The following is a 144,179-nucleotide window of genomic DNA, read 5'->3' as shown; positions in this document are numbered from 1 at the left end:
AAGGAAGTTTCTCCGCCGGAATCTGCTGACGTCGAGGCTGCTCATCAACCCTATTATGAGGATGAGGAGGAGTTTGTGGATGATCCTTTTGATATCGCACATACTAAAAATGCTCCACATGAATCTCTCCGGCGTTGGAGGGTATGAACTTTCACTTTCTAATTTGATAATTATGCTCATCACACCTTTCGATTTGGTCAAGTCTGAGAGTAGAATTATACCAAACTAAAATGATTTGATTTGGAAAATTCCAGATCGGACCGGACCAGACAGTATTACGAAGCTGTAGTGTTTTTTATTTTTATATTTTTCCAAATTAATATATGTGTTTATTTAAATATTTGACATCTACAATAATTAGTCAACATGATTCAACTATATATTACTAAATAAAAATAACTACAAATATGTACGTAGCAATCTTTTTTTGGGTTTTCTCGTACTACGGTTTGCAATCTGATTTGGTCTAAGTAATAAAAAATCGAGACCAGAACGTAAACCATATTTTTTTGAAAAAAACCCAGACTAGACTAATTATGCATGGTTTTCTCGTACTAAAATTACGATTTGGTCCGATTTAATTTGCGGTTTAAACCAAACTTTGTTCAACACTAATTATGCATGGTTTATCATTTTAATATTGCTATTGTTTAATGGAGCTTTCGTGGTGATGATAAATGAGACTGATTTATTGATTTTTTTAGCCGACCTAAAATTATAGAATAATTTGCAAACTGCTATGAATATTCTTCAATATTTTAATGTAACTCCATCATTGTAACTCCACAAATGTTATTTATGCTATGAATATCCTTCAATATTTTAATGTAATTCTTAATTCTCATAATGTATTCTTATTTAGTATATTATAGAATAATTTGCAAACTGCAACCTTAAAGTTTAGAACTTTTGCAAATTACAGCCTCAATGTTTATTTTTTGCGTATGCGAATTACAGTCACCAAAGTATCAAAATTTACATCATTCAAGCCAAATCACATAATTCCGACCATTTTGGTGGTTAGAATTTTATGTTAAGTGGTCGGAATTTTGAGATTTGGCCTGAAAGCTATAAACCTTAATACTTTTGTAGTTATAATTCGCAAAAAATAAACACTTAGGCTGTAATTCTTAAAAGTCCTAAACTTGTTGTAATACGCAAATTATTCAATATTATATTATACTTAAGTAACAGTACAATTTTTATACAACTGTAATTAAGGAAGCCAGGAAGGTTTAATTGGAATCGAACAATTACACAAAATTGCGCGATTTCATAAATGATTGCGATTGATTTGCACGTTATTTCAAATCTTTGGGGTTTATTTCTTATATGTGCAGTTCAACGAACATATGTATGACTTATTTACTTTTTTGATTTTTTGATTTTTTGATTTTGTGCTTGTGTGCTGTTTGTTGTTTATTTGGATGTAATGTAATGTCACTAGTTTAGTGTTGGATTATTGGAATTTAGAATCAATATGGCCTATTGATGGATTTCATTATAAGGTGCACTTTAACAAGATATGGTATTAAAATGGTTTTTATGAAATAAAAAAATTGTTAATTTTTTGGGGGTACATATTAAATAATCATAACAAGTATGACAAAGACAAGTTTGTACACATGTAATTATGTGCTTGGCTGGTTCTAAGGAGGTTTAGAAGTACTATTTTTACAAGTAACTTGTCAAGATTGTTTGAGAGGCTCAGAAAAGACTCTTGTGAAAGACATTTCCAGGAGAAAATTTTCATACAATGAAGATAAACCTAGTACGAATATTTTGCAAAATATGACCTGATAATAACTGGGGGCGTTGAGTTGAATCATGAATGTTATGAAATTAAAGTTGCACCATTTTGGATTCGCAAATACTATGTATACAGTGGGGTACCTAGATAAAGAGGTCTCAAAATGTTCTTCCCTACTCTTATTTTGATGGAAGAGGTCAAGTTTATGCTGGAAAATGGCTATAGAAGCTCTTCTGTAGGCTATTTCGAACTGGATTTCGAGACATCCAGTCAATGAATCATATGACTCGTGATGCATCCAGTCAATGAACCATATGACCGTAATCGTGACCGCGACCGCGTTTTAACACCATGCCAAGAACTATGGGTCTCTTGTTGGAAAAGATCACAATTATAATACTAGCAGCGGAACTATAGAAGCTCTTCTGTAGGCTAACAAACTTCTCTAGAAAAACTAGAGGAAAAAAACTTTATAATGCACTCAAAACATATTTTCACTTTTTTATATATTCTTACAAAAATAATGTGTAGTATTTATACTAATCCTGTTACTAAAACATAAGTGGTAAAAGACATCTTTTACCTCAACCATCAACAACAGAGATAAAGAGAAAAACTATACTCTAATTTCTCTAGCACATTCGAGTATGCGTTTCTTATCCTAAGTTTCCTCTTATTCATTTATAAGTTTTTCTCCTCAATATAGGGGATATAACCAACAAATCTCCCCCTTCCGACTTATATTGAGTATCGAGAAAGTCCAGCTATATTTCTGTACACATCAAACTTTCCAATCGTAACAACTTTGGTCATCATATCTGAACCATTTTGGTATGTATGAATTTTATCCAAATACAACAACTTAGAGTGTAGAACATCTCTAATCTAGTGATAACGTACATCCACATGTTTGATCTGTGCATGAAATGTGGGATTCTTTGCAAGATGAATAGCACTCTGATTATCATAATACAAAATATATTTTTCTTGATTGACACCTAGCTCTTGTAGAAACCTCTTCATCCATAAGAGCTCTTTCCAAGCTTCAGTTTCAGCAATATACTAAAGCTTTAGTTATGGATAGTGCGTTAACAGCTCCCCTGAAAAAGTCATCATATAACCTGATACTGACTTTCATGAATCAACATCATTTGCCATGTCTGCATCTGTGTACCCATGTAACACAGGCCTTCCCGTTCCGAAACATAAGGACATCTTGGTTGTACCTCAAAGATATTTGAGAATCCATCAAACTGCTTCCCGCTGAATGAGCAAGATTAGGCTTGGTGTAAACCATAGCATACATCAAATTGTGGTCTGTAGATGCATAAGGAATTTTACTCATCTGCTCTCTTTCATTCTCACTTGTGGGGCATTGTTGAGAACGCAATTTGAAGTGACCTGCGAGTGGAGAGCTCACTGGTTTATCCTTGTGCATGTTGAACCTCTCGAGCAGCTTCTCTAAGTATCTTTCTTGTGCCATAACTTCTTGTTTTTCCTGGGAAATTTTATACCCAATATTTGCGTTGCCTGTCCCAAGTTCTTCATGGCAAAGAACTTGTTCATTGCCTTTTTCAAATTTGCGATCTTATTTCTATCTCAACCAATTATCAGCATATCATCAACATAGAGGAGTAAAATTATAAAATCTCCCTCTACAAACCTTTTGAAGAACACACAATGATCAGATTTTGTCCTTTGGTATTTATGATCCTTCATAAAAGATTCAAATTTTCGATGCCACTGTCGTGGAGCTTGCTTTAAGTCATATAAGCTCTTCTTCAAACGACATACCGTGTGCTCTTTTCCTTTAACCCGAAATCCCGCAGGTTGCTCCATGTATAATTCTTTTGCTAAATCACCATGTAGGAAGGTTGTTTTCACATCTAGTTGTTCAATCTCTAAGTCCATGCTTGGTGCAGTACCAAGAAAAACTCGTATTGACGACATTTTTACCATTGGTGAAAAGACTTCTTCAAAGTCAATACCTTTCTTCTGACTGAACCCCTTTACAACCAACCTTGCTTTGTATCTTGGTTGTGGATTATTTTCTTAAGTCTTCAATCTGAACACCCACCTGTTCTCGAGTGCTCGGCGACCCTTAGGTAACTCTACCAACTCAAATGTATGATTATCATGCATGACCTCACCTCATTTTGCATGGCTTCAATCCATTCTTCTTGATGGATATCTTTTAGAGCCTCTTGGTAAGATTCTGGCTTTCCCCTTTCAGTAAGTGTAACATAGTCACCAGTCACCACTTGCTAACCATGCTGGAGGTCTATGTTCTCTAACGGTCTGCCTTGTACCTGGTGATCGTGGTGACCTCCCTGTGCCATTTTGTTCATCTTCTTCATCAACATTATTATGAGGTTCATCTTCTTGGTGCACATCTTCCCTAAGAATATCAATTGCGTCTGGAGAAGGAACAAGAACCATGATTATAGGCAACTCTTCTTGGGATGCTGTTGATTTTCCAAATTTTCTTTATCTTCAGTAGTTTGATCTTCAAAGAAGACAACATCTTTGCTTCTAAAAATCTTTCTTTTAGTAGGACACCATTTCTTCTTTGATTTTTAACTGCCCCTTGATTTATCATGACTTTGGGAGCCTCTGCATGATGGTCTCCCCCTAGTTTTAGCAACATGCGCTTCACCTGAACTTCCAGAGGAAAATTCTTTTCTACAAGCTTATTCATTGAACAAGCTATCTTTCACCATATCAGTAGTGAGTTGACCATTTAGAACCGAATTGCTCAATGAGATAACAAGCGTTTCCTAGCTATTAGGCAATGAGCTAAGGAGTAATAAGGCTTGAGCTTCATCTTCTATGTTCATGCTAACATTTGCTAGTTGATTAACAATGCCTTGAAATTCATTCATATGTTCAGCCATGTTCTTTCCTTCTTTATATTGAAGACGAACCAATCTCCTTACCGATGTAGCTTTATTTAAGGTTGTCTTCCTCTCATACATTGATTGCAGCTTCTTTCATAACATGTAGGCATTAGCGTCGTTTGCTACGTGTTAAAAAATACTTTGATCAATGTGCTGTTGGATTAACCCAACTGCCTTACGATTCTCCAGCTTCCAAACATCTTCTGTTTTTGCTCTTGGCTTATTTCTTCCTCAATGGGCTTATACAAATCCCTACAGTAAAGGATGTCTTCCATTCGAGGCTTCCACGTTGAATAATTGTAGGATCTAAGTTTTATCATTCCTGAAAGGGTAACCGTAGAATCTTCCATTTTGTTATACACAACTTATATGAACTTGGCTCTGAAACCAATTTGTTGGAAGGGGGAGATTTGTTGGTTTGTATCCTCCTATATTGAGGAGAAAAACTTATAAATGAATAAGAGTAAACTTAGTATGAGAAACGCAAAATAGAATGTACTAGAGAAATTATAGGATAGTTTTCTCTTTATCTCTGTTGTTGATGGTTGAGGTAAAAGATATGTCTTTTACCACTTATGTTTTAGTAATAGGATTAGTATAAATATGCTACGCATTATTTTTGCAAGAATATATAAAAAAAGTGAAAATACATTTGAGTGCATTATAAAGTTTTTATCCTCTAGTTTTTCTAGAGAAGTTTGTTAGCCTATTTTTGTTTACACACAAATGGAAACATTTATTTCTGCTGCTAGTATTATACTTGTGATCTTTCGCAACATCTCTTGGGCGCAGTTGAGGTTTCATATTAGTGCTACGGTGATTATGGTGGCTAGAAGAGTTCTTGTGGTGTGCTGGGGCATGAAAAATGAAATTGTAGAAATGACCATCTTGGACGATGTTTGCTGAAGTGAATATCAGATTTTTCAGGCCATTTAGCAGTGCCATTGCAAGTGTAGCACTTTGGGAAACAAGATCTTTGTATTACACATTGCTTTGTTAAAGTTAAATAAGATCTTTATTATTATCTTATGAATAAAAGGCTGTTGATTTTTATTCATTGTGAATTGGTGGTTTAGTGTGAATTTTACTATCATAAACGCATCTTGGAGATTAATTATTTGTTAGGAAGGGCAATTGAGATTCTTAGATATTCAGCATTGATGTCTTATTATCTGTTAGAGTATATAACATATCCTGGGGCTTCAACCATAAGCTTAAGCTTTTGGTTGAGTTGGTTCCTTGACATTGTATCAGAAGCCAATGTGACAAAAGGTCACGGGTTCGAATCTCAACCACCCCTCATTCAAAGTGGAATATTGAGCACCATGTATGAGGAGAACATGTGTTGCATCCACACTTCTAGCCCAAAGGGCTCTCGTGTGAGGGGGCGTGTTAGAGTATATAACATATCCTGGGGCTTCAACCATAAGCTTAAGCTTTTGGTTGAGTTGGTTCCTTGACATTATCGTTTTCTAATGTTCTTGAAACTTATTTATGTCTTGATAATACACGTCATTCTTACTTTACGATGTTAATTACAAAAATTTCTTCCATACATTATTCTGATATGTATACCGCTCACTGCAGCAAGCAGCACTTGTGCTCAATGCTTCCCGTCGATTTCGCTACACCTTAGACTTAAATATGGGTGAAGATAAAGAGCAGAGGAGGAGAATGATAAGAGCACATGCACAAGTCGTGAGAGTAAGTTATAGAGACTTTCTTCATGTTTACGTAACCACTATTTTTCTTGCTTCCGTTCTTAAACAGATATTGATTCCTCAATCTAAATTTTTGTTTCTTTCGGTGATTCATTATTAGGCAGCAATGCTTTTTAAATTGGCTGGGGAACGCGATATTGGTATCACTCGATCTTATGCTTTGAGCTTTATATACAAATGGAACATTTTTATGTTATGTTTCCTTTGACAATTTCTTATTATGTTGATTTCGTGTTATGCACTAGGGTTAGACCCTTCAACGTCATCGCCAATAGAAACTAGTGATTTTGGAATTGGACTTGAACAACTTACTGCAATGACTAGGGATAATAATCTTTCAGCTCTTGAGCAATATGGGGGTGTAAGTAAATCTTTTATCAATTTCTACCCTTTGCTATCTATAATGTTAACTGGCTCCACATCATTGCACCTTTCAGGTTAAAGGACTAGAAGCTAAGCTTAGCACTAACTTAGAAACAGGAGTCCCTGGGGATGTGGATGATATTGTAAAGCGAAAGAATACTTTTGGATCAAATACATATCCTACCAAAAAAGGAAAGGGTTTCTTGGTAATTATATTGTCCACTGTTAATAATAAACAGTTTCAAAACTTCTCTTCATTTTTCAGTCTATAGAATGTTTTCTGATTAAATTAACTTCTTATTTTGCAGTCCTTTCTGTGGGAGTCGTGGCAAGACACGACTCTTATCATCTTGATCATAGCTGCAGTTTTTTCATTAGCATTAGGGATACATACTGAGGTATGTTAGGCATTTTCTTTATTTTGTTCTATTTCTTTTTAAACATCAACAGTCACAAACAAATCTCTTCCAATTTTTCCTATATGGAGTTGTTTCTTGTGAAAATAAAGTATATATTCATGTCTCTTGGAAATTGGAATGTCACTAGTTCTCTTAAGCATCCACAACTTTGAATACTATAATTGAGGGTGCAGTGCACTCTAAACCATGGATTTGATAGTTTTCTCATAGTAATTTAGGGGTCGGTTGATATAAATAGGCTGGGAAATGGGATTAAATAGAAACACTTGAGAAATGAAAACAGTAATGATAAGGATAGTTGATATTATTTGTTGGAAACACTTAAAAAATGAAATTGGTATCACTTGATAATATAGATGAAGAGGAGGGAAACACAATAAAAAAACAAAGAGAAAAAATGATCAATTGTCACCGGTGGTGGAGGAGAGGTAAGTGGTAACAAATGAAAGGTATTGGTTTCCTCTTGTAACAGAATCGATTATTGATATCAGGAAACAAACAACTGATAATGGATTTACTATCTTGATTCCGTTTCCAATCTTAATTTTTGGCAAACCAATAATGCTCTTATCGTTTCAAACTTCCCCTGTAATCAATCTTTTCTCAAGACTGACTGTTGCAGTCACTGGTAGTCGTAAGCATTTTGCATGATCTACGGATGAGGGTGAGGAGGGGGGATTTGAACCATGGGTTGACGGGGCTTTTAGTTTCCTGGTAGTCATTGATTGTGTTGATGCTTTCCCACTTATAGTCACTTTTTTCTCCAGTCTGTATCTTGACTACAAATTCTGAATGCAGGGTCTTGAGGAAGGTTGGTATGATGGAGGAAGCATTGTTTTTGCAGTGCTGCTTGTCATATATGTTACTGGTATGCTTGTTATCTTAAAACCATTTGTATTGAGGCTTTGGAAGATGCTATAGCTATAGTGTAAAGATGCTGACATTTTCCTTTTTTTTATATCAACCCATTCTTATTGAAAACAGCAACTCAAAATTGTATGACAGGAAAAGATTGACATTATTTAAAACTTAGAGGTTACAGATTATAACATATGGATACTTCTAGGATACGAATGTTTTTCCTCGATCATATGCTGATATTCTTTAAACTTAGATATTGACATTGATACAATTAATCAGTTAGGAGGTTTAGATACTTCTATTGATGGGATTTAAATTTTAAGTATCTCTATAATTTTGTAAATCTTAAAATATGGATCTTGAATAGCTCACAATCAAGAAGCACCCTTTCTACCGTACATAAAGAAATGAGAGTAGGGATGAATATTCATGATTCATTAGACTTCTAGGAAAATATGTTTGCAGATCCTTGACTTTTCTTTTTTGTTCAGTTCATCAGTATGGTTCATTTTTTTTTTTTCATTGCCGGTGCATTTTGATCTTTTTTTACCATTACTTCTGCTTGTGCAATAGACATGAGGAATATTAACCTTAATTTTCTTAATCAATAGCCACCAGTGATTATCGACAATCTCTTCAGTTTCAAAATTTGAATGCAGAGAAAAGGAATATACAACTAGAAGTGAGTAATTATAAAAACCAGTTCTTTATAGTATTCCTTGAACAGGGTTTTGGGATTTTTATACGGGTTTGTGCTAAATGATCACACAATATTGTTAATGCAGGTAATCAGAGGTGGCAGAAGGGAGAAGATCTCTATTTACGACATTGTTGTTGGTGATGTCGTGCCTCTTAAAATTGGAGACCAGGTGCACAGTTATTCTTCCCTTCACTTGCTACTTCCAGATTCCGGAATGAACAGGGGATAATAACTTTTACTTATCGTGTAAACCCAGGTCCCTGCTGATGGAATTTTCACATCTGGTCACTCCTTGGCAATTGATGAATCCAGCATGACTGGAGAAAGCAAGATTGTATGCTGTTCAGACCACTTCAATTAATCAGGCTTGTCAAAATTCATTTTTTTCAAGTATGTTTTGTTTTTTGCAGGTTCACAAGGATAAAAAATCACCCTTTCTTTTAGCTGGTTGTAAAGTGGCAGATGGTTTTGGAAATATGGTGGTACGTAAGTGTTCTTATTGTTTGATTGGTAGTACTGGTTCGTGTAACATAATTAGCCAGCTAATTTTTTTTTGAATTTGCAATTCGTTCTAATTGGTCCAAAATAGTCTAAAAGCAATCGTAATTTCATTTTTTATTCACTATTCACGAGGATATTTTCGAATCGTGTGACACTAGTATTGGTTTAACTTAAAAACATTTGTGTAGGATATGCTGATTCTTTGATTATGAGTATTAACTACTTCTACTGTTTTTAGGTAACCGGCGTTGGAATTAATACTGAGTGGGGATTACTGATGGCAAGTATCTCTGAGGACACCGGTGAAGAAACCCCTTTACAGGTTCCCTCTCCCCCTCTTTCCTCAAGCTTGGCGTTTGATATATACATTATTAATAACATGTATCTAAATTAGGTGCGATTAAATGGAGTGGCAACCTTCATTGGCATGGTTGGGCTCTCCGTTGCTCTAGCTGTGCTGGTGGTTCTGGTGGTGCGGTAAGTACATATCTTTTGAATCACTGTACTTTTCTGCAGGAACATTCTTCAACAGGAGTTATAACTTTATGGATATTCTTATAGCTATTTGACGGGTCACACTAAGGATCCTAATGGTCAAGTGCAATTCATCAGCGGAAAAACTAGCTTCAGTGAAATAATGGATGGACTTATAAAGATTTTCACCATTGCGGTATGATAGTTTCTTCTGTTGATCTCTAATAATTGTCGGTCGTAGCTCATGCTCTTGACCAATTGCTGCACATTTTAGGTCACTATCGTGGTTGTTGCAGTACCTGAAGGACTCCCCTTAGCTGTTACATTAACGTAAGACTAGAGTGGAGAATTTTTGCCCCTCTTCTTTGTAGTTCTGGAATCTGGATTTGTTGGTGTCTCATTGTCTTGTTTTTGATGATTTTCCCGACAGCCTAGCTTACTCGATGCGCAAAATGATGGCAGATAAAGCACTGGTATGTATAAATTGCATTTCTTTTCAATGCATCTTAAATTTGGAAATGACTACATGAGATATATAAGTCAGTTGTAAAATGTTTAAAACTGTTGAATGTGCGAGGGTAGCAATCAAATAGACCGCAGAAATTTCGGTCGTAGAATTATCTTATTAGATTCTGAAATCATAACAGTAATTCTGTGATGTATGTCGGCTTTTATTTTTCCGCTTTATAGATTTTCGGTTCTTTCTTTAACCTTTCGAAATTTCATCTAGATTTTCGGTTCTTTCTTTAACCTTTCGAACTTTCATCTTCATCCAGGTGCGGAGGCTTTCAGCTTGTGAAACTATGGGTTCTGCAACCACTATCTGTAGTGACAAAACTGGAACATTGACATTGAATCAGGTTAATATCGGTGCATTTTGGTCATTTATATATGAAAAATTGGTTAACAAACTTTGTCTTTCGCAACGAATGTGATTAAAAAAACCGTGAACTTCTCCTTGATGAATCAATTTAGAGGGGAAATGTGGAGAACAATCTGCTGTAAGTATTTTAAAACATGATGTTATCCTTTTGTAGATGACTGTGGTTGAGGCTTATGCTGGAAAAAAGAAAATGAGTCCTCCAAGCGATGCTGACCAGATGCATAAAAAGCAATCCACACTTGTAATTGAAGGTGTTGCAGTTAACACTACTGGTAGTGTTTTTGCCCCCAAGGTATTTCTTTCTTTTCCCTTTTATGTTTGGTTCTTGTTTTGACAAGTTCATATTATACTTCTATACTAGTGCGTAGTGGAGGTATGAAGTTCACTCAGTGTAGTCACCCAGTGTGTGTAGTTTTTGCATGAATCAGTGCCTTTCTTTGAATTTCTAAATCGATGTTAATTTAGATGTTTTGAGTTTTTATAGGATGGCGGTGAGGCGGAAGTTTCTGGTTCTCCTACTGAAAAGGCTATCTTGTCCTGGGGAGTCGAGGTATTCTTTGTCAATCTTGAAGTATACAATGGCTTTTTTCCTCAATATCTTTCTGAAGGTATTCTGTATGATTTTATAATTTCACAGCTAGGCATGAAGTTCGAATCTGTAAGATCAGAAGCCATTATTCTCCATGTTTGCCCTTTCAATTCAGAAAAAAAGCGAGGTGGAGTTGCACTGCAGCTGGTAATTGCCTGCCTGGACTCATCTTTTCTTTCAGCAAATTGACACTTTATACTAACTATATATGATCTTCCACTCAAGAAAGAATAAAGTGTCTTGGCTGTTATTGAGGGAAACAATCGATTGTAGTTGTTGGATGGTTTGACTAGTTGGACGCATGGATCGTTAAATAAGTTGTTTAAGCCACTAGTTATAGAAATGTTTGGTAAAAACTATTGCGTATTTGTTGGTTGTTTGTTTGAGAAAAAATACATTAAAAAGTGAAAAACCGTAACTTTTTTTTATTTTCGTTTAAGTCATTTTCAGTTGGCTTAAAAGCAATTTACCAAATACTTTTTAAGTTTGACCAATTAAACAACAAAAATTAAAGTCAGGCAAAAAGCCAGTTACCAAACACACCCTAAAGTCAGTAAATTGTTAGTTGCAATATACTAATCATATATTTAACTTAAACATTGTTGCAGTCAAACTCAGATGTTCATATTCACTGGAAAGGGGCTGCTGAGATGATTCTTGCTTCATGCACACAGTTTCTTGATGTGGATGGTTCAGTGAAATCTATTACTAGTGAAAAGGTCATAATTATTCCTGTAAATCTTATAGTACTAGATTACTTAGCTGAAATAACAGTCTACAACAGTAATATTACTTTTAAATTATGTACCAAAGAGTCACCTGAATAACTATCAACATAAGCATGCACTTCTGAGGTAATTAAAGGTTTATGAATTTATTTGCAGTCGTATTTCAGAGAAGTCATTGATGATATGGCAGCAAAAAGCCTCCGATGTGTTGCTTTTGCCTATAGACCCTATGAAAGAAACGATGTTCCAACCACCAACGAGGAGGAGTTGGCAAAATGGAATCTACCCGAGGAGGATCTGATTTTGGTGGCCATTGTTGGCATAAAGGTAAAAAATGAATATAGTACTTTAGTGCAGACATAACGACTTAAGAGCTCATTTTGTTTATGTACTTCTCTTAGCCTTGTCTACATGCTTATGTAGGATCCTTGTCGACCCGGTGTCGATGAAGCTGTGAGACTCTGTACAGCTGCTGGTGTAAAGGTACGACATTCCATGCATTTTTTTGTTTGATTATCTATCCAGAAACATGTAAAAAGACGCAATAATGTAAGATCAATCAAATATCACAAGTTAAATTTGCAATGACAGGTTCGTATGGTAACTGGAGATAACATTCAAACAGCAAAAGCAATTGCTGTCGAGTGTGGGATTCTTCCTCCGAAGGCGGATGCCACTGAGCCAACAGTTATTGAAGGGAAAGTATTCCGTGCACTTTCTGAGCAAGAAAGAGAGGAAGTCGCCAAGAAAATAACTGTACGTCTAACTTACAGAAAACAGATCCCTTGTTATCTTCACTGACTAGTCTGTTCTTCGTGATGTATATAATCTATTTTTTTACTTTGTTTTGTAAAGGTGATGGGTAGGTCATCTCCTAATGACAAACTGCTGCTTGTGCAAGCTTTACGCAAGGGAGGTGACGTTGTAGCAGTCACAGGAGATGGAACTAATGATGCTCCTGCACTTCATGAGGTCTTGCCCTGCTCCTAAAGCACATCGTTCTGTCTTCCTTAATTTCACACACTATCTATGTTGTAGTAGTCACAGGTAAAGCTGTTCGTGGGCAGGCTAATCACCAGGGTCAACCCACCCGGCTCGAAAAACGGGTGGGTTTGAACAATTTTGAATTTTTTAAATATATGGACAGGTAGCACACGCCCGCTAAGTTAAACGGGTGGGTAGCGGCAAAAAATAAGTAGTATTTTTTTAAGATTGTATTTCAAATTATCGGCCATGGCCATTTGTCCTCGGGCCCCGCCCGCTAAGAAAGAGGGTGGGTAGCGGCAAAAAAAAGTTCCACTAAGAAACAGGGAAGTATTGTACATTGATTTGTCTGTGCCTGTGTCGTCTGGTAGCGTGATTTCTTTTCTAAATCAAAGATTGAAGATGGCTTTCTTATTTTTTGACATGAAGTGATTCATCTCTCTGAAATACTTATATATGATGATATATGTGATGTCTTTGCTATATCATTCCATTTCCGTCTTAAAACTTTCCTCTTGTTTAATTTTCTACTACCTTGTACTTTAGGCAGATATTGGTCTTTCCATGGGCATTTCCGGAACTGAGGTTGCTAAAGAGAGCTCTGACATCATTATCTTGGATGATAATTTTGCTTCTGTTGTAAAGGTAGTATAAGATGTATATATTGAGCCTTTGTTTTGTACTGTGTTTATCATCCTCACCATCATACCCAATATCCCGCTCGTAAGCATGGTCTAGGTGAGAGAAAGTGACAGACAATACATACCCGTATTCCCTTCACAGGGTCGATTAGAGGAATGTGGTCGATTTTACCCCAAACAGTAAAAGCCCTACTTACATTTACTATCTATATGAATACAGGTTGTGCGCTGGGGACGTTCTGTGTATGCAAATATTCAGAAATTTATACAGTTTCAGCTCACAGTGAATGTAGCAGCTCTTGTTATTAACGTTGTCGCTGCTGTCTCCTCCGGCAATATTCCTCTAAATGCAGTACAGGTTCGTATAATACTTTTTTGTTCCTTTAAATTTGCAACATTATGCAAATTGAAGTTAAAAAAAATTAGTAAAAAAATGTAGTAAATTCACAGGGACGGAGGGAGTATGTGTTGATGCCCTCTTTTGTTGTATGAAATACCTTACTGATTCTAAAATGTTGCTATTTCTGGTGATTCAGCTGTTGTGGGTGAATCTCATCATGGATACTTTGGGAGCACTAGCACTAGCCACTGAACCACCGACTAACCAGCTTATGCGTAGAGCTCCAGTAGGCAGAAGGTTCTATTATGGACTTTAGATTCATAGATTGATTCTTATCATGATTCTTATATATATGTAACATATCTAAATCGACTTAAGCATCTTTTTGTTTAATTGATTCCTTAATATGATATTAAAAGTCTACATAATAGAAAGTTGTGGATTTGAATCTCATCAACCCTCATTTCAAATGAATATTTAGCGCCAAGTCTAAGGAGCTTAAGCTGATGGCTCGGGTCCGAAATATATTATAAATAGTGTATCCTATTACGGCCCATTTGGTAATTGGTACTAAATAGTGAAAATAGTGATGAAAAAAATTAGTGTAGTATTGGTATAAATATCTCTTGAAAAATTTAATAGTCATGTTTATTTTCCTTTAACAATCTAATTTTCTCACAAAATTCATTTTATTATATTACCATTTGAACATGTGGTATTAGGTGGTAATGGAAAATTGTGAACAAAAAAACTTTTTTATTTAACTTTCATTTTTAGGATAAGAAATGATACATATTATAAAAATTTACACTAGAAATCATTCATATTGCTATCAATTAGTATTTGTTAACTAAATGGGGTGTTGGAGATATAAAGAACAAAATGTTTTTTGAACCTAAATATCTCACAAACTCCTGCATCATTGTTTGCTATAGTAATATTTGACGATAGTGGACTCTTATCTATCTTAATGTTTCAAAGCATGATCCATAAACTTGAAAATGATTGCTGATTTTGATGATGTGTTTTTTTATGTTTAGGGAGCCTCTTGTTACTAACATCATGTGGAGGAATCTACTTGTACAGGTAATCGTTTTTTCTTTACATCGATCGATAATTTTAAAGAAATGTTGCATTAATCTGAAGTCATTTACGACATTTTTTTGTTCTACAGGCGGTATATCAAATCGCTATACTCCTTGTTTTCAACTTCGGTAGCACAAACTTTTCTCAATTAAAAGAAGGCGATTTAACGCACCAGAATAAGTTGAAGAATACATTGATTTTCAACGCATTTGTTCTGTGTCAAGTAAGCTGTACACTTCCTTTTCGTAAACAATCGAGATTACCTATTTTTACTTGCAGATTTGAATCTAAAGCGTACGTTTTTCTGCAGTTATTCAACGAGTTCAATGCTCGAAAGCCAGAGGAAATGAATGTTTTTAAAGGCGTAACGAGCAACCATCTTTTCATGGGAATAATTGGTATTACACTCTTACTCCAGGTGAGTTGTTCTGCCTCTCTTTGTTGCTGATTTCGTTTCGTTTTTCTTTGAAATCGACCAGTCACTTGACCGGATCGTTATAAGCTGTCTTTCACCTTCAACAGATAATAATCATCGAGTTTCTTGGGAAGTTCACATCAACTGTTCGACTGAACTGGAAACTTTGGCTACTTTCAATCTCCGTTGGTCTATTCAGGTTGGCGGTTTTCGTTTTGTGTACTCTTTGCGTCCCTTTGAATTTGCTATATGACATAAAAAAAACTCTCGCTTTGATTTGTGTTATGTAGCAAATTCAGAGGAACATAGGAGTATTTTTTATCATGTGTCCGATCAATTTCTTTGAGCGAACTCATCAACTTAACGAAGTTAAGATGTTAACTAGCTTTTTTTCTATGGTCGGTTTTTTCGAGTTGGTTCAGATCATCTTTGATTCAGATCAATCTTACTATTTTTCGTATGGTTGTGCAAACGCAAAAAAAATCCCTATTTTCTAGCAAGAACGAGGTTTGACATAACTAATGCTATTTCCGGTTTTCCCCCTTTTTCTGCAGTTGGCCTCTGGCCATAATCGGAAAGTTCATTCCAGTTCCAAAGATCCCGTTGTCCAAAATGCTAAGGAAACCATTCCAACGACGCAAAAATACCCGTAATGCATAAAACTACTCCGACAATTTCTTTTAACTTGCCATAGATTTTGGCTATTCGGGTCTAAGCTTTCGCCATGCGGGTGTTCCCTCGCTACGTAAAGTTATGTGATCATGTCGCGGAGGAAGATCAACTTAACTCATGCTTCAAAACCTACCATGTTGTTTTAGCACAATTTGTGCTGAATATTATTGATTTTTAAATCTAAAGAAACAATGCTGATGAAAAAATCAACTGTACATGCAATTTCAGCAGTATATGAAGAGTATTATTTGATTGGTATAGCTTTTCTTGTTCAAATTTTAGAAATTATATCATTTTTTTTACCAAATATTCCCCATTTTACATTGCACACTGGGAACAAAAAAAAAACTAGCATGTTGCAAAACACCCCTAAGCCACAAACTGAAACCAAACTAGCATTTCGGGAATTACTGTTAACAATGAGAAATATAGCTAAAACACAACTTAATACATATAATACAAGCTGTATCTCTAAAGATCGGGCGTTCATCGTGTATCGTTTCTCTTTGTTTTAAGGTTACCTAGAACGGGAATTTAAGTATAAAAAATCACTCAACCATAAATTCGTAACACAAACTGTTTCGACTCACTTGTCTATCGGAATTCTGAACACTATTGTAGAATGGTATTTGGCCGCATATTTTCTCGTCTTTGTCTTCTGAGAAACTATTAGCAGAAACATGAATAGGCCAAGTGGTTTTTCTTGGTGAGTCTTTGTCTTCTGAGAAACTATTAGCAGAAACATGAATAGGCCAAGTGGTTTTTCTTGGTGATGTAATGAGAAATGAAGTTATCCGGGGAAGCAGGAACCCCGGGTATATTTGATGGAACGAGAATTTCTGTTTTGCCAGAAGAAATCCTCTTCCCGGCAACATTGGCGTAGAACAAGCCAGAGATTGCTGGTACAAAAACATCGCTCTCAGAACAGATGTAGAAGTCAATAACCTCTTCAAGGGTCGGGGCTTCAGAATCAAGGAATTGGTCCTTTTTATCCATCGGCATTATTCCCTCCTGCAGTCATTGGCAATGATATAAGAACGTTAATACTTGTGCATCTAGACCTGTTTCAAATAGGGTCGTTCTCGATTTCAGTGGTTCGATCAGCCCAACAAGTCTGACAGTCGAGGGTTATTAGAAAATATTTTCCTTTCCCTAAAAATATTGCAAAAAAAGTTATATTGCAAAAAAAAAACTATAATAATAAACGACTAATTATAAACTCAAAATTAAAAATTAACTAGAAATATAATGGGTACCGACCAAAAAATAATGACACAGAACTGAAAATTCATAAATTTGGTGAATAGAGTTGATAACGGTTTGGTTTTTCGAGTCAGGTCAATTTCGAGTTGCGGTTGTTTACGGTCGAATTTCAGGTCGATTTCAGGTTGGATAAAAAAATGATTGCTCAATCAAATAAATATGTTGAAACAAAGGAACAGAGAAACATGAATAGTACCTTTGTGTATGTTTTGGGGAAGAGCTCTTTTAGGGCATCAAGAGAACTATCCCATCTCGATTGGGTCAAATATATAGTAGTATCCTTACCGAACCCAAGTTTTCTTAAAAACGAAGCAATTTCTCCGGCATCATAACAACTCTTAGATCCCGAATTCTCTTTATCTTTGCAGCCTTTCTTTTCTAAAACATCAACCCTCAAATCGACAGCTACAAAGCGACCATCTGACTTTCGGCTCAATGTTCTTAACCGCTCAATCATCGAGTCCACAACCCCACGTACTTCTGGTTGCAAATCTAATGTTCCGAACATTGCCATACACGCAACAGAGTCGATATCACTTTTTGCTTTAGATTTCTTCATATTTACCGAAGGAAAATAAGTAGCTAGCCTGATGTTTCCCTTTTCCCTATACACTGGCTCGATCTTTTCAGCAATGTGGTCTTTCGTGACACGATTTGGAACCTTTACTACTGCAATTTTTTTCATCGATATTTTTGAAGGGGGTTGCTTAACTACCGTGACCACACCATCGAGGCTACTTATAAATTTCTGCGCATCATAGACATCGTCGAACTCCCTGCGAAGTTCAATGAGGTCAATAAGAGAACAAAATATCAAAAAAGATAAATTTCTGCGGCTTTCGTATAATGTCCATCAAGTAATCAAATCATACATGAGTCTAAAAATGTATCACCCATCTTGCCACCTTCAACTCCATTCAGTTCGTAAAAATTAGATCCGATTCAATGTTCTTCCCGTTTATTCCCTATGTCGGTCTGTCGCATGGATTAGCAAAACTTAACAACCCCACAAATTTCTTAATATTTGCGCCATTATATGTTGTTACAATTCATGGGGACAAAGGGTGTATTCGTTAAGCAAGAAAGTGTTGCATAGCCTATAAGACATGACCATTCATTATAAAGCACTTTAACCTTGTAAATGGAGTTGCATAAATCACGAAACTTTGAAAGAGAACATTCAAGTCACACTAACAACGTCTTAGAGCTTAGTCCAATTTCCATATATCTTGTTTCCCACGTGTAATTCTAAAACAAACGAGGAAAACAGAACTAGTTCCGTTCCTGGCATTTTATGGACCCTAGGCAAACTGAATGAAATAAGCCTTCTCTAGGAGAGTTGAAACTGGACTTTAACAAGTGTTTGCAATAAACTGGACTTTGTGGACCCTAGGCAAACTGAATGAAATAAGCCTAATATTGCTAATTTATTGCCTAGTGAAGCAACAACATTATACTCTCCGTCTTAGCAGTTAGCATATACACTCCGTTTTTTCTTTAATTAATTAATAATCATAGATAAATTATCTATAATTTTTACAAAATTATTAGTAGAAATTCATTTTAAACTAGTAAAATCAGTGAATAAAAATAAACAATAGGAATACAGTAAAAATTAAACGGGCCGGGTTGTGCCGGGTTTGATCAAACCCGACATGGCCCATATATGCTAGAGCCCAACACGACCTGCATCCAGCCCATTGCACAGCCCTACAAAGGACTAAGGAACGGCCCTGAACAAAACTCAACATGTAACAAATAAATAGAACAACAGAAGACACTTTGTGTTACAAGATTTGATCACCAACCTCTTGTCTCCTAACTTGCTTCCCCGGATATCAGGGAGTACAAGAGTCGCACCAAGGTTTCTTGCCACTACCACCGCATCAGCAATCTGTGTAAAAAGGAATTTTACTGTTTAAAACTCAATCAAATATTGAGATTTACATAGCAAGAAAACTTTAACATGGACAAAAATGTCGGCACGCTGTGCTTAACTATAATAACAGTTCACAACTCTCAAATGTTCGGGAAATAGCTAGTCTAGATTTCTCAAGTAAGCACAAACCAAAGCAAATCATAAGAATTTCCCTTGTTTTCAAGTTGAACCAACAACTAAAAAATCAGAAAACTGTATTTCTTTAGGTGCGGAGATACATGCCTGGTAGATTCGGGAATTTGCAGATTCTTAACACAAACAAATAGAAAGTTGAGACCATAGGTCCAACCGACTTGCCAAAAAATGTTACTCGTCGTTCTCAACTGAATTTTTTTCTCTTTTACACACCTATATTAGCTGGCTTATTCAGCTAGAAAGCCAACAGAAACGGTCAACTTTTTTGGCTTGTCAAACAAGCCAATTAAAAAAGCCAACGGCCAATTCCCAATCACTCCAAAGTAATACATACCGTAAATAAAAACAAACAAATCACTTAAAAACTAATAAACAGATTTAATTGCAGCTTTCAAAGACTTGACCCTAGTCTAAACAAATAAAGGCAAGATATGGAATTTGATTAGTCACCTGTGAGACATGGTATTCTGGACCATCAGTCAATGAGAATGTAACATATCCATCGGATCGGTCTACTTCTTCTGCAATGTAGAAAATATGACAAGTTTAGAATAACAAGACATCATAGATAGAGCACTGATCATGTTGATCACGTTGGCTTGTAATACTATATTAAGTAACATACTCAACCAAAAGCCTAAACTCTTGGTTGTAGCCACGGATTTGCTATACGCTCTATCTATAGCTTATCCATAGCTTTGATATGGTATCAAAGAAACCAACTCATCCAAAAAATTAAGGTATAGCTCCATAATATATGATATAGTCTACATAGCTATCAATTATGACCACGTATGCCGTTCTAGACATTTTTTGGGCCCTAGGCAAACTGAATGAAATTGGCCCTCGTTATAGAAAGTCAATTCTGAACTTTAACGGGTGTTGGGCAAAATAACAAGAGACAAACCGAATATATTATAATTATCAATATAAATGCAGTTTAGGCATGTCATATGTTTCTTAATCGATAAAAGAACTAATCCTAAATTGTAAATATTTTATGTATCTACTTCATTAACCAATTTTTCAGATATTGGCCCTTTCAAGTTCTAGCCTTAGGCAAATGCCTATTTTGCCTAGGGTCAGGAAAGGCCCTGAATATCACATGATTCACGTATCTCTTGGCGGTGAATCCAAAAAAAAAAAGCAAATTATTGTTGGTTTTTGGTTATTTTGAGTAAATTTAAGCAATCGTAAATTTGCAAAGGCGAATTAGCTAGCGAATTGATCATAAACCAAAGACACCAATTTCAGAGGTCCACATATTGAATTAAAGATCAGAAAAGTTACCTAAACTTGGTTTACTCCAACAAGGTTTTAGCTCAGGAGCATCATCCCTCCATAAACCACTGCTATCAACTGAAACAGCAGTACTTTCTGCAAATTTGGATCCTTCAAATGGAGTTGTTTGAGATGATGACATCCTCACCTTTACCAACAAAAAATGCAATAATAAGATGTCAACAATCCAATTATTCTAGAAGAAATCATATTGAACAAACAGCAATTTAATGGTAGATTTCTAAAACCAAGAATACAAATAGTCCTGAAGTTCAATGCTGAAAACTATCAAATTTAACAAATAATTTACAGGAAAATCAGTTAATTTTCGTCAATAAAATAAAATTAATAAAACCCATGAAGAAGAAATCGTAAAAGAGAAAACCCACCTGAGAATGAGAACTAAAATGGTCTCTTTTGATCATATGAGCAAGCATAACAAACATAGTGACAGTAAGAAACCCAGCAAGAATTTGTCTTGGATCCACCATTATACTAGAGATCCAATTTCCGAAAACAAAAACCCAATTGGAAGAATACTTCTTTTTATCATTAGGATCATCTCTCTCAGATCTCTGCATTTTCTAAAGATTTAAACTTTAAATGGAAACAAAAAACCCAGAAAAAATGAACAGAATGTGGGTTGGAAATCTGAATTCTCAGGAGAAAAAGATTGAAATTTAATGAAATAATGATTGGTTGGAAGATTGGTTTTGAGATAAATGTAGTAGTAGTGATGAAAATTGGTAAGGGAATGAGAGAGAATGGTGGAGAAGTTGAGTTGAGTAAGAGCAGGTGGGAGTAGATTAGCAGAAAGAAGAGGAAATGTAATGCTCAAATCAAGTGAGTAGGCCTTAGTTACCACCGACACCTCAACTACAACTTGCTTGGATAGTTGGATACTTTCTCCAATAATTTATAGGATTTCCTGCCTCCCGCAGTTGTTCATTCGGATCATCGGGTCAATTTCGGATTAAAATCACGTATTGTGTCTATTTTAAATTCATTTTGAAGTCGGTTTGTCGGATTCAGTTCTAAGGTCGGGTAAAAATCGAATCTTCGGGTCTATTTTAAATATCTCTGCTTTTTTCATCCTCAAATTTGTTTAAGAATCTTGACTTATCTCAATTTGAAAGCAAGTGTTATTTTTCAAAAAAACGTTTTGAGTTATATTATTATGTAGCCTTTTTCTTTTCTCGACTGACATTGTATCAAAAAAAATCTTCTTTAATTAACCTATCAAAATGCGATTAAATGGGTCTTCAATTCAGTCATTTTCAAATCAAAACATTACTAAGTCGGATTATTTTCAAATTAAATTGTATTGAATAAGAGTAGAGCTTAAGTTCGCTTAGTGATCGTTATAATTTTTACAATGTAATTATATATTAGAAGTAATTTTTTGTTATAGAAGATGGTTTCATTAATGTACCAATTTTAAAAGTTTCGACAAATAATATCGAGTTAAAAAATTAAAAAAAAAATTAGAAATGTGGATATGGGACTAAAATATAGATAAAATTGGAAAAATGGGTCAAAATGATTAGTTTTAAGTTACCGTCGAGTTTGACCTAAAATTTTCGATATCTTTTATGACACACTAATTTCTAATTAGATTTAAGGACGTTGAAAAAGTAACATGTTTAGTCCTTAAATTTTTGTTTTTTCATTTCTATTCAATGGAAATGTTTGGTTTTGATTTCCTTCCTTAACTTTAGGACTTTTACTTCCTAATTGACTTAAATCGACTTTTACTTTCTAATTGACTTAAATCAACTAGTTGAGGTATTTTCAGCTAATTGGTAGTATTAGCTGGTTCATTGAGTCAAACAAGCTAAAAATAGTGTTTGGTAAAAGAGCTTGTTGAGAGAACTGATTGTTACAAATCAGCTAAAACGTAACATGCTTAAAAGTTGAGCATGTTATATTAGATGATTGCAAAGCTTTTGTGAATTGACCAAATTATCCCTTCATTTTTCTTCTTTTTACCACCCTCTCATAACCTAATCTCATATTCCTGTTTTGTTCACTTATTTTTTCATTTAATTTTAGATGTATAACAATTCTTAAACAATTATGTACTTAAATTTATTTTTAATTTTACTTATTTGAATATGAACAATTATGTGCTTTAAATTAATTTTTAATTTTACTTGTTTAAATATAATTAGAGATATTTTTATGCAATTTATATTTAGATATATAACTATAACATAATTTTAACTAAGAAATAAAATTTATAATTTATAATTAATATTTATCAATTATTTATTAAAAGTACTTTTAAACAAATTACTTAATAATAAATTTATCATGCCCTTATATGTCTTTTTACATTAATCAGCTTTCAGTTATCAACTAAATTTTACCAAACACTCTTAAATAATCAGCTATTTAAACCAGCTAATCAAATCAGTAATTAAAATCAGCTACCCTAATTAACTACGAGATTCCAGCTGTTTGGCAAACAAGCTATTATTGGCACAATCACGCCTATTTAATTGAAGTATATACAACGCTAGTGCTGATTGAACAATCTCAAGTGATTTGGAGTATTAAATGAAGTCTTTCTATTTTTGACGTCATCTCATTTTGATTGATTAATGTTTTTATTATATCCAGAATCTAGGAGTAATTCACAATACATTTCATGATAATTTAAGAATGGATGAGTAAGAGCTTGTGGTCTTTTACCCTTTTCAACTAAAATGTGATCATTTAATTTGAATATTATTTTCACTATCCTTTTTATATTTTTCTTTAGTATATTTTTCTTTATTCTAATCTAGTGTGGATTTATTTCGGTTCGGTGTTACAGCAAATTAAATTAGATTTAATTTTTGATCGGGTCAAATTATGTTCATGCATGGCTATATTAGATTATGATTAAGTCCAATCAATATACTTTAGGTAAAATCGATACCGTTAGACTTTAGATCGAATCATCATTTTATTTCGAATTAACTTTAAATCGATACGGTTAGGCGACCACAAGCTTTCCTTTTGTGAAATTTTCCCCCACAAAGGTACTTGAGTTATAATACCGGAAATTCACGACGAGTTTCAATCAATCACATCAACCGATTAGTACGAACTGATTGAACTAAATGATTATGTATTTTGTAAAGATTAAAATCAAAAAAACAATAAAAGAGTTAATTACTCTCTTCTATGTTTCAAGAGATTGAGAGAAAGATGACAGAAATTGAAATTTCAAAAATATAAAATGTCTTCCATGTACTCACTCTTATTTATAGAGTTGAAGTGACATATGGATTCATCCAAACCCATACATCAATGATAACTGATGATTATCAGTTAATTATGATGTAAAACATTCGTTCAAACACAACACTTTACTCCATGAAACAAAGTTTTGTTTCACGAACAAACATTTTGTTTTTATGTGCTCGAACGAGCATAATAAGTGCTTGAACGAGCATGACCCAAAACAGGTTCCAGAAACTTTCTGACGTGAAATTTCTTAAGTGCTCGTTTCGAACGAGCAAATGCCAAAAACATCAAACAGAAGATTTCAAAGCAATCTGCCCGACAAACGAGCTAGTGCTTAAACGAGCAAAGGAGTCTTCAATTAAGTGGGTCTTCGATTCGGCCATCCGAGCACCCTTGTTTTGGTTACGTTGTTATATTCTTGCTTAGTCTATGCCTTAGTACATGTCTTAAGCCTTTGGATATATCCTATATGCTCTAAATACTCAACAAACATTAGATTGAATTTGAGTCGATTATAAATCGCTATATTTTGGTTCAATTTGTAGGTCAAATACAAGTCGATATTGATTAAGTATGCGAGTTATGACTTTTTTTAAGGCTTGAATAGTATTTATAGTGAAATATTTCTTTTATAAAATAAACTAAATTAAACAATATAAAAACAAAATACATATAGCTAAATATAAATCTCTAATTTTTTTCACAAATTATATAGACCATGAAAAGCATTATTATTTTATATCCTTGGATCTCTAAACTTTGTTTTAATCATTGACCAAGTCCATTTGAGAGGATATGGTATGGAGTGTGGACACTTGGGTAGTGGCTCTTAGTTACCCCACCAAACAGGTGACAACAACAGTACACATTTACCCTTTTTTTTTACATGTAATATTGCTTTTTTACGTATTTTAATGTATAAATTTAATTGTTAATATATTTAATTATATATATTAAAAAATTAAGAAATTTAGAAATTAATAAATATTGAATTAAAAAGATTTAAATAGATCTCATAATATATTTTAACTTATGGATCACTAACAATATGAAAATCAATTTGCTTTAATAAATTGTGTTGAAGTCAACTATAGTGTAAATGTGAAAGTAAAAAAAACCTAGAAAATACTTCCTCTGTTCTATTATACATGCTACATTTGACTTTCTACACAATCGAATGTGTTATTTTGTTTAAATATATAATAAAATATGCACATCTAAAAATTATATAAAAAATTAATGTTTATGAACATTATTACTATTGATAATGCGGAAATGAACCTACAAATACAAGATGATGTTTGCAGTGTCTCCTTTGTGTATGGTAATGAACTCCTTTCTTGAATGAATCACGAATTGAACAAAAAACACCGTAGAGAAGATTAGTTTGCGATGATCCAGAAATCTTGATATAGATTGAAAGTGACCATAAGCTTTCCTTTTGTGAAAATTTCCTCCACAAAGGTACTTGAGTTATAATACCGGAAATTCACGACGAGTTTCAATCAATCACATCAACCGATTAGTACGAACCGATTGAACTAAATGATTATGTATTTTGTAAAGATTAAAATCAAAAAAACAATAAAAGAGTTAATTACTCTCTTCTATGTTTCAAGAGATTGAGAGAAAGATGACAGAAATTGAAATTTCAAAAATATAAAATGCTTTCCATGTACTCACTCTTATTTATAGAGTTGAAGTGACATATGGATTCATCCAAACCCATACATCAATGATAACTGATGATTATCAGTTAATTATGATGTAAAACATTCGTTCAAACACAACACTTTACTCCATGAAACAAAGTTTTGTTTCACGAACAAACGTTTTGTTTTTATGTGCTCGAACGAGCATAATAAGTGCTTGAACGAGCATGACCCAAAACAGGTTCCAGAAATTTTCTGACGTGAAATTTCTTAAGTGCTCGTTTCGAACGAGCAAATGCCAAAAACATCAAACAGAAGATTTCAAAGCAATCTGCCCGACAAACGAGCTAGTGCTTAAACGAGCAAAGGAGTCTTCAATTAAGTGGGTCTTCGATTCGGCCATCCGAGCCCCTTGTTTTGGTTACGTTGTTATATTCTTGCTTAGTCTATGCCTTAGTACATGTCTTAAGCCTTTGGATATGTCCTATATGCTCTAAATACTTAACAAACGTTAGATTGAATTTGAGTCGATTATAAATCGCTATATTTTGGTTCAAGTCGATATTGATTAAGTATGCGAGTTATGACTTTTTTTAAGGCTTGAATAGTATTTATAGTGAAATATTGCTTTTATTAAATAAACTAAATTAAACAATATAAAAACAAAATACATATAGCTAAATATAAATCTGTAATTTTTTTCACAAATTATATAGACCATGAAAAGCATTATTATTTTATATCCTTGGATCTCTAAACTTTGTTTTAATCATTGACCAAGTCCATTTGAGAGGATATGGTGTGGAGTGTGGACACTTGAGTAGTGGCTCTTAGTTACCCCACCAAACAGGTGACAAAAACAGTACACATTTACCGTTTTTTTACTTGTAACCTCTGAAGCACGGACACGCCCTTGAACTTGTGTGTCGTGTTTTGGACACGTGTTAGACACGGACACGCGAAAATTCGTGTTCGACACGTCAAATGAAGTGTTTAATATTTTAATATTTTTTCGGACACGTGGACACGGCAAGGACACGTGTTTTCTTTTTAAAAAAAAAAAAATCGAAAACAGGGGCTTTCATAGTTTCACTCTAACCCCTCTCTTGCTCTCACTCCTCTCAGCTCTCTTTCACTCTAAAGTCTAACCCTAAAAACTCTACACAACTCCTCCTCCACCTCCACTGTTGCTGCTGCACTCCCGCACCACGCCACCGCCGGCTGCTCCTCCATCACAGACGAACACTCGAACTCGGTGCTGCACTGCTGCTGCCCTGTGGGTTGTTCGAATCGAACACAGTCGAACACTCGAACTCGAAGAATCCCTAAAAATCGAAAATTTTGACTTTGTTTAAGGTATTTTCACTCTTTATCCTAAATTCTAATATTAATCTTGTTCTAATCTTTATCTTAGTGTTAATCTTAAATTCTTAATCTTGTTGACTTGTTGTTTTAATATCTATTTTTAAATCTTGATTTTTGAATTTTGTTAGAATGTTGTTTCGTGATTTTTTTTGTTTATATTGTTTGAGTGATTGAAAATTTGTTAATGTTAAATGGTTAATGTGTTTGTAAATTGTAATTTTAATTTTGAAAAGTTGAAATGTTGTTCTTGATTTTTTTATATATCCTCTTTGAATATTTGTTATTTGTTATTTGTTAATGTTAAATTGTTAATGTGTTTGTAATTTAAATTTTGAAAAGTTGAAATGTTGTTCTTGATTTTTTTGTATATCCTCTTTGAATATTTGTTAATTGTTATTTGTTAATGTTATATTGTTAATGTGTTATTTGTTACTTGATTTTTAAATCTTTAATTGTGGTTGTTTGAATTTGAAGAGTTCAATCATGTCTAGTAGTGGGGCTAGTGGCTCTGATTCATGCAATGTTTAGTATGACTATTTTTAAATACTTATGTTGTTTATTTGGTACTTATTTGCATTTTATGTGAGTTTTATGTTTTTAAAGTGTTTATTTACATATATCAAATGAAAGATTGTAAAATTATCTTTAATTTGATATATTTATTATATTACCATTTTCGTGTCCCCTTGTCCGCCATTTTTAAGTTGGCGTTTTTCCGTACCCATGTCTTTTCCGTGTTAGTGCAACCTAGCTTGTAACATTGCCTTTTCACACATTTTAATGTACAAATTTAATTGTTAATATATTTAATAATATATATTAAAAGAATAAGAAATTTAGAAATTAATAAATGTTGAATTAAGAAGATTTAAACAAGATCTCATAATATATTTTAACTTATGGATCACAAACAATATGAAAATCAATTTGCTTAATGAATTGTGTTGAAGTCAACTATAGTGTAAATGTGAAAGTAAAAAAAATCTAGAAAATACTTCTTCCGTACTATTATACATACTACATTTGACTTTTTACGCAATCGAATGTATTATTTTGTTTAATTATATAATGAAATATGCATATCTAAAAATTATATAAAAAATTAATATTATGAAAATATGCATTAGATGATTTAAATAAATTTCTACTTAATCATACTTTTACTTACATAATAATCATAATATTTAAAATAAATTTAAATGATGAATAATAATAATATCCAAAACAAAAAAGTAGCAAATATTTTTTTGGAAAAGAGATGTTTTATCCCATTCCTAATTTCTATAATGAGAGACAAAGTTAAAGAGCCCGTTTTCAGCAAAAACAATAAAGTATTTCTTGAGGTTCACTCTACTTTTTTCTTTTAAAGTGGTAACTCCTAATCAACAACCATGGATAGCAATGTCTTAACCTTCCCTAAATTTCTTGGGATTGTTCATTTTCTAATCTACGAGGAAGTCTATACACCTACACATTCATAGGGAGAATCTTTTTATACAGAATTAGAAATACATAATCTAGACAACTTCTTACTCTCTCCCTACTTGTGAAGATGCACTTAATTTTTTTTTATAAATTCAACAAAAAACATATTTTGATTGATAAAGAGAAAAAAATAAGTGGATGATAGAAATAAATAGTTAAGATGAAGAAATATAATAAGTTTATAAATAAGATTAAAAGAGAGAAAGTGTGACTATTACTTAAAAAGGATAAGGTGCAATGACATGAGATAAATTAATATTAAAAGTGGTGCAAATTGAGAGTATCTAAGAGGGTCTCATTTTGATGATTAATGTTTTATATATCTAGACTAGAATTTATGAGTAATTCACAATAAATTTTATTATTATCTTATGTAGTGTTTAGGAATAAGTATTTCATTTTAAATTATGAATTTCAATTATAAAAGCATAAATAAGAAATTTGACAATGACAAGGTTTGGGTAGTCATTCTCAAATTCTCAATTTTAACTACTTTAAAAATAATGGTGGAATTTGAAAATTATGTTGTAGTGAATAAAAATTTTACTATAAAATTTGATATTAATAATCTTTCTATTGAAATAATCTTTCTATTGAGACGAATCAAACAAGATCCCACTTGACTATTTTTCAACTTATAGATTCAAATTAATCATAAATTAAAGGTGATGAATAAATAGTGCAATAAATTGAATGTTGCAAGTAATTTGAAATGGAGGAAGTAAGTGGCTAGGTCTCATTGTTTTAGAAATTACTCCCTCTCTTCCATTCATTTAGCATTATATCTTATTTTTGTTCATTATACTTTTTTTCAATTATTTTTATTTTTGAATAATGATTTACTGTTTTATTTCAATCTCATTCATATATTTTAATACTCTTTTAAATTCACTACAAAGAAGTGTTGAAATAGCGATGGCCAAAAAGCGACGTCTAAGAAGTCATCGCCAAGGGCAACGGACTGGCGTCGAATATAGCATCGCTTTTTGTTCATTACAAACGGGTGACGGGTTGGCGATGCTCAGGGCGATCGCGAAGAGTGAACACACAAGGGGCGACGGCAAGAAGTGCTCGCCCATACGTCGCAAGGCTTCAAACGGCTTTTTTTGGGGACCAGCAGCTGGCGACGACACCTGGTAGTAGCCAGCTCGTCGCCATGTATAATGCCTTAATTTTTATTTTTTTTTACTGTTAGCGACGGCCACGGTTGGTAGCCAGCTCGTCGCTAATTCTGATGCTTTTTTTTTTATATTGGCGACGACCAATTGGGGTAGCAAGCTCGTCGCCTTTTTCTACAGTTTTTTTTTGAATTTTGAATTTAAAATGGCGATGGTTTTTTCGTCATTGTGTTGTCGCCATATTTCATATTAATAAGCAAGACGTAACGCTATTATACATCTTGTTTATTTCTAATTGATTTGTTTGTTTTATTGAAGGATGAATATCGTGTTTTATTGGACGAGCATCCTACCAGCAACCCAAGTCAAATTTGGTTCGATGCTATTAAAAATGTAGATACCGGGTCAAGCACAAAAAAGAAAAAAAAGAAGAGAGGTATTTAGGGTTGGGTCCGCCTCCCAAATTATTTATCCATCAGAGCCAACCGATAATGCATCTTCTCAGCCTGCACAACCTGATTATGATGCCATCATTCAACAAAGATTTGCAGATTTGGAAGCACGACAAACGGAATTTAACAATCGATTATGGGAAGCGGTGCGATTGAAAAATACTCAGACTACGTTTGAGACTCACCAAAGGTTGACTCAACAAATCGAAAGAGAACGAGAACGTTTTTTGAGATTTCTTCAAAGGCATCTCAATTTGTATCAACCCCCTCCTCCACCTCCTTCTAATCAATGATTGAATTTATGTAACTTTTGTGACTTTATACATAAACCTTTGTTTTATATATAATATATTTCTTTTTTATTTTTATCTATTTGTTTTATGTATATATAATATACGAACAAAGGGGAAAAAATAGATTGTAAACTTGGCTACGGGATGGCGACGGGGAGGTGGTCACCCCTCCAAGTTGCTTGGCGAGGGGGTGGCAACGACAGGGTGGTCGCCTATTCAGTTTCTATGGCGAGGGTCTGGCAACGGCAGGATGGCCGCCCTTTCATTCTGCAGGTGGCGACGGCTTTGTGGTCACCGTTGCGTTGCCCGTTTATTCATGACAAATGGCGAGAGAATAGAGTCCACTTTTATTTTGGCGACCACCAAAAAGGCATCTGCCTTATACCCCATCGCCAGCCCGTCACCCGGTCCACTTTTGGACCATTTAGCTATTAAATGGCGATGAAATGAGTCTTCGCCATTTTATTATTTTTTTTATAGTGATTTATCCATATAATTTAATTTATTTCTTTATTTATTATCAAATATTCATTTTGTTTCTTAAAAAAACACATTTCTTGTTGCCACTAATTCAAAGAAACAAAGTTGTATTTAATTTGTATTTTAAAATTCCGATAACAAAATTTTGAAAGTAAAGAGTAATCTTTCAATAAGAAAAGGAGCAAAAATATTCTTTATTTCTTTTCTAAAACTTTATATGGAACTAATTATAATTACTAATAATTCCTCTTTACCTTAGAAACGGGTACAATTATATATTGCACAAAAATAAAAAAAATGATGATACTATTTAAATTATGTGTATAATATTAAAAAATATTAAAATGAGTTGAAAATAAAAATGCATGATGAGAACATTTGATAAATGAAAATTACAGCAAAATAAAGAGACATCAAAAATGAAAAATATGCAATCTCTTCTAACTTAGAAGCCATGGGAAGAGCAAGCTAGTATTATATAATAAAGTAATACATCCTCTAATAAATTTCCTAGAAATTAAAAACTTGTTAGAAAAATTAATCAACTTATTATATGTTATAAAAAGTATTACGAGCATTTAGTATGTATTTGTTATACTCCCTCTTTTCCAAAAAACAAAAAAAAAAAAAAGGTCCTAGTATTTTCTTTAGCTTGTTCATTTTAATTTGCTTTATATTTTTTTTGTCATGATTTATAGGCCACACTCGTTCTTTAATTCTCGTCCAAACATTTAACTTATTCTTCAACTCATCCATATAATTATTCTACTTCTATAAAAAATATTTTTTTTTTTATCATTTTTCTCGTTTTTCTTTATTTTTTTTATCCCAATGATACTTGAGACTACTTTTTGGACAAAGACGATAACAATTTGCTACATGTACATGTGTTAACACTATGAGTTAACTTTGAGACTTTATTGAGGAGGTACCATCATATACAAGGTTGTTACGTTTATTTTTGGGTCTAAGATCAAAAGATAAAAAAGACTTTTAAAAATTAAAGACGTAACGAATAATATAATACACATTTTGTTTTTTTATTGTTAATATTTAAACTACTTTATAAAAAACTGATAATTCATATTATTTATCAAAAACTATAAGTTATGTCTAAATTCAATTCAAATTAATATCACTTGTATACATAAAAATAAGTATTTTGAGCCCTAAAAAATTTGGGGCCTTAAGTGATAGCCCGCTTTGTCCTTGATAATCAACCGCCATGCATATACTCGTGTTAACAATTTGCTACAGTAGTTATTGTTCCTTTTCATTCTATGTATTTTTATTCGTTGTATTTTATTTATCTTTTAGCAACACATTACAATTCACATAAGTCTCGCTCATATCAAACATTTAATAATGAACGACCAAAAATTATATTGTTTGAATATCGAATATTGTAGGAAATAATAACAATATATTTGCATATCTCGTATCTTAGGCAACATGTATATTATTCGGCGTAGGATCAGCTGATTATCTATCACCAACATTGTATATATAATGTAACCTAGCCATTATATAAATTGAACCGAAATACTTTAAACCCTAATCTATTTTTACTTCGCTTTATGTTATTTATCATGGTATCAGAGCCATAAGGTGTTTTTCAGAACCGGCAACACTTTTTTGGCCATCATCATTTATCAAACAAAACCCACAAAATGACTTAACCAGAACAGAAACCCAACACAAACCAACAACTGATGAACATGGAACAAATGGAACAAATGTTCCAGTTATTTTAGAAAATGCAAAAAATCAATTCGAACATTGAACAATCAACCTCAGAACTCAAAGTTGCTGAGAAACTAAATTATCAAAACTACACAAAATGATGTAGATTAATGCAAATCGCAATAGAGAAGGGATAGGACGGGACGGCTCAACCATATTATCGCCGCCCCTCCTCGACCCACTGATCCGACATATTAGAAATGGAAGCAACAAGACTCAATGGTCTTTTCTTGGATTATTTCAAATATTGAATCAGATCTCATAAGCCAGTTTCTTAACTATACGACGACATGGGATTTATGGAATGGGATCTCAACACTTTTAAGCAGTGGCCGTGATGAACTACAGATCTTTGATCTGAGTTCCAAAGCAAGTTCACTTAATCAGAATAATGAGTCCATAAAGGCATATTTTGGGAATCTGACCACTACATGGAAGGAGATCGACCGTTGAATGCCCAACCCAATGAAGTGTGCAGATGATATAACCACATTTAACACCTTTATTCAAAAACAAAGGCTATTCCAGTTCTTGGTCGGAATCAATGATATGTTCGACAAGGAACGTCGTGACTTACTTAATCAAGAACCATTGCCAAGTCTACAAGTAGCCTATGCCACTATCCGGAGAGAAATCGCTAGGCGTGGGATCATGACCCACGTTTCATCACTAGGATCGAGTCCCTCAAAAATCGGAAGTGGGTTGGCGGTCAAACATCGGTCAGATAACTCCTCATTCCGGGGGGGTTTCAAAGACAAAACTCACCTGATATGTAGCTACTGCGGTGGAACACGGCACAGGAGGGCTGTTTTAAACTCATAGGGTTCCCGGAGTGGTGGGAAGAACACCGGCAGAGGAAGGCCGCCACCAAGGCTCAGTCAAGAACCGATGGCAAGGCCCATGTTGTCACCGGCATTTCCACCACCGAGGCACCATCAATCGACACAACCCACAACACAAGTGAAACAAAAATGGAGGGAAGAGAAACAGTAGAGGAAAAGACGGAAGAGAGAAAAACAAAGGGGATGGGGGAGTTGGGACACTTTCTTCTTATGGGTATTTATACCCACACTTCCTTCATTAACCCTAATAAACCCCAAATTAAACCCACAAATAAACCCACAAAAATCCCCACCATAAGTGGCCTTCCCAAAACCGTGGCCCAAATATAACCCCAAGCTCAAACACAATTCCAAATGGCCTTGGACTTCTATGTAAACCTATCTCATCTAAGTGGATATTTGATTGCAGGGCCACTAACACTATGACTTTTGACCCTCGTGATCGCTAAAATCGAACCCATATATAAACAGCCAATGGAAAGTGTATGGACGTTCATCAAGCTGGGCCCGTTAATATTTCATCACCAATACATTTAAAAAATTGTCTTTTGATACCTAACTTGTCTCACAAACTGTTGTCTATTAGTCAATTGACTAAGGAGCTTGACTGTACTGTTCTTATGACATCTACTGATTGTATTGTGCAGGATGCTTGTACTCGTATGTGCTGGGTATATTTTCTTAAACACAAAACTAAAGTTTTTGATGTCTTTGTTAAATTCTATAATATGCTTGGGACGCAATTTCAAACACAACTAAAAATTCTTCGATCAGATAATGGGAGGGAATACATGAACCAAAAAATGCATGATTTTATTTCGACCCATGGCCTTATCCACCAAACTTCCTGCCCATACACCCCACAACAAAATGGGGTTGCCGAACGAAAAAATCGTACCCTCCTTGAGATCACCCGAGCCCTGATGTTTGAAGCCAAAACCCCAGCTCATTTCTGGCCTGAGGTCATTTCCACTGCTTCCTACCTCACCATTATTTTTCCTACCAAAATTCTCCAATTTAAAACACCTCTCGAAACACTTCGCTGCTACGCAACCATTCCACCTTCTCATTCCCTAACACCTTGTGTCTTTGGCTGCATTGTGTATGTTCATCTCTCTCCTCATACCCGTCACAAACTTGAACCCTGTGTAGTTGAATGTGTTTTCCTTGGGTATGGGGTCACTCAAAAGGGCTATCGGTGCTTCGATCCTCTTCATAACAAATTGTATACTACTCTAGACTGTGATTTTTTTGAGAGTTCATACTACTATCCTAAATCAGATTCAGAACATTATGATTCATAATGTTATTATAGATTAATAGTAACATTTAAAATTAAAAATAAAATGGAAATTACGGGTTCCGGTCTACGGTTTACGGTTTTCACCAGACCGGAATTAATTACGGTTTTCCGGTCCGGTTTGGTGTGAAAATTTTAAAACCAGGACCGGACCGTAAACCGTTTTTTAAAAAAAAAAAAACCGGACCAGACCATTTAGACCATAGACCAGACCAAATATTTAAATTACGATTTGGTCCGGTTTGGTTTACGGTTTAGACCAAACCATGTTCAGCCCTAGATGAAGCTCTCCAGAATTCAAAAGGGCGGAAAGCTATGGAAGATGAAATTGCAGCTCTTAACAAGAATAACACTTGGGAGAAATGTGTATTACTTGAAGGCAAGAAAACAGTAGGTTGCAAGTGGGTGTTCTCAATCAAGTGCCATGTTGATAGAACAATCGAAAGGAACAAAGCTCGACTTGTTGTGAAAGGGTACACACAGACATACGAGATTATTCAGCAACTTTCTCTCCAGTTGCAAAAATTGATATTATCAGAGTTCTATTCTCAGTAGCTGCAAATAAGGAATGGCTTTTATACCAGTTTGATGTGAAGAATGCCTTTCTCCACGCTGAAATTGAAGAAGAGGTCTTTATGAGAGCACCACTGGGGTTTGCAGATGACTATGGACCATGAAAAGGGTGTAGACTCAGAAAGGCTTTGTATGGTTTGAAGCAATCCCTTAGAGCCTGGTTCGGAAGATTTACAACAACAATGAAGAAGTTTGGATGCAAGCAAAGCAACTCAGATTACACCTTGTTCCTTAAAAGGGAGAGGAAACCAGATTACTTGTCTCATTATATACGTTGATGACATGGTCATCACTGGAAACGACGAACTAGAGATTGGTGAACTCAAGAGAAAACTGTTTCTAAAATTTGAGATGAAGGACCTAGGAAACTTAAAGTACTTTCTAGCATTGAAGTCTTAAGGTCAAAGAAGGAGATCTTCATTAATCAGAAAAAATATATCCTTGATCTCTTAAATGAAATTGGCATGGTTGACTGTAAACCAGCTAAAAATCTAATTATAGTCCACCATGGATTACGAACTTAGCAAAATGGGGAGATGGCAGATAGAGAACAGTATCAGAAACTTGTGGGGAAACTCATATATTTGTCTCACACGAGACCTGACATCTCATATGCAGTTGGGGTTGTTAGCAGATTCATGCATCTTCCACAGGTTCAACATATGCAAGCAGTTATGAGAATTCTCAGCTACCTAAAAGGAACAAGTAATCGAGGTGTGTTCTTCAAGAATAATGGTCATCTTAACCTTATGGCCTACACTGATGCTAGCTGGGCTGGTGATCGAGATAGCAGGAAATCTACATCCGAGTACTTTACTCTGATTGGAGGAAACTTAGTTACGTAGAGAAGCAAGAAGTAGAATGTGGTTGCCTTATCAAATGCTGAAGCAGAATTTAAAGGGATTGCAAAAAGGGGTAAAAGAAGTCTTATAGCTCAGGAAACTTCTGTGTGAGTTGAGTTTTCCACCTAAAGGGGCTTGGAGACTTATATGTGATAACCAGGCATCTATTAGCATATCTAATAATCCAGTTCAGCTTGATTGAACAAAACATGTAGAGGTCGACAGATACTTTATCAAAGAGAAGCTCGAGAATCAGATCATTAGTCTTCCTTTTGTACGGTCCAAGGATCAACTAGCTGATATCCTTACGAAAGCGGTCACAGCTGAAGCCTTTGAGGATGCATTGTGCAAGTTAGGCATTGGAGACCCCATGACCTAATTTGAGGGGGAGTGTAGGAAATAATAACAGTATATTTGCATATCTCGTATCTTAGGCAACATGTATATTATTAGGCGTAGGATCAGCTGATTATTCTTGTTTCCTTTTTAATCTATCACCAACATTGTATATATAGTGTAACCCAGCCATTATATCAATTGAACTGAAATACTTTAAACCCTAATCTGTTTTTACTTCCGCTATATGTTATTTATCAAATATAATCATACATTATACTTCACTATTTTTATTTTTAATAGAGGTCTTACTTCTAAGGTTAGTACCACAATAACACACAAATGAGCTTTTTGATTAAAAACACAATGTACTAACCAAAACATTCATTATGTTACAATAATTATAAATTATAGTCTAATAAAATTAATTTAGGTTATATCGGCCTTAAACTTAAGAAAATAATTTTAGACCCTAAAAAATTTGAAGATACCTTTACCTTATCACCAGGTAACTTGTAGTATTAATTTTTAAAAATTAAAAGTACACTAATTTTTTTTATTAAGATTGTCTTATCGTGAAATGACTTTAATAAACTATTTAAAGAATATTTTCTATACAAATGTGAATTCAAATTTTATTTTTTTTTTATGTTTTTTTTTACTAATTAGTCTTTTGTATAGACTCGTCTCACGGTGAGAAGTTTGAGAGTTTTTAAAAGTAAATTCAAAAGAACGAAGCATTGGACCATGTCTTCTGCTAATTAAAACTATTGGGCCATCCCTGTCTCAATTTATACTCTTTATTTAGTTTAATTAAATAAATTAAAGATTAGGTATAAATTAGTTTTATCACCAATCACCACCATTCACTAACAACTTTTATTTTGGACAATACCATCTTTCATTTGTTTAATAAACACTAGTCCAATTGTTTAATTTTTAAGGCTTGCTTTATATGAGGATATGTATATTTATATAAAATAAAAGTAAAGTTAAAAATAAAGTATTTAAAAATGGCCATCGGAGAACTAGAAGAATGTTGTTGCAAAGGGTAAAATTTTTGAATTTTGAGGGAGAAGGAGAGGCCAAAAAGCATATTTTCCTAATCCCCGAATAAATCATCATCATATTCAATATCTCTCGCTTATAGAAGTTATGATTAAGATTCGATTTGGATTGGAAGATGACAGATTTTACCTTATTATTCGGTAAGGAGGTTGATGCCAGTGAGAGACTCGGCCTATAAATATTTCTCTATAAAATTTTCGTATTAACATCACAAAACGAATTTTGTGTGAAGGGGTTGGAAAGTACTAGAATTTTACAATTTTTTGATCATATTTATCATATTGACAATAAGATTAACGAGTATAATATTTGAGCATAGAGTCAACACAAATTCTTATTTGAGATCGTCTTTACAAAAGACGTTTCAAAGTTTGGGCCAACCCATATTTAAATTTTAAAAAAAAATAACTAAACTTTTTAAACAATGTTTTTTAACTTTCATTTTCAGTTTTTCTTTTTCTCTTTTCCGACAAAACTACTCATCTTGCTCTCTCAAACTCCATTTGTGATTTTCAACCTCCATCTTCCTCTCTCAAACTCCATTGTTGTTTATTCTCTTTTTATCTTCTTCAACATTTGTAAAACCATCAAAGTAATGTATTTATACTTCATCATCTTCGTTTTTAAGGCTTTCATTTCATTATTTTTTGGGTTGATTGTGTTATATATTAGTTGGATTTACAATATTCTGATTTTTTTTTAAATTAAGCTTCATCAATGGTATACATAGTGATGTTGAAGAAGACAACAGTGTCTATTGTTTGAGGGAAATTAATAAAAGCAATTGTGGTTATAACATAATATATTGGGAGTTATATCATAATATATTTGGGATTATAACCATAATATATTTGGAGTTATAATATAATATAGTTGGGGTTATAACAAAATATATATAATTGCAGTTATAACGTAATAAATTTGGGTTTATAACAGTGTATATTTGTGATATAGTACTACAAAATTGATATTATAATAATACAAGCAAATACATTATGTTATAAAACCTCAAATTTATAAAGTTTTAATTCCAAATACATTGAGTTATAACCCCAATTATATTATGTTATAACCACAAATATATTCTGTTATAACTACAAATATATTATTTTAACTCCAAATCATAAAATTAGCCATAATTGTCATCTTCAACATCACTGTTTTCCACCATTGATGAATCTTAATTTTTTTAAAAAATGAAAAAATCTGATTCATTACTAAATGATGTTTTATTTTGCTTGGAAATAGGTAGTTAATAAGAAAACTTTTCATCTTCCAAAAAAACAATATTTTACAATTTATTTTTTTAAAAGAACAGCAGTTTTTTTTAAAAAAAACAGTTATTTACTAAAAAAAGGATAGTAGGCGGAGTTCTTGAAAGTTGTCTTTAGAAAATACGGGAGAGAGCCTCTAGAGTCAATATAATATGTGGGTTAAATATCCTGTGTATACTCGAGTAATTAAATGCGAAAATAAAGGTTAGCGAAAATGCCAAACGTCACTAGTTAGAATCTTTTATAATCTTTTATAAGCAACTTTAGAGAACTTATATGAAATATGATAAAGAAAAAAAAGGTTTACTTACAATTTCAATATACAAGACATCTATGATAGAGAATGATTTTATATTTATCATGAAGAATATATTGTTTAATATTAATAAAAACAAAATATTTGCTAATCTGTTGAATATTTATTTTTTTACTTTAGGATTTTTGGCAGAAAAAAATAAACATGATTGTAACACATATTATTGATATTAACAACTATAGTATATAGTATAGTTAAAGTGCTAGTTTTAACTTACCTGAGATAACGAAAGCAAAATAATATGCATTCTCTCTACACCCGTGATTTTGCTACATATTCTACGTTAAAGTGTCCCACTTAATTTGCTATACAACCTTGAAAAGATCCCACTTACAATATTTCATTAAAAGTTATAATTTATTTCTTATTCCTTTACTAATTGTATTGATTTACAAAATGTTTTAAACTAACTAATAACATCCGATCCTACAAAACTATTATTTTTTTCTTTTTTAGTTTGTATGAAAATTTCATATTAGCAAACTCAGATGACAGATATGTGAATTATTATATTAATAATTGAGTAGCAACAAATAAAAAAGAGAGATCGAGATAATAGCTAGTCTCTTGAGAGACCGTCACTTTTAGGTCCAGCCCATTAAAGTTAATGTCTACTTATCGTATTTTTAATGTTTACTTATATAATCCTTAATGTTTACTTACTGTATCTTTGATGCCTACTTATAATATCATAAATGTCTACTTATATTTTTCTTAATGTCAACCTACAATATTTTTAAAAAAGTATATGATAGATCGAACCAATTAAAAATAGACTTTCAAAGAGACTATCTCTCACAAAAAGTTACGTCGAGATAATACACATTACTAGCTAGTAGTGAGAATTAGGTATTGAAGTAGAAGAATTAACGTCTTTTGCGCCAAAATTAAAGATCTTAAGTCAGCTTAAATGGCTTTAAACAAATCAAAGTAAAAAAGAGTATAGTTTTGGTGGGCCTAATACCATGTGAAATTTCTGCAACAAAGATCTCAAATACTACAAAAAATATCAATAATGTTTACATGGATTCAATGCTAAAGACATTGTACACATACATAGTGTTGCCTAGATTTGTATTATAAGGCGTAAATATTGTTAAATAAATATTCCGTTTATATATTTTATATTATTCTCATTATTATCTTATATTTATTTAGTTAGGATTTGTTTTATCCTAATTTAAAAGCTATTTAACGAACGTTTTTATGACAATTTAACCATTTAAAAAAGCAAACATCAAAAGCCAACAAAAAAATTAATCACCAAATGCCTTAAAACGAAACTCAATGAACTTTTTCTATTATAATATTTTTCTCACAAAATGTTAAGAGTACTGAAACGTGGAAATTTATAATAAGAAAAAAATTATAACACAACGATTGGAAAAGTTATAGGTGAAAATTTTGTTAGCTTGGATATAGAAAGTGAAATAAATAAACTCTATGATTCATAAAGATAAAATTGAAAAAATTTGATGTCAATAGACATTAATTGATCACTTTGTTGCATCCAATTGACACTTTGATTGATACAAATATGGCATCTCTTAGGAAAGGGATCTTTTCATGTAATGTTTTTTTAAAAAATCGTCTAGGCACCAAATATTGATTTTTGTATTATTTTTGGCAGTTTGTCACACAGATGCACACTATATGACTTTCGTGTTGTTTGTGTTGTCAAACTAGAGCTTGACATTTAAAATAATTCGTATTACCTTTAAATTTTACTTGGAGACACTAATAAGTTATATCTCTTCTTTTTTTTCTTTTTCTCTGAAAAAGCCTAGCCTCTAATGTTAGTTTTGAGGCTACTATCAACTTTATAGTTGATGTTAAGCCTATAATTTCTCTTTCGTGTTTTTCATTTTTAAATATGAATAAAATTCACTTTCTCTATATTATAGAGTTGTTCTATCCATTTATTGAATTCAATTATATATTGGGTTTTAAAGTCTCTCATGGTGAGAGTTTGAAGTCTTGTTACCAACTCGATGGAAAAAAGGTATATGATGTCACCACGAGCGTTTTCAGTTCTGCTCATACAGTCAATGGTATCAAACTTTTCTTTATTTCAAAGCCGCAACACATCCAAAGACCCCTTTAGAGGAGGTTGTATCAAGCAACGATGTGATAGGGGGAAAACTTCAGTGTTAAATCTCCTTTATATTGATCGTGACTTTTTCTATATAGAACTTTATTTGATTAAAATTATCAAGTTGTTCTCTTTATAGATATCGTATGATATTTTTATTAATAAATTATCAGATTCCTTAAAAAATAGTAATATCCGAAAGAATCTAGAAGCCTTCAATTGATTCAGATGATTGCCCAAGAATTTTTTTTTTGATTATTATTGGTTGCCTTAGAAGTGCTGTACGCCAACATTTCTATATTTTACATGTCTTTGAAAATTAGAATTTAATGAACATTTATTAGTTTACTTGGTTAATCAAATTTTGAAAAAATTCGAAATTTTTTTTGGATTAGCCATTAGGTTATAGATCGAACTATTCAAGGACTTTAGAAAGACAAATATTATTTTAGTAAAATCATAAATTGTTATTTAAGACATTCACAAGGATGGTTAAAATCAAGAATTAGGAGTGTAGAAAGAAATTAGGGGTTGCTCCTATTTCTGCAAAAATACATGAAAGTAAATTAAGATGCTTTCGACACGTGCAGAGAAAGATTTTTGACGCTCCCATCAAGAGGATCGATAACATCATAGTAGAGGGTAAAAGAAGTAGAGAAAGACCTAGGAGAACATGGAAAGAACAAATAAAAATGACTTGCATGACCCACGCCTCTCTTAGAACCTGACAAGGGATAGGAGTAGTTGGAGGCATCTTATTCATGTCTTAGATCACTGATACTCTTGCGCTTACCAGTTGGTGTTCTTGTTTTTGCCTTTGAATTTTTACATATCATTCTTTTATTCGTTTTTACGTAGTTATTTTTATTTATTTATATGTATTTTATTTATTTTTATGTTTTTGACTACTGCAAACTTTTCCAATGATTCATCTGTGGACTTTTTCGACCCAAGGGACTCTTTGGTCGCACTCGTCTTTACGAGTATGAGTTGTCGCCTTCCTTCCCTTTCTTGACCCTGTTTATAGTTCTTATGAGCGAGATACATTATGTAAGATGATGATGACATCGTGAATCGTGAGACAATTTTAAAGCTAAATTATTTATAACATGCACTCTTGTATTTACAATATTCAGTTTTTGATTGTTTAATGTTTACGCAAATCATTTTAAAGGTTAAAATTGACACTTTATATATAATGTATAAAAAGACCATGTTTTTGTATTCGGACTACTGTGATATTGGTCTCATATAAGAGTTGATCGATTGTTGAATCATGAAGTCGACAGAGCCTCTTAATAGTCCATGTCTTCTCTTCCTGGCCCAGGTTTTCATCTGGGCAGCGGCTCCTGTCGAGGTATTTGAAGAAAAGAGAGCTGGGCCGAAGCCTATGAAGTAATTACAGCCCGCCTAATAACTTGCCCCAACTCCTTGCTTCCTTCTAAAGTGTATCATCAAGCTTGTGGCTACTCCTATTTGGTAAATAGTCCGTCTTATATGAGACCGTTTTACCATAAGACGAGCCCATACAAGTAAGCCCATTTTTCTATGTGATCACTTTGAAATTGTAAGTGATTACTTTAAGGTTATAAGTGATAACTTTAAGACTATAAAAAGTCATCATTTTAAAATAATATACATTGGGCCAATATAATTAAAATGGTCTCACCGTGAGACCGTCTCATATGAGAACTTTTGTTTGTTAAATCATGTTGATTAAACAACTTGGTGTTGAACTTTTGAAATGAATAAGCGTTTTAAATAAAAATCAAAAAATTAATTTTAAGCAAATTAATTTCTAAAATAAGTATTTTTTGTCCAAACCTAAAATTATGGCTTATTTATTGTTAGTAACGATGAACTAACAATAAATAAGACAGAAGATAGTCTGAAAAAGTTAGTATAACTTTTTGTTTTTTACTACTAACAGAGAATAAAGGAGAGTTGATCAAATAAAGTCTGCTCTCCATTATTCGACGTTAGTAACAATGAGCAAGAAAAAAATGACTTTATTTGACCATCTTTGTATTTTGTCATTAGTAACAATGAAAAAGCTCGAGGTAGAAATTCAGACTAGCTCCCTCTTTCCATAAACTTCATCAAAAAAATTCGAACCTCTAAATTTTCTCCTTCGACATTTATTTTAGTATTATTAAAGTGTTTTGGGACATACTTGAGTTGATTTAAGGTAAACATTACTAACCTTTATGCTTTGTCAGTTTAGGGTGTATTTATAATGTTTTCATTCATTAATTGATTAGTACTTTGTTTTTGGAGTTTTGTTGGTTATGTGAACCTAATTCAGTAATTTTATGATTTAGGGTTTTATTTTGTTTTTAGGTTTATTATATTTTGATTTTTAATTTTATTTTTCATTAATTTAAATCTTAAAGTTGTAAACTGTGTAGTATGGAGAGTGAAATTAAATTTGAATTATGATATGTGAATTTGGACTTAGCAGAGTGTTTATTTTGGTTTGTTTTTATATAATGGATTTGTTTAGGGTTGAATTAAAACTTTATATATATGAGATGAACGGACAATTCTTGGCTGTATGGGAGTATTCAAAATCCACCCTTATTCCTTTTTTAGTGTCTTTTGTAGAAGAAATAGCTTTAAGATATTAAAATGTGAACAGTTTAAAAACACTATAATTTTATCTTTTCCTTCTCTTACCCTGTACTATTGTTTATCCAGGAAATCAAAATCCCTTTATTTCATCCTTACCTTGCACTCCTCTTGAACCTCCTCAAATCAAACTTGCAAATGACTTGGGAGTTAACTTAGGAGCAAATGACATAGGTTATTGAGAGTTTGACCATGATAGTATTCATGTTAGAGAAACTCCTTCCAAGGATGATATGTCAATGAATGTCTTTGAATAAGGATACCTTAGACAATGACATGACCAAGCCATATTACTCTAATTGTTGATTGGAGATGGATAATTTACTTGAAAATACTTCTCTTTGTATAAAAACGTAGAGCCATATTATTTATAGTTTATTTATTAGTCGTTAATACATTATGGAGATAGAGATGGATCCAACAAATTCAGGATCACTCGTTCATAGTGTGTTGACAATGCAGGTCGCCTACAAAAAACCTTTTTATGGGATGCTCAAGTATAAAATTAATACGATATAAGTTATTTTAAGGTGATGTTCGAAATACTAACTTTATTTTGTATTATAGGTCTTTGATACATATACATTATATATCAGACTTCGCGACTCCTCCTCGTGAGATGTAGAGTCGGCAAGGCTGAATAACATAAATCCACACATTATTCCCTATGTAGTTGAACTTCATCTCCTAGAGCACGTATTGCGTTAATATGTGCTATTGCGTTAATATGTGCTGGTACAGGGCATCCCTCTTGCATGTGACACAGATGTCGAGCTGAACTAGCTCTACATTTTGAAAATTTGTTCAAATTAGTTAAATGGGCAATTTGGTGCAATTCGGTCTTGTAACACCCTGCCATTTGATAACGTCATCATTTTAATATTATAATAATTGTGGAGATTTTATAATTATATTAAATTATTTACGAATTAGTTTTAGAAGACTTCTATCATATAGGAATCTAAATGTTAACACATATATATTAAAAAAAAATAGAGTCGTGATTAGTAAAATAAAGAGGTTCGAGTTAAATTATTATTTTATTTAAAACTTGTGGGCACAACAAAAGTGAGTTTCTTAGTTGGGCTTTACTAGAAAAAAAATTACCCAAATATAAGATGAGTTAGGGTTTCAAGTGAGATCTCTCATTTTTTTCCTCACTCCCCTTTTTAAGTTAATCTTTAACGTTTATTGAAATTTTTTTCCCTTTTCTTTTTATGTAACACCCGAATTTCCTCCCATCCCTCACGATTTTGGATTCCTTTAAGGGGTTGAAAATTCAGAGGTGTTACAGGCTTCTTGGTAAATTTGGTATATTTGGTAAGTTTGATCAATTTAGTTCAATTTGAATTGATAACTATAAGTTGGTTCAATCCAATTTGAATTATAAAAAATTATGATTTGAATTTGGATTGAAAAAATCAAAACTATATTTAAATTGGTTTGATTTGGATTTATATCTAATCCAGATCAATTTAAACCAATCACTAAATTTACACCCTTATTCTCTAAACCCAGATCAAAGAACCCTAATTAGAGAGAGGAAATCGAAAAATCTAGGGTTTTACTGTAGGTGAGTGGAGAAGGAAGATGAAGAACTTCATCCTTAAGGATGAACGTGAAGGTCACATAGGAGGGAGATGAAGATACAATCGAAAATTATGATTATAGTAGGTCAGTCATGGAATGAGGATGGGGGGTTAGATTTAAAAGGGAAGGAATGGTTAAGGGGGTAATAGGGTTAGTGAATTAAGATTAGATTAATTTGGTAAGTGAGGTTAATCTTATAATTACATATGGGAAATGAGGAAAATTTGGTAAAACAAATCAATGTCAAAAAAGAAAATAAAACAGCTAAGGTTAACTTACCAATAAGAAAATGAGACAAATAAAGAGAATATGAACAAGTATATAACAAGAGATAATCATCCTTTTCTTTTAAGTTTGTTTTTTACTTTGCTACAAATTTTCTTTTATTAAACTGTTTAAAAATGTTTCCACCTCTTTCTTTTATTACCAGTTAATCATTTCAACTTCTTTTTAATATGATTCAACAAATCAAATGACCCTATTATTTTCAATCTCTGTATTATCAACTCTTCTTATATGAGACCATTTCACTGAGAACCGAGCCCATACAAAAGGTTCATTATGATAGAAAATTTGAAAAGAATAAGCAAATTAATATAAAAAAATAAGAACTTCTAAACTTAATTCCCAAAATAAGCACTTTTTGCCCAAAACATAGGTTGAGGGTTGTTCGCTGTTACTGTCAGCGAACAAAGAACCTTGGTCAAATAAGTCAAGGTCTTTGTTTGTTGTTAGTAACATCGAACAAAGATTTTGACCATTTTTGACCAAGTTTCTTTGTTCGTTGTTATTAATAGCGAACAATTACAAGACTAATTACTTACGTTTTCTAATTTTAATTGCTATTTTCTTGGGCAATGTCTACAAGACTTATTTTTAGGCTTTTCAATATTAGAAATAATGTAGCTTATAAATAATAGAGAAGTTAATTTTGCCTCTTAATCCCATGATTATCAATTTTCCCAAATTTTTAGGAAATAGGATATGGAAATTAATTTTAGGTTTTTAATTAAAATAACAAGTTATTTTAATTAAAAATCTAAAATTAACTTTCCTATTCTATTTCCTAAAAATTTGGGAAAGTTGATAATTATGGGATTTTTTTTCAAATCATGGATTAAGAGCCTAAAATTAACATTCCTATTATTTAAAAGTACAGTTATTTTTAATCAGATGGTCTTGGACGAGACGGCCTCGTAATAAGACTGTCAATTTGGGCCGGGCCAATTCGTGCGTGTATCAACCTCATATGCTTTTTCTCGTTTTTTCCATTTTCTGGGCATTTTTCAATTTTAATCTTAAAGGTATCAAAATTTGACCTTAAAGGTATCAATTTTAACTTAAAGTAAAATTTAAACAAATCAATTAAAATAAAAAATTTCAATTTTGACCTATTTGTGATCAATTTTGACGTTAAACTGATCAATTTCTACCTAAATATGGTTATGTTTCACAATTTGAGAACGTAGTTAATAAAATGGTACTATTTTATCATTCTATGAATGAATTTTAAACAACAAATGAATGGTCAATAACACTATCAACAATAGTGTTAAAACATTGTACAATACAAATACATTTATTCAATGCAGCATGATGGTTCTAATGGAACATAAGAGTATTTGTACTCTTTAATAATCGATCAACAATAATGATATTACTTTTTCGTCAACACGTTTATATATATTTGTAAATAGTTCAAATTGAATAAATAGTTAAATTATTGACTTATAAATTGACAATTGATATTTTATGATCTAACTCAATTTGAAAGTATAAGCTTCAATTTTTTCAAAATAAGTATTTCAAAGTCTACAAAGATATTATACAGGTTTAAGTTCAACTTGAATATGTTAATAGTTAAATTATGAGATATAATTTGACAATGATGTTTTATAATCTAGCTCAATTTTGAAATTCTAATCTTCAATTATCGTTTTAAACTTCAGTATTCAAATTATATAGATATATTGTATATAGCATTTAGCTCAAATTTAATATATTAATAGTTTTAACATTATTATTGATAGTTTTATTGACTATTCATTTGTTGTTTGAAATTCATCTACATATGATAGCATAATACCATTTGAATAACTTCGTTTTAAAATTGTGAAACAGAACCATATTTAGATAGAAATTGATCAGTTTAACGTCAACATTGATCACTTAAAGGTTCAAATTGAAATTTTTTACTTTAATTGATATGTTTAAGTATTACTTTACGTTGAAATTGATACCTTTAAAGGTCAAAATTGATAAATACCCAGAAAATGGAAAAAACAAGGAAAAACGTGTGATGTTGTTACACGCGTGAATTGGGCCGACCCACTCTTGGTCTAAATTTCAGACGGTCTCGGACAAGTTTTGGTGATTTTAATAATTAAAAGCCTAAAAATTGGAACAAGCAAGTTATTAGCCTCGTAATTGATCACTGTTACTAACAGCAAAAAAAGAAGTTTGGTGAAAAATGGTCAAAATCTTTATTCGCTGATACTAACAGCGAACAAAGACCTTGATTTTTTTGACCAAACTACTTTATTCGTTGTTAATAACAACGAACAACACCTATCTTGTGCTCTATGCAAAAAGTGCTTATTTTGGAAATTAAGCTCTTAAATTTCTTGTTTTTTAAATTTTTTATATGCAATTGCTTACTCTTCTCAAATTTTCATTAAGCTAAAAGTTTTTATTAATAAACTATCTAACTTAACTATAAAGCACGTCTCACTGTAAGACCATCTCATACAAAAACTTGTGCTATATATATATATATATATATATATATATATATATATATATATATATGATCAAATAAGAAGGATTTTAAAATGAGAAGGATGAGAAGGATTTTTGTTTGATTTTGTTTGGTTACTATATATAAAAAAAGAATATTATGTTATAAATTAAGAACATTTATAAAAATTATTATATACTTACCTTTCTATGTAACATAGTTACTTTTACAATTATGAGTTTTTGGTTCAATCGTGATCATAGATTTTTTTTATTTTAGTGAAATCAAGGGTGTATAATCCTTCTTACCCTTCTCATTTTCAACCTCTTCTCAATGGATCATATATATATATATATATATATATATATATATATATATATATATATATATATATATATATATATATATATTGTTGCCTGCACTTTGACAAAGCTTGTGTTAAGGTAGGAGTAGTTCAAGCATCCAAGGCTGAAGTGAACAACGCAACAACGCAAGCCTTGTTGTATATGGTTTCCATGATTCAATTGGGGCATTCACCTGTTCTTCCACACCCTATTGACAATGATGCTTATGATAGAATTGTTTTCTGCATCAGACTTCTCTGCAATACTGGGGATGTGACTAGAAAAATATGGCTTCATTCTTTCAAAGAAAGCTTTGTTAACATGCTTGCAGACAAGCAGTACCGTGAAACTGAGGAGAGGAAGGCAAAGGCCCAGATTTCTCACTCTCAACCTGATGATCTTATTGACTTCTATCATTTGAAGAGCAGAAAGGTTAGTGTGAATTCATCTCTGTCAATAGCTGTTAGGTGGAGTTTAAACAAATTTACGACATAATTTTTTGATGGCTGATGAAGATTCCACAATATTACTTCATCATCATAGTTCACCTCAACTTCTATATTTGATTATACATATGAAATGGCTTTGCATCTAAAAATAGTTTGGAGGGAGTATATATAGAAATACAAATACAACTGTGTCAATTTTTTAGACGAGGCACCTCATGGCTCTTAAAATATCGGTACTCCTGGTAGTCAAGCAGGCTTACAATTCTACAAATTAGTAATTTTCTCTTGAACACTACCAGAAACACAACTCCCCTCTCCTCAGATCTGTGATTCCAAAATCATCAAAATCATTTTCATTTTTAGATCTCAGTTTCAATCAGCGTCATTCAATCCTTCGACATCAGGTGCATTTCCCGATTGCCTTCTCTGATCATTTCGATTACAATTATTCGATATTTATTTGATTCAATTTGGTTTGTGATTTGCTTGAACGCGTTAGATCGATAATTTCTAATAATTTCATTTATTTTATTTAATTGTGCTTTGTTATTTGCTTAGACGCGTTAGATCATGAAATTTTTGTCAATTCATCATTGCAATCTAGATTAGGGCTTTGTTTCTCTAGTTTTTGCTTTCTAGGGTTTGATTTATAAAAACGTCCATTTGATTAATTTTGAGTTTTAATTTATATGAACAGATCTGAGAAAGAGAAATTGAAATTATGGAGAAAAGCTGTACACTTTTGGTGCACTTTGATAAGGGAACACCAGCATTAGCAAATGAGATCAAGGAAGCATTGGAAGGAAATGATGTGCCTGCGAAAGTGGAGGCAATGATGAAGGCTGTGATGCTTTTACTTAACGGTGAAACGATACCGCAGTTGTTCATCACTATTGTTCGGTACGTTTTACAGTCAGAAGATCATACTATTCAGAAGCTTTTACTGCTTTATTTGGAAATCATTGATAAGACTGATAGTCAAGGGAGAGTTCTTCCTGAAATGATATTGATCTGTCAGAATCTTAGGAATAATCTGCAACATCCAAATGAGTATATTCGTGGCGTGACACTTAGGTTTTTGTGTCGGTTGAATGAGAGTGAGATTATTGAGCCTTTGATTCCATCAGTGTTGAGTAATTTAGAGCATAGACATCCGTACGTAAGGAGGAATGCTATACTTGCTGTTATGGCAATTTATAAGCTTCCGCAAGGAGAGCAGCTCATGGCAGATGCACCTGAAACGATTGAGAAAGTGCTCTCCACTGAGCAAGATCCTTCAGCAAAGAGGAATGCGTTCCTTATGCTGTTTACATGTGCTCAAGAGAAGGCAGTTAGTTATCTTTTTACCCACATTGATAGGATCTTGGATTGGGGTGAGCAGCTTCAGATGGTGGTTTTGGAGTTGATTCGTAAGGTTTGCCGGACTAATAAACATGAGAAGGGGAAGTATATTAAGATCATAATATCTTTGCTTACTGCTCCGTCGACTGCTGTTATATATGAATGCGCTGGAACTCTGGTATCTCTTTCGTCTGCTCCTACAGCCATCAAAGAAGCTGCTGATACCTACTGTAAGCTGCTGCAGTCTCAAAGTGACTACAATGTTAAGCTTATTGTGCTTGACCGGTTGCTTGAGCTGAAGACTTCTCATAAGGAGATCATGGTTGAAATGATTATGGATATTCTTCGTGCTCTTTCTAGTCCCAATCTAGACATAAGGCGGAAGACGTTGGATATCGCCCTTGAATTAATTACTCCAAGGAATGTTGATGAAGTAGTTCTAATGCTGAAGAAGGAAGTCGTGAAGACTCAGAGTGTGGATCTTGAGAAGAATGGAAAGTATAGGCAAATGCTTGTTCAGGCCATCCATACATGTGCAATGAAATTCCCTGAGGTTGCTAGCACAGTTGTCCATGTCCTAATGGATTTTCTTGGTGACACAAATGTTGCTTCAGCTATGGATGTTGTGGTCTTTGTGCGGGAGATTATTGAAACTAACCCCAAATTGCGAGTTTCTATTATCACAAGGCTTCTAGATACCTTTTATCAGATTCGTGCTGCAAGAGTATGTTCTTGTGCTCTGTGGATTATTGGGGAGTATTGCCTTTCACTCTCTGAAGTTGAGAGTGGGATTGCTACCATCAAACAATGTCTTGGAGAACTTCCATTTTACACTGCTGCTGAAGGAGAGGCACAAGATGCTCCCAAGAGCGATCAGTTAGCCAGCAGTATCACTGTCTCTTCTAGAAGGCCTGTGGTCCTTGCAGATGGCACATATGCCACTCAAAGTGCAGCCTTAGAAACTGCTATGTCTCCCCCCACCTTGGTTCAAGGGTCATTGGCTACTCAAGGAAATCTAAGATCCCTGCTGCTCTCTGGTGACTTTTTCCTTGGCGCTGTTGTTGCCTGCACTTTGACAAAGCTTGTGTTAAGGTTGGAGGATGTTCAACCATCCAAGGCTGAAGTGAACAAGGCAACAACACAAGCCTTGTTGTATATGGTTTCCATGATTCAACTGGGGCAATCACCAGTTCTTCCACACCCTATTGACAATGATGCTTATGATAGGATTGTTCTCTGCATCAGACTTCTCTGCAATACTGGGGATGTAACTAGAAAAATATGGCTTCATTCTTGCAAAGAAAGCTTTGTTAACATGCTTGCAGACAAGCAGTACCGTGAAACTGAGGAGAGGAAGGCAAAGGCCCAGATTTCTCACTCTCAACCTGATGATCTTATTGACTTCTATCATTTGAAGAGCAGAAAGGTTAGTGTGAATTCATCTCTGTCAATAGCTGTTTTGGATGGATTGTGGAGTGCATCTTGTTTATTCTATTTGAGTGGACTGAATGGAATTTTTTAACTGACTTCTAGTCTTTCATCAATCTGCATTTTCCATACAGAAAGATAATTTACAGTTTAAAATATGCAATTATTATTTTATTTAATTATTCTCTGCTGATTGTTATGTTTTGATGACTAATTCTCCCTCCTTTATCAACAAATGTCCCGTTCACATTAAATGTCTCATTTTGTTTTGCACGCTTGCCAATGTATTAATTCAATTCTGAATATATCTAATTGTGAATAATTAAACTATAAAAGTCGATATTAATAGAACTTACATTGAGGCAAGTCAAATAAGATCTCATATAACTATGATTTAACTTATAGATTAAGAATAAAATACAAAGTAAGAGTGATTGATGAATAAAATAAGATCTCATATAACTATGATTTAACAAATAGATTATTTATGTGAATAGGAGGGAGTAGAAGTGAGTTAAGCTCAAAGGGAAGCTACCTAGTGCCTTTTCTCATGTCTTAATGACAAGGTTTTTACCTTGTAGGCTTTTGCTCTATTTTTGTTATCAAAAATGACTAATTGCTGCAGTGAAGGTTGCAAGAGACCTTTCTGCACTGTAATAAATTGTCCTTTCTAGTTAGTTAGTTAGTGAAGAAATATTGTGCGCAACTGCAGTGTTTAAAAGCTCATTATTGTTGACTCGGTCCTCCCTCTTAAATTTGCTACGATTTCCTTTTTGTTTTGCTCCACCAACTTTGCTACATTTCCTATTTTGGTAGCTACCCCATACTCATCTCATACGTCTTTTATTACATTCATACATTTCAAATATTTTATCTTTTTCTCCCAAAAACAAAACCACAAATTAATGTGACAACATTTTGTAATTGTTGCGAACTTAAGGGAACAAAGGAATATATTTTTGGTAAACTTCTGTCTTTGCTAGGTGTTATTTCTGTTGTGGAGTTTATATTTTTGCATGTACCCAATGGCTAATAAACCTATCATTTACTGTTGGTTCAAACAAATGTACCACATAATTTCTTGATGGCTGATGTAGATTCAACAATATAACTTCATCATCATAGTTCACCTCAACTTCTATATTTGATTATTCATATGAAATGGCTTTGCATCTAAAAATTTATCTTTTTTTTTCAGGGAATGAGCCAGTTGGAATTGGAAGATGAGGTTCAAGATGATCTTAAACGTGCAACTGGAGAATTTATTAAGGATAATGATGATGCAAATAAACTCAACCGTATTCTACAGCTCACGGGATTTAGTGACCCTGTTTATGCTGAGGCCTATGTTACTGTTCATCATTATGACATTGTCCTTGATGTTACTGTTATCAATAGAACAAAGGAAACCTTGCAAAACTTATGTCTGGAATTGGCAACCATGGGTGATCTTAAACTTGTGGAGCGTCCACAGAATTATACTCTTGCACCAGAGTCGAGCAAACAAATTAAGGCTAACATTAAGGTCTCTTCAACTGAAACAGGAGTTATTTTTGGAAATATAGTCTATGAGACTTCAAATGTGCTTGAACGCAATGTTGTTGTCCTCAATGACATCCACATTGACATTATGGATTACATTTCCCCTGCAACCTGTGCTGATGTTGCATTCAGAACTATGTGGGCTGAATTTGAGTGGGAAAACAAGGTGTGTTTTCTGTTAACTGTGCTACAACTATTTTCATATTGCTTATAAAGTTTTTAAATTCAGAATTGTGTTGGATGTGTGATTTTCTGGGTAGTGACTAATTTTTTTGATCAGGATTGCTTGTTGGATTGTAAAATGTTGAATACTATAGTGGCAAAAAGCTATTTTTTTCTCTGTATTTTTCGTGATTCTGGAATATCCCAAGTAGTTCATTGTTCAATTAGTTACTTACATCAGTTTTATTAGTTTGTGGAGACCCTTTGTTCCAGTACATTTGTTTGGTGATTTAAATCTATTTTTTTATTTTTATTTTTTATTTAATTTTTTTCTCTCCTTACAATCTGCAATGCAAACTTATATGTTGATTGTTTTGTGATTGTTCTTTTTTGTCACTATTGAACTTGGCAAACGTGCTTATGTGATTATTTTCTTAATATCTATGTGGCTTGATATGGTGGTGTTTTCTTTTTATTGCTTTGTGGTGTTTTTCTGTTGTGTCAACCCTATGTTTTGCAGAACAATTTTTTTAAAAAAGTTTATTGCATATTTATACAAACGTCTCTATTCTCTACCGCTATTGTTACTTGCTCAGGATCAGGAATTTATATTTTTGATTTTCCATGTTCCGGTTAACCCGTGTTTCTTATACTTGGCTACTTGCACTGGTATATTGTATACAAATATGACTATACGAGTCCATGTACCAATTAGTCAACTTAAAGTAACTTTAATATGTAAATATTCCATTACCTAGTGTAGCCTTTTGACCTTACTTTCATAACAAAGCTTTCCACTGAAACCAATCATGATTACTGATCCTAGTTCTGAGCTTGATGTTTTATATTACAACTCTATTGTCCCTTTCAGGTTGCTGTGAACACCATCATTCAAGACGAGAAGGAATTCCTGGACCACATCATCAAATCTACAAACATGAAGTGCCTTACTCCACCGTAAGTCCTGTGGCGCTACTTTTTAACTTCTATCGATTTTCCATTTTCCGGCCAATTACTAGATGGGGGCATCTTTTCTCATATACCCAGGATAATTGATGTATGCCACTTTTTGCTGTTTGGTATCAGGTCGGCCTTGGAAGGAGAATGTGGTTTTCTCGCAGCAAACCTGTACGCTAAAAGTGTGTTTGGTGAAGATGCTTTGGTAAATGCGAGTATCGAGAAACAATCAGATGGAAAGCTCAGTGGTTACATTAGAATAAGGAGTAAAACACAAGGCATCGCCCTCAGTCTCGGGGATAAGATCACTCTCAAACAGAAGGGAGCTGCTTGATTCATTGTCATGTTGCTACGGCATGAGTAAATAAACTATATAACTAATTGAGAAGCAACAAATAAAATAGAGATCGAGATAATACATTTTTACTAGTAGTGAGAATTAGGTATTGAAGTAGAAGAAATAATAAAGGTAGTGTTTGGCAACCTAGAATTCATTTGAAAATAGGGAATTTAATTTTAGTATTCAAATTCAATAATTATAAATGACATTTATATATTTTGAATTTGTAAATTTTGATACTTGATTGATTTTGCATTTTTATTGGAATTCTATTTAGAATTGATCTAATTTTACTTTTTTAAATTCAAGATTTGTCAAACACAGTATTTGAGGCAATTCAATATTTAGATATGAATTTTAAGTTTCAAAACATACCATAACGTCTTTTGCGCCAAAATTAAAGATCTAAGTCGGCTTAAATGGGATAAAGTCTTAGTAAATAATTGTTATTAGGTTAATAAATCACCATTATGTGGTAGGATGTGATAAGGTGAGAGTTTTGTTGTTTTAATGTATTTTTTTTAATTTTATATATTTTAATATTATTTTTTTTGTCTTTTTATGATGATTTACAAGTAAAGATGTGTAGTATTGGTAGGCCCTTACCATGTGAAGTTTCTGCAAAAATATCTCAAATACTACAAAAAAATATCAATAATGTTTACATGGATTCAACGCTAAAACAATATATAGACACATACATAGTTTTGCTTAGAATTGTATTATAAGGAGTAAATATTGTAAAAATAAATTATGTTCCGTTTATAATTTTTATTATTCTCAATATTATCGTATATTTATTTAGTTAAGATTTGTGTTATCCAAATTTTAGTAAGTACATGATAATGAGAATAACAATACAGAAGTATGAACTGAATATTTACGTTGGGATTTTTTTGATTCGAACCGAGTCTAAGATCGGTTTAAGATGAATCAAGTGTGGGCTTAAAAGGCTAGATCCGCGGGGTGTGGAGATCTACGCGGGGCACGAATGCACGGGGTTCGGAGTATTACGCGAAGCGCAGAGAAGCTTCTGTTTTAGGTAGAGAGTAGTGCACATGCCGCAAAGCCGAGGGGCGCGAAGCAGTGTGGTTTGAGCGGGATTTAATTTTTCCAAGTTCTTTTGACGGTTATACTTGTTTTTGGACGGTTACTTTGATAAGTTAACCCTATTTTCTTCTTATTATGAGATGTAATATATAAATCTCCCATGTAATTAGAATTAGGTGATGCAATGCAACACAAAGTGAGGAAAACGAAGAGAGAAAAAACATGGAGAGCCATTATTGTGGTTTCTCGTTCATCTTATAATCTCCCAGTTTATAGTGAAAAGTTTATTCTCGGTACCGGTGGATGTAGCTATCACATTGATAGTGAACTACGTTAAATTTCTCGGTGTAATTTTCTTTATTGTTTGTTTGAATCTTTATTGTTTTCGTTATTGTTTTCGACCTTTGCTTCCGCTATCGTACAACAATTTACATAATAAATTCATTAGTTTCTTCTGTAAAACACACATAATCCCTCCATCTCATACGTTTAACTACTTTTAGGATTTGTGAATTGTGACAGGAGATGTTAAGATGTTAGATAAATATTAATTGTTAATTGTTGGCTGTTTGTTAAAAAAATATAGGCTAAAAAACAAAAGTCAATGATTTTGGCTTAAAAGCTAACTTTTTAGCTGACTTAAAAGCTATTTAACAAATGTTTTTATGACAATTTAACCATTCAAAAAATCAAACACCAAAAGCCAACAAAAAGTTAATCACCAAACACCCTAAAACGAAACTTGAAAAATTAAAAACGATAGGCAAAATTGAATTGGTAGAAATGTGTCTAATTATGTTAGTTTTTTTTGTTTCACGTAATTACGTAGGATTGTGCTAGGAGTTTTAAACAGGGAATACCGTATAACTAATAAAGCACACAGACGAGATAGTAAGAGGTTCAATATTTATTCCAAATAAATTTTAAAAGTTGTTTAATGAACTTTTCCTATTATAATATTTCTCTCACAAAATGTTAAGAATAATGAAACGTAAAAATTAATAATAAAAAAATTTAAAACACAACGATTGCAAGCACTAGGAAAAGTTACAAGATTGGAGAAACATTTGTTAGCTTGGATATACAAAATAAAATAAATAAACTCTATGATTCATTGTAACACTCCTGAATTTTCAGCCCCTTACACGAAACCAAAAATCATGAAGGAAGGGGGAAAATTCGGGTGTTACATAAAAAGAAAAAGGAAAAAAAAAATAAATAAATAATTAATTACAATAAACGCTAAAGATTAATTAAAAAGGTGATTGAGTGGAAATTTCGACAACATCTCTGCTGAAACTGAGAATGTGACAAGAATATATATATGGATAACATAACTTAAAATAATCTAAGTCTTTTAATGCCCTCAAGAATACGTCACGACGGAAAGAATCATCGTCGGCTTCTCAAATCATCAACTCTAATGAGGATTGTGGTTCCAGTGTTAACGCATCGATCTGACGGATACCAAAGGAGTATTCCCACTATTATACATCCAAAAACTACGCAGCGGAATTATGGATCATACAAGGAGTCACATGGCCCCATACAAAAGAAATTATACAATCCCAAAGGAGAACTTTATAAGTAATATAGAAGCTACAAGCATTACACAATTTGTACACAATCGTTACGACCGTACTCCGCTCTTTCCCCGATGCAAAGCAAAGAAGCTCCTATACCTGTCATGTCAAGCTATAATCCTCATGCTGCTCAACATAATGACCATAGTCAGATGTGTCATAGTTGGAACATCATAGAGAGTCATGAGCAACAACAACAAACACATACACGTCAGTAATTAATGAACTTATAACAATTGAGTCATTGAACAAAACTATAGACAACGATATAGTATGGCAATAGCGGGTCTACTCACTTGTCTAAACACCTCTATTTACTCATACTTCTTTCAAACTACTATTCTCTCGAGTATATTCAAAGTTAGTGGATTCTTTCTCTATTCATGGCATAGTGACACGGCCAAGGGCGTTATCGGCCATCCGGCGCCCATAGCAAAGTATGAGCTCATGCCCCCTCCAGCTGACCCTCTCGGGTCCTACCTTCGGGAAAAACTAACACACTGGGGTACTAAACCAGTGAAGAGGCCACCATATTGGGGTTTGCAAGGTTCGCATGGTATCGCCTCGGTCAAGCGGCGGTATCGGCCATCCGGCGCCCAGTGACCCAAGCATGCTCATACCCCCCTTACGGTGGTCCCGTCGAACCTCACCTAGGGGACTATTAAATCAACCAGACATAATCCAGTTGAGTCACGCCAACTAATCATACATCAAGGCTCAATAAGTAGGAAATCACTTCGATACCACACACAACCATGGTGCGTTCTCTACTATTTAGAAATTTGTTCTCATAGTCTCCTAATGTTTTCATTTTACTTGCCTATATCACTATTATGACTATACGCAACGCTAGCATAGTTTACTTTCTGGCGCTCTATAATTCTAATACGATGTATATAATCATGAAATATTGATAATACTTTGTAACGATAAACATGATAATAAATTACTGCGTGTACGTACCTGCAAGCGTCACTGCACGACCATAAGTTACAAAAATCACCCAACTAAGGGTCTACTTTCCTCTTATAAACTGGGAACCTATACAAGTTAGGAATAGAACTTATAAATTCTCTTAACTACTTTGTCATACCAGCTAGAAACCAGAGTAACCACTATCATCTATTCACGACAAGTTTTCAATTACTTCTAGCACGTACGCATCTCATTCAACACCAAGCATAATCGTCAATTCAACAATAACACAAGTTTTTCCATCGATAAAGAATAAAAGGATTATGTCGATTGTTTCATTACGCCAACTAACTTTGAGTTATAACGGTTCACATCATCTTAATATAAGGCGACGATTCACACTTAATGTTGATGTAGTGCTAATATGACGACGAGGACGAATCTTAAAGTTATCATATCACAGTATTATTCATTATATTCTCTAAGGTTAGAAAGAACTAAAATCAAGACATCATAACAAGTGACTTTAATAATTCGCAACAGTTGACACTATGTTCATAGCCTTACTAATATCATTTAATTATACTTCGATAATCTAACGAGGGCACTTGTAATCAACGTTAATAATTTCTTTTACTTCAACAAGGCCAATTAAGACTACCATGCCCAACAAAACTCCCACATTCAACACAAATAATGTTACTCAAGTACTAAGACACCATCAAAATAGCACACAACTATTATTTTCATTCATACTTCAAACTCTAAATCATAAATGTATTAAATTCATCAAACACACTCTTACTCATAAAAGATTCAATGAAAATAATACAAAGTTCAACACCTTTCATCCATATTTCAAAAACCCAATTCATAAGTACATTCAAATCATCAATCAAATTCTTACCCATAACAAGATTCAATGACAATCATACAAAATTAACACCAATGACCAAACATATGAACTTAGTAAAATTTTAATTAGATACTAGGAAAAATTACTTAGAGTAAACTTGAGAGGCTTACAATGGGGTAATTAGAAAAGGAGTGAAGATTATATGGTTGACACCACGCGGCTGGACCGTGGCTGCTGGAGGCGGCAACCTTCACAGCAGAAGAGGAGGAGTAGGCTGGCGGTTGTGGCTACAGCAGACGCGGAGCAGGTGGTGGCCTAGATGCTGGCCGCTACTGTTTGGGGAAGAAAACGCAGCCCTTGCTGCTGCTTGCGAGGGAAACGAGGCGGCTACTGCTGCTTGCGAGGAGAAACGAGGGCAGCTGCTGCTGGTTCCGAGAAATGAGGGTGGCTGCTGCTGGTTGGGGAAGTGAGGAGGTGCTACTGGTTGGAGAAAGAAGAAGGCGCAGCTGGGTGGGGAAGGAAGAAGCAGCGCAGAGGAGAAGGGAGAAAGAAGGAGAAGGAGGAGAAGGAGGGTGACGGCTCTTGCTTGAGCATTTAGGGTTTTCACAGGTTTTATACTCGTTATTGCTATTATTATTATTATTATTATTATTATTATTATTATTATTATTATTATTATTATTATTATTATTATTATTATTATTATTTATTTATTTTTATCTCGATTCATTTCTTGCAAGACCCAACTAAGAGACTCACCTTCGCGGCCTCACACATTTTAATAGAATAATCATTTTTTCGAACCTCTTTATTTAAGAAATCGTAACTATATTTTTGATATGTATATAATTGATAAAATGTAGCAATTCCCATTAGAAGATGGGAAAGGTCCCATATAATCGACACCCCAAACGTAAAAAATTTCAACCTCAAGAATACTAGTTTGGGGCATCTCATGCCGCCTCGAAATATTGCCGGTCCTCTGGCAAGAATCACATGACATCACAAAGGACTGAGCATCCTTGAGACTCATTCAGCTTGCGAACGGTTTTATCTGGCCCATGATGTCCCCCATAGAGTGAGCTGTGGCAGCGCTGGAGGATCCCATGGACCTCCCACTCAGGAATGCACCTGCGATAAAGTTCATCTGCACACTCACGGAAAAGAAAAGGATCATCCCAAAAATAATATCTAACATCATGCAAGAACCTTTTCTTTTGTTGGTAGGATAAATCAGGAGGCAAAATGCCGCCTACCACATAGTTAGCATAATCCGCAAACCACGGACCTTGTGATGTGACTGCAAACAACTAATCATCGGGAAATGAATCATCAATAGAGGAGGAGATCTTACCATCATCATACCTGATTCTAGACAAGTGGTCTGCAACTACATTCTCTGCTCCTTTCTTATCACGAATCTCAATATCGAACTCCTGAAGTAAGAGAATCCACCTAATAAGCCTTGGTTTGGCTTCCTTCTTAGCAAGAAGGTACTTTAAAGCTGCATGGTCAGTATACACAATAACCTTGGAACCAAGAAGATATGATCTAAATTTTTCTAAGGCATAAATAACAGCTAAAAGTTCCTTCTCTGTGGTGGCGTAGTTGACCTGAGCCTCATCCAAAGTCTTGCTAGCATAATAAATGGCATGCAAGACCTTGTCCTTTCTTTGACCGAGCACAGCTCCAACCGCAAAATCACTTGTATCGCACATAATCTCGAATGGGAGTTCCCAATCGGGAGGGCGAATGATGGGTGCGGTAATGAGAGCTTGCTTTATCCTATTAAAAGACTCAACACACTCCTCAGTAAATTCAAAAGGCGCATCTTTAAGAAGAAGTTGGGTTAGTAGTTTAGCAATTTTAGAAAAATCTTGAATAAAGCGGCGGTAAAACCCCGCATGACCAAGAAAGCTCCTTACCCCTTTCACATTAACTGGTGGTGGTAATTGCTCAATCACTTGTACCTTGGCTCGATCTACCTGTATGCCCTTATCAGAAATAATGTGGCCAAGAACCACACCCTCAGTCACCATAAAGTGACACTTTTCCCAATTTAAAACCAAATTACATTCTTCACATCTTTTCAAAACTTTAGTGAGATTAGCCAAACAAGAATCAAAAGAAAAACCATACACACTAAAGTCATCCATAAAGACTTCCATGATAGACTCTATGAAATAAGAAAAAATGCTCATCATGCAACGCTGAAATGTAGCTGGTGCATTACATAACCTAAATGGCATTCTACGATATGCAAAAGTACCATAAGGACAAGTGAATGTTGTCTTCTCTTGGTCATCAGGATGAATGGGAATTTGGAAGAATCCAGAATAACCATCCAAATAACAAAAATATTTATGACAAGCTAACCTTTCAAGCATTTGATCAATGAAGGGGAGAGGGAAATGATCCTTATGAGTAGCTAGATTCAGTCTCCTGTAATCAATGCACATGCGCCAACTAGTGACAATTCTAGTGGGAATTAATTCATTTTTATCATTCTTAACAACAGTCATCCCACCTTTTTTTGGAACCACTTGCACAGGACTTATCCACTTAGATGCAGTAATAGGAAAAATAATGCCTGCGTCAAGTAGTTTCAAAACCTCACTTTTCACGACTTCTTGCATGTTAGGGTTTAAGCGCCTTTGTGGTTGAATACAAGGCTTGTGAACTTCTTCCAAATGAATCCTATGCATGCAAATGTCGGGACTAATACCTTTCAAATCATAAACACTATACCCAATGGCCTTCTTATGAGTTTTCAGAACATCCAAAAGTTGGGAAAGTTGGGCATCATTGAGTGTAGTGCTAACGATAACAGGATGGAGCTCTTGCTCATCAAGAAAAACATACTTAAGATGGGAAGGGAGAGGTTTTAGTTCGGGGTTCTTTACCTCAACTTTGCATATAGGCCGAACTAACCTCTGCACTCTCTTGCTCTTGCTGTGACTAAGCTCTTCATTACAAAGAGCTTGTTCAATAGCATCAATTTCAGTCTTCCAAATGCTAGCATCACCTGTAGAAGATTCAAGACAAAAAATGGCCTCCAAAGGATCTTTCATAAGAGTTACGGGCAAGTTATCATGACAATTCACATCAACTACATCAATAACATAGCATTTTTCCTCAAGCATGGGACCTTTCAAAGCATTGCTCAAGTTGAAAGTTACATTGTCATCCCCCACAGAAAGTGTAAGTCTACCATTTTTCACATCAATTACTGCTCCTGCCGTATGAAGGAAAGGTCTTCCTAAGATAATAGGAATTTGTTGATCTTCCTCCATATCAAGAACAACAAAATTAACAGGGATATAAAACTTACCTATCCTAACAGGGACGTCCTCCAAAATACCCAAAGGATATTTAAGAGAACGGTCAGCCATTTGTAAAGTAATATTAGTAACTTTTAGATCTCCCATTTTCAATTTAGAACAGACAGAAAAAGGCATTACATTGACACTAGCTCCTAAATCACATAAAGCTTTATCAATAAATAGTTTTCCAATGTGACAAGGGATGGAGAAACTACCAGGATCTTTCAGTTTTGGAGGGGATTTATTTTGTAGCAAAGCACTACATCGTTCAGTAAAAGCAACTGTTTCCACCTCACTAAAAGCTCTTTTCCTAGTCAATATGTCCTTCATGAATTTAGCATAAGCAGGCACTTGTGTGATTAATTTAGTAAAAGGAACTGTTACCTGCAAATTCTTAACCACCTCTAAGAACTTACCGAACTGCTTGTCAAGCTTGCTCTTCACTTGGCGGTTGGGAAAAGGAAGTGTGATGGGAGGCACTTGCAATGCCTCTTCTTTCGCTTTCTCCTTCTCGTGCACTGCCTCAGAAGATGCTTCATCAGTAATTGCTTCAGAAATGCCCACATCTTTCGAATTTGACTCTCCATTGTGAGGCATGGGTGGCTCATCATAACTCAACCCGCTCCTTGTAGTGATTGGATTAGCGGTCTCCTTGCCATGTGGTTGAGTAGGTTGGCCGGGCAATGCTCCTGCTTGTCTAGAGGAGCTAGATGCAGCTAATTGAGCGACTTGAGTTTCAAGCATTTTATTGTGAGTACCGAGTTGCTCAACCTGTTTGGCCATTTGAGCCATCATGGTTTTCAACTCCCCCAATTCGGATTGGGGTTGTTGGTTTTGAAATTGCTGCTGTTGATGGCCTTGAAGAGGCCTTTGGAAACCGGGTGGTCCTTGATTGGGCTGATATTGCTGATGTTGCCCATATTGTTGTTGTGGTGCCTGTGGTGGAAAGTTTTGCTGTTGAGGATTTAACACATTGTTGCTGCGATATGACAAGTTAGGATGATTCCGAATTCCAGGATAGTAGCTATTGTTGTTGAAAGGAGGACGAGCTTGAAAAGCATTGACTTGCTCTGGTACTCCCATAGCTCCATTAGGATTAACATAACACTCCATTAGAGAAATACCATGCACACCGCAATAATCACAAGCAACTCCACCTTGGCTAGAGGTAGCCATAGCATTGACTGGCATAGATGTATTAGCACTCATGCGCATCCCATCAATTTTCGCATTCAAAGCTGAGATTTGTGATGATAGAAGGGAATAAGTTTCAACTTCATGCTTCCCCTTCCTTGGTGCTTGAGCTGCGCGCCTAGAAGAGCTATTCCATTGATTTTCAGCAAGAGTATCCAAGAGTGAAATAGCCTCAGAAGTTTGTTTGTTCTTGAAAGAGCCGCCAGCCGCACCATCTACCATCCTCTTAGTCTCATTATCAAGACCATTATAAAAAGATTGCATAAGAAATTCCTTCTCAATACCGTGATGAGGGCACATATATTGGTAATCTTTGAATCTCTCCCACGCATCATGAAAAGTCTCCCCCGCATCTTGTGAGAAACTATAGAGCTTAACTCTGTAGTCATGAGTCTTATAACCGGGATAATACTTCACTAGGAAAGCATCAGACAATTGCGCCCAAGTAGTAATGGTGTTGGGAAGAGAGTTATACCAACGTTGAGCCTTGCCTGTCAAAGAGAAACGAAAGAGGTACAAGTAGAGCTCGTTGTCAGTCATCCCAGTAATCTTTTGTAAAGAACATGCTTGAAGGAATTTCTGCAGATGATCAACGGGTTCTTCATTGTCAAGACCATAGAACTGATTTCCCGTGATCATATTCATAACATGGGATTTGATGTCAAAGTTTCCAGCATTAGTAGTCGGCATCTTAATCCCCGCGGTAACATTGCTAGCCTTGGGCTGTGTAGACTGCCTAAGAGTTCTCTCGGGAGCCTGAGCTGCCATGTCAAGAGATTGAGAGGCCTGTTTAGCTTGTTTACGAGCCTCCGCCCTCCTTTTCTTCCCACTTGCGTGTGTTCTACAAGCAGTTGCCTCAACCTCAGGATCAAAAAGCAAAGGTTGCTTGTCGGTACTCCTGGTCATGCACAAAAACACTTGAACAAACGTAAATACGCTCGAAGAACAGTTATTCCTCGAGTGGATTAGCAAAAGCAAACGCTAAATTCAAAAAGTAAAACTGTTGCCCTTCCCCGGCAATAGCGCCAAATTTTGATATGTCGTTTTACTACCAAAAATAATTCCTATTTCACCTAACTAGTATAGTTGGGAAAGTAGGGTCGAACTAATGTGGAAGGACAAATAAAGTCACAAATTGAACCAAGTTCACTATTACTAACGATCAAAAGTTGAATTTTTGTTTATCTAAGTAGAACGCAAAAACAAGGGATGAATAGAATTCAATAATTAAAAACCTAGGGCTAAAAGGATTCACTATGCATCGATCATGATTCATGAACAACAATTAGGATAGGAATGAATATAGGCGAAGGAAGATGTTGCTCTCGCAAACAAATTCGACAATCAAACAATAAAACAAGCTATCGCGATTAAAGCTTAATTGTTCAAAGAAGGAAATCGTTCACTCAAACTCGCAACTCTCGCTTATAGAATTGAGCGAATAAAACTTGCAAATTGGCCAAACATGCAATCAATCTAAAACCCATCAATTGAATCGCCTAGACAAACCAAATTTAAATCCTAAAATCAAACAAGAATCATGACCTTTTGCATAGTTTCACCATACCCTAGAAATAAAACTACTCACTAAGCATATTAAAACTAACAAGAGATTCAACAACGAAATTCATGGAGAAAATCAAATTCAAATTTAATGGGGAAACAAGCATTCAAAGATAACAATAATAAACAAGAACAAGAAATTAGAATTGAAACTAATACCTTCAATATAATTTAAATTACAATGTCGAAGTGTTGATTAACAATCCCCCAAGGCAAGTAATATGAGAAATCCCTTCAATACCAAACCCTCAAAAACAGAGAAAAAAAAACTGTCTCAAAAATTCCCCTCAAAAGCTATTTATATCCCCTAAAAAGAGATCGGAGGACATGGGAAGTTACTAAGTTCAAGACCAAAAAGAGACCCCTAAAAAGAGAAAAAAAAACTGTCTCAAAAATAATACCCGGCCGAGTGCGAAGCATAACTAAATCTTCAAGACCAAAAATTTTCTAAGTTCAAGAGTAAACCCGGTCGGGTAAGAGGAAACTCGCCCAGGTACGCAGCAGAGCATTTTGATCTTCAATGGAAGCCTGGGCGGGTATGTGGAAACCCACCCGAGTATGAGAGGCTCACCCGGCCGAGTATGTGGAAACCCACCCGGGTGCGAGTGGCATTTTTTTCTTCCAAATGGCATCTTCAAATTCTTCTAAGTGCCAAGTGCCAACCCGGTCGGGTATGTGGAAACCCACCCGGGTATGAGAGGCTCACCCGGCCGGGTATGTGGAAACCCACCCAGGTATGAGACCTGGTCAGCACAAAAATGACCCTTTGAGTAGCTTATGACCTTCCAACTTGCAAATCTCGCTCCAAGAGTCGAATCCTAGCATAATTAGAGCTTTGCACCTACAAAATAGATAGGAAACAAACACTCCAACCAAGCATAAAAACCAATAGAAAATTGACCAAAATACACGAGAAATGCTATGAAAATGCAATGGGGGCACGGTAGAAAATAGTATATAAAACACACACATTAGTTTTATGGTGTAATGAATTGTGAAGTGTGAACATACTTTAGATTTTTTTTTGTACATGAATTTGAATTTATGATGATGTCTGGATGTTATGAGTATTTTTGTAAAAATGGCATCATATCGTGCTATTATATAATTTTTTTTGGAATGGAGAAATTCAACAAATAGTAGAGATGTTGAGTATGTTGGTAGTAAATATAAATTATTAGTATGCAATTCGAATATTACTTTGGATGAATTTAAACTTCATATATGTTCAAGAATAGGGTTTACTGACTCCATAACTAGTATTGTAAATTTGAGTTTTATATATATGATGAATGGATAGTTCTTGACCTATTCTATTGATGATGAGGTGGCATTATAGACTATGTGGAGTATTCAAAATCCACCCTTATTCCTTTTTAGTGTTGTATGTAGAAAAGTTAGCTTTAGGGAATTAAAATGTAAACAATTTAGAAACACTGTAATTTTATTTTTTCCTTCTCTTATGCCTATACCATTGTTAACCTAGGTTAATCAAAATCCATTTTTTCCATCCTCACCATGCAATCCTCTCGAACCTCCTCAAATGAAACTTGTAGATGATGTAGGAGCTACTTAAGAGCAAATGATATAGATTATTGAGAGTCTGACCATGATAGTGTTCATGTTAGAGAATCTCCTTCTGTGGATGATGTGTTTATGTATAAGGATATCTTAGGCAATGACATGAATCTAAGCCCTATTACACTAATTGTTGATTTGAGATGGATAGTTTTCTTAAAAATACTTCTCTTTGTGTAAAAATATAGAGTCAAATTATATATAGATTATTTATTGGTCGTTCATACATTGTAGAGATATAGATCAAACAGCTTCAGGACCACTCATTCATAGCGTGTTGATGATGTAGGTCGCCTAAATAAAGACTTTATTATGGAATGCCCAATTATAAAATTTAATACTTCACAATATAAGTTATTAGGTGATGTTTGAAATACTAACTTTACTTTGTATTTGTAGGTCTTTGATACATATACATTATATATTAGACATTCCGACTCACCCTCATGATAAATAGATTCACACATCACCCCATTAATCCAGCGAGCAAGGTTGTATAACATAAATCCACACATCATTTCACTTGTAGCTGACCTTTCTCCTAGAGCACATATTGCGCCAATATGAGCTGGTACAAAGTCTTTCTCTTGCATGTGACACAGATGTCGTGCTGCACCATTTTTACATTTTCAAAACTTTTTTGAATTGGTTAAATGGGCAACTTCTTGCAATTCGGCTTGCTTGGTAAATCTGGTCAATTTGGTAAGTTTGATCAATTTAATTCAATTTGGATTGGTAAATTGGTTCGATCCAATTAGAATTATAAAAATTACGATTTGAATTTGGATTGAAAAAATCAAAACTAAATTTTAAATTAGTGTATATCTATTAAATCAATTTAAACCAATCACTAAAATTACACCCCTATAGGCTATATATAACTTCTATAATAAACATTTTCTTTTTAATCAATTTTTTGTTTTTTACTTTGCTACAAAGTTATTCTATAAAATTGTCTTTAAAACGTTTTCACGTTTTTCTATTATTATCATTAACCGTTTCAACTTCCTTTAAATATGATTGAGCAATTCAAAATCATCCTATTATTTTTAATCTTTATATTATACTCCCTCCAAACCATTTTAATTGTCTCATTTGCTTGGGCACGGTTATTAAGGGTGGTGTGGGGTCCATTAAAAAGGTGGTAGTTGGATATTTTTAAGTGATTGGATTAATTGTTAATGATTTCCTCCTTTTGCTTAATAAAGTAGATGAAATTTAATTTTGGAGGGAAAATTGGGTTTCACATTTCCAATAGAATTAATTGACATTAATACATTTCCGAGATTGTTATAATTAACAAACCATTAAACTAGTTAATTTAAATTACAAAAAATTACATCAAATAAATTACAAAAACCATCCAAAACATAAAATAAACTAAGTCTTCAATTCTTCCTTGATTTCTTTAACATTTTTTGAACGGCAACTGAAAACGAGCAACCCTCTTCCACATGCGCATGCGGATATTAAATCTTTCGTTGACTTCAGATTTAAAAAAAAAAACAAACACGGTATGCATTTAGTGTTTAAAATTAATTAAATAGCTACAAAAAATCTGAAGGTGTTGATTTTGAAAAGAAGCCATCACAGATACTGGAATCCAGAGGAGCCAAGTAACATTGCAGGAAGCTATACAGTAACATCCAAAGAGTTGACACCCAGTTTTTAAGAATGGCGCCAAACAAAAAAAAGTGCGCCTATACAACACCTCAAAACACCAAGATCATTGCATCTATATAATAAAAGCATAAAATAAAGAAATCAGGAACTCAAATTAATTTCCACCAACCCACATTGAAGTACATTCATGGTTAAAAAAAAGAGCTAGATCATTTTAGTAGGAGTCAAATAATGCTTGAGTTTTTATTGTCACTAAACAGTAAAGGGAAGCCAGCACACGGGGTCATCAATGAAATTGTCAAGAAGTACGATGTGCATAGGAGGACAGTAGGAAGGATATGGAGACAGATTCAGGATCAAAAAGAGAATAATCAAGTACCAATAACTGTCAACAACAAGAAGAAAGGCAGCAAAGGAAGGCCATTCATCCCCTTTGATGAAAAAAAGTTCAAGTCCATTGAAAAAGTGAAGAAGACAAGTTTAGCAGCACTATCAAAGGCCATGGGAGTTAGCCAAACCACAATTTGCAGATGGAAAAGAAAAAAGTACTTTCAAAAGCACACCAACGCAATCAAACCGTTACTTACAGACAAAAATAAACTGGACAGGTTAATGTTTTGTCTTACTAGTTGCATTTTAGATGAGCAAACAAGAAACTTCACATTTAATGACATGCCAAATGTAGTGCACATAATTGAAAATTTGTTTTACATTAAAAGGACACAACAAACATTTTATCTTACTCCAGATGAAATCGAGCCACATAGAGAAATCCAATCTAAAAGATTTGTGCCCAAGATCATGTTTATGTGTGCCATTTCAAGACCAATCTTTTCTAGTGAAGGTGAGACGATTTTTGATGACAAGATAGACATATTTCCTTTTATACATGAAGTGGCAGCACAAAGAAGTTCAAAACACAGGAAGAGAGGAGAGCCAAAGACCAAACCAATACAATCAATCACTAAAGTACACACAAGTGATATGATTGTGCACAAGATACTACCAGCAATTAGAAGTAAATGGCCACCACATTTAAGCAAAACGATATTCATTCAACAGGACAATGCTAAGCCACACATTTTAAATGATGATGTAGTATTTAGAGAGGTGGCAACACTTGATGGATTTAGCTTCCACTTAGTGCAACAATCTCCTAACTCACCAGATATGAATGTGCTTGACTTAGGGTTCTTTAGGTCAATACAATCGTTACAACATCAAAAATCAGCATACAACTTTGCACAGTTAGTAAATGCGGTGAGTGCAACATCTAACAATCTACATCCAAATGCATTGAAGTATGTATGGATCACACTACAAGCATGTAAAGTTGAGGTTATTAAGAAACTAGGTGGTATAGATTATGACATTCCACACATGAACAAATCAAAACTTGCAAGGGAAGGAAGACTCCCACATTGTTTGGGGGTACAAAAGGAAATTATTTACGAGGAAATACGTTATCTGGATAGAAAGGTGGATGAAACGAGGTCATTTTATTTTACTTGAGGATCAAAGACGAAGCATTTTTCCATCAGTATCATTTACCAACAGCAACCACTGAAACAACAGCAACACCACACACAACAGAAACCACAGAGCCAACAACAACATCACAAACAATATTATCAGCAGAAGCAAGAGATGCAACAGATATTCCAGCAACAAATGAAGCAATAGCATCAACAAAAGAAACAACAGCACCAACACCAAATCCATCTACATCAACAGAAGCAACACCAACATGAACACCAGTAACTTGTAAATAGGACACACATAAGTATACTTTTGGGTTACCTTTTGTACTCACTTTTGGGTTACATTGTTATGTAAATGTTTAGGTCTAAACATGATATAGAAATTAAATCATGAAGTTGTTTAATCATAAACATTTAGAAGGAAATGTCAGATTCAATAATTTTTCGATGGCTTCAATAACAAAATGAAAACAAATTCATCTCAGAGAACAAATTGAACTCATCACAAATAACCTAAATCCCATACTAATTGCCTCCTACATCTGGTAAGAACATAGCCTCCTTAACATAATGTTTGGTGGCTTATGAACTGAAAACCCTAAATTGGTGGCAAAATAATTGGATTTAGAGATTTTGTAGCTATAATCAACTGTTTACCCTCAAAATAAAAAATCATAGGGCAACAAAAATAGAACACGAACATAGACATGCATACCATACAAACCACATAAAAAAATCATCATTAGTCATGGAGGAAAGATGTATCCATATGAGAAAATGAGCCTCAAACATCAAAATCAGACACCAAATCATCATCATCCAATGATTCTTTATCTGAGGAAGGGAACAAGTTCTCAATGTATAGATCTTGAAGATCCAGTTGTAAATCAAACATACCCTGCATTTCTTCATCTTCAGTAGTTATACTTCTTCCCCAGTTAGGATCCGTTTCAACAGAAGTCGCAGAAGATGGAGGTAGGCGATTGTAGAAGTCGAACCATGGGTTAGGAGGTCCTTTCGTAGGATCACTCTCTTGGGACAAAGACAACCAAGAAAGACAAGAGCTTGGTGACGTCATGTTCGAAAAACCCAGAAAAGTAAAGAACAAACCCAGATCTTAAAAACCCCTAAAATTATTAGGGTTTCAAACGAAGACGAAGATGACCACAAAAAATGAAGATGAAGATGATAAAAGTTAAATAGTAAGAATGGGGATGAAGATTTTTATCATTGAAGAAGATGAAGAAAATTTCATTCGTTGAAGATGAAGATGAGAGAGGGAGAGATATGGTTTCAGTAGAGTATATAGGAGTATTAAAAAAGGAAGTGAATGATTAAGATTATTAGTGTTGAGTTATTTAGTTAATTAGTTTGGGTAAGTATGGTTTATGGGGGTATATTTATAATTACGTGTGTGAACTAAGGGTGTTTAGGTAAAAAAGATTGATAAAAATAAAAATGTGACAATTGATATGATTTTGTCAAATAAAAAAATGTGACAATTAAAATAGTTTGAAAGGAGTATATATATAAATACAAATACAACTGTGTCAATTTTTTAGACGAGGCACCTCATGGCTCATAAAATGATAAAATATCGGTACTCCTGGTAGTCAAGCAGGCTTACAATTCTACAAATTAGTAACTTTCTCTTGAACACTACCAGAAACACAACTCCCCTCTCCTCAGATCTGTGATTCCAAAATCATCAAAATCATTTTTCATTTTTAGATCTCAATTTCAATCAGCGTCATTCAATCCTTCGACATCAGGTGCATTTCCCGATTGCCTTCTCTGATCATTTCGATTACAATTATTCGATATTTATTTGATTCAATTTGGTTTGTGATTTGCTTGAACGCGTTAGATCGATTATTTCCAATAATTTCATTTATTTTATTTAATTGTGCTTTGTTATTTGCTTAGACGCGTTAGATCATGAAATTTTGTGTCAATTCATCATTGCAATCTAGATTAGGGCTTTGTTTCTCTAGTTTTTGCTTTCTAGGGTTTGATTTATAAAAATGTCGATTTGATTAGTTTTGAGTTTTAATTTATATGAACAGATCTGAGAAAGAGAAATTGAAATTATGGAGAAAAGCTGTACACTTTTGGTGCACTTTGATAAGGGAACACCAGCATTAGCAAATGAGATCAAGGAAGCATTGGAAGGAAATGATGTGCCTGCGAAAGTGGAGGCAATGAAGAAGGCTGTGATGCTTTTACTTAACGGTGAAACGATACCGCAGTTGTTCATCACTATTGTTCGGTACGTTTTACCGTCAGAAGATCATACTATTCAGAAGCTTTTACTGCTTTATTTGGAAATCATTGATAAGACTGATAGTCAAGGGAGAGTTCTTCCTGAAATGATATTGATCTGTCAGAATCTTAGGAATAATCTGCAACATCCAAATGAGTATATTCGTGGTGTGACACTTAGGTTTTTGTGTCGGTTGAATGAGAGTGAGATTATTGAGCCTTTGATTCCATCAGTGTTGAGTAATTTAGAGCATAGACATCCGTACGTAAGGAGGAATGCTATACTTGCTGTTATGGCAATTTATAAGCTTCCGCAAGGAGAGCAGCTCATGGCAGATGCACCTGAAACGATTGAGAAAGTGCTCTCCACTGAGCAAGATCCTTCAGCAAAGAGGAATGCGTTCCTTATGCTGTTTACATGTGCTCAAGAGAAGGCAGTTAGTTATCTTTTTACCCACATTGATAGGATCTTGGATTGGGGTGAGCAGCTTCAGATGGTGGTTTTGGAGTTGATTCGTAAGGTTTGCCGGACTAATAAACATGAGAAGGGGAAGTATATTAAGATCATAATATCTTTGCTTACTGCTCCGTCGACTGCTGTTATATATGAATGCGCTGGAACTCTGGTATCTCTTTCGTCTGCTCCTACAGCCATCAGAGCAGCTGCTGATACCTACTGTAAGCTGCTGCAGTCTCAAAGTGACAACAATGTTAAGCTTATTGTGCTTGACCGGTTGCTTGAGCTGAAGACTTCTCACAAGGAGATCATGGTTGAAATGATTATGGATATTCTTCGTGCTCTTTCTAGTCCCAATCTAGACATAAGGCGGAAGACGTTGGATATCGCCCTTGAATTAATTACTCCAAGGAATGTTGATGAAGTAGTTCTAATGCTGAAGAAGGAAGTCGTGAAGACTCAGAGTGCGGATCTTGAGAAGAATGGAGAGTATAGGCAAATGCTTGTTCAGGCCATCCATACATGTGCAATGAAATTCCCTGAGGTTGCTAGCACAGTTGTCCATGTCCTAATGGATTTTCTTGGTGACACAAATGTTGCTTCAGCTATGGATGTTGTGGTCTTTGTGCGGGAGATTATTGAAACTAACCCCAAATTGCGAGTTTCTATTATCACAAGGCTTCTAGATACCTTTTATCAGATTCGTGCTGCAAGAGTATGTTCTTGTGCTCTGTGGATTATTGGGGAGTATTGCCTTTCACTCTCTGAAGTTGAGAGTGGGATTGCTACCATCAAACAATGTCTTGGAGAACTTCCATTTTACACTGCTGCTGAAGAAGGAGAGGCACAAGATGCTCCCAAGAGCGATCAGTTAGCCAGCAGTATCACTGTCTCTTCTAGAAGGCCTGTGGTCCTTGCAGATGGCACATATGCCACTCAAAGTGCAGCCTTAGAAACTGCTATGTCTCCCCCCACCTTGGTTCAAGGGTCATTGGCTACTCAAGGAAATCTAAGATCCCTGCTGCTCTCTGGTGACTTTTTCCTTGGCGCTGTTGTTGCCTGCACTTTGACAAAGCTTGTGTTAAGGTTGGAGGAGGTTCAACCATCCAAGGCTGAAGTGAACAAGGCAACAACACAAGCCTTGTTGTATATGGTTTCCATGATTCAACTGGGGCAATCACCAGTTCTTCCACACCCTATTGACAATGATGCTTATGATAGGATTGTTCTCTGCATCAGACTTCTCTGCAATACTGGGGATGTAACTAGAAAAATATGGCTTCATTCTTGCAAAGAAAGCTTTGTTAACATGCTTGCAGACAAGCAGTACCGTGAAACTGAGGAGAGGAAGGCAAAGGCCCAGATTTCTCACTCTCAACCTGATGATCTTATTGACTTCTATCATTTGAAGAGCAGAAAGGTTAGTGTGAATTCATCTCTGTCAATAGCTGTTTTGGATGGATTGTGGAGTGCATCTTGTTTATTCTATTTGAGTGAACTGAATGGAATTTTTTAACTGACTTCTAGTCTTTCATCAATCTGCATTTTCCATACAGAAAGATAATGTACAGTTTAAAATATACAATTATTATTTTATTTAATTATTCTCTGCTGATTGTTATGTTTTGATGACTAATACTCCCTCTAACAACAAATGTCCCATTCACATTAAATGTCTCATTTTGTTTTGCACGCTTGCCAATGTACTAATTCAATTCTGAATATATCTAATTGTGAATAATTAAACTATAAAAGTCGATATTAATAGAACTTACATTGAGGCAAGTCAAATAAGATCTCATATAACTATGATTTAACTTATAGATTAAGAATAAAATACAAAGTAAGAGTGATTGATGAATAGTGAAAAAAAAAAACAAATAGATTATTTATGTGAATAGGAGGGAGTAGAAGTGAGTTAAGCTCAAAGGGAAGCTACCTTGTGCCTTTTCTCATGTCTTAATGACAAGGTTTTTACCTTGTAGGCTTTTGCTCTATTTTTTTGTTATCAAAAATGACTAATTGCTGCAGTGAAGGTTGCAAGAGACCTTTCTTCACTGTAATAAATTGTCCTTTCTAGTTAGTTAGTTAGTGAAGAAATATTGTGCGCAACTGCAGTGTTTAAAAGCTCATTATTGTTGACTCGGTCCTCCCTCTTGAATTTGCTACGATTTCCTTTTTGTTTTGCTCCACCAACTTTGCTACATTTCCTATTTTGGTAGCTACCCCATACTCATCTCATACGTCTTTTATTACATTCATACATTTCAAATATTTTATCTTGTTCTCCCAAAAACAAAACCACAAATTAATGTGACAACATTTTGTAATTGTTGCGAACTTAAGGGAACAAAGGAATATATTTTTGGTAAACTTCTGTCTTTGCTAGGTGTTATTTCTGTTGTGGATTTTATATTTTTGCATGTACCCAATGGCTAATAAACCTATCATTTACTGTTGGTTCAAACAAATGTACCACATAATTTCTTGATGGCTGATGTAGATTTAACAATATAACTTCATCATCATAGTTCACCTCAACTTCTATATTTGATTATTCATATGAAATGGCTTTGCATCTAAAAATTTATCTTTTTTTTTCAGGGAATGAGCCAGTTGGAATTGGAAGATGAGGTTCAAGATGATCTTAAACGTGCAACTGGAGAATTTATTAAGGATAATGATGATGCAAATAAACTCAACCGTATTCTACAGCTCACGGGATTTAGTGACCCTGTTTATGCTGAGGCCTATGTTACTGTTCATCATTATGACATTGTCCTTGATGTTACTGTTATCAATAGAACAAAGGAAACCTTGCAAAACTTATGTCTGGAATTGGCAACCATGGGTGATCTTAAACTTGTGGAGCGTCCACAGAATTATACTCTTGCACCAGAGTCGAGCAAACAAATTAAGGCTAACATTAAGGTCTCTTCAACTGAAACAGGAGTTATTTTTGGAAATATAGTCTATGAGACTTCAAATGTGCTTGAACGCAATGTTGTTGTCCTCAATGACATCCACATTGACATTATGGATTACATTTCCCCTGCAACCTGTGCTGATGTTGCATTCAGAACTATGTGGGCTGAATTTGAATGGGAAAACAAGGTGTGTTTTCTGTTAACTGTGCTACAACTATTTTCATATTGCTTATAAAGTTTTTAAATTCAGAATTGTGTTGGATGTGTGATTTTCTGGGTAGTGACTAATTTTTTTGATCAGGATTGCTTGTTGGATTGTAAAATGTTGAATACTATAGTGGCAAAAAGCTATTTTTTTCTCTGTATTTTTCGTGATTCTGGAATATCCCAAGTAGTTCATTGTTCAATTAGTTACTTACATCAGTTTTATTAGTTTGTGGAGACCCTTTGTTCCAGTACATTTGTTTGGTGATTTAAATCTATTTTTTTATTTTTTATTTTTTATTTAATTTTTTTCTCTCCTTACAATCTGCAATGCAAACTTATATGTTGATTGTTTTGTGATTGTTCTTTTTTGTCACTATTGAACTTGGCAAACGTGCTTATGTGATTATTTTCTTAATATCTATGTGGCTTGATATGGTGGTGTTTTCTTTTTATTGCTTTGTGGTGTTTTTCTGTTGTGTCAACCCTATGTTTTGCAGAACAATTTTTTTAAAAAAGTTTATTGCATATTTATACAAACGTCTCTATTCTCTACCGCTATTGTTACTTGCTCAGGATCAGGAATTTATATTTTTGATTTTCCATGTTCCGGTTAACCCGTGTTTCTTATACTTGGCTACTTGCACTGGTATATTGTATACAAATATGACTATACGAGTCCATGTACCAATTAGTCAACTTAAAGTAACTTTAATATGTAAATATTCCATTACCTAGTGTAGCCTTTTGACCTTACTTTCATAACAAAGCTTTCCACTGAAACCAATCATGATTACTGATCCTAGTTCTGAGCTTGATGTTTTATATTACAACTCTATTGTCCCTTTCAGGTTGCTGTGAACACCATCATTCAAGACGAGAAGGAATTCCTGGACCACATCATCAAATCTACAAACATGAAGTGCCTTACTCCACCGTAAGTCCTGTGGCGCTACTTTTTAACTTCTATCGATTTTCCATTTTCCGGCCAATTACTAGATGGGGGCATCTTTTCTCATATACCCAGGATAATTGATGTATGCCACTTTTTGCTGTTTGGTATCAGGTCGGCCTTGGAAGGAGAATGTGGTTTTCTCGCAGCAAACCTGTACGCTAAAAGTGTGTTTGGTGAAGATGCTTTGGTAAACGTGAGTATCGAGAAACAATCAGATGGAAAGCTCAGTGGTTACATTAGAATAAGGAGTAAAACACAAGGCATCGCCCTCAGTCTTGGGGATAAGATAACTCTCAAACAGAAGGGAGCTGCTTGATTCGTTCGTAATATTGCAATTATAGGAGTTTCCCTGTTGCAGCTTCATCAATTACCATCATTCATAGACATGTTGCTACAGCATGAGTCATGACCATTGTCGATTTCTTTATACGCAACCTTTTCTTAAGGGAGGGACATGTTTTAAAATAACATTCCTTGTGTTAATTTTTGTATTTTCAGTTTCAGAGTTTTGGAATTTTAGCTTAAAAGGAACATTCATTACTGTAACTGTTGAGATGTATGCTTTGTGTTTCCCTCATTTTGTGCTTTTGACTGAGGAATACTTTGTACAATGTGGACCTCTCCTTCAAGTTTATATGACTAGCTGTTCAATTGTTATCTCTTCATTGCCATTTTTTGTCAGTAGAGTTTTGCATTTGTACTTTTCTACTCCTGTTCCTAATAACCTGACATTTTTGCTCGTCTCAATTCCCTATTGACTCTGTTATGTTATAAATCCATGACCAACACAATTGAGGACTGTCACTCCCTCAGCTCTTATGGATGTGCTTCCCATAGTAATATTTTTTTTTCTTATAATGTGTTACTTTTAATTAAGAAACTGAAACTGAGAAACTTTATAAAGATGACATGAATTCTCATTGGCTTACATGTTTTTATGGAGAAGGCTTCGCTAGAGTTAACAGAAGGCGGGGGAGGTGGTTTTGCGGGTCAGGAGTGGGGTTTTTGGCGTCGCGAGGGCAAAGGGAGTATTGGGGAGTCGGTTGTGAACGTAGGGGGATGTGATCGGCTGTAATGGTCGGTATGGGAGGGGGAGGGGCTTGGTGGCTGTGCACTGTGAGAAAGGGGTGTTGGTATTAGTGTTCTTTTACCTTTTCTTTTGATTCAAAATTTAAAATTTTTTATTCGTTTTTAATTGTAAAAAGTCAAAAATAATAAGGTGATTTATTATTTAGGTAAATGATTTTTTTGAGCCATAGAAGCAAATTCAATTAAAAGATGAAATGTTTAAAAAATAATTTTGAAGTATAATAATTTATTTTACTTTTTTGTTAAAAAAATAAAAAATGAAATTTATTTTACTTTTGAGGTAATATATATATATATATATATATATATATATATATATATATATATATATATATATATATGAGAGTGAAGAGGATTAGATGAAAACACCCTGACTTGTACTAATGCACAAACAGAGTAGCAAAGGATTGGCAATCGGAGTAAAAGATTGTAGCCCAAAAGGATATCGCAATATCTCAAAAATCCGAACTTTTTAAGTTCCAAATCGTAGAAAATTTTAAACCAAAATTCTAATTGACTTATTGCAATTGCATAAATCATTCTCACTAATTATTTTACAAGTGTGTCTATTACTTTCTCCATCCCTTTAAAACTACTACTCGTGATGATATATTATAAAAAAAAATATATCACATAAACATCAAGTATTAATAACTAACTATCTCGAAGAGACATAGTAGTATTTGACAAACTCTAATTTAAATATTTGGCTCCTCCCTGGTCTCTAAACATCTTTCTCTTCTTGATTTTTAAACTTCTTCCAATTTAGAATTTTCCAATTACTTCACAGTTCACCCTTAAACCTACCCTCACTATACTTGGATCCAAACATAAATGGCCCAAACATAAATGGCCCGTTTGGTTAGTGATACTAAATGATGATATGAAAATAATTTATAGCGTAAAATTTCATCAAAAATTTCATGTCATTCCTGTGGCAATGAAACTTTAATCACAAAAAAGTTTTTTTTTCACAAATTTTCATTGCCATCTAATATCACATCTCCCAATGATAATGCATTGGAATGAAATTTATAAAGAAAAATAAGATGATTGAAATTGGACAAGTATGAGCATCAAGGTAGCAATAGATTTTTCAACCAAAATTACACTGTCACCTACCAAACGGGCCAAAAATATTTTATTATCCTTCCCTTTACAGTCCTGATGACAGTACCACACACACACACAAATTGAACATTTCATTCCCCTAGTATAAGTATTAATTAGTGACTTCCACTTAAAGTGGGGTTTTAGTGGGTCAGATGTTACAACTTTACTAAACATCATCTCACAACTTCACATAAATAAAAAAACACACAAAAGCATAAAATATCGTTTACAATGAATATTTAGCATAATCACATATTACAAAAGACTCCCAGAAAAAAAATAAATCTCCCAAATAGCCCGTCTTTTATGAAACCGTCTCACGATGAAACGACCTTAAAATAAGAAGCCCATAAATTAAAAGTTTTTATTATTGGGTTATTTAACCTAAATATGAGGCCATGTCTAGGTGAGACGGTGGCATACAAGAATTTGTGTCTCCCAAATATGCGACATCAAAGACAACATTCAAAAAAAAAGAAAAGTAAGTCTCCATTAAAGACAAATCTAAGGAGGTCTAACATCAAGCATAAATCTGTTTCAAGGCAAATAATTTTATTGATATCCCAAAGGGGTTGAAATTTAAATTAAACTTCTCATGTAGTCATGTTGTAAACTGGGATTGCTCAGTCTCAAATCTTTGCTCACAATTTGTAGAGTGCAGTTGCCTCCTGTATAACCACAGTATTGATCATCAGAAGAGAAAATCGTAAATTAAAGAACTAAAGAAAATCTGTCACTCTAATTTACACAAATTGATTTCCTTTATTACTAAATAATACAACTGTATATTTATACAATAGAATATATTAAGGGGGCGTTTGGTTGGGGGTATTAAGGAAAGGGAAAGGGAATGAAAATACCCCATTCCCTTTGATGTTGTTTGGTTCGCATTTTGAATCATTCCGTTTACCCAATTTTAGGTTTTGGTTAACCTAAATCACGTAATCCCCATTCCCCACCTCCCCCTCCACTTTCCCATTCCATTCCCTTCCCCATTCAGCTCCTGCTTCCTTCCTCGCCTCCCTACTGCTGCTGCTGCCTCCTTCCTCGCGCCTCCCTCCTCGCGCCTCCTTGCTGCTGCTGCTGCGCCTCCATTAACGGAATCTCCATTAACAGGTGAGTCTTCCTTTTTCTTCTTTCTCCTTTTTTAGATTTCTGCTGCTGTTTTCGTTTGCTTTTTTGTTGCTTTTTCTTCTTTCTCCATTAACGGAATCTCCAATTTTAGGTTTTAGATTTCGTTTTCTGCTCCTTCGTTCGTTTTCCCATTTGAGTTCCATTGATGTTGTTGATGCTGTTGAAATCGTTCGTTTTAGATTTAGCTATTGATGCTGTTGCTTGAATCTTGTTGCTTGATTCTTCGTTTTCATTAACAGTGTTGTTCCATTAACAGTTGAATCTTCGTTTTCAGTTGCTTGAATCTTGTTGCTTGAATCTTCGTTTTCATTAACAGTATTGTTCCATTAAAAGTTGAATCTTCGTTTTCAGTTGCTTGAATCTTGTTGCTGTTGAAACCAAATTTGAGTTCACTGTGTTGATGCTTGTTGATGCTTGTTGATTTCCCATTTAAATTGATGTTTGAATCTTGTATGGTGTTGATTGTTGAAGCAGTATTGGTGTATGATTAAATTGATGAATCTTGTTGCTGTATCATTAACTATATCGTGTTGCTGTTGATTGTTGAATCTTGTTGATTGTTGATATCCAAATTGATGTTGTTTTAGAAACTTGGGATTTTAGAAATTGGGATTATTGATGTTGTTTTAGTATGATTAAAAATTGGGATTTTAGAAACTTGATTATGTATCATTGTTTGTTTGTTTGTTTGGTTTTCAAGAATACATGGAAACAAGGTGCTTGGTAATTCTTTGATGTTCTTATTGATGTTCATTTGTACAGAAAATGGCTAGCATTGGTACTTCTTTGAAAAGGAAGAGAAATTGGGATTGTATTCGGTTCATAATTACTATGATTAATTGTGTTGTGTTGCTACATTTGATGTTGTACTCGATGAGAAAAACTATATACGATTCCCATTATGTTAAGCTTGATAAAAAAACTAGGAGAAAAATGAGATTGCACAACTTGAATAGAATGATTAGAGTAAGAGAGTAATATTTTTTTTTTAATTTGTCAAGGTTGTTATTATCTATGTGATGGAGGATATACTAATGGAGAAGGATTCCTTGCACCCTATAGAGGGCATCTTTATCATCTTAGAGAATGGAATAATGGCCCCCGACAACCCCAAACCGCCGAAGAATATTTCAACTTAAGGCATGCAAAAGCTAGAAATGTGATTGAGAGATGCTTTGGATTACTCAAGGGAAGATGGGGGATTCTTAGAAGTCCTTCTTGGTTTAGTTGAATATTTGTTGGTTCATTCCATTTTTATATACATGCAATTTTGTTTACTATGATCAGTATAGTTCAATTTTGTTTATTTGTATTGAATGTTATAGAGGATGGATGAAAGTAGTGCTAGTGGAGGTGGAAGGGGAAAAAACAAACGATTTTGGACTGCCCAAGAAGATAAGGCTCTTGTGGAAGCCTTGTCAGAGTTAGCTGTTGATCCTCACTGGAGGTGTGAAAATGGATTTAGAAGCGGCTACATGGTTCGCTTAGAGGAGCTCATAGGTAAGGCTCTTCCTGGTTGTGGTTTGAAGGCTCTGCCACACATTGATTCTCGACTTAAGACACTTGTAGCCAAGTTTAGGGCTATTTCTCAAATGTTAAATACAAGTGGATTCGTCTGGGATGATGAAAAAAAAATGATTTCTGTAGATCGGGCTGTTTATGACGAGTATTGCAAGGTATGCCAACCTTTGTACATTTGACATTGTTTACTTTGAACAGTATGGTTCAATTATGTTTGAGATTTTTTGATGATGTTGTACATTTGAATGTTTGGTTCAGAATCATCCGAATTGCAAAAACCTGTTTGGAGTTTCATTTCCGCACTTTCATGAACTAATGAATGTTTACGGCAAGGATTACGCTACCGGAAAACCAGCTGAAGATTATGTTGAAGCAATACAGAATTTGCAAAACGTTGCCCCTCCACAAGTTACACTTGATTCAAGTGATGATGAGGGAATTGATGCTAGTGGTAATGCCACTCAAACTGTTACTTCTCCTCCTGCTAAAAAAATGAAAACTGAAAAAACTTCTAATAAAAGAAGTAAGAGAGGAAATGCTGGTGAAGGTAGTTCTAATGAGTTGGCTAGCTTACAAGCATTCATGAAAGACATGAATGTTCATCTTTCAACTATGGCAAATGTGATGGCCCGCACTGATGATCGTGAGCAAAAAGTAGTTGAACAGACTGAGAAAGTGTTAGAGGAACTACTATCTTTTAATTTAGAAGGTGTAACTCCTAACCAAGTTTTTGAAGTGGCTAACATTCTAACCTCACAACCAAACAAGCTCCTCATATTTTCAAAGTGTCCCGACGCTTTGAAAAGTGATTATGTTAAGAGTCTTCTTGGAGGAAATAGTAATGCTTAGATCTAATGTTGTGGTTCCATGAATGATTTTGAAAAGGACTAGAACACTTTTCGTATGTATTTTGATCTACAAACAAGTCATTATATGTAATTAATCGAGCTACGTTGTTATTATTTAGAGTTATGTTTTTTCAAAAAATAATTTTTTCAAGTTTATCATATAACAACTACTTATTTTTGGAGAAAATATAAAAGAATTTAAAAAATCAAATTTTGATTCCTTAGCTTGAACCAAACAGTCACAAAGGGAATCATTCAGCAGTTCATTCCGTTTCCTGAACACAACCAAACAACTAGGCTAAATTAGGGGAATCCATTTCTTTCTCCTTCATTCCCTTTCCTGATTCCATTCCGATTCCCTTGTGCGAACCAAACGGCCCCTAATTATATTTCTATGATGGACCTTCACCGGAAAATACAACAAGCCACAATGGTATTTCAATAAAAATTACATGAATATAAAGTATTAAAACTTTATTTATAGGCTATAATTACCAAACTGTAGAGTAATTGACCCACTAATTCAAAAGATAACAAAACACAATCTTATTCTTACCTCCATTTCAAACGCAAAATGTTGATACTGTGATTAAAAGGCATTGGTTAAAAAGTAATTAGCATACCACAAAACCATCTCACGTTAGACGACCTCAAAACAAGAAGTCTATAAGATAAAAATTTCTATTAGTGGGTTATTTAACCGAATTTATAAAGGAGGTTATCATTTTTTTTATAATATAATATAATATAATATAATATTGCTTCATAAATTGATTTCTATGAAGTGCAAATAGCGAAGAAGGTTGTTTTCAATTTCATGGAACATTTATGCCCTTTTTGGTTTTGAAAAACTTATTTTCTTTATCATGGTCTACCTCTTTTATAGTAACGATTCTTTTAGATGAGAAAATGCAAGGGGTGGAAAAAGTGAGCAAACCATTTGGCTCCCATGCAGATGGGAACGGGTACGGGAACAGGAACAGGAACAAGAACAAGAACGTCAAGTATCATCGAAAGATTTGTATCGTCTGAACAAGGGGGCGAGCATAGCTTTAGATTCCGGTTGATCCCATTCTAACTCCTTCCACCATACCTTCAAAAGTCACCATTATTCGAGCATGAGAACGGAAGGGGCTTCAGTTGCGGACAATCCACAAATGTACAAGATACAAGTGAAGCACAAACTACTCGGTACTTAATGCTATTCATTTGAGGCAGTCGAGTCAGCGTTAGCCATCTAAGCCGAGGCAGACAAATCATGTTACAACCCTCTTCTTGTGCTATTAGCTCCTTCAGTTTCCCACAATCTTCAACCTGCAATGATTCCAGAAATTTCAGGTTTTCCATCCAGCTTGGTGCAAACGCGATCTCAACATCATGGCACCTTCTTATTGTGCATTTTTCTAAGCTCGAGAAAGCTTCAGCTCGCTCATTCTGCTCTCCATCACAACGCACCCCACTGGCACATTTCTCGCAGTCGTTTTTATTATGATATACAGCAGGGTGTATGACATCAGTTAGGGTACGGAAGCCTCTGCAATCATCAACATACAGCTCCTGAATGTTGCTTGGAAGCATGATGTAGTCTACTGCACAACGGTGTAGTGATACTCTTCGGTTGTATGGTTCCTTGGATCTAAGGTCATTACCAACCTGTAGATGGTAGTTATCTAATATGCACCAGTGCTGAGACCTTACATAACTGTTGAAGTCACAAAGGCTAAAAAATCTAGCCTCGAGAATTTCTAATGATACCATCTTCTGCAGCTCGTTAACAGCGCCACCACCAACATGGCAGGCTAATCTTTTGAGTCTGAACAGAGCAAGAAACACTTCACTGGGAATTTTTGTATCTTCGGGGATGGAGGACAGGTTGAGCTCTTTGAGTGTTTTCAATTTTTCAAGAGAGCAAGGAACCTGTCCGATTGCAGTCTGAGAGAGGTCTAGAAACTGCAATTTCAGAAGCTTTGCTAAGTATGGCACTTGCTTCAAGTTCTGACAATAACTAAGATCTAAGAGTCGAAGCTCGACTAATGCATCAATTGAATTGGGAAGCCTTGTGATGCCAGTATCGGATAGATTCAGTACCCGAAGAAAGTGCATATGCAAGAAAAACCAATCTGGAATCGCCTTAAAGGAATTCGATTGCAAGATCAAGGTTGAGAGATTGGTACACTTGAAGGGAGTACTCGATGGGATCAGCGAAATCGAAGAGTTTATCATGGACACAACATGACATTTTTCACTAAACTCCACTTTCGAAGGAGCACCAGAATTTACCATATAATCATCAGTAACAACAGAAAGAGCCATTTGCCGAACAAGCTCATGAATTTTAACACTCGTTTCATCTTGACATGTTTCCATCAAACAAGAATTGAGAAGCTTGTTCAATATGGTATGCCCCATGTCATACTGTGCTTGCAGCGATTCCACATCGTCTATGAGACCCGCTCCAACCCAAAGACGAATCAGTTTTTCTCTATTGATAGCATAATCTTTGGGGTATAATGCAGAATACAAGAAACAATTCTGGAGTTTAGAGTTATTCAACCTTTTAAAGGATAACTTCAACCTACTAATTACATCTTCCAAGTATGCCGATCCCTTCAAAAATGGATCTATACTCTCAAATATTTCTCTCCAAGTAGAAGTATTACCATCAACCATCTTCCTTAAGTTTTTAACCAACACAGTGATAGCAAGAGGGAGACCTCCGCACTTATCATACAAACACTTCCTAATATGTGGATTTACTTTGGAATCCAACAAGCCATACCCTAAACTATCACTAAACAGCTGTAAACTCTCATCCTCTGAAAGAGGCTCAACTTTAAGGACTTTCTCGCATTTAAGCGCATGACAAACCTCCAAAGACCGAGAAATCAAAACCAATTTACATTTCTTAGGGATTCCAACTTCTTCTCTACGGAAATCACTCCACAAATCATCAAGCAAAAGCACACACTTCTGAAAACGAGACAAAAACTCATTTATCATGCCCGCTCTTCGGGTCTTATCCTTATCCCCACAAAGATCAATCTTAAAAGCTTCAGCAATTTCTTGCTGCAATTGGTATGTAGAGAAATTCATCCTTACTGAGACTAAACAAACAGAATGAATACCAAAAGATTTATCATACTCCGAAATCTGAGTTTGAAGCTGCTTTGCAAGGGTTGTTTTCCCTACTCCACCCATTCCATAAATACCAATGGTGGTTATATCATCATCTAGTAGCCATGACTTTAATTTTTTTACTTGATCCTGCTTAGAACACAAAGATTCCTTCGATTTCTTCCGTTTCTTTTCAGGTTGTAATGATTGAACATCGCTCAATTCAGATTGATTATCATCAACTATCTCAACCCTTTCATTAATTCTTTTTACAGCACACAATACTGTCGGCACACCATTACAAAATAAATCTGCAAACCATTTCTTAGCTCGTTCAAGCCGATCCATCTTCAACAGATCTCACATCTAGGAAAACAAAATCATAACAGTTTATTCATCATCATAGCAATAATTATAATCGTTTTTTAAAACTAAAACATATTTCTATATGATCATAAGTCAATATCGTTATAGTTCAGTACACAAATGTTATGAAATCAAGTAGATGATCTGAACATTAGTATATATTATAACCATTGCACGAAAATTGACTGAAAGTACTCCCATCCTATTAAATAAAGCAACATAAGACGAGTTGAACCGACAAAGACAAGATCTACAATGGACAGATATGGAGGAGAAAGAAAAATTAGTGTTGAACAGTATGAACACACAAGGAAAGGGCTTACCAGCTGTAGCGCAACGACATGACAATTTCAGCAAGAAATAAAGAAATGAGTAGTTGTACTAATCTAATGTCAAAAGTCATAGGAAAATAATTTTGCATTCTATCTTTCTTCCCCTCGTACAAGTTAACCGCAATATATAATTTAATTCAAAAATAGAATGCAAAATATATTTCTTACAATATCAGCTATTATATAGTCCTCCCTTTTAAAATATACCATGTAATAGTACCATAAAAATAATATATATATATATATATATAATAAAATGTAAATTAAAAATAATTGTCAAAAAGTAGTAATTTAATGGCCTTTTTGATAAGTGGTAATAAACGACGTTAATTAAAATGAAAAACTAACGTAATTTTGATTGAAAAAATTCTTTGCTACCTTGATGGTCATGTATATCCAACTTTATCATCTCATTTTCTTTATAAAATTCATTCAAATTCATTACTATTGGGAGAGATAATATTAGGTGGTAATAAAAATTTGTAAGCAAAAAAAAACTTTGATGTGATCAAAATTTCATTATCACGAGAATGATACGAAACCTTTGATTAAATTTTACACTATAACTCATTTTCATTATCATCATTTAATATTATTAAGCAAACAGACAGAAAAAATAAATATATATTTAAAAGAAAATTTATATTGAAACGGAGGTAGTATTATTGTTCAACAACTACGAAAATGGAGAAAGAAACCGTGAAGGTCCTCAAGGAAAGTCGCATAGCGTGATGGACGGACATGTTTAACTGGAAGTTTCTTGGAAGTTTCACGACATGACAACTCCCTATTTGTCAAAAAGAGACAATTCTTTTAGTTCGTTTTGTACCTCAAAATTTTAGGTAGTATCATTCATATCGCCACCTCTTTTAATAAAATTACAATTTTGTCCTTAGATTTAAAATTCATTTAACTAATATAATCTCATTTAATAACATTGTTATTACTTTAAAAACATTAAATTTAAAATTTAAACGTAACGAATATTTTTATCGCGATCCTATATATATTGAATTTTCAGTAGTGCCCTTGCATGATATATGAATTCAAACACGGTATTATCTCTCTAAAATCTCTCTAAAAATGTTCTTTGATTTTAAACAAGCTGATTTCTGGAATCGATTTACTAATGGCTAACGAAAGAGACTATGAATCGAATCGGGTACGTTCTTAAATTGATCTGAATGGGTGTTTTTTTTTAAAAAAAAAGGAGGAGTCGCACAAACGTGCGACTCCTCCGTGGTCCACTCGCACGTTTTGTGCGACTCCTCTTTTTTTTATTTTTTAAAATTATTTACATTATTATTATGTAAATTATATAAATAATTTTTTATTTATTTAGTAATTTATATTATTATTATTTAATATACGTTGTAGTAAATTATTTATATTATTATTATTTTGTAATTTATTATTATTTTCTTATTATTATTATTATTATTGTCGTCGTTGTCGTCGTTGTTATTATTATTATTATTATTATTATTATTATTATTATTATTATTATTGTCGTCGTTGTCGTCGTTGTTATTATTATTATTATTATTATTATTATTATTATTATTATTATTATTATTATTATTATTATTATTATTATTATTATTATTATTGTTATTATTATTGTTATTATTATTATTATTATTATTATTAATTTAAATAATTTATAATTTATATTATTAATATTATTATTATTTTCTTATTATTAATTTAAATAATTTATAATGATATATTATTATTATTTTCTTATTATTTAACATTAATTTGTTTTATTATTACAATTATTTTATTTTATATTTTGTATTGTTATTATTATAATATTAATTATTGAAGTAAATTATATTTTTTAATAAGCAAATGTATGGTTTATTTCATATTTTAAATTTGCAGGACTTTGAAAACTTAAGAGACAATGTTGATTACTCTGGTAGATTTGTTACGGATAGGGAATTTGATTCCGTAGATGAATTACATATGTAATTGGGCCGATGAGATATCAATAACAATTGGTTTTCAATTTACACGTGCTTCTTATAAATAAAAGGACGTTTTAGAGTTAGTTTGTATTTAAGATGTCATCGCTATGGTAATATTAGAAGTGATTTGCATAACCTAGATAATGCTGCCCGACCTGGTTCTAAAAGTAGAACATGTCGGTGTAAATTTATGATTGTAGCAAGTAGTCGTAAACCAGGAGAAAGACCTTGAACGGTGAGGGGTATCCTGGGGAAAAAGGTAGACATAACTACCGATTTTTATTGTACAGAGATGGTCATGTAAGGGAAAATAGGTTAAATGTAGATATTCGGCAGCACATACTACAGCTTAGTGCAACCGGCATGCAACCTGCCTTTATCATGACTTCAATTAGAGAAAATTTTCCTGGTTTTTTTACTAGTATGAATCAAATATACAATATTACACAGTCAATTAGAAGAGAAGAGATGGAGGGTAGGACTTCCCTTCAACACTGTCTTTATATGGCCACAGAGCATAATTATGTGGTTTGGACAGACTTGGATAGTGAAGGGGATTTGAGCAGATTTTTAGTTGCAAATTCTACCTCAATCTAAATGATACATACGTGGCCGTATGTTGTGTTAATAGATACAATGTACAAAACACACAAACAAAAGTGGCCATTATGTGAAGTAATCGGAATGACGCCAAGTAATCACAACTTCTTGGTTGCGTTCTGTTTGATGTGAGATGAGGCGGTTGTGTCATATTCGTGGGTGTTACAGGGATTGAGAGATATTTTTGGCACAGCTCAGACTCCTAGCGTCATTGTCACTGATCGAGATGAGGGTTTATCTGCAGGTATTCATGACGTCCTCCCAGGTAAAAAGGTTTTGTCGATTAATTATTGTCGTTCTCTTTATTGAATATGTCTTAATTATGTTCAATGTTGTGTTTAATATAGATGTGCGACATTTGTTATGCATATGGTATATTGCCAACGACGTTGAGAACATGGTCGACAAGTTGTGTGGCGGGAAAAGAAATCAACAAGGGCAGGTGTATTCAGGAAAAGTAGATTGAACCCCTTGGTTGAAAGTTCTACACTCAACGAATTTGAAGAGAAATGACAATCAATTGTGACTACCTGGTCTGTTAGGAACAGAAAGGTCGTTAATAAAATGAATATAATGTTTTGGTTTGTTAATAAAATGAAAAAAAACAAAAAAAAAAAGCACATTATATGCTATGGTTTCCCAAGAACCGCAACATATATTGTGCTTTTGTAAATTAAAAAAAAAAGCACATTATATGCTCCCCAACATATAATGCCTTTTTTGCTGCGTTTTTGAACCACAACATTTATTATTTTCTACCTGCTGCTAACACAAATGCTTGGGGTCAAAACTGCAGCATATAAGGGCCATAAAACCGCAGCACTTGACTTTTTTCCACTAGTGATATGTTGTTGGAGTAGTGAGCATGTTTATGCATCAACCATAAATACAACATATGACAGCAGTTATGAGGCTTTTGAGGTACCTGAAAGGTACAAGCAGCAAGGGCATCATATTCAGGAAAAATAATCACTTAAACCTTATGGCTTACACAGATGCAGACTGGGCAGGAAATCGTGATGATAGAAAATCCACTTCAGGATACTTCACATTGATTGGAGGAAATCTGGTGACATGAAAAAGCAAAAAACAAAAGATGGTTGCTTTATCAAGTGTAGAGGCAGAGTTTCGTGGCATTGCTAAAGGAATAACTGAGATCATATGGATACAGAAGCTCCTGAGTGAACTACACTTCCCACAGAAGAAGGCTTGCAAAATTGTTTTGTGATAATGAAGTAGCAATCAGTATCTTTCAAAATCCAGTTCAACATGATTGCACCAAGCATGTTGAGATCGATAGTCATTTCATAAAGTAAAAACTTGAGAAGAAGATCATAAGCATTCCCTTTATATGATCAAAAGATCAGTTGGCGAATATTCTTACAAAGGCAGTTACTTCAGAAGCCTTTGAGCAAACATTATGCAAGTTAGGTATTGGTGATCCAAAGACCTAACTTGAGGGAGAGTGTAGGAAATTATATATTTAAGAAATAATATTATTTTGTATCCTAGATTAGTTCTCTTACTTTTTGTATAAATAGGAGCTATTGTGTCTTGATTAATTAATACAAAATCAGTATTCACTGATCAAATACTTAATTTCCGCATTATTATTTCCTTCAAGCAACTCATAACACAATCTCCAAAAAAAAAGACTGGGTCAAGACGACTTTCAGAGTAAAGTCTACCCACATAAAAAAAATGGCAGCAAATAGTTAATCCTCCATGAATTTTCAATCTTCCTTTCTTTCAATTACCCTCTTAATTCTTTTTCTTTTCAATTATTTTCTTTTATGTGGATCTCTCATTGCTGGGTTTAGTTGTGAATCTCTTCTCATCAGATTCAGAACCAAGTAGGAATAAATAAACTAGTAAGTATAAGTACCAATTATATTCAGACATTATCATAATTATTATTAATAATTAATAATAATGATTTAATAATTTAAAAATTTTTCTGCTACTTTTGGTCTGTTTGCAATAATAGAAAGAAGAGGACAATTATGGAGCAGTTCTGACGTGTTGGTGTGGTGTGGATCAGAGATCAGACACTACCCTATAATTCTCAGGTGACTTAATTTTATTTATGCTCACTAATTATCAAAAATATTCCTTATTTTTTCATATATAATATCTTTTAATTTAGAAACTTTTTATGTGTTTGATGATTGATCATATGAGATTAGATTTGATTTACACTTGTAAATTAATTGGATTATGGATTAAGAAGTTGCTCATGTTACTTACTTTAGATGGAAATCCATTGAGTGTATAAGCATCACTTACAAAAGCAAATCCCTTGGAAAATGGGTTCGATCAGCAACACTCATCATCGATCAAATCATATCTAATAATATCTGGCCTTGTCTAATGTTGGACACAATAAGGATTAGTAATGATTGGATTCAAATCGGGTTGGATGTCAGGCTGGTGAGAGATTTATTTACTAATTCTTATCTCGTTATTCACTAAGTATATTTTGAGATTGTAACTACGATTGTAACTGAAATTTACATATTTATTAATTCTTAACTCGTTCTTCATTGAGTATACCTATGATTGTAACTGTGTGTAATATCTTAGAATTAAGCTTTAAAAAGGATTAATAGACTACTCATATCAACAACATACATCTTCTTTTCATGGGAGCCCATTTGCTAAGAACTCCACAGTTAAGCTTGCTTGGTGGGGAACAATCTTAGGATGGGTGACCTCCTGGGTAGTTTTCCCGGGCGCGCACGAGTGAGGCCAAAGTGCGCTGGAAAGACTTGTATTGGTCTGTGAGAATAGTCTCCATGAGTAGTCACCAGCGGTCCGAGGGGTGGGGGCGTTACACTATGATTATGACTGAGATTTATTTGTCGATCCTTAGCTCGTTCTTCATTGAGTTAGTACTTATATCAATTGGAGTACCTAAATAGCCTGATTTTAAGTGCACTATAGGCTTTAACTTGGAGGTTCCATACTAGGATTTATTTAATTTTGTGAAGACGTAATAGATACCTGAACACTTTTTGGAAGCTAATGTTTTCAAGAAAAATAGTAATGCGTACCTACTGATATCGATGAACATGCTAGTATTTATAGTAAGGACTAAGGAATTAGGTTAGATACTTGAATGACCTCCTCTCATGATTTCCACAATGTTTTCCTACTACACTACTTATCTATTCATTACTAGATCCAAGTTGGTGGATGATATCTTTCCTAGTGTAACTTACCTTAGGACACAAGGTAATCAATGGACCTTATAAGAATACCATATAGGATTTGGGCCTAAGTTACGGATGTCTTATGAGACACTGAAACTTTGATAATAGATAAGCCGAACTATTAAAAAAAAGTTAATAGAATAAGATCAAAATCAACTTATTTTCAAAAGTAAGTGCATAATTTCTAAACCTGAGGCATGGGTCTGCTCGCTCTTACTAACTGCGAATAAAGGATTTGATTAAAAAAAAAGCTAAAGGAGTTGTTCGCACTTACTAACTGTGAACAGAGCTGTTGGCTTTTTTTTTTGAGCAAATCAGCTGTTCGTTGTTAGTAACTGCGAACAACACCCAACTTGAGGTCTGGGGCTTAAGGTGCTTACATTTCGAAATAAGTTAATTTCGATCTTACGATTTTTTTTTAATAATTTGGCTTATCCATTTCAAATTTTTATCAGACACTTCCATAAATTTGGACATTTTGTGTTAAATTAGACTGGACTTATTGTCAATGCCATTCTCAGCACATCAACGGGGAGACACGAGGTGCACACACTTCATAAGTCAAGGATTTATATATTATCCCAAAACCATATGCAATGGGAGGAAAGACTCCAATAACTTATAAAATGTGCACACTATGTTCAATTTGTCGATGTGGGATAAATCATCCCAACACCCTCCCTCATATGCGAACCCTCATCAAATTCACATGTGGGAGTATTCAATTAAGGTAGGAATGCCATTCTTTTCGAACCTATCATTTTTAATTTTTGATCGAACCATTGGCTCGGATACCAACGTATTTAAAGTGGTTGAGTTGAGTTTGTTGAGTTGCTTCTTTGATATGGTATCAGGAGTCAGTGAAAAAAGAGGTCACGGGTTCGAATTTCGACCACCCCTCATTTAAAGTGGAATATTTAGTGCCAAGTATAAGGAGGCCTGTGTTTCATCCACACTTCAAATCCAAAGGGCTATCGTGTGAGGGGGCGTGTTTAGAGTATATAACAAATTCTGAAACCTCAACCATCAGCTTAAACTTTTAGTTAAATTGGTTGTTGGACATTTTGGGCCTAATCCATACAAGACATGTTGCGGCAAACGGAATTTTTGAAAAAGGTGAGCGAAAAAAAAAATTAATTGAATAAACGATAATTCAAACTTTTTCCAAAACTAAGCGTGAAAACCCCAAACCTATGGTTTGGAGCTGTTCGCAGTTACTAACTGCGAACAGTTATAAAAGACAAAACAGCTGTTCGCAGTTAGTAATTGCGAACAGCTAATCAATTTTTTTTCCTTTATTTTTGAGTTGTTGTTTCTTGTAATTGCACTAGAGACATTAGAATAGGTAATTACAAGTCGATGTATCTTTAAGGCGGCATGATTCATCGCCAAAACTCCGATCATTCATAAGTCAAAGTTTGGGGGCTATGATAAAGTAATTAAACATGTATATACAACAAAATATATACAAATTTGTGAAATATACAAGTCAATTAAAATATATATATATGTACACAGTCGATCCAAATACACAAAAGGTAATCGTAAACGCTCACGAACCCTCATCTACCTTATCCAACTGAGTTGGTCTCCTTCGCCTTCTACGATAGAAAGAGGCATTCGCGTGACGCTCTGGCAGTGGAGGGGACTGGTACTGTGATGGCTGTGATGGCCCAGCCTGCGAGGTCCCCATAGCGTCAACGGGATATGAATAATCCATCTCCTCCAAATGGTAGTCATAAGAAGGAGAGCATGCCATGTGCGTATGGGAGGTAGTTGGTGAGTGCTGTGCAGCGACTTCCGGTATGAAGTGCTGGAACTGTGAGCCGAAGAGCATGCCATGCGCAATCTTCCTCACCAGCTCCTCCTGGCTGTACCGCATCACGTCTGCCGCACCTTGTGCCTGCAATTAATATTTAGATAATGTAACATTTTATTATTTAATTGGCAACTTAATCAAATAAATGCAAATGAAGACTTACAAATTGGGTCATGGTAGGCGCAGCAGGTGCGTAATGTGCTGCTTCCAAGATGGCACGTGGTGTCATCCATCGGCGCGTGATGGAGAGGAACCACGGCATATAGTCAGGTGTAGTAGGTGCGCCGACAACATCGATCGGCGCACCTTGTGCCAGCAGCTCAAGTCTATGATCCCAACGAGCGATGTGGCGCTCGTTGATCTCCATCCAGTTTGCCCCGGCTTGATTTTTTCGCGAAATTAGGTGCAGATGGGGTTCAGTGTCACAAGGCGGTGGAATGCCCTGTACCAACCCATATTGGCGCATTACGCGCTCTGGTTGATGTACTTCGACAATGTCGAAGCATATGAGTGGCACAGAAGCCCTCCACGCCCCGGAATGAATCCCCGAGTGTTCGGGTACAGCTGCGTAGGCTTCCGCTGGGTATGGGTCCCACAAAAACTAAAATACATGTTATGAAAAAGGTAAGTGATATGTTGATTAAATTGTACTAATGTTAATGAGTACTGAAATGTTTACCTGGTTGGGTTGTAGGAGGTCTAATTGATCTCGGTAGAATCCTAGATCGCTGCCGGTGTGCTTGCGCGTCCGGCGGGCAAAATTCCACCTCGAACCGTACGCAACATTTGGGCCTGGTTGTGGTGGAGGAGCAGTATCACCACGACCAACAGTTCTGTAAGGTTGACCGATAAGAATATGCTCCCACGCCCACAGCTAACGATCGCAAATGTAATTAGTATGTAATTAACCAAATGTTGATGAGAATTAAATGTTATTGTTATTATCTGTAATATGACTAGTGGTCCTGCAATCTCTTTGACGTTCTTATGGGCAGCACCACAAAGCCTCCTGTACAAGTATCCCAGGGCTGCGGAGCCCCAGCTATACTCGGCGATGTGCTCCCACGGGTCGTCAAGTAATGTTAAGTATAGGAGCTGTATTTGGTTGCTTGTTTTATCGGCAAACAACACAGCACCTATCAAATATAGGATGTACGCCTTGGCGTACCTCAAAATGGTGCCCTCATCAGCATCTCCGGGGAGTTGCGAGAAGGTCTGAACCAACCATGTGCATCGCAAACCACTCCCCCTGATCACTTCCGGTGGAGGGCGCTCTCCCAATATGCGATGCACCATGTCACGCCAGCCTGATAGCTGGCGTCCGCCTGTACAAACGACACGTCCCTCTATGGGAAGCCGCGTTAGTAAGGGTACATCAAGCAATGTGATGGTAGCCTCACCTAGAGGGAGATGAAATGTATGCGTCTCCTGACGCTATCTCTCGACCAGTGCCGTGATAATGGCACGGTCAACTCTGCCGTATGCTACGAGGTGAAAGTCGTATAACCTCGTTAGCTCTAAGTATGGGATGATCCTATCATCGATCACCCATGGAACAGAATCTAGATGCCTAGTGCCCAGCGTTTCCACATCAGACACCTAAGAATATTGAAATATATATAAGTTACTTGTATGTACGCAATAGTAAAATGTAAATCATAACTATCGTAAACTAACCTGGGCATCCCAAAGAAGAGTACTCCTGTGCTCATGCTGCATGGTTAACACACTAGGGTCTAGGGGTCCTAGAGCTGCTGGATCCATCTCCTCTACTGCTGTGTTCGTGTTAGTTTTAGTTAATAATATAAAATATATATAACATATTACCGTGAGTTACAGATTATTATTCTAGAATAATATATATAACATATTACCTTGAGTTACAAGTTCTAGTGTTATGACCTTCTCTCCCACAACGACGACAATTAGATGCGGAAGAAACGACGGGATTTACAGTTTCCTGAGTTAATATAGGCATAGGGGTAGGAGTTGGATTAGAAGCAACTACATTCCCTAATGGTACTTCTTCTACGTATAACTCCAAAGAGGGAATTTGGATGGACTTTGAATGCTTCCACATCGCATCTATAGCCTCATCATCCTCAACAGGAAAAACAATAAATTCTCCACTCAAGGCATATTTAAAACTTATATTTACGGTACTTCTAGTAGGGTCCAATCCAATCTTAGAAGATATAAAACGTCTAAAGTGGTTCAAATCCATGTTCGAATTGCAAGCAAACAACTTACGTCTTCCCCCAACATAATGAACTTTGCCATTATTTTCTCTAATACAACCATTCCAAAAACATACTATAGTGACGCGAAATGATGCCATTTTCTACATTAATACAAAGAAAATCAACATCAACATCAACTCATGTCCATACAAGTACATTATATTCATTTGATTATAATCTTTTTTGGTCTACAAATTATTCAAATCCATAATGTAGCTAAGTTTATACATATATAATACAGATAATCCAAATAATAAATCAATTCATAAGTTCACAAATAACATTTCTAATACCAACATCAACATCAACATTTTCTAACAATATTCAAATAATACAACAACATTACTTCAAAATCCAACATAAAGCTATAAAAACAATTAGAAGTTACCTTCAATGCTTATGGATGATTAAGATTAGTCTTGATTTAACAACTAGAAACCTACATTTGAAAAAATAAACAAATTTGGTTAAAACCCTAAAATCCAAATATACACCAAAAAAACACAAAAAAATTTACCTTTGCGCAAGCTATAGTATTCCACACTAATTTTGAAGTGCCAAATTGAAAGAGGATTGCACGATTTGATGAAATGAATCAATGGTTTTAGAGGGAGAAGGTGGAAATGTCGAGTGAAGTAGGGTTTGAGAAATGGGATTTTGCGAAAAACAGAAACTGATCTGATTTTGTAGATCATGTCTGTTCGCAGTTAGTAACTGCGAACAGCATATAATACAAAATAGTTGTTCGCAGTTACTAACTGCGAACAGCTAGTTTGTCTTATATGTTGTTCGCAGTTAGTAAATGCGAACAGCTCCAAAGCACAGCTTTGGAATTTGGACGCTTACTTTTGGGATTTTTTTAAAAGTTCGTTTATTTAATTAATTTTTTTTTTCACTCAACAATTTCTAAAATTTCGGCAAACGCATACAAATAAATAATGATAAGAATTTCATAATTCGTAAAGTGATTTATAAACTCTTGGTTTAAGTATGCGCCAACCCGATCCAATCGTAATTTCTTCATCTCTTTACACTATTTATTTGAACTTCATTTTTGAATTATTTAAACTATTCAATTGATTCTAATTTTTCTCATGAAAGTGGTCTAGGACGAAACTGCCTTAATATGAGACGGATAGCTCAATCAGCATAATTATAATTTTTCTCAATATACGCTCAGTAGCCTTAATATGAGACAGATAGCCCAATCAGCCTAATTATAATTTTTCTTAATATGCGCTCAGTATTTAATCTATTTAAGTTTATAATTGATACATTTAAGGTTAAAACCGAATTTTTTTTATAAGTTATGACTAATCATAATTAATTATTTTAAGATTTGAATTGATCATTCTTATATTAAAACTGAAATTTTTTATAACAAAGATGCCTTGAACTCTTGGTCATTTCCAAGAGTATTCATTTGAATAGCTGGTCTTGGATGAGATGACCTCATAATGAAACTGGTGTGCAAATTTTAAATCAGCGCAAGCGCACGGTGTACGTGTAGTAATATGGGTCGAACTCAGGGAAGCGAGTTAACTAGTTTGTTCGGTTTATGACTACGAGACACAAATCAACAAAATAATTGGTTTAAGAATCTAACACTACTATAAGCAATAACTAAATGATGCAAGTAAACTAATAAATAGATCTAAGACAATGATTAATACGAAGATAATAAGGCAAATCTAGAGTGTCAGGAATCACCTAATTCTAACATGGGAGTCAAATACTCTCATAATTGTATGAATTTGAGCCTTTGGCATATTTAAACGTGATCTAATAAATCTCAAGTTTTCGCTCTATTGATCAATATCGGTTTAAAACCTTACTAGTGTTAATCCTCAAACTTCCGTTAATTGGCTAAACTAATAGGAGTTTAACTTAAATATATCTCAATTCTAAATTAATCCTAATCTCAAACATTCGTCTTATTGAAAAGGTTAATAATGATATTTAAACTAAGATTTATTAAGCATAAGTTTAATCATAGACTCAAATTTCACACAATTAATCAATAAAATATCATTCCATGCTTCGAATTAGGGTTTATCCCTTAACCCTAGAGAGGAAAACTACTCACTAGACATGATGACAAATATGCAATTAATGATGAATGAAACCCTAATTGAAACACTACACATGAAAATGATGAATAATTTAATGCAAAAAGACAAATAACAAAGCAAAAAATCAAGAACATTTACTAATGGAGAAGAACATAAATGTACATTGCAATAAAAAATAAATGTAACAATGGAGTTTTTCAACAATGAAAGCTCTCAAAAGAATAACAAAAAGAGAGAAAATTGAAAACTAACTAAGAAAAAACTAACAAATGATAAAAAAATAATTACCACTATTTATGGTGGTTCCTTCTCAAAGCCGAGTAGGCTCTTCTTTTACACCATGGAACTTTCTACTAAGGAACATTTTGCGGCCTGTTTCTTCGTTCTTCAACTCATGAGCATCATTTTTCTTCTCAAAATGCCCCGCAATTTTAAAAACCACAATCCTTAAACAAACATACCCAAATATCATCATGATTAACCCAATTACACTCAAATGATCAAACTATGCAAATTAGAGTAAATGGACTAAAAACAATCCTAAACCACCACTAAACTTCATCAAAGGAGCGTACAAATAAGCACAATAAGTGCAAATAATTGCACTTATCAGAAACCATTAATTTGGGCCGACCCAATTCACACATGTGACAACCTAGACATTTTTTTCATTTTCTGGACATTTTTCAATTTAGATCTTAAAGGTATCAATTTTAACCTTAAAGATATCAATTTTCAAAATTGATACCTTTAAGGTCAAAATTGATAAATGCCCAGAAAATTAAAATGTTACATGCGCAAATTAGACCAGCCCAAATTGATGATCTCATAATGAGACCGTCTCGTCCAAGTTTTTGTGTTTTTATGAGCTAAACATATTCATTATAGAAAGTAATGTAGTCCTATCCTAGTCGATGTACGCAAACGTGCTCAAACAACCACATACATGTGAACTTATTGGTGTTGAGAGATCACTAACCCTGTCACTTGATCTGAGGCATTGTCATTTTTCAATTGATCCAACTATTTAATGGCATAGTAGAAAAGTAATCGGAATTTTATTTTAGTAAGAATTTAGTTGAAATTTCAACTTACATAACGTAATAGGAAATTCAGTCGAAAATATTCGAATATATAATCGTAGTCGAAATATTCAATTGATTTTTTTGGTGATTGTTTTTCCATACCATCATATTTAATTTTTGGATTCTTCCCAAGCACCAACCAGCTAGAGCATTCGAACTCATTCTATGTTTTTCTAATATTATCTCTAATAACAAAAGCTTACAAAAAATTCTCGTTTAAGCTAGCATAATATACATCATTATCATCATTTTTACTGTATTTTGTTCAGAGAAACTATGATCAGGATTATGTGAATGAAATAAAATAATTATTACAAATTCATGAATTAACTTATAATATCGGATAAAGTTTATAAATGTGTTACTTTTATAATAACTTAATCATGAACTTTGTTATACAACTTTAATCTACACACTTAGTAACTTTGATAATAGAGTGTATTGGTAGACAAAACACATTTTCATGGAAACTTTATGTAAATATAAGATGAAATCCAAAATTTTGAAAAAAAATTAAAATAAGTAGACCTTGTATTTCTGCTCCATCTTTGTATAAAACACAAATATATCTCAGTTCAGCAATATTATCATGTAGAACGTAAAATTCAACTTGTAAAATTATAACTTTTTCTAAATTTCCATTAAAAATCAAAATTAACTTTCTATAGAAAGGGTCCATTTCTTTCAATGTGCTTAGGGCCATAAATTGTCAGGATTGACACTGCAACTGATGTGTACTTCTATTAGTTCTATACATTTCTTAGCATTTAGCAGAGCATTTGACTGTGTCCTTTGTCATTTAAAATCACTGTTTGATCCATATATGAGGAGAATTGGTTCCACATAAACCCTATGAGATTCTATCCTAAAACCAATTGGCATTAGGAGGAGTAGCCCGTCTATATATATATGCTAATGAACCTCTCTTTAATTCTTCGATGTGGGATCACATGTAGGTTATTTTCCAACACAACGTATAGACCATTGTAATTGTAAAATCTATTAGTTTGTGATGCCACTCTTAATCTGTGGCTGCATATAAAATGGTTGTCTCAGATATTGATTTTGTATGATCATACAGGCTTGTGGAGTCAGGTTCAAGTACACAAGCTGCAATTTGTATCCTATAACACCATGGACTTAAAGACAGTAATTGGATTGCTTGGAATAGTTCCAATACTATACAATTTATGGAGACTAGCTATGGAGGAGAAAATGAGACACGTTGAGCTAAAGGACACGTTGAAGGAAGTTATGAGCAAAGTGCACGACATGGATCAACAAGCAAGATTGGAAGAGCAAAAACCAGGCAAGAAGCGAAAGAGAGTGATTAAGGCCTTTGTCAAAAAAGCAAAACGGTACAAAAAGTCATCCGAAAGAAAGTTGGAAGAAAGCCAAGGACAGTGTAAGGTGAAGCGTATGGTTAGGGTGCCGTGTCTTAAACAACACAAAAGGGAAGGGAATGATCTTCTGAAAGAGGCCCAACAGTTGCAGAAGAATGGCCTGACCATCGATGAGTTTAAAACACGCGGGGAGAAATTACTTTTACCGATGAATATGTACATGGGCGAGACATTTCGTGCAAGTATGGACTCTGCTCGTCAAGCCATAAGAACTCGAGCTAAAAATTGCATTGGTATATATGGTTCAGTGGGTGCCGGGAAGACTGACTTCATGAAGTACCTTTACAATGAAATTTACGATGACATGGGTTTTAAGGCCGTGTACTGGGCCACAGCACCGGATGTTTGGCCTGATCGTAGTTGCTATAACATGGCCATGCAGAAGCAGGTGGCTGATGGGATGTGGATACGGGATTTCGGTGAGCAATACCATAACGAGGAGACACGAGCCAGCAGGATAATGGCACAACTTGGAGTCGGCGGAGAGGGCCGCAGAATTTTGTTCTTGGATGATGTGAGGGAGGCGTTTCCAGCGTATGAACTTCTAGGATTACCCTCTGTTGGTACGGATAAAAGTATTATCCTTGTGTTTACAACTCGGTCTAAAGAGGTATGCAACCGAATGGGGTGTGATTTAATCCTTAAGAAAGACTTACTCGAAAAGGAAGAGGCTAAAGGCATGTTCTTGCGTGTAATGAGACACGCAGATGAATCTGTTGAACCAGGGATCATTAAAATAGCGGAGGAAGTGGCGGATCAGTGTGAAGGTATGCCGTTGGTGATCAATATTGAGGCAAAATTCATGGCCGGAAAGAAAGATATAAGGGAATGGAGAAATCGATTGAATGAACTGAAGGGCGTTATCAGTAGCATCCACTTAGACGGGGAGGCAATGATAGTAAACAAGCTTAAGTTTGGATATAATTGCTTGAACGACAGTCAGACGCAAAGATGTTTCCTGGACGCTGCCGGTTTGTTGGCTAAAAACGTTCAAGTTCGAAAGGAAAGAATCATCAAAAAGTGGAAAAAGAGCGGGTTGATTGGCATGGACAGAACAAACAAGTATGCGAATGATCAGGGTCATACAATATTGAATCAGCTTAAAAGAATGTGTCTAATTCACGTTGCTGATAATCAGACAGTCACTATGAATAAGTGGATCAGGAAGATGGCCCAGGAGGTTTCAAAATCACTTAAAAGGTGAGATTTTTTGCTGCTTAAACTCTGCTAGATTTAGTGCAGGTTGTGACACGGTTTGGTAAGGTAAGCATCGATGCCCTATGGATCAAGATTTCGTTGAACAATATATTGTTTGAATCATCTGATCAATACTTGTGGTTTTTTACTTTTGAGTTTTTGATTTTTCAGCACAAATTTTATGAAGACCAAGTTGTTTTTTTGATTGACGTTTGTTTTGACATGGTTGTTATTGATATGGAAAGCACTCTTTATAAGTTAAGATGTTCTCTATACTTATTTGGTCAAACCTATATGGCTATAGAGTTATTATGTCAAGGAACCAACTCAACGAAAAGTTTAAGTTAATGATTGATGTCCCAGGATATGCTAGAAGTGTGAATGCGATGCAGACTCTTCTCATATCTGGCACTGGATGTTCTACTTTGAGTGGTTGTGATTCAAATTCGTGACCTCTTGTCACGTTGGCTCAATACCATGTCAAGGAATCAACTCAACCAAAAGTTTAAGCTAATGGTTGACACCCCAGGATATGTTATATACTCTAACATTATTTTTGTGAGAGACAGTTTTTCAGTGTGATGACCTTAAAATAAGTTCATATACTAATAATTATAATATTGGACTATTTAACTCATATATAATGTGTTTCTCACGGTGAGCAATTTGTGATCTTGATTTTATTTTAGATCAGAAATCCAGGCAAGCTAGGGATTAGAGCTTAGCGTCGAATGTACAGGTTGGTGAGCAATGGGCCTATAAAACAGTGCCCACACAAGGTTTACTACATTTTCAAATTAAAAGGTCAAATGTAGTAATTTCAGTGACACATAGGAGTACATGTTTAAGACTAAGTTATCCTAATCAGGCTGGAAATCCTAGTAGTAAACTCATAAAACGATCATGAATGTTTAGAATAAGTTACGTCTACGCAAACATAGAAAATAAATTTAATTAATATACGAGGAAAGAATCGAATACGAAATACAATAAGTAGATTTAGAGGATTTAGAATAGGACTCTAAAATGCCTTGATAGAATAGGAAAGCATCAAATTTAATTATATCATCCATACTATTACGTTTTTAGTCTAGCTTTATTGGTCCCATGGGAGGTTCTGAACATGTTAATGGGCATTTAAAATTTTTGTCTGGAAAAATATCTCAAGAGATTGAGTGACATTTCAAAACTGTTTTCTGTGACAGTTTTAGGTCGATTTGCAATACTATAACGTATGTGCGGAAAATAAACTTTAAAGAATAACACACGATATATTAACGAGGTTCGGTTCTAAACAACCTACTTCCCGCCTATGGGTTCTCTTTCAACCCGTAGGATTTCAACGCCTTTTATTAATAGACTTTAAGACAAACTAGAAGATCTCACTATCTTCTCTCACCACATTCTTCCCCTCAAGTCCCTTTAATAAAAGCAAATCCCAAATCTCACGATAGAGATTACAAGTTGAACACTTTAAAAAGTATTCTAAGTTAGGTGTATTAAACTATGAAATAATCTAACTCTTTTTAAGACCTAAGCTTATTACAAATTGTAAGAGTTAGATGAACTAAGAATTACAACTCTTAAATACTTAGAGAATACTAGATTTTAAGTCAAGAGAGAAAATTGTAAGAAGAGATGTATCCTTAATTCTGAAATGAAGCCTTGTATTTATATATATCACGCCTCAACATATCCTTGAAGAGCAAGAAAGCTTCATCCATTAATTTTGTTGATCTTGATATTCTGTGCCAGTCTTCAAGACCTTGAGCTTTATCTCAAACTAACGTTGCTGACAGCTATCTATTTTCGTCATTGTGTGCTGTAATTTGTTTTTAATAACCAATGCTATACTGCCACGTTAGAACTCATATAAGGTAGTGAAAACTCAGCAAAGATCAGATAAATTAACGTGTAAAATAATAATCAAAATTAATTCCTATTTTTAGCATTACTTTAAATAGTCATTTTCTATTTTTATTATCAATTTAAATTACCATCTTATTTTTAGGAAACTCTTTAATTAGCTTAACAACATATTTAAATTCAAATATTAACGTGTACTAATAATAACAAAACGTGTTTAGCTTGTACTATGGATATTTAATCATCCAACTATTTTAAGCACATATTTTAAATTCAAATAAAATATTCAAACGTTAATAACAAACGTATGAACAAACTTAATTTCAATATTTTAACCTATTGAAATAATTCAAAATTAATTTTAATGAACCTTGACCTATTAAAATATTTCAAAGTTAATTTTAATAAAAAATAGGTCAAGTATAATTACGAAAATAAACATAATTATCTTAAAGACCTTTAACTTAATTCAAGACTTATAAGTTCGACCTTAAGATAAACTTAAGTCATTTAAGCATGTTCCAACGATTTGGACTTAAACATATATATCAATTATTAAATTTATATCTAATATAATTTTAGACCAACTTAAACAACTAAATGTAATTACTTAATTTATTTGTTTAATTAATATGTGTTTTGAATTATCATCATTTAAAAGAGTTGAGTCTTCATATTTAAAGATATACAAAACCTTTACGCTATGTTTAGAAATGAGAATTTCATTTGAAAATAGAAATTTGACTCAAATTTAGTGTTTTACAAATAAAGAATATTCAAATTTGTATTTGAGTCAAATTCACCATGGTTATAAAAATAATTAAATAATAAGAATTTGAGAATGACTTCTCTAACCTTGTCATTTTCAAATTCTTCATTATGAATTCATAATTAAAATCTATAATTTGAAATAAAATACATGCTCCCAAATGCAATCTTACTGAATTTGTCATTTGTACTCCACTTCTACATGGTTCCATAAGCAAGTGATAAGGTATGTATCCTAATACTTCAACTATGAGCATTGTGACTTGACAAGAAGGGGCGAAGACAAAAAGTTCAACATAAGGGAAATTCAATATTTGAATATTCAGATAATTGGATTAAATAGTTGAATTATTCAAAATTTAAATTTATTACATTGCGCATTTATATTTAATATTCATTGTTTATATTTTAAGCAAATTACAATCTGACTAAAGAAGAATAATGTGAAAGTAAAATTTTCCCCTCTTATCTTAAGTCTTTTCGTATCGTACTTTATACGATGATCTAAACATATGAGTCCAATAAGAACAAAATTCAAATTAAGGTCTTCATCAAACGTAGCAAGTTCAATATCTTATTGATCAAGACTTAAACCTTAGACCAAGTCAAATTGATTTTTGTGACATACATCAAATTTTCCACAACAATAATGTGAAAATTCTTTCTATTCCCATCAAGTGAATGTAATTTCCCACCAAAAATTCTTCATTATTCTAAACATTCACATTAACCCATAATATTTTTTAGTATAACAAAAGTAGATATATTAATTTATTTTATTTTCCTTTAATTTTTATCATAAATACTCTTGAAGACCGTTAAGAATTCAACTTTTGAAAGGCGACTTTTAGCTTCGTAACGTTATTTAGCTTAATATGAAGGTAAGCTGTAAAGTGAACCAAGCTTCAGCCACAATATACGTCGGTTACAGAGTTTCATCCGAAGCAGCATGAAAAAATCAGGATGAATTTCCAAGCTTTAGCCACAATTTATAAACGCTCTGCATCATCCCATTTGAATTATTGAAATTCATAAATCTTGAACACTTGCTTGTCATATTTGAGTGTATGGTTGCTGATTGCTGATTGCTGATCGCTGATCGCTGATTATTGATTATTGATTGCTAATCGTAAATAAGGTTAGTATAAGTATTTTATGTTCCTATTTGTTGTTCTTCTTTGTCGAGATTTAATATTTATAAATGTATTTCATAAAAAATTATAATAAGTATATGATAAAATTTTGGGTAAATTGTTAAAAGATAAACCAATATTTGTTCGATCCGTTGAAAATAAATTCAACTATTAATTATGTGTAGTATGTGTTTGAGATATCCAAAGTACGAGTTTTTAGTAAGTGAAGTTAATGTTTTTAATATCTGAAGTAAGCTAAATGTTTGCAGTAAGTGTATTATAATAGGAGCTTTCTATTTCTTTGTTTTGCAAGATATAATAAGTAGACATTTTAAATATTTATAGTACGTGTTTTATAGTATTAAAGTAAGAGTTTCACGTAATCAAGGCCGGCTATGTAGCAAGAGTGCTACATAAGCGACGACTCAATGCCCCTTTTTTAAGGGCCCAAATTTTTTACTTATATATTAAAAAAAATATGATTTTTATTACAAAGAGCAATACGCGTAAGCCATTGTATGATTCATGTCAATAATTTTCATAAGTAATAGTTATTTATTATAGTCTTGTTAATGACTTCATGGTAGTGTTTCTCGAATATTATTTTTAGATTAATGGTTATACGGTATTGTTTGGTATTTTCTGTTTAGAGAAAATCTTGAATTTAGGTATAAAATATTGTTAATTTGTTGTTTTCTTTGGTTAATTGGGTTAAATAAGTAAAGTAGCGTCTTGTTTAATCGAAAAAAAAAACTTAACGTGTCTCAATGATATTTATGAAAAATGAAACAAACACATTTATATTGTAATTTTCACATAGGGCCCCTAAAATGTATGATACGACTCTGAACATAATATGTTTTTAGTGGGATATATTTAGTGACATTTAATTTAAATTTAACTTTTTAAAATCTCTAATGGTATATATGTAAAGAATTATTTATTAAGGTTCAACCATTAAGCAATTTTAATAAAATTAGCAATAATTGAATCAGTACATTAGATAGCATGAAAAATCAAATGTTGTATGTATTTTGAAACGGAAGAAATATCAATTTAGTTAATATATTAAAAATTATTATAATAATTATTTAAGATATTAGTAAGTTCAAGCTACTAATAATTATGTATTATTATTTATTATACTAAAGTGGAAATCCAAAGTGCCACATGTTGTGAGTATATTAATGTTCTCCGCCTAAATTTTAAGAATAAAATAGAATATTTATAATTTGAAAGTTAACCACAATATTCTTCAAAGTAAAATTAAGTACTCCAAAGATATTTATCCATCCATAAATATAAAAGTAAACAAAAATTGAGTAGGTATGAATTATTCTTAAGGTATGAATTATTCTTATTATACTTTGTCTTCGCATTTCGTTGTTTCATTTGATGATATTTACGGATTGAAATTGGATTTTACTGATTAAAATTTATTTTTACACACGTTAATGACTGAAAACCTACAATATATTATATACTCTAACAGTTGTCCCACATATAATCGGAGAAAAAAGAGTAATACTAATACTTTAATACACTTAAGGAGTGCTCCAACTACAAACAATTAATTTTAGTAGTGAACTCGCCGTTGATAAGTGGATTACCTATGCCTTTTTGACGTTCGCTTTGCTATGAATTTAATGATCAACAATATGTTCTAATTTTGTCATTGCAGTGCGGAGAAAATGAATGCACTACGTAGTATGATTGGTTTAATTTCTACAACTACAAGGAAGTTTCATAATGCATTAAATAATGCAAGAAATTTTGAGGCTATCAATGAACAATTAGAAGTAGATAATAGTGATGGATTTATAGGTAGGAAAATAGAGGAAGAATGGTTGTGCAATAAGTATGTAAATAGGGTAAAAAGTATGATACTAGAAGATGATGAAGCAATGATTGGAATATATGGGACGGGTGGGGTAGGAAAGACCACCCTTGGGAAGCATATCCACAATTGGGTTATGAATAATGTCATCTCATGTAGTGATCATGTCAATGTTGCTATTGCTTGGGTCTCCGTGGGGTTTGGTGTCACAATATACCAATTGCAACAAAAAGTGGCTAATGCATTTGAATTGGATCTTCAAGACGAGGATGTAAATAGACGAGCAGCTATTATATACGCGTTTTTATGTAGCTTAGGAAAGTACATACTCTTCCTTGACGATTTGTGGGGTGATTTTCGACTAGAAGATGTTGGTATTATTCCTCGACAATGCAAATTGATTTTGATGTCACGGTCATTAGATATATGTCGTTTATTTGGTTGTCAGAAGGTAATTAAACTTGAGTCACTCTCACCGGAAGAGAGTTGGGAATTGTTTCACCATCATATAGGGGTAGGAGGATATGGTGTTTTAGATTCTCAACAATTGTGCTATGTTAAGAAAGTATTGTATCAAGTGTGTGGGGGTCTTCCACTTGCTATTACCCTTTTAGCTAAAAGCAATGCAAGTATTGAATGGAACGTTAAAGAAATGGATACGTTTTGTATATCATCGCGAGTAACCCAATTACAAGAGGTGATCGATCGATTGAAGTTATCGTATGATAGATTAATAAACAACGTCAAATTGCAAAATTGTTTCTTATATGCTGCTATCTACATCAAAGGAAACCCAATATGCAAAGAAGAATTGATACATCTTTGGATAAAAAAAGAAGTTATAGATGACATAGAATCTTTAGAGGCACAGTTGGATATGGGACATACCATATTAAACAAGCTTATCAATTCTTGTCTAATGGAAACTTGTAAGGATGGAAGTAGCATTAAAATGCATCATTTAAGTAGACAAATGGCTCTTTCCATTGCTAAAGATAGTAACCTCATTCCAAAACTTGGTGCACTTTCCAAGTTGGAGTCCAATGGAAATCTCCATCGCTCCATGTAATATATCATATTATATTATTATATGATATAAATAAATATACTAAAAGAAGGACTAGCTATCAACATCATATATTATAATTTTCCTCTCAATTTTTAATTTTGATTTCGCTTGTATTTTATTTTTTTATATATTCATACATATTAAATATTCATCGTTTAAATTTATTGTTACTTGTTGACTATTCAAATAATGAAACTCTTATGAATGTAAATTATAATTTATTTTCTTTTAATACATGATACTCTTACAATATATTTATTGATTGATGTTGATTGGAAAACAAAATAAAGATATTTTATGCCCGTTCAAATGATTATTATTTTTTTAAAAAAAAGATCATAATGGAACCATTAAATTTTTTTGGAAGGAAATGGAATCATTAATTTGTTACAATACAATACAATTAAAAGAAAACTCATCATATAGAATATGTATTCGAATCTTTGTTTTAAATGACGTATAGATGTATTTTATTACAATATACTTTCTCTGTTTTCATAAGTTCTTTTCCAATAAAATTTACGAATTTTAGTGTTAAACGTTGACTATGAGTTCCTATCGTTTTATAGAAAAATTATATTGATGTGGGATTTTGATAGATTCGTCTCAATATATATTTTATAAATATCAATATTTTAGTATTATTAAAATTTCACAATTAAAATTATTTGACTTTAAACTTTGTTTTGAAATCTATATAAATTATACGAAGAATAAATGAAACAGAGAAAGTATGAAATAAAAGGTATGAGATAAAGATATGAATTGACATTAACATTTATGGTGAAATTGGTTCATTCAATAATGTTACTAAAGGGACGCACTATTACTAATTAATGACGATGTTTTGAACCTTGAATGACTTGGAAAGTTAAATTAATAGTAAAATAAAAAGTAAAGAATAAGATGTCGTTTGGTTGCATTTTACTTTCTCCGTTTTATAATACTCGCTATATTTGTTATTTTTGGCAATTTCATATTACTTGTTATATAGACCTGATCATGGGCGCCCGGCCCGAAAAAGAGAGGATTTGGGTACCAAAATATGGCCTGATGGGCGAATTTAGGCAGAAAATAAGTGGCCCGAAATTTTTGAGACTGATTTGGGATTGACGTTTGGCCCGCGGATTGGCCCGGCCCAAAAGGAGCTAACACTTTACATATTTTGAAGTCATAAGGTAAGCAAGCCTCTCTGGTGAGAGTTCAACCATAGCTATCAATAGTGGATATGGGGACTCTTAGAAGTTTCATTTATTTTGCGACAAAAAGGTAGTTTATTTATATTTTGATTATTTTGTATTTGTTTATTTGAATTATTTATAATTTGTGTTTTAAATTATATATAATATGTAACAATTGTATTTGTTTATTTCAATTATTTGTAATTTGAGTTTTTAATTATGTATAAATAATATATAACATAGGCCCGCAAGCCCGCATATTACGGGCTTGGGCAAGAACTTTTAGGCCCGCACTTCGGCCCGGGCCGCATCAATGGGTTGTTTTCGACTCGGCCCGGCCCGAACCCGACCCGACCCGGCCCCATGTTTGATCATGTCTATTGTTACATTTCCGTTTTTAGTAATAAAACAATCATTTAAAGTTCTACCTACCCTTATTTTTATCCTACTCTATACTCTATAATAAGATATTATACTATACTCTATAAAGTAACCTAACAACCTATTTTTCCTTTTTCTTTTTCAATTAACAATATTAAAATACTATATTCTATAAAGTAAACAATCAGCTACAGTGTAGGTCAATCATTTTTCTTAATTTCCGTGCCCATACAAATGTAGCGACTAAAACGAAACGGAGGAAGTATTTTCTCTGGAATTGTAATATTTTTTTGCAAAATGATTAATATTGATTGTGTTTGGTTCACAAAGAACCAATTTAACCGGAATTTAAAATTTTAAGGAAAGTTAATTCCTACAACTTGTAGGAAAGTAATCATCATGTTATACTCTTGGTTATTGAAATTTTTTTACTATTATAAATTTCAAGGAGCTAATTTACTAAAAAAAATTTTTTGTAGGAAAGTTAATTTTTTTTTTAAGGAAATACTACCTTTGTTATTATTTGTTTTTCTTATCCGTTTTTTTCCGAATCTCAATACAAATTTAAAATTCAAATAATTTCAATTGTAAGCTTATAAGAAATTCAAAAAAATTGATATTTAGAAAGCATATATTGAGACGAATCTATCAAAATCCCACATACATATGTATTTTCATAAAATCGATGAGAAATTATAATCAAAGTTTGACACTAAAATTCGTAAATTCTATTTAAGAAGATCATATGAAAACGGAGGGAGTAACTTTTTTTTTAGTGTCAATTAAATTTCAACATATAAAAATTAGATTATTATTAAAATAATCAATTGTATGGATTTATTACAATATATGGACAATAGGTGATATTAATTAAGACAATATTTCCGAAATTTAAAGAACAAGAGAGTTATCATCGTCACCATCATCGTCATCGTACTGTATTCCGCTCATGAAAACCATGACAAGGCTTAAGAAGAAGAAACAAGATAGATCGAGTAAAGCTGAATATGCACGACCGAATCTAAAGAAAAGGCGGACTTGTGAAGTGTGAACAATGAACATTACGAGGATGAAGGAGCCCCTAATTTCTAGACTTGATGATGACTGTAAGTAATGAAAGGAAACTGCTCGGAAGGAACTATCAGAGGCAAAAAAGGATTAACAACAACTTCTTTATGTTCGATACTGGAAATTCCTCAAAAACCTCAAATTCATACTCTTACTGACCTTTTAAATTTCTCAACATCACACCCGTTCATTCTTAATCAATCTTTGTGTCTCTGCTCAATATTCTTATTTTACATTCCCAAGGTTAGGAGTTTTCCCCCTTTTTTCATATTTTGTCATTCTATTATTTTCCTAACTTGTTTTGGTAGTAATTTATTGGGGATTTAGTGGGGATTGTTGTTAACTTTTGAGTGATTGCTTAAATATTATTCGTTGTATTGTAGATATCTTGGAATTGGGGGGTGTTGGAATTTGGTATTTTTGTGTTTGTTTGGGAGGTGGGGTTTCAAAGTTAGATTGAGGAGTATTCTGCTATAAAAGTGAAAGATAGATCTTTGAGTTGCTGAATTTTGTACAGGGAGTATTTTTCTAACTATGGACATCATCACAATAATTTGGGCTTTGATCGGTCTATTATATCTGGCCATGTTAGTTGTGGGATTTTTTCTTGATGAGAAATTAAGGGTTCTTGAGGATCAAACTGAATACTTAATTGCCAGGATACATGATGTTGGAGATATGTTATCTTCTCGTATTCACCGTGTTAAGAATCCAAAATTAGGTAATGAAGATCTTAGCCGTTGGATGTCTAAAGGGCAGGCTCTAGAGAAGAGCGTGAAGTACTTGTTAGGACAAATTGGGGGTTGGAAAAGTCTGTTTATGAGTGTGAAGATAGTATGGGGCGTTGGAAAATTGGTTAGTGATTTGGAAATCCATAACAGAAAAGGTGATGTGCTCATTAGGGATCTCTTGCGTGATGCAAGAAGCTTATGTCGTAGCTCTTATTTACCGGTGAAACCTGTAGTTGGTCAAGTAGCTTCAAATACTTTGAAGCAACTTGAGCTTCTTTTGCAAGAAGATAAGGTTGGGAGGATTGTCATTCACGGGGTAGAAGGAGTTGGCAAGACTTTTTTGATGAAACACTTGCACAATAGTGCGTTACGGTGTGTTGAGAAGTTTGATAATGTGATTTGGGTCACAATTCCAAATCAGTTTACTATCAAATGTGTGCAGGATGTTGTTGCTGCTTTGGTAAACTGTGATCTGACTAGTGATAATGACTTGAATGCAAGGGCTAGAAAACTGTCAGATAAACTTGCAAGTCTTGGTAGTTGTGTACTTTTCTTAGATGGTGCTCTAGGAAAAGATTTTTCTTTAGATCAGGTTGGAATTGATCTAGTTCCAGTAGAAGGCAGCAAGTTCAAGCTGGTATTAACTACTAGGTTTACCTTTGGATGGAGAGCGCTGGCTCATTTTAAAGCTGTCAAAGTTGATACCCTGCCAAAGGATGAAGCATACGAATTATTCATCAAGGAAGCTAATCTGGAGAAAGTATCACTTTCTTCCCTTGGTCGCAGTCCTAGTTTACTTGTCGATAGGTGTGGTGGAGTTCCGCGTATGATTGTTGATTTAGCTACTAGGATGTGCGGCATAGATGATCATCATGAATGGAGAAATGCACTCTGAGTTAGGATTTTGGGGATGCAAAATGAACTTCCATTTGAGGTCGTAAATAACCAAAAGTAACATGCTTATTTAGAGTTTCACTTTTCATGGGCTCTATAGTTGAGTCATCTTATAGGAATTGGGTTCGATGCAGGTGAAAGAAATTGTTCTGCACTTCCTAGTTGAGGATTTAATTCATCAAATAGGATGATTGAAGATAAAAGAGCTTGCATTTTTTTCTCATTCTTAGAATGATGTTTGATAAAATTATTATGTGAAGTAATTATTGCTAGAGCTTAACTTATAGTGCTCTAAAATATTATTGTTCATTATGATAAAATGCATTGTATCGAAACTACGAGTAACTAGTGAATACATTGTATATGAAGAGTTATCAACTATGAAATCTTTGCGCTTAGAATAGTTTAGAGAATGAGAGTGTTAGAATGTTAGTAGAATGCGGGGACCACCCCCTAATTTATTTAAGAGTTCGATTATGCCTTACTTGGAGTTAGAATGACTCCTTTATAGGTGAATTTCATATTTTGTTTGAGTTGCTCAGTAGGTTTTGGCGTTCTGCTATCCCAAGGCGCTCATTAATAGTCGAAAGTGGGAGTTATTCCCATTTGATAAATTATTAGATTATGATTAGCTGGCGTGACTCAACTGGATTATGTCCGATTGATTTAATAGTCCCCTGGGTGAGTATCCGACGGGATCACCGTAAGAGGGCTAGAGCATACTTTTGTCATTGGGCGCCGGATGGCCGATATCGCCCCTTAACCGAGGTGTTACCATGCGGGCCTTGCAAACCCCAATATGGTGGCCTCTTCTGGTTTTTGTATCCCAGCGTGTTAGTTTTTTTCCCGAAGGTGGGACCCGAGAGGGTCAGCTGGAGGGGGTAAGAGCTCATATTTTGCCATGGGCACCGGATGGTCGATAACACCCTTAGCCTTGTCACTATGCCATGAAGTGGAGAAAAGATCCACAAATAGAATATTACTCATCGATAGAATGTTTATTCATTCATAGAAAGCTTACACATTGATAGAACGTTTACTCATTGATAGAAAATTTATTCAATGATAGAGTAGTTTATGCTAGTGAGAAGTGCACCTAAGTTAAGTTACCTTAAGGGAGTTACCAGTCCCAAAGATGGACTATGATCACACTTATTCTAAGATAGACAAGCTCTATAAGGTCATGTGTTAGGTACTCTGTTAATGCCTTGGTTGAGTTGATACTACGCGTGTTTTGCAAGAGTTTATGTTTTGAGAAGAGGAGTGTGAAGACCTGCATTCTACCCCAAGAACACATGGTTCAGGTTGGAAAGAACGTAATGAGATTAAGAAGTATAAGTGGACGATAAACGATTACTATCTGTGCTTGTGTCTAATGAAATCATCTTATGTTGTTGTATAATATAATGTTATCTAGTAGCTGGCCTTATTATATTTGATGCTAGTTAATAACGTGTACATGTTTGTGTTTATGTTTGTGTCAAGCAGCAGGAGGATCAAAGACAAGTGTAACAGATAATGGAGCTTCTTTTGCATTGCCTTGCATTGGGGGAGAGTGATTAGGCCGAAGCATAACCTGTATCATACAGTTATCTTTCGATTTTGTAGTTCTTGTTTATCTTTTATAAACTTTGGTTGTATATGTTTTGTTATGAGGCCTTGTGTCCTTCCTTGTATATTTGTATCTCCGCTGTGTAGTTTATAACCTTGTATAGTTTTAAGGAGTTAAGTCATTTTAAAACGCAAGCGCTGACACTGGAACCTCGACCCATGCTTGGCATGTTGATTTGAGAAATCAACAACGAATCATTTGCCGTGATATAGTTTTGATAGGCCGTTGATGCATTTACTTTATTAGATTATAAATAACTTTTGTTTTTCTACAAAGGCGCACGGTATTAGGGTGGATGCAACCGAAATTTCCACTGACATTTTAAAAGTTTATTGTTATTTTATTTATTTTATTTTAATGTAATACCCAAATTTCCTCTCGTCCTTATGGTTTTGGTTTTGTACAAGGGGTCGGAAATTCAGGGGTGTTACACATAGCTTGCTCAAGAGTTGTGGGTCCCAACACCTTCAATTCATATTTGACTTCATCCTTCAATCCCCTCAAAAACGTCCTCAACATAACTGGTTCATCCACCCTTCCCAAATGCTTTAACATAGTGACAAACTCCTTACGGTATTCCGCCATCGATCTCCTCTATTCGACGGCCATCCACTGCTCAAATAAGTCTTCGTCTTCACCCGGCCGGAAATACTTCAAGATCATGGACTTGATCTCCTGCCAATCGGTCCGTGGTGATCTATCATCTTCAAATTGATACCACATAAAAGCTTCTTCCTCCAGACTCAACACTGCCGCCTCAACTTTTTCTTCTTCCGACATTCGGTAAAAAGAAAAATATTTCTCCGCCTTCCGTATCCATTCATCTGGGTCAGACCCATTAAAGATTGGTAGTTCCAATCTTCAATATCGCCAGTTCGCACCTGCACCATGAAGATTGTCATTATTCGGTTGTCGTCGGCCCTCTCGCTCCCTTGTTGAACGCCATTCACCAAATGTTATGCTTTATTTTGACAATTTCGGTCATTTTTTGGTTTGTCATCCTTTTCCCCGATTCGATCCAACAGTTTCGCTTGGCCCTCCATCAAGATTGCAAGAACCCAATCAGTTTTATCTTGCTTCTGGGTGAACCGTGCCTCTACCACTGCTACTTCATCCTGAATTTGATTAGCAAGTTCATCCTTCATATGAACCAACCCTTATTCTACCATTTCCAGCCTTTCTTGCAGTTTAGGGCTCCCCTCCGGATCCATGTCGGCTCTGACACCAATTGTGATACACCCAGGTATGTTTATTTTCCAATGAAATCAAGAAAGAATGTGAAATAGAGAATTAGAGTGTAAAAGAGAGAAGAGAGAGAATTTTATGAAATCTAAGGGGCAAGTTTCGAGTACTGTCAACTCCAGTTTATTCCAAATACTTCATAATATTTTCCAATTACAAAATAGTCTCTATTTATACATTGAATAACCTACTAATAACCGGCTACTGCCTAAACTAGTCACCAAGACTTAAACTACTGAATTATATTTCTTTACATGTGTCATTTATTTTTGCTTTCTTTCTCTTCCTATAGTATGTCTTAAGCACTGTCTCCTTATCTGCTTCTTCCCCTCCCCCTACTATAGGAGGTATGACAAAGATTTGGGCATTGTTGTTGTTCTTGTTAGATTATGCATTACGGTTATTCTTAGGAGCAGTTACTTGTATTAGTGGTGTGTAGCAGTTACTTGTATTAATGGTGTGTAGTGTTGCAGTTACTAGTTATTCTTAGAGCAGTTATTTTAAACATCTGTATAAATAACCATCATCAGTTGTTGAATGAAATACAAGAAATAAATACAAGAAACACAAAAAACCTTGCTGGTTAAACAGAAAACATGATATCAGAGCTAGAACGATTCTGAATCGTTCTTCGCAGCTTCGTCACATACCAATTAACCTACCTTAAAATCCAACAATGGAAGATGAATCAAGAACTGTCATAGCACCAGACCAACCGGTCACAATGGGGCAGTTGTTGCAACTCTTTAAGCAGTTAAACCCCAACAAACCACCCACTGAAACCAGCACACATACCCTCCTAATCTCAGAGAAATTAACTAATCAAAATTACACAAAATGGTCCAGGCTGATGCACTTAGCCATTAGTGGACGGGATCGTCTCAATCACATCATCGACGATCCTCCACCCACAAATGACCCAGCGTACAACCAATGGATCAGAAGTGATTCAATAGTTATCTCATGGATTCTGGAGAATATAGAGTCTGATCTAGTCAATCAATATCTCGATTTCCCGACAGCCAAAACATTGTGCCAAGGGATTGAAACACTGTATAGCAGTGGGAGGGATGGCCTGCAAATTTTCGACTTAACAGTCAAAACCAACAAGATCCAACAAGGGCCAGACACCATTGAAACATACTACAGCAAATTGATTGTGTTATGGAAAGAAATCGACAGAAGACAACCAAATCCGATGAAGGATCCATGCGACATCATCATTTATAATCAAATAACTCAACAAAACAGATTATACCAGTTTTTAGGAGGCATCAATGAAACATACGACAAGGATAGAAGAGATCTCCTCCTCTTAGACCCTCTTCCCACAGTGGAGGAGGCCTATGCCAGTATCGGAAGGGAGATTCTGAGACGAGGAATCATGAAGACAAACCCCTCATCTGATTTTGAGTCACCAGACACCGGAGGGATTTTTTCAGTCAAAGGGAAATCTTACCGGAGGGAGGATGAAAGATCTCACCTGAAGTGTACCTATTGTGGTGGTACTAGGCATACAAGGAACGAATGTTTCAAACTCGTGGGGTACCCAGAGTGGTGGCTGGATTCAAAGAAGAGGGGAGAAAGAAAACCGACGGCGCGTTTTTCAGATCAAACTCGTATGGGAAAGGCAGCAGTAGGATGGCGCCAAGAGAGATCCACAACCATGGAAGAAGGAGAAAAACCAGGTGAAGCCATGAACGTTACAGGCAAGGAAGAAGGTATCAGAAACCCTAAAGGAGGCGCCCTAACAGTGAGAAGAAGAGAAAGGAGTGAAGGAAGGGAAGACCCCCCACCTCCTTTTAAAGGAGATGGATCAGAAACCCTAAAGGAGAGGGGGTCACTTGGCTCGTTTTTTCAAGTCCAAGAGTCACGTGGCTCATCATCTTCCTCATCCCACATTTTTTCTGTTTTTTCGTCCTCATTTAATACTTCGTCTTATTTTGATAAGGGTTGGATAATTGATTGTGGTGCCACCGATACAATGTCGTATGACCCGAACGATTTTTTGACTCGTGACACCCCTATAAAAACCCTTATTAAAACAGCCAATGGGGAAGGGATTAAAGTGAGCGGAGCTGGAACAATTTCTCTTACAGAAAATCTTACTTTAAAAAATTGTTTATTTGTCCCCGACTTGTCTCATAAATTATTGTCAGTAAGCCAACTTACTAAAGATCTTGGTTGTTCTGTTCTCATTGAGCCCAGATGTTGTACTGTGCAGGATGCTCGGACAGGGAAAGTCATTGGGCGTGGTATTGAAAAAGGTGGATTATACTACTTGGAAGGGGAGACTCAAAAAGGCAAAGCTGTTCTTGCTCGCGGGTCAGAGGAAAGACAACTGTGGACATGGCATCGACGTTTGGGGCATCCATCAATAGGGTATTTAGGAAAACTTTTTCCTCAATTTCTAGGACTAAAAACTGATTTCAAGTGTGAAACTTGTATTCGTGCAAAAAGTCATAAACACTCATACTCTACTAGTTTGAATAGAGCTGATTTACCTTTTATGCTGATTCATTCTGATGTGTGGGGTCCTGCACCCGTCATAGGGTTACATAGTTTTTCATATTTTGTCACATTTATTGATGATTGCACCCGGATGAGTTGGATTTACTTCCTCAAGCACAAATCGGAAGTATTTCATGTGTTTGTTGAATTTTATAATATGATATGTACTCAATTTCAAACTCAACCCCGCATGTTTAGAACAGATAATGGTGGAGAATATGTTAATTCAAACATGCAACAGTTCTTTAAACAAAAAGGGCTTATACACCAGACCACTTGTCCCAATACACCTCAACAAAATGGAGTAGCCGAACGGAAAAATCGCACACTTCTTGAAATGACTCGTGCGCTTATTCTTGATTCTCATGCTCCAACTTATCTTTGGCCTGAAGCCATCGCCACTGCTAATTACCTTACCAATAGACTTCCGTCAAAGAGCCTCCAATACCACACACCTCTAGCCACCCTTCAAACCTATTTCTCCTTACCTTCCTCACATACTCTACATCCTCGTGTTTTTGGGTGCATAGTTTTTGTTCATTGTCCAGCGAGAGTAAGAAACAAATTCGAACCGAGAGCAGTCAAATGTGTCCTTATTGGGTATGGGAGGAATCAGAAAGGTTATCGGTGTTATGATCCCCTGACTAGAAAGATCTATACCACCATGGATTGCGAGTTCATTGAGAATGAATACTACTACCACCCTCTTCGATGTCAGGGGGAGAATCACAGTGACGATCTCAGATGGTTAATCCGTCCACGGTTGTCCAACTTAGACCCAAAAGACCAAGTGGGCAATGCTACAGAGTCACCCCACCAAGACGTTTTCTCCACTCCTCTACCATTACCAATCCTGTCTGATCATCAGGTAAGTCATACAGTTCTCGATAGTACTATTGCTCCAGACAACACTAATACTGATAATATAAGTGATGATCATGTGAATGAAGAAGTTGTTACAGATACAGTTGAAACAGGGAATCATGATAGCCAAGGTATTGAAGGTGAACCATATATGTTACCTCCTCGCTCCACTCGAGGGGTCCCTCCAAGAAGGTATGATCCTGAATATGAGGCACAACGTTCAATATATCCTATAGAGAAGTCTTCCAAATCAGGTAATTTGTCACAAAGTGCCTTAGTGTTTAAGGTCACTTTAGATACAACCAAGAGCCCAAGAACAGTAGTAGAAGCCCTTGTATCTGCACATTGGAGGAAGGCGATGGAAGAAGAGATTAATGCTCTTAACAGGAATGGCACATGGGAGAAATGCATCCTACCGAAGGAAAAGAAAGTTGTCGGGTGCAGATGGGTATTCACGATCAAGTACAAATCAGATGGCACGATTGAAAGGTACAAAGCTCGATTGGTGGCGAAAGGATACACTCAGACATATGGGGTTGATTACTCAGAAACCTTCTCTCCTGTTGCTAAGATTGATTCAGTTCGAGTTCTGTTCAGCATTGCAGCAAACTTAGACTGGCCCCTACACCAATTTGATGTTAAAAACGCATTTCTACATGGAGATCTACAAGAAGAGGTGTACATGGAAGCTCCACCAGGGTTTACATCAGGGTTCTCGGAGAATGAGGGATGCAAATTGAGAAAGGCTCTGTATGGGCTGAAACAATCTCCCAGAGCGTGGTTTGGAAGGTTTACCTCTGCAATGAAGAAATTTGGCTACAGGCAAAGCAATTCAGATCACACCTTGTTCCTTAAACGAAGAGAAGGCAAAACAACGTGCTTGATAATTTATGTCGATGACATGATCATTACCGGGGATGATAGAGATGAAATTGCAATTTTGAAGGGAAAATTTTTCAAGAATTTGAGATGAAAGATCTAGGTAGGCTGAAGTACTTCCTAGGGATTGAAGTTCTTAGATCAAACAGAGGAATTTTCATATCCCAAAGGAAATATGTTTTAGACCTGTTAACTGAAACAGGGATGCTAGATTGCAAGCCTATCGAGACACCAATGATGATGAACCATGGACTACAGATGATCGAAGGAGGAAAGTTAGCTGATCGCATGCAGTATCAACGCATGGTAGGGAAGTTGATCTACTTAGCTCATACAAGGCCAGATATTGCATATGCAGTAGGAATAGTCAGCAGGTTCATGCACAAGCCTCAGGTTCAGCATATGGATGCCGTTCATAGGATTCTAAGGTACCTTAAGGGATGTCCTGGTAAGGGAGTATTTTATCAGAAAAATGATCATCTTGATCTTGTGGCATATACAGATGCAGATTGGGCAGGTGATAGGGATGATAGAAAGTCAACTTCAGGCTACTTTACTCTTTTGGGAGGAAATCTAGTCACGTGGAGGAGCAAGAAACAAAAGGTGGTGGCCATGTCGAGTGCAGAAGCTGAATTCAGAGGTGTAGCAAAGGGAATCACAGAAGTCCTGTGGCTGAGAAAGTTACTTACTGAACTAGGATTCCCTCCTAAAAAGAGTTGCGAGCTGTACTGCGATAATCAAGCAGCTATCAATATTTCAGAAAATCCGGTTCAACATGATCGCACCAAACATGTAGAAGTGGACAGGCATTTTATAAAGGAGAAATTAGAAGCCCAAGTAATCAAGCTTCCGCATGTAAAGTCCAAGGATCAGCTAGCAGACATTCTTACAAAGGCAGTTGGAACTCAATTTTTTGAAGAGGTTCTGTGCAAGTTGGGTGTTGGTGACCCTACGACCCAAGTTGAGGGGGAGTATTAGATTATGCATTACGGTTATTCTTAGGAGCAGTTACTTGTATTAGTGGTGTGTAGCAGTTACTTGTATTAATGGTGTGTAGTGTTGCAGTTACTAGTTATTCTTAGGAGCAGTTATTTTAAACATCTGTATAAATAACCATCATCAGTTGTTGAATGAAATACAAGAAATAAATACAAGAAACACAAAAAACCTTGCTGGTTAAACAGAAAACAGTTCTTGCCACTTTATACGTCTAGCATCTCTCTTTACGATCTTACCCTTTTCCACATCTAGAGATATTGCTATAAAATTGAAAGGGTAATAAGGTTTTTTTTTTTTTTTTTTTTTTTTTTTTTTTTTTTTTTTTGGTGCTAACATTGAGAAGAAACACCATTTCTAAATTGTATGTTGTTTAAAGGTAAGGTAGTTTGATTTTTGGTGGAGAAAATTTCAAATAATATGTTGGAGTAAGGAAATGGTTATGGTTGGTGGGATGTTTTGCTGCCACTTGTTAGAATTTAGAAAATAGGCGAGAGCAACCCAAATAAGAAGGAGAAAATGTAACCACATATAAAACCAAAAAGAAGTTTACTACTAAAACCAATTAGTAGTAGTAGGAGTTACTCCTTAAGCGTACAAAGTGACATATATCCTTCTCTTAGAAACTTGGATTTCAATTTCCCTCTATTTTCAGCTTGGGAGTGTGGCGATTGGCGAGTCACATAGAAAGAGATATTTGCTTTTGGCTTTTGCTTTCCTTTTCTATGTGTTTGTCTTTCGCCTTCTCTGTAAAATTTTCTTATTGGTTCAGGTTTTATACTGATGGTTTCTTGGAAGGCCGTTTTATGGTAAGAAGTTGATGGGCGGACTTCTTTGGTGGATTCATCGACTTCACAACACTAGAAGTCGAAGATTTCAGAGCCCGGATCGAGAATGCAGAAATTTTTATCAGTTATTAATTGGTCAACATTACTCTCCGAGTATGCATTTTTTCTAATAGAAAATATCATTTGGGAAGGACATGCTCCAAAAGTGTAGTCCGGGATGATCTACTTTGCATGACTTTTGTTCAGATACAAGGTAACAATAAATCTTGTTCACTTATGTTTTTGCGTTATCATATGACATCTTCTTTTTGAAGGCACGGTTGTTTGCATCACATGACGAGTCTTGGGTTTGTCCAATGAGTATGTCCTGTGTGCTCCGGAGGGGTAAAACTGTATAAAAGAAGTTGCTTTTCTGCTAGGCGTGATGGCAATTATGTGGAGAATCAGTTAGAAGACTTAGAACATAACTACGTGTGTTTACTTTTCAACAAAGTTCTTGTTTCGGAGTTTGTTTGTGGCTTGTTGGAAAAAAGAACCTTCGTAGCTTCATGAAGTATTAGTTAAAGCACTAACGACTTGTTTGGTAGGTGATATTAATGGTGTTAATGAGAATGATTTATAGTGTAAAATTACATCAAAAGTTTCATATCATTTCTGTGGTAATGAAACTTTGATCACAAAATAGTTTTTTTATTTACAAATTTCCATTACCACCTAATACCACATCTCCCTATGGTAATACATTGGAATGAATTTTATGAAGAAAATGAGATAATTCAAGTAGGACAAGCATGGCTATCAAGGTAACCAAGAGATTTTTCAACCAAAATTACACTAGTTTTTTATTCCCATTACCACCGTTTACTACCACCTACCAAATGGGTCGTAAGAACCTTCTTTGTTATCTATTACAGATTTGTTTCATTGCCACTCATTAGTTTTGACTTCCAAACTTGAGGGTTATTTAAGCATTACTTTCTTCGTCACTTTAAATTTGTATTATGGCTCAATATGCTCTTACATATTTGATTCATATGCTGCAAATTCAATGGAAGAGAAGTATATTTTTAGTCCTCATCAAGGTTAGAGTGACACAATTACACTTGCTGGACTGAGACCATGTTGATTGTTGTTGAGTATCAAATTTGGAATAAATGGAAATCAAAGTATCTACATGTTGAGTAGAAAGTTTGGAATTCTACCCCTATTAGACGCAGGTATTAGCTGGGGGGTTTTTTGACCGCACATCCTCTTTACTCTCTTCTTGTGGGAAGCAAGTATGATTTGTCCGCATCTTTCAAAAAGAAAAAAACTACTCCCCAGGGGCGAATTTATTCATGAGCACCCCCTGGCACGTGCCCAGGGGAAATTAAAAAAAAATAAAAATTGAAGTCAGAAGATGAAACGCGCGTTTTAGTCTCAAAATTTCAAAAAATCAAATCCCCTTTCATTATTATCTCTTCTCTCTCTACAAAAAAATAAACTAAAAATACCCAAAACTAAATGCTCCTTGCACGCCGCCTGTACCTGCTGTCGTCGCCGTCGACTAGTTGCTGCCGTGCTCTGTCCATCTCTGTCCCCTAAGGCTGTCCAGTGGGCTCCTAAATCATGTCCCGTAAACCATTACAAAAACCCTAAAAATCTAACATTTTGATTTTTAAGGTATTTCACTTAGTTTTAATCTTAATCTGTATGTTCTAATCTTTAGTCTTATTCTTGAAAATTGATGTTCTTATTTTTAATCTTAATTTTAATCTTGTTTTTTGAATTTTATTAGAATGTTATTCTTGTTTTTTTTTTTTATGTTCTTTCAATAATTAAATATTTGTAAATGTAGATGTGTTTGTTAATCTTGAATGATTATATTTGTTGATTTTTTTTATCTTCTTTGAATGATTTAATAATTGAATATTTGTTTTTAATGTGATTTAATGTTCTTACTATAATTCAAAAATCAAAATAATAAAGAGAAAATAAGAGAGTATTGCTTCTATTTTTGCAAAATATTTGAGTAAAGAAAATGGGGATAAGTCTAATTTACTCCATCATCTATTCCTTCTCAAAATGAAGAGAAAGAAAGTGAAACTAACTCAACTTTCAAAACCTCAACCCCCATAAATAAAGGAAGAAAAGTTACGTTGATGCTATTGTACATCGATTCTAAAATATGAAAACTAGGCGAAAACAATTATAGTTTGTTCGTTACTTTATATTTCTTTTTGTTAGATTATGTTTTCATTGTAAATTTGAACAATTGTAATTCTTTCATTACCTTTTATTTTACTTTGGCTTTGTCTTGGGATTGTTACGCTTGTACAAGTCATTTTGCCCAAATAAAAAATTAAACATTTTAGTTGTTAATTTTACAAAAGAACCTCTGACAAAATTTCATTCATTCGTTGGTGCCCCAGAGGACTTCAAACCCTGAATCCGCCACTACCCCTACTCGGACTATGTCTTGTGTGAGATAATGAGAATGTCCTTTATCTTTATCTTTTGAAAGTCAAACTATCTTACAAATACTCCCTATGATGATACTTCCTCCGTTTCATAATACCCGCAACATTTTCTATTTTTGGCAATTTCATATTACTTGCTACATTTCCTTTTTTAGTAATAAAACAATTATTTAAAGTTCTACCTACCCCTATTTTTATCCTACTCTATAATCTATACTCTATAATAAAATACTATATTATACTCTATAAAATAACCTAACAACTTATTTTTCCTTTTTCTTTTTCAATTAACAATAATAAAATACTATACTCTATAAAGTAAACAACCAGCTACAGTATAAGTCAATCACTTTTCTTAATACCCGTGCCCATGCAAATGTAGCGACTAAAACGGAACGGAGGAAGTAGAAGATTGCAACATGCAATGACATAACTCACAAGCATTAAAAAAATAATATGGACTACTAAATTACGTGGACAAAAATCAAAACAATAATCACAATACTATTTAAATAAAAAATTATGACAAATCGACAATTTCGTTATCCAAAAAAGTGCGGTCGGTGGAATAGATTGGGCCCTACATGTCAGGCACTTTGTGAAAACTGAAAACTACGTATTCCCAAAGTAGTTGGATTATGATAAGAGAATCTTGGACGCCGTTTATTTTGAGGAAATGATGTCTTATCAAATTTTACATTCTTTATTGAGATAATGTTTTAATCTTTCAATATTTTTAATTATTTTTAATTAAAAATTATAAAAAATTAATATTAATAATTCTTGTATTGAGACGAATTAATAAGATTTTATATGACATAATTATGTTTTAACTTATAGATTAAGAATAAAATACAAATTAATAGTGATAAGTAAATAGTAACAAAAAAATAAATGAGACTAATAGATAGAATAAGGAGTATTTTTAAGATGGTTTTAAAAAATTTGCTTATTTTTATTTTATTAGACTTATACTTTTTTAATTCATTATTATCATATTCAATATATTCTACTCATAGGAACTCTAATCAAATAAAATGAGATCAACGAGGTCAGTTGACCTCACTTAAATCCAAAATAAAATCAAATAATATAAAGAAATATATGCCAGATTAGTGGTTAGTATTCTCATATCTTACAACATAGACCTAGGTTCAAAACTTATTAACAATATTCATGAATATTTTTTTTTCTGTTTTTATTACTCCTATTAATTAACCATTATTAATTACCCCAAATTCCAAAGAAAGTAAAAACCCAGCAGGCAGCAATGAGCCAGTGAATGTCGAAGTCTTTCCCAAAGACCCAAACCCTCTGTGAGACTATGACCGGCACCATCTGACCGGCGACCGGCGTCCACCACACCACTTGCCGGCTACCGCGCTGCACATCACTATCTTTTGTTGGACCATTTATGATTTCTCTTGTTTAAGGTTATTTTTCTTCTTTTTTCTTTATAATTTTTTGTCATTTAATCTTAATGTGATTTGTAACTTATATTGAGTGTGATTTGTTTCATAGTTTGTCAAATGATGACATTATGCGTCGCTTCCATGATATGAAAACGCACGTGGGCATTTGCCTTAATTTATTAAATGGTGATTGTAATTTTTTTTTTATTATTGACATCACTTCTTTTTATTCTGTATACGTAACTGCCAACTTGAAATTGCAAATTTTTTTAGAATTTAATCCGCACTAAAGACAAAATAACCCAGGTAGAAGACGGCGGGAATAGAGTCAATAGACCAGTTGCAATCTAAGTTTTAAAAAAAATATTTGGAGAAAATTAAATAAGGTCTCATTCCATATTGTTGAGGAAATATTTTCATTATTTTATAATCATAAATTATGACATAGGTCTCGCGGTGAAATATATATATATATATATATATATATATATATATATATATATATATATATATATATATATATATATATAATAAATCACTTTTTCAGTTTGTTTTGTATAAGACCGTCTTAATAAGAAAGACCCTTATAATTTATGAATTTTTTTAATTGATCACTTTAAAATTATAAGTGATCATTTTAATAGACTAAATGTACATGAGTTTACACCGTCCAAGGTTCATGTTCTTTAAAACTCAACTATCTTTGGACTAAATTAAAGTTAAATTTTAAATTTATTAAATATAATAACCGAATAATTTAATATTTAAAAATAAATTTCAAATCATCGAATATGCTAGCAATTGAAAGCATAAATTAATAAATAAAGCTCAGATTTAACTTTAAAATGAACCTTAATCAAATAAAGACTAATATTTTTTTGGCCAACCACTCCTAGATGCTAATCTACAACTAATCCCTGTCGTTATTATTCCACTATTAGTGACCACTTTTCTACCGCACGTACTAACAGATAATCAAATTGCTTCCGCTAAGAAAAACTTTTAAGGATGAAAGTAGCGTCAAGTCTGATGTGGGGGCATACTAATAAATAGATTAAGAAATTATTAGTTGATTGAGGTTAAGTGTTACACAATTATTTGTCAATAAACTTACTCAACTAAAAGTTTAAATTGATGGTTGAGATTCCATAATATGTTATATACTCTAATACACCCCTCATATGAGAGCTCATTAGACTAGAACTGTGGATGTGAATAGACGTTGAATATTTCACTTTAAATGAGGGTTGGTTGAGGTTCGACCCGTAACCTCATGTCACATTGGCTTTTGATACCATGTTAAAGAACCAATTCAACCAAAAACTTAAATTTATGGTTGAGGCCACAAGATATGTTGTATACACTATCATTATCAATAAATATACGCATAAAAAAAATAATAAGTTGAGGTCGTTTGGATATAATAGAGGCCATAAGAAAAGTCAAGATAGACTTGAGAAAAATTGGAAGGATCAAATCAAATTAGACTTTGAAGAGTTACAACTTTCAAAGTACGTGATTAAGAATTAATGTAGTTGGTGACATTGTATCCGTATCTTAGAGATTTGATATTAAATAGTTGATGTACTATAATAAAATTTAACATGTGGAAACACGAATGGTAGCATTTGTGTAGGGTATTATTAAATAGTAGATGTAATACAATAACATTTTTTATTTAAATTTTTATTTTTTAAAACTTAAATAATTTCTAGTACGAAATAGAAACTTGCTCTAACCTTAACTTGTACTTCTTCCATTCCATTATATTTGTTACATTCCTTAACTTGTACTTCCTCCATTTCATTATATTTGCTATATTTGAATTTTTATGCAATTTAATGCGTTATTTTGATAATTTATATATTGAATTATACAAGTCTAAAAAGTATAAAAAGTTAATATTATGAAAGTATAAGATTAAAAGATACAAAAAAGATCTCACTTGACTATATTTTTTCTTACACACTAGCCGCAATATATAAAATAAGTTTGAACGATGTATAGTGTTAATCACAGAAATGTAGCAAGTATTTCAAAACGAAGGAAGTAGTTACTTGTAATTGGATTAACCAAAATTCTTTGAAAATTCCTATAGAGTATCAAACATATCATAAATCTTACACTTTTAGTTCAGTTGATTACTTGATATGATTAAAAGTTAACCTAATAGAAATATAACTAATAGAAATATAACGGGTTTAAAACTTTAATCATACATATTCCATCACTTATTTCAAGTTAAATCATAAAAAAAAAAAAAAAAAAAAGACAAGCATTTGATAAAAGGGAGACAAATTTTATAGTAGTTGATTAGACAAATTTTAAAGGAACCTATAGATCGATGTCATGATTGTCTGTATTTTTGTGTCATGTACCTGTAGTTGAAAAGGTTGTTAAAGTAGTACTCATCTTTCGCTTGTAATCTGTGAAAGAGGAATTGGGTAAATTTTTTAAAAGTGCTAATAAATAAAAATAGATAATTCATTATGTGAATCAAATTAAAAGAATGTGAAAGTATATGGATGAGATTAAAACAAAGTAATGAGCCATTGTCCAAAAATAAAAAAGATTCAAATTAAGTAGAACAGATCAAAATGAAAAATAATACAAATTCAATGACAATGTATGAATACATCTTTATTATAACTCTTATATGAGGTACTTCTTCATTTAAGATAAAGAAATTTAATACAATAGTCATAAAAAATTCCTGATCAATACGTAATTAGTAAATAACCATAAAAAGACAAAAATAATAATATTAAAATAAACAAAATCAAAATAGTTAAATTAAAATCACAAAACACTCACTCATTCCAATCTTAGAACATAACGATGATTAGTTAACTTTACAAATCACTGTTATTTACTAAGATTTCCTCTAATAATCATTAAACTAAAATAATAGTGTACTTAAAAGTAAAAAAGTAAAATACACAAATTTATTAAGACACATTAAATTTTAAAAAAAAAAATCATACAAATAAACTAATAAAGTGAGACGGAGTAGTATTATGGGCATCCTAATTAATTATTTAATTGTACTAATTGTTTAAATTGAAACAGAGCATTCCTCCATCCAGAGAGATCATCAACACCATACACACGGGAACCAGAAGCACAGTTTACTATCCAACCCGGTATTCCGCCACACTCTTTGACCAACAACTTTGGAATATTATCAAGCATTGCAACATGTATGTCGTCCAATCCTGCTTCATGCTTGAATAGCTCAAATGCTTCCTTCTCTGGAAGACAACCAACTTCAACTTTTGTAAAACTATCCAGCATTCTACTTTCAGAATCAGAGGCTGTACAGTTAGTGGTTACTACCAGCTTACACTCGATCCCATCCCCATGTGCAGGCACAGAATGTCCTAGTATCTCCTCCACAGATTCTGGTACATCTGATTTGGTTAACCCATCTAATAATAGGACAAACCTACCCAGATCTCCAAGAGTCTTGGATAGTTTATGAGCCCTATTGGGAGTATGACCAATATCACACTTCAATGCAGCAGCAATTGCATCTTGAACATCCTTAATGGTAAATTCATCCCCCAAACTAACCCAAATCACATATTTAAACCTGTCGTCACCCAAATTTAAGGCAAAGTTATGAAGGTGTTTCATTAAAAATGTCTTACCAACTCCATGCCTTCCGACAATAGCAAGCCTCCCAATTGTAGGATCATTCAAACAACGCTCAAGTTGATGCATAGTTTTCAAAGCTGAGTTTCCAATTATATCTTCCACCGGTATGTAATAACCATGAGGAAGGCCTCTCTCAAATGCAGAAGCATCCATCAGAAATCAAAAACTACCTGTACAAAGAACCCAGGATGTAAAATGTCAAATCAAAGTCTTTTCCAACAGTAATTACAATTTTACTAAACTCAAATACGCATCCAATTCCGTTTTCTTCCTGTAATCATATTGAATCTTACAAAAGTACCCAGAGGATTCGGATACAAGCGAAAAATTGCCTATTATAATTAATAAGCCGTAAGAAGCGTTTCTGAATCAACTCGTCGGGTCCGAGCTAACTCGTTGACGGCAAGTCGAACCCACTAAAAGATGTCGGAACTTAAAATTACCTACCAGATTCCCCGTTGTAAGTGAGCGGGGAAACTAACTGGTTGTAACTCACATAGTCACATGAAAACCAGGGTTGAGTTACTGAGTTAACTCGGTGAGCAGTAAAAGTGAGGAAACACAGGCCCAGAAAGATGGATATTAAAAAATAGGAAAACAAAAAATATAGGGAAAATAGTACTGCATTTGTAGAACTTAAAAGTAAAGGAAAGCAAGAATAAGACCTGATAGGGTGTTAGATAGATGGAGAATTTGCAGAGAAAAAGTAGGACGGAAAACAGAGAAGAGAAAAAAATGGGCTGTTCTTGTGTCCAACAAACCAACACCATCCACTTTAATAGGATAAAGCTCATAATAAAGACAAATCACAAATGACCCAAATTGAATGAGCCGAAGGATTATAGTTTTCAGTCATAAAGCACTCTTTTTGACTATTTATATTTGATGCCGAAAGATCTAGAACTACAACTAACTATGTCAAGTCATATTACTTGCTACATTTTCATTTTTAGTAATAAAATAATTATTTAAAGTTTTAATTATCTTTATTTTTATTCTACTCTATACTCTATAATAAAATACTATACTATACCCTATAAAGTAACCTAACAACTTATTTTTCCTTTTTCCTTTTCAATTAACAATAATAAAATACTATACTCTATAAAGTAAACAATCAGCTACAGTGTAGGTCAATCACTTTTCTTAATACCCGTGCCCATGCAAATGTAGCGACTAAAACGAAACGGAGGAATTACAAGATAAACCTTCAAATCATTTAATGATTTTTTTTTTTGAGTTGAAAGATCATTTAGTGATTTACTTATTATTATACTTTTTTTACGTTTTTGTTTTCAAAACATAATACTGAATTACTTATAAATCGCCGAGTTACATGAACCGATGAACGGTTGTAGCCTTGTAGGAAGGACGATAATAATATAGAGGCCAAACATACCAAAGGATATAATTATTTTAATTTTTAATCTGGTGTGCACTTACTTATTCTTCAAATTATTTTTATCATCTCATTTTTATCACAATGAATCAAATAGGATTAAGTTTTAGTGAGAACAAAGAACACATTTATCTAATAAAAAGTATTACTTTTTTACTAAAAATATATTACTTTTAGACAAAAAAAAGTTACTTTTGTTTTTAAAAAAAAGTGATACTTTTAAACAAAAAAATGTTACTTTCAAAAAAATATTTTCCAAAAAAAAAAAATACAAATTAACACATTTTTTCCAAAAAGTAACACCTTTTATGTTTATCCAAAAAGCTTCACCTTTTATGTAAAAAGTAACTTCTTTTTGTAATAATTAATTATTTTAAATTAATATTTAATAGTGGTCGGTCAAAAATTAATTCATGATAATTTGATTGAAGTTTATTTTTTAAGTTAAATTTGGATGTTAAAATTTATTTATTCTTGCTTTCGATTGTTAGCATGTTAGACAATATAAAACTCATTTTTAAATACTAAATTGATTTAAATTTATACTCGACAAATTAAAATCTGGCTTAATTTGACTCAAACTCTGAAACTTCATATTCACAATTTCTCTCATTCAACTAAATTAATCAACCACATTGCCATCTTCTCCTTCTTTACTTGTTCATTTTCATCCTCATTTAAAATATGAATATTAACCCAAATGTTTTCAATTTGCAAATTGAATTTCTGTTCATTATTGTTGTCATTTGAAGTTATAACACTAGTGAAAAAAACCTTACTTGCTGCGGTTTTTTGGCCATTTGCGGTTTTGGCCCCAAGCAATAGTGATAGTAGCAAATGGCCTATTTTAAATGTTGCGGTTTAAAACCGCAGCAAAAATGGCACTATTTCCTGCGATCAAACCAAAACCGCAGCAAATAAAGAAGAGTATTTGCTACGGTCAGCAACCAAAACCGCAGCAAATAAGTGGCATTATTTGCTGCGGTTTTGGTTGCTGACCACAGCAAATACTCTTTTATTTGCTGCGGTTTTCGTTGCTCACCGCAGCAAATACTCTTTTTTATTTGCTGCGGTTTTGGTTGATCGCAGCAAATAGTTGGTATTTTTTTTTCTTATTTCGTTTTATACTAATAATAATCCAATAATAATGTACAATGTAATAACAATGATTAATCCAATAATAATCCAATGATAATAACAAATAATCACCAATAATCTCTTTTTAATATTAAACTCTCGATCGTATATATAATATAATATTATGTACGTACATATATATCTAATATACATTAAAGCCCTAAAAAATATATACTAATTACAATTTATCAAGGACAAAAATTATCAAGATACGCGGCAATCTTGTCTTTTAATTTGCGCATCTCTCCACTTCTCAGAGGGCGTGTTTCCCTCGGAATGTCGTATAAAACTTAACTATAATATAAAATTAAAAGATTAATAAACATTAGATTTTGCCAATAATAATAATTTAAGAATGTAACAAATACTTACGGCATCTATATTTTCGACTCCAAAATCCTTCATGGATTTTATAATATCGTCCATGTACTTCAGCGTGTAGTAGCCGCAATCAACGAATGTAGAAGGTTGTTAAACGCACTAAGAGAAAATAGATATTAGTGCCAAAAAAGCTTTAAAACGCATAAAATCGCAACTTAATACGTAATTTCTAACATATGACTATGATTTTCAATTGCAACCACTTCAACACAATAATATATACCAAATAGTGTTGTGTGCCAAGTTTCGTGCAAAACAAACCAAGTTTGAGCTACTTTATGTGCAAAAGGGCCAAAAACGCTTAAAACCCTTAAAATCGCAACTTAACAAGTAATTTCTAGCATATGACTATGATTTTCAATTCTAACCACTTAAACACAATAATATATATCAAATAGTGTTGTGTGCCAAGTTTCGTGCAAAACAAACCAAGTTTGAGCTACTTTATGCGCAAAAGTGCCAAATACGCTTAAAAACCCTTGAAATCGCAACTTAACACTTAATTACTAGCATATGACTATGATTTTCGTTCTAACCACTTCAACACAATAATATATACCAAATAGTGTCATGTGTCAAGTTTCGTGCAAAACAAACCAAGTTTGAGCTACTTTATGCGCAAAAGTGGCAAAAACGTTTAAAAACCCTTAAAATCGCAACTTAACACGTAATTTCTAGCATATGACAATGATTTTCAATTCTAACCACTTCAACACATTAATATATACCAAATAATGTTGTGTGCCAAGTTTCGTTCAAATCAAACAAAGTTTGAGCTACTTTATGCGCAAAAGTGCCAAAAACGCTTAAAAACCCTTAAAATCGCAACTTAACACGTAATTTCTAGCATATGACAAAGATTTTCAATTCTAACCACTTCAACACAATAATATATACCAAATAGTGTTGTGTGCCAAGTTTCGTGCAAAACAAACCAAGTTTGAGCTACTTTATGCGCAAAAGTGGCAAAAACGCTTAAAAATCCTTAAAATCGCAACTTAACAAGTAATTTCTAGCATATGACTATGATTTTAAATTCTAACCAATTCAACACAATAATACATATACCAAATAATGTTGTGTGCCAAGTTTCGTGCAAAACAAACCAAGTTGGAGCTACTTTATGCGCAAAAGTGGCAAAAACGCTTAAAAACGCATAATATCGCAACTTAACACATAATTTCTAGCATATGACTATGATTTTCAATTCTAACCACTTCAAAACAATAATAAATACCAAATAATGTTGTGTGTCAAGTTTCGTGCAAATCAAACCAACTTTGAGCTACTTTATGCGCAAAAGTGGCAAAAATGCTTAAAAATGCATAAAATCGCAACTTAACACGTAATTTCTAGCATATGACTATGATTTTCAATTCTAACCACTTCAACACAATAATATATACCAAATAGTGTTTTGTTCCATGTTTCGTGCAAAACATACCAAGTTTGAGCTACTTTATGCGCAAATGTGCCAAAACACTTAAAAACGCATAAAATCGCAACTTAACATGTAATTTCTAGCATATAACTATGATTTTCAATTCTAACCACTTCAACACAATTATATATACCAAATATTGTGTGCCAAGTTTCGTGCAAAACAAACCATGTTTGAGCTAATTAACAATACCAAAGTAAGCAGTTAAGGACAGCAGCCTACCCCCTGACCACTCTACGTTGCCGCGTGGTTTGAGCCTTAACCAAGGATACCTGGAGGCAAACAACCATGGAAACATGATCTCCATACATGGACCAAGCCATCAAAGCCCAAGAACCATGAATGTGGTGCACACAGCTCACTAGGATACGAGCGCAAGGTGGGCCAGTCACTGATCAGTGTTGATCAGTGCCCAAGCTATGTGTTCTGGTTTTTAATTTTTGTTTTAAGAGGCATATTGTATAGCACGTGATGTTTATAGCCGTTAGCTAGCTAGAAACCTATAAATAGAGGTTGTCTCTTATGTATATGAATTCAGTTTTCTGATTAATAAGAATTCTCACTTTATACGCAAAAGTGCCAAAAACGCTTAAAAACCCTTAAAATCGCAACTTAACACGTAATTTCTAGCATATGACTATGATTTTCAATTCTGACCACTTCAACACAATAATATATACCAAATAGTGTTGTGTGCTAAGTTTCGTGCAAAACAAGCCAATTTTGAGCTACTTTATGCGCAAAAGGGCCAAAAACGCTTAAAAATCCTTAAAATCGCAACTTAACACGTAATTTCTAGCAAATGAAAATGATTTTCAATTCTAACCACTTCAACACAATAATATATACTAAATAGTGTTGTGTGCCAAGTTTCGTGCAAAATAAACGAAGTTTGAGCTACTTTATGCGCAAAAGTGGCAAAAACGCTTAAAAACCCTTAAAATCGCAACGTAACACGTAATTTCTAGTATATGACAATGATTTTCAATTCTAACCACTTCAACGCATTAATATATACCAAATAATGTTGTGTGCCAAGTTTCGTGCAAATCAAACAAAGTTTGAGCTACTTTATGCGCAAAAGTGCCAAAAACGCTTAAAAACCCTTAAAATCGCAACTTAACACGTAATTTCTAACATATGACAATGATTTTCAATTCTAACCACTTCAACACAATAATATATACCAAATAGTGTTGTGTGCCAAGTTTCGTGCAAATCAAACTAAGTTTTAGCTACTTTATGCGCAAAAGTGCCAAAAGCGCTTAAAAACGTATAAAATCGCAACTTAACACGTAATTTCTAGCATATGACAATGATTTACAATTCTAACCACTTCAACACAATAATATATACCTAATAGTGTTGTGTGATAATATATACCTAATAGTGTTGTGTGCCAAGTTTTGTGCAAAACAAACCAAGTTTGAGCTACTTTATGCGCAAAAGTGCCAAAAAAGATTAAAAACGCATAAAATCGAATTTGTGTACCTTTATTGTTGTCCATTTTTGAAATGTGGCTCTGGTCGTAGATCCGAATTGTCCACGTACTTTTTTCATTGTGCTGAAACGCATGAATAAAGTAATACTTTATATATATATATATATATAACACTTAATTAAGTCAAATTGGTAAAATAATTAATATTACGTATGCATTCAACAACGCTTTGAATTTTGTGTTGCGAGGCGGGCTTTGAGGTTTTTGTAATGAGTCGAAGACGTGCACAGTGTTCGTTAAAGGACATATGACCATAAGTATCCAATGCAAACTTGATAGGTCGTTTTACTACCAAAAATAATTTCTAATTCACCTAACTAGTATTGTTGGGAAAGTAGGGTCGAACCACTGTGGAAGGACAAATAAAGTCACAATTTGAACCAAGTTCACTATTGCTAACGATCAAATGTTGGATTTTTGTTTATCGAATTAGAACGCAAAAACAAGAGATGAATAAAATTCAATAATTAAAAACCTAGGGCTAAAAGGATTCACTATGCCTCGATCATGATTCATGAACAACAATTGGGATAGGAATGAATATAGGCGAAGGAAGATGTTGCTCTCGCAAACAAATTCGACAATCAAACAATAAAACAAGCTATCGCGATTAAAGCTTAATTGTTCAAAGAAGGAAATCGTTTACTCAAACTCGCAACTCTCGCTTATAGAATTGAGCGAATAAAACTTGCAAATTGGCCAAACATGCAATCAATCCAAAACCCATCAATTGAATCGCCTAGACAAACCAAATTTAAATCCTAAAATCAAACAAGAATCATGACCTTTTGCATAGTTTCACCAAACCCTAGAAATAAAACTACTCACTAAGCATATTAAAACTAACAAGAGATTCAACAATTAAATTCATGGAGAAAATCAAATTCAAATTTAATGGAGAAACAAACATTCAAAGATAACAATAATAAACAAGAACAAGAGATTAGAATTGAAACTAATACCTTCAATATAATTAAAATTACAATGTCGAAGTGTTGATCAACAATCCCCAAGGCAAGTAATATGGGAAATCCCTTCAATACCAAACCCTCCAATAGTGAAAAAAAACTATCTCAAAAAATTCCCCTCAAAACATATTTATATCCTCTAAAAAGAGATCGGAGGACATGGGAAGTTACTATCAAAAATAACTGCAGGACCCGGCTGGGTATGTGGAAACCCGGCCGGGTGCGAAGCATAACTAAATCTTTAAGACCAAAAATTTTCTAAGTTCAAGAGTAAACCCGGTCGGGTAAGAGGAAACTCGCCCGGGTACGCAGCAGAGCATTTTAATCTTCAATGGAAGCCTGGCCGGGTATGTGGAAACCCACCCGGGTATGAGAGGCTCACCCGGCCGGGTATGTGGAAACCCACCCGGGTGCGAGTGGCATCTTTTTCTTCCAAATGGCATCTTCAAATTCTTCTAAGTGCCAAGTGCAAACCCGGTCGGGTATGTGGAAACCCACTCGGGTATGAGAGGCTCACCCGGCCGGGTATGTGGAAACCCACCCGGGTATGAGACCTGGTCAGCACAAAAATGACCCTTTGAGTAGTTTATGACCTTCCAACTTGCAAATCTCGCTCCAAGAGTCGATTCCTAGCATAATTAGAGCTTTGTACCTACAAAATAGATAGGAAACAAACACTCCAACCAAGCATAAAAACCAATAGAAAATTGAGCAAAATACGCGAGAAATGCTATGAAAATACAATGGGGGCATGGTAGAAAATATATATAAAAAACACACATCAAAACTACAAATGCAAATTTAAAATCAACAAATTAGAGATTAGGTGACTTTAAAAATCAAAAGATAAGTTCAATTTCAAAAATAAAACTTACTTTTCCACATATGGAGCCAGAATGAACGTGTGTTTAGATGCAAGGGAATCAGTCAAAGCAGTCTCAATGTATGCTCTGACGTCATTTGGAACATTTACACATTTGGTACCCAAAATCGACTCAGGACAAAAGCATCCAATTTTTATTGGAGGTTCGCAAGAATTTAGCTCCTCGTAAGCCGTACTAAGCTCACGAATAAGAAAATTTTGTTAGTAATTCGGTTATTAAAACAATTAAACAACAATGCCTAACTTGTAAGATAATGAGCATCACCTCATGTAGACATGGAAAAGAGCTACGTTCAGCATCTCTCCTCTCAAAAATTGCCCAATGTCACTAGGACTAATAATTACAAATGAGCTCTCTAAAAAGCAGAATTGGTCCTTCTGCAGGTTTAGAATGATTAGGTCCTCCTCACTTATGCGAGATGCACAAGTGTGCAGCCATTTGCAATCTTGAGAGAGTTCTTTTAGCTCCGCATCAGTCAAAATTGGAGTGCTTGACATTGACTTTGACCCAGTCGACACCTTTGCTGAGGAACCAATCTCTCTCCCAGATCCCTTTGGACTCTTTTGCTATTTCAATTTATATAATTAAATTAGTGTAAGCATGCAATTAAAAAAATAAAAATAAATAACGTACAAATAATTCTTACCATGGTAGTGAATCGGACCCAAGCATATGGTCATAGGACGAAACTACCTAGGGCGTCTGATAGTTTCTCAAGGCTCCATTCTAGCATTGGAACCGGGAGTGAGAAATCTTCAAACCCCTGTAGAATAGTTTCCACGGTCACACTGATGTGGCCACTTGTAACAGACATCAAATGCACTGTTTGGCCCTCTTTGGTTGGCATGGCCACACCATATGCAACCTTAGTTAAGTCGCCATCACTAGCAACACCTAACTGAGGCAGCAAAAGAGAACAAGGAGTTGTCTCCTGAAAATTGTGTCGTTTAGTATAATAAGCATCATAATAAAATATTAAAACGCGTTGCAATTTAAATTAATAAGTGCTTATATATTTAAAAACTATGTAACTGTGGCACTGGCTCCGGAGTTGGCTCTAGATTTTAAGCAACGGAGTTTATGGTCTCCGGTGTGGGGTTTTCCCCTTCAGGGAAAGTAATGGGCTGGGGTGCTACGGGGGTAATAGGCTCGGGTGTTGGCTCGACCAAAGCATTAGGATCCCCATGTTGACTTTCCTAATCCTTGACAATCAGGTTTGCCAAGTCAACAATGGGTGCTCCCATCTTCTGCAACACGACGGCCAGTTTGGCGAGAACATCCTTCTTAATCTCTGCTCGGAGGGTTGCTACTTCATCCCGCAGCGTCGTTCGGGATTGAGTAGCAACACACTCTTTGCCAAATGCATGCCTTCTAAAACCCCACGCGGACGCCTCTTTTTCCGACTACCCGCCCACTGTGGTCTTTCCCTAAGACCATATGCAATGCGTCAACATTGCCTCTTGGGGTGAACTCCCCTGTAGCTTCTTTTTCTTTCCAGCCTATCTGTTTAAATAAAAATAACATATATAGCAATTAGTATAAGTAAATCAAAGCCAAAGAATACAAAACAAATCAAGAATATACTTAATAATTTCAAAACTCACCTTAGCATCAGCAACCTTCTTCGTTCTCGGATCATTAATGGTAAATTTACCACTTGCATCTCGGGAATGAAGCCCGCAATACCAATCACGCACCCGATCTCCAGCAGGAGTATTCACGAATGCGGAGTTAGTCGTAGATGAGGGCGTGGATGAACTTTGATTGGGGTATAAACCCGCATCCACCTACTCTTTTCGGACCTCATCGTACGTTCTTTGGCTCAAGCGATTGTAAAACTTCCTTTTGCTTGCTGAATCAGAAGCTTTACCCACGATTTTCCTAATTAATCAATAGAAATCGAATATCATGTATTAGTTTAATGACTGAATCAAAAAAAGTAAATTCAAATCAAAAACTATAATATAATATGAAAAACTTACAACTTCTATGGGAGTTGTTCTTTTGGCAACAAAGGCCTCTCAATCCCTCTTAGATATGTGACCCCATATTTCGTAAGGCATCTTCGAAGGTGCTTACTCTCCACCTTGGTTTCTTGTTTTGACCTTTTTGGTCGTACGGGCACGCCTCTTCGTAATCCAGCCAGTTACTAGCTTGGATTTGAAATCTCTGAATCTTTCAGCAACAGCTGAAAGAAACACATTCTTCTTGTCCTCATCACTCTCGATGTGGAAAAGATTCTACAAAAAAATATTATATTTATTACTATCAATTAAATTAATTTTAAAATGAAACTAAATGAGTAAAAAAAGTAAAGTTGCTTACCACATTATCATTCCATAGAGAATTCTTCAAACCCTTTGGAACCTCGTTCCATGCGTGCAATATGAAAATCTTGCGGATACATAGGCCCACTTATTTTCCATATGGCCTACGCCATTTTCCGAAGGGTTGACCCAATGCATTGTATTCCAAATGCGTGGGTTCTGTGACTTTGAGGTTTTTCGTAGGACCTCGCCCTTTTCTTTTCTTACTGGTAGTGGGAGCATCCATTGGTGGGCATTTTCAGTCTCAGAATCATTGTCAATTCGTGGAGCCGTCTTCAGCCATACGCTCGTATCTCACAATTTGGTCCTCTTCACTATCGTAACTACGATGCTCATTATCCGAGGTCTCAATCTCGGGGACAATCTTGTCTCTGAATAAATGCATTGTATATCAGTACCTGAAAGAGTATGAATAGAAATATATTAGAACATAAGCTAAGTAATATTAAGAATATGACTATGATTTACAATTCTAATATGTTCAACACAATAATATATAACAAATAGTGTTGTGTGCAAAGTTTCATGCAAAACAAACCAAGTTTGAGCTACTTTATGAGCGAAAGTGCCAAAAAAACTTTAAAAAGCTTAAAATTCATAGCTTGTAAATCACTAAATTCAAATGTATTCCTTCCGTGTGATCTACACACATATAACCAACATCTATATCATCTACATCATCTTGATCCACTGATTTTGGATTGATAAAGGGAGGGGAGTCTTCAAAAGCTTCATATTCTTCCTCATCCTCAACATCACCTATATCTAGAATGTTTCTTTTTCCCGGTACAACAATAGACCATTTTTTATCAGACGGGTCTACAATGTAGAATACTTGTTTGGCTTGTGTGGCTAGTGATGGCTCCTCACTATCACGCAAACGAGCTAAGTCTACAAGAGTGAATCCACAAGGGTCGTCATTTTTTATGCATTGTCGATTATTATCTACCCACTTACATTTGAAAAGACCAATATTGAAAGTAGAGTAGTCAAGCTCCTATATATTATGTACCCGCCTATAGTATACCAATTTAGCATCAACCGGCGCTTGATCCTTGGCACTCGCGTAAAATGTAGATGATGCCAAAAATAGAAACCTCAATATTCTGTAGATAAGATGACTCGCGTAAGCTCCGGACGAAGACCCTTACATTCAAACCAATCTTGCACGACCCTAACATCCTTTGTCTTACCCGAAATGTTCATGAGAGTCCCGAGTATGGCATCGCATACATTTTTCTCTATATGCATAACGCCAAGACAATGCCTAACCTATAGATTTCTCCAATATGAAAGCTTCCAAAAGATTGATTCTTTTTTCCATAATCGGTCTTCATCCTCTTGTACTTGCTCCGTTTTACCAAATACAGTCTCAACTCCCTTAACTTGTTCATAAACCTCATAGCCGGTAAACGGTCGACGAGCTACACGGTTCTCAACCTCCCCATTGAACAACTTCTTCTTCTTACGATATTGGTGGTCTCGTGGGAGGAACTTTCGATGGTGCATGAATACGTGTTTGCACTTAGGAATCCACGTGGATTCCATGTCATCGATACATATTGGGCATGCTTTCTCCCTTTGTTCTTATACCCCGACAAGTTGCCATATGCCGGAAATCATTAACGGTGCATAAAAGCATTGCACGCAAGGTGAACTCCTTATTAGCATATGCATCAAACACTGAAACGTCTTCATCCCACATTTTTCTCAAATCCTCAACGAGAGGTGCAAGATATACATCTATGTCATTGCCAGGTTGTTTAGGACCCGAGATAAGAAGCGAAAGCATAATGTACTTACGCTTCATACACAACCAAGGTGGCAAATTATAGATCACTAAAAGTACCGGTCAAGTACTATGTTAAGAACTAAGATTGCCGAATGGGTTTATTCCATCCGTACGCAGTCCGAGCCTTAAATTACAAACCTCATCCCCAAAAGTCTTATGCAACCTATCAATACTCTTCCACTCCGGAGAATCAGATGGATGTGTGAGCAAGTGACCTTTCTTCACCCTATCTGCATGCCACCTCAAATTTAACGCATGTTTCTTTATAGAAAACAAGCGCTTGAATCTAGGTATTATTGGAAGATACCACAATACCTTTACGCTTGTAGCGCGATAACCCACACCTAGGACATTCTTCTAAGTTCTCGTTTTCATTCCGATACAACACACAATCATTCGGACACACATGAATCTTCTGGTACTTTAAGCCGAAAGGACACATGAGCTTTTTGGCATAATATGTCGACTTTGAAAGTTCATTTCCCTCAGGAAGCATCTCACCTAACGCTTCTAATAACATTGTGAAAGTTGCATCACTCCAATTGAACTTTGACTTAATGTTGAAAATTGTCAACACTTCTGTTAGTTTGGTGAACTTTGTACATCCAGGGTGCAAATGCTTTTGAGAAGCCTCTTTCAACAAGTCAAAAACACGAGGACGTTTTCCTAACTCATCCTCAACTACTTCCATCATCTCATCGACATTCTCTTCATCTGTCTCATACCCATCAACATAATCTACTACATCCTCATTGACATCGGCCACATTATTAACGTCCTCAACAACATTTTTCTCTTTGTAAACTCCCTCCTCACCATGCCAAACCCAAACATGATATTAAGGCCTTAATCCACGTTGAAGTATGTACTCCCTAAGGATATCAAAACTATCTACCTTTAATACATTGCCACAACTGACACATGGTCAATAAAAACCAACTCCCCCCGTCCTAACTTGATGTTCAACCGCAATACTACAAAATTTTAATGTCCCATCAATAAATTCCGACGATTCAATGTTTCCATACATCCAAGAACGATCTTTTGTCATCCTAATTAGTGTGATTAATTAATTCAAAACAAAATTAATACACAACTTTTAAACAAATATACTTATTTATAACAAACATATTTAACCCTAAAAATATATACTTATTTATACCAAATCTATTTAACCCTAAATATACGTACTTCATATTCTAATTCTATACTTCATACTTCAATATTAAGCACTACATTGTAAATAAAATCATATTCTAATTCTAATAGTTAAAGACATAACTATAACAACAAACCACATTTTTAACAAATTACACAAATATTTAACAAACTAATAACATAAACTTGAATAACGTAAAATTCACAAATAATTTGATATCTTTAGCACTAAATTACTAAATTACATGTTAAAAAACAAAGATATGAACTTGCAAATTAGTAAAATAAATATAATTACCTTGATTTCGTGGGTTATGTTATCTACAACGAGAAACAGAGAAAAAAAAATTAGTATACAAACAGTTGCCCTAATTTTCGAGTGTTTTCATGAATATCTTGCAAAACTTGAATGCTTAACAAAATAAAAGGAGAAAAAAAATACCTTAATGTCGTGGGTTTTTAAAGATGAACAAGACCAAATTTCGTGGGTTTATGAACCAAGAAGATGAAGAACAAGTTTGAAGAAACAGTCAAAAATCGCTCAGTTTTTCGAGTGTTTTTCAATGTTGGGTTTGAAACAGATTTTGAAGATGAAGAGTTTATGGTTTTTAGAAGAACATGAAGATGAAGAATGAAATGTTGAATGGAGAAAATGGTGGGTTTGCTTGAGAGAATACAACAGTATACGTTCGTAGCAATTTGTGAACGAAGTAATGGCGGGTTTAATTTTAATTTTGTGAAATAGAAGAGTATATTTACTGCGGGCCCCACGCCTAACCGCAGCAATTAACATTAAGCATATTATTCCTGAAGCATTATTTGCTACGGGCCATACATTAATTAACCGCAGCAATTGATGAATATGTGTATGTTATTTGCTGTGAGCCTATCGAAAACCGCAGCAATTAATGTTATTTGTTGTGGGTAGCTTGTTAACCGCAGCATTTGAGGAATTTATTTTTTTTAATTATTTTTCATATTTATTGCTGCGTATATCAAAAACCGCATATAAAGTGTTTCATGAAATGCTTCAATGAAAGTTTTTCATATTTAGTGTAAATACATTGATTGTTTGTTACATTCTCTTGATTTCATGATTTAAGCTTACATTTTACACATTTGTAGTTGAATTTTATGATTTGGTTTGTATGCATATAAGTGTTTCATGAAATGCTTCAATGAAAGTTTACTACTTTATAGGGTTAGTTTAATGGTTTTAGTATATATTCATGGTATTGTTAGCTTTATATTTGAATTGAACCTTCTAATAAGTTTTGTAATACTTTAACATTACACATTCTTGTATTCACATTTATACTTCCCTTACTCACAATCAACAATAAAGTGTATGTGAAGTCACATAAAGAACATACTTGTGTTTGCAGAATATGGATCATTTTCCCGTTATAGTGTATTGAGGTGGGGAAGTAAGCTATATTGGATCAGATGTTGTGTAATAGGAGGATTAAATGCAGTGATGTTTATCCATCGTCAAAGTACTATTTTTGAGATGTTTCATAGCAAACTCTATGATGTAATTGGTTGCAATCGCAACTCTTTTATGTTAAAAATGGAGATGAAATATCCGGTGACTAAGAAAAATGTGTTAGTCCCGATTAAGAATGATGAAAGCATAAGTACTCTTGCTTATGCGGCATCACAAGCCCCTAGAACGACAATGGAGGTTAATTGGTTGCAAATTTGGGTAATGCGAGAGAAGTCATAACTAGCATGGAACTTCTAGAATCAGGTCCTAATGTACGCCATGATACATTCACAGAAATGTTAAGTAACCCAATTTACGTTAATGATCACTTGGATGAGTTTACTTCTCCAATTCATTCACGTGGCATTGGTGGTGGTGTAATGAACACCTTCTCCACAACTCACTTGGTTAGGCGTAATGAAATAGACTACATTTAATAAAGCTTAATTATAAGTTTATTAAGCTGATTGGGGTTATTAAGTAAGTTAATTCGAGTAATAATATTATTATTTTGATAATATTGACTCAAGTATTTGATTTGTTAACATTTTCAAGAAAGAGATATTTTATTTAATGTATAAAATTCGTGTAAAGAATACTTTGATAAAAGTGTGATTTCAGTTTCTTGGAAAACGAACCCAGT

General features: G+C 34.2%; 11 protein-coding genes, 1 non-coding gene and 1 pseudogene across 17 annotated transcripts in view; 10 read left to right on the top strand and 3 right to left on the bottom strand.

Moving 5' to 3' along the window:
- Window positions 1-16,282, top strand: part of LOC130826729 (calcium-transporting ATPase 9, plasma membrane-type-like) — a 17,140-nt gene extending 858 nt beyond the window's left edge. The window contains exons 1-33 of one of the 2 annotated variants that reach the window (XM_057692293.1): window positions 1-141; window positions 6,235-6,351; window positions 6,469-6,508; window positions 6,614-6,729; window positions 6,806-6,937; window positions 7,040-7,129; window positions 7,949-8,018; window positions 8,623-8,693; window positions 8,797-8,880; window positions 8,968-9,045; window positions 9,122-9,193; window positions 9,451-9,534; window positions 9,607-9,689; window positions 9,774-9,882; window positions 9,961-10,016; window positions 10,117-10,159; window positions 10,463-10,546; window positions 10,724-10,861; window positions 11,054-11,119; window positions 11,207-11,305; window positions 11,767-11,877; window positions 12,043-12,213; window positions 12,310-12,369; window positions 12,478-12,642; window positions 12,742-12,858; window positions 13,417-13,515; window positions 13,732-13,869; window positions 14,048-14,148; window positions 14,892-14,937; window positions 15,026-15,160; window positions 15,248-15,355; window positions 15,460-15,551; window positions 15,907-16,282. The exon at window positions 1-141 is cut by the window's left edge and continues 857 nt beyond it. In XM_057692293.1, the coding sequence (XP_057548276.1) occupies window positions 1-141; window positions 6,235-6,351; window positions 6,469-6,508; window positions 6,614-6,729; window positions 6,806-6,937; window positions 7,040-7,129; window positions 7,949-8,018; window positions 8,623-8,693; window positions 8,797-8,880; window positions 8,968-9,045; window positions 9,122-9,193; window positions 9,451-9,534; window positions 9,607-9,689; window positions 9,774-9,882; window positions 9,961-10,016; window positions 10,117-10,159; window positions 10,463-10,546; window positions 10,724-10,861; window positions 11,054-11,119; window positions 11,207-11,305; window positions 11,767-11,877; window positions 12,043-12,213; window positions 12,310-12,369; window positions 12,478-12,642; window positions 12,742-12,858; window positions 13,417-13,515; window positions 13,732-13,869; window positions 14,048-14,148; window positions 14,892-14,937; window positions 15,026-15,160; window positions 15,248-15,355; window positions 15,460-15,551; window positions 15,907-16,012 (3,222 nt within the window). In that variant the 3' untranslated portion in view covers window positions 16,013-16,282. The remainder of the gene's footprint in view (window positions 142-6,234; window positions 6,352-6,468; window positions 6,509-6,613; window positions 6,730-6,805; window positions 6,938-7,039; window positions 7,130-7,948; window positions 8,019-8,622; window positions 8,694-8,796; window positions 8,881-8,967; window positions 9,046-9,121; window positions 9,194-9,450; window positions 9,535-9,606; window positions 9,690-9,773; window positions 9,883-9,960; window positions 10,017-10,116; window positions 10,160-10,462; window positions 10,547-10,723; window positions 10,862-11,053; window positions 11,120-11,206; window positions 11,306-11,766; window positions 11,878-12,042; window positions 12,214-12,309; window positions 12,370-12,477; window positions 12,643-12,741; window positions 12,859-13,416; window positions 13,516-13,731; window positions 13,870-14,047; window positions 14,149-14,891; window positions 14,938-15,025; window positions 15,161-15,247; window positions 15,356-15,459; window positions 15,552-15,906) is intronic. The other variant, XM_057692294.1, reaches the window with a different exon arrangement.
- A 4-nt stretch (window positions 16,283-16,286) lies between these two features.
- Window positions 16,287-21,531, bottom strand: LOC130826730 (protein MANNAN SYNTHESIS-RELATED 1-like). The gene is made up of 6 exons (XM_057692295.1): window positions 21,032-21,531; window positions 20,652-20,790; window positions 19,812-19,882; window positions 19,096-19,181; window positions 17,484-18,063; window positions 16,287-17,035 (listed from the first exon to the last, which is right to left on the bottom strand). Exons 1-6 carry the CDS (start codon window positions 21,221-21,223, stop codon window positions 16,757-16,759), a joined length of 1,347 nt encoding a protein of 448 aa, XP_057548278.1. The 5' UTR covers window positions 21,224-21,531; the 3' UTR covers window positions 16,287-16,756.
- Window positions 21,532-32,929: 11,398 nt separating this feature from the next.
- On the top strand, window positions 32,930-34,610 carry LOC130826662 (uncharacterized). The gene is made up of 3 exons (XM_057692231.1): window positions 32,930-33,172; window positions 33,265-33,520; window positions 33,778-34,610. Exons 1-3 carry the CDS (start codon window positions 32,930-32,932, stop codon window positions 34,608-34,610), a joined length of 1,332 nt encoding a protein of 443 aa, XP_057548214.1.
- A 13,877-nt stretch (window positions 34,611-48,487) lies between these two features.
- On the top strand, window positions 48,488-54,923 carry LOC130827723 (coatomer subunit beta-1-like). 2 transcript variants are annotated; one of them, XM_057693560.1, is made up of 5 exons: window positions 48,488-48,838; window positions 49,553-51,622; window positions 52,823-53,332; window positions 54,200-54,285; window positions 54,415-54,923. In XM_057693560.1, the coding sequence occupies exons 2-5, from the start codon at window positions 49,577-49,579 to the stop codon at window positions 54,617-54,619; spliced, it is 2,847 nt and encodes a 948-aa protein (XP_057549543.1). In that variant the 5' UTR covers window positions 48,488-48,838; window positions 49,553-49,576; the 3' UTR covers window positions 54,620-54,923. The 2 variants fall into 2 exon arrangements, with proteins under 2 accessions (XP_057549543.1, XP_057549542.1); XM_057693559.1 differs by having other exon boundaries at window positions 48,501-49,259; window positions 54,415-54,903.
- An 8,903-nt stretch (window positions 54,924-63,826) lies between these two features.
- Window positions 63,827-63,934, top strand: LOC130827981 (small nucleolar RNA R71). Its single transcript, XR_009047294.1, has one exon. It is a non-coding gene; the product is annotated as a small nucleolar RNA R71 (small nucleolar RNA).
- A 4,607-nt stretch (window positions 63,935-68,541) lies between these two features.
- LOC130826661 (uncharacterized) lies at window positions 68,542-69,822 on the top strand. The gene has a single exon (XM_057692230.1). It carries the CDS (start codon window positions 68,542-68,544, stop codon window positions 69,820-69,822), a length of 1,281 nt encoding a protein of 426 aa, XP_057548213.1.
- Window positions 69,823-71,379: 1,557 nt separating this feature from the next.
- LOC130827722 (coatomer subunit beta-1) lies at window positions 71,380-77,261 on the top strand. The gene is made up of 5 exons (XM_057693558.1): window positions 71,380-71,563; window positions 71,858-73,930; window positions 75,115-75,624; window positions 76,493-76,578; window positions 76,708-77,261. Exons 2-5 carry the CDS (start codon window positions 71,882-71,884, stop codon window positions 76,910-76,912), a joined length of 2,850 nt encoding a protein of 949 aa, XP_057549541.1. The 5' UTR covers window positions 71,380-71,563; window positions 71,858-71,881; the 3' UTR covers window positions 76,913-77,261.
- A 2,217-nt stretch (window positions 77,262-79,478) lies between these two features.
- LOC130826758 (uncharacterized) lies at window positions 79,479-82,675 on the top strand. The gene is made up of 3 exons (XM_057692329.1): window positions 79,479-79,914; window positions 81,258-81,608; window positions 81,712-82,675. Exons 2-3 carry the CDS (start codon window positions 81,261-81,263, stop codon window positions 82,300-82,302), a joined length of 939 nt encoding a protein of 312 aa, XP_057548312.1. The 5' UTR covers window positions 79,479-79,914; window positions 81,258-81,260; the 3' UTR covers window positions 82,303-82,675.
- Window positions 82,676-83,037: 362 nt separating this feature from the next.
- LOC130826757 (disease resistance protein At4g27190-like) lies at window positions 83,038-86,265 on the bottom strand (annotated as a pseudogene).
- A 3,990-nt stretch (window positions 86,266-90,255) lies between these two features.
- LOC130826910 (probable disease resistance protein At1g15890) lies at window positions 90,256-103,129 on the top strand. 2 transcript variants are annotated; one of them, XM_057692544.1, is made up of 4 exons: window positions 90,256-90,557; window positions 90,674-90,755; window positions 90,939-91,116; window positions 100,196-103,129. In XM_057692544.1, the coding sequence occupies exon 4, from the start codon at window positions 100,249-100,251 to the stop codon at window positions 101,719-101,721; it is 1,473 nt and encodes a 490-aa protein (XP_057548527.1). In that variant the 5' UTR covers window positions 90,256-90,557; window positions 90,674-90,755; window positions 90,939-91,116; window positions 100,196-100,248; the 3' UTR covers window positions 101,722-103,129. The 2 variants fall into 2 exon arrangements, with proteins under 2 accessions (XP_057548527.1, XP_057548526.1); XM_057692543.1 differs by lacking the exon at window positions 90,939-91,116 and having other exon boundaries at window positions 100,196-103,128.
- A 1,852-nt stretch (window positions 103,130-104,981) lies between these two features.
- LOC130827562 (disease resistance protein RPS5-like) lies at window positions 104,982-108,571 on the top strand. The gene is made up of 2 exons (XM_057693317.1): window positions 104,982-105,486; window positions 107,163-108,571. Exon 2 carries the CDS (start codon window positions 107,173-107,175, stop codon window positions 108,385-108,387), a length of 1,215 nt encoding a protein of 404 aa, XP_057549300.1. The 5' UTR covers window positions 104,982-105,486; window positions 107,163-107,172; the 3' UTR covers window positions 108,388-108,571.
- Window positions 108,572-110,779: 2,208 nt separating this feature from the next.
- LOC130827317 (disease resistance protein At4g27190-like) lies at window positions 110,780-114,112 on the top strand. The gene is made up of 2 exons (XM_057692997.1): window positions 110,780-111,260; window positions 111,535-114,112. The coding sequence occupies exon 2, from the start codon at window positions 111,552-111,554 to the stop codon at window positions 112,641-112,643; it is 1,092 nt and encodes a 363-aa protein (XP_057548980.1). The 5' UTR covers window positions 110,780-111,260; window positions 111,535-111,551; the 3' UTR covers window positions 112,644-114,112.
- Window positions 114,113-128,149: 14,037 nt separating this feature from the next.
- LOC130827385 (probable disease resistance protein At4g27220) lies at window positions 128,150-129,885 on the bottom strand. Of its 3 annotated transcripts, none has more exons than XM_057693090.1 (2): window positions 129,510-129,885; window positions 128,150-129,232 (listed from the first exon to the last, which is right to left on the bottom strand). In XM_057693090.1, exon 2 carries the CDS (start codon window positions 129,213-129,215, stop codon window positions 128,436-128,438), a length of 780 nt encoding a protein of 259 aa, XP_057549073.1. In that variant the 5' UTR covers window positions 129,216-129,232; window positions 129,510-129,885; the 3' UTR covers window positions 128,150-128,435. The 3 variants fall into 3 exon arrangements, with proteins under 3 accessions (XP_057549073.1, XP_057549074.1, XP_057549075.1); XM_057693091.1 differs by having other exon boundaries at window positions 129,728-129,885; XM_057693092.1 differs by having other exon boundaries at window positions 129,506-129,839.
- Between the last annotated feature and the right edge of the window lie 14,294 nt (window positions 129,886-144,179).

This window comes from Amaranthus tricolor, chromosome 11 (genome assembly GCF_026212465.1).
Source record: "Amaranthus tricolor cultivar Red isolate AtriRed21 chromosome 11, ASM2621246v1, whole genome shotgun sequence".
Lineage (NCBI taxonomy): Eukaryota > Viridiplantae > Streptophyta > Magnoliopsida > Caryophyllales > Amaranthaceae > Amaranthus > Amaranthus tricolor.
The sequence above is the reverse complement of the archived record's forward strand: the minus strand, read 5'-3'. Positions and strand labels throughout refer to the sequence as shown.

Excerpts from the sequence above, each read along its gene's own strand:
- LOC130826730 (XM_057692295.1), bottom strand. The coding sequence starts at position 21,223 with ATGCAGAGATCTGAGAGAGATGATCCTAATGATAAAAAGAAGTATTCT. Across the intron at positions 19,883-20,651 it reads TTGGAGTAAACCAAGTTTAG|AAGAAGTAGACCGATCCGAT; the intron begins GTAACTTTTCTG and ends TCTACATTGCAG. Across the intron at positions 19,182-19,811 it reads CAGAATACCATGTCTCACAG|ATTGCTGATGCGGTGGTAGT; the intron begins GTGACTAATCAA and ends CTTTTTACACAG.
- LOC130826662 (XM_057692231.1), top strand. The coding sequence starts at position 32,930 with ATGAAGTGTGCAGATGATATAACCACATTTAACACCTTTATTCAAAAA. Across the intron at positions 33,173-33,264 it reads AAATCGGAAGTGGGTTGGCG|GAGGGCTGTTTTAAACTCAT; the intron begins GTCAAACATCGG and ends AACACGGCACAG. Across the intron at positions 33,521-33,777 it reads GGGACACTTTCTTCTTATGG|CCAATGGAAAGTGTATGGAC; the intron begins GTATTTATACCC and ends ATATATAAACAG.
- LOC130827723 (XM_057693560.1), top strand. The coding sequence starts at position 49,577 with ATGGAGAAAAGCTGTACACTTTTGGTGCACTTTGATAAGGGAACACCA. Across the intron at positions 51,623-52,822 it reads ATCATTTGAAGAGCAGAAAG|GGAATGAGCCAGTTGGAATT; the intron begins GTTAGTGTGAAT and ends TTTTTTTTTCAG. Across the intron at positions 53,333-54,199 it reads AATTTGAGTGGGAAAACAAG|GTTGCTGTGAACACCATCAT; the intron begins GTGTGTTTTCTG and ends TGTCCCTTTCAG.
- LOC130826661 (XM_057692230.1), top strand. The coding sequence starts at position 68,542 with ATGCTTGAGTTTTTATTGTCACTAAACAGTAAAGGGAAGCCAGCACAC.
- LOC130827722 (XM_057693558.1), top strand. The coding sequence starts at position 71,882 with ATGGAGAAAAGCTGTACACTTTTGGTGCACTTTGATAAGGGAACACCA. Across the intron at positions 75,625-76,492 it reads AATTTGAATGGGAAAACAAG|GTTGCTGTGAACACCATCAT; the intron begins GTGTGTTTTCTG and ends TGTCCCTTTCAG. Across the intron at positions 76,579-76,707 it reads ATGAAGTGCCTTACTCCACC|GTCGGCCTTGGAAGGAGAAT; the intron begins GTAAGTCCTGTG and ends GTTTGGTATCAG.
- LOC130826758 (XM_057692329.1), top strand. The coding sequence starts at position 81,261 with ATGGATGAAAGTAGTGCTAGTGGAGGTGGAAGGGGAAAAAACAAACGA. Across the intron at positions 81,609-81,711 it reads TTTATGACGAGTATTGCAAG|AATCATCCGAATTGCAAAAA; the intron begins GTATGCCAACCT and ends TGTTTGGTTCAG.
- LOC130826910 (XM_057692544.1), top strand. The coding sequence starts at position 100,249 with ATGGACTTAAAGACAGTAATTGGATTGCTTGGAATAGTTCCAATACTA.
- LOC130827562 (XM_057693317.1), top strand. The coding sequence starts at position 107,173 with ATGAATGCACTACGTAGTATGATTGGTTTAATTTCTACAACTACAAGG.
- LOC130827317 (XM_057692997.1), top strand. The coding sequence starts at position 111,552 with ATGGACATCATCACAATAATTTGGGCTTTGATCGGTCTATTATATCTG.
- LOC130827385 (XM_057693090.1), bottom strand. The coding sequence starts at position 129,215 with ATGGATGCTTCTGCATTTGAGAGAGGCCTTCCTCATGGTTATTACATA.